The sequence below is a fragment of the Rhineura floridana genome, chromosome 4 (assembly GCF_030035675.1).
Source record: "Rhineura floridana isolate rRhiFlo1 chromosome 4, rRhiFlo1.hap2, whole genome shotgun sequence".
Lineage (NCBI taxonomy): Eukaryota > Metazoa > Chordata > Lepidosauria > Squamata > Rhineuridae > Rhineura > Rhineura floridana.
The window spans coordinates 104,527,927-104,672,105 of NC_084483.1; the positions used below are offsets into that span (position 1 = coordinate 104,527,927).

At 42.9% G+C, this 144,179-nt stretch overlaps 4 protein-coding genes and 1 long non-coding RNA gene across 9 annotated transcripts; 2 read left to right on the forward strand and 3 right to left on the reverse strand.

The window, feature by feature from the left end:
* The first annotated feature begins 23,041 nt into the window (after window positions 1-23,041).
* Window positions 23,042-29,741, forward strand: TCF21 (transcription factor 21). Its single transcript, XM_061623871.1, has 2 exons — window positions 23,042-24,062; window positions 27,088-29,741. The coding sequence occupies exons 1-2, from the start codon at window positions 23,562-23,564 to the stop codon at window positions 27,175-27,177; spliced, it is 591 nt and encodes a 196-aa protein (XP_061479855.1). The 5' UTR covers window positions 23,042-23,561; the 3' UTR covers window positions 27,178-29,741.
* Window positions 29,742-33,040: 3,299 nt separating this feature from the next.
* Window positions 33,041-37,932, reverse strand: LOC133383351 (uncharacterized). Of its 4 annotated transcripts, none has more exons than XR_009762266.1 (5): window positions 37,514-37,932; window positions 35,503-35,618; window positions 34,627-34,764; window positions 34,289-34,424; window positions 33,041-33,629 (listed from the first exon to the last, which is right to left on the reverse strand). It is a non-coding gene; the product is annotated as an uncharacterized LOC133383351 (long non-coding RNA). The 4 variants fall into 4 exon arrangements; XR_009762268.1 differs by having other exon boundaries at window positions 37,504-37,932; XR_009762267.1 differs by having other exon boundaries at window positions 37,700-37,931.
* TBPL1 (TATA-box binding protein like 1) lies at window positions 37,873-49,201 on the forward strand. The gene is made up of 7 exons (XM_061623873.1): window positions 37,873-38,191; window positions 43,328-43,519; window positions 44,594-44,676; window positions 44,796-44,859; window positions 47,629-47,732; window positions 47,813-47,907; window positions 48,666-49,201. Exons 2-7 carry the CDS (start codon window positions 43,385-43,387, stop codon window positions 48,743-48,745), a joined length of 561 nt encoding a protein of 186 aa, XP_061479857.1. The 5' UTR covers window positions 37,873-38,191; window positions 43,328-43,384; the 3' UTR covers window positions 48,746-49,201.
* Window positions 49,202-50,914: 1,713 nt separating this feature from the next.
* On the reverse strand, window positions 50,915-95,889 carry SLC2A12 (solute carrier family 2 member 12). Its single transcript, XM_061623872.1, has 6 exons — window positions 95,876-95,889; window positions 80,802-81,142; window positions 63,364-64,692; window positions 56,603-56,725; window positions 53,603-53,735; window positions 50,915-52,524 (listed from the first exon to the last, which is right to left on the reverse strand). Exons 2-6 carry the CDS (start codon window positions 80,905-80,907, stop codon window positions 52,425-52,427), a joined length of 1,791 nt encoding a protein of 596 aa, XP_061479856.1. The 5' UTR covers window positions 80,908-81,142; window positions 95,876-95,889; the 3' UTR covers window positions 50,915-52,424.
* Window positions 95,890-119,542: 23,653 nt separating this feature from the next.
* Window positions 119,543-132,406, reverse strand: SGK1 (serum/glucocorticoid regulated kinase 1). 2 transcript variants are annotated; one of them, XM_061623903.1, is made up of 12 exons: window positions 132,295-132,406; window positions 126,702-126,777; window positions 125,646-125,721; window positions 125,160-125,264; window positions 124,553-124,636; window positions 124,307-124,438; window positions 123,884-123,996; window positions 123,355-123,478; window positions 122,843-122,938; window positions 122,244-122,399; window positions 122,039-122,128; window positions 119,543-120,832 (listed from the first exon to the last, which is right to left on the reverse strand). In XM_061623903.1, exons 1-12 carry the CDS (start codon window positions 132,404-132,406, stop codon window positions 120,665-120,667), a joined length of 1,332 nt encoding a protein of 443 aa, XP_061479887.1. In that variant the 3' UTR covers window positions 119,543-120,664. The 2 variants fall into 2 exon arrangements, with proteins under 2 accessions (XP_061479887.1, XP_061479888.1); XM_061623904.1 differs by lacking the exon at window positions 132,295-132,406 and adding an exon at window positions 126,991-127,277.
* Between the last annotated feature and the right edge of the window lie 11,773 nt (window positions 132,407-144,179).

Consider the following 144,179-nt stretch of genomic DNA (forward strand, 5'->3'; position numbering starts at 1 on the left):
GAAGCACAGGAAATCTCCTCCTCCTTCCCAGCACCATCACTGCACCCCGTGTCTATTCACTGTACTGCTAAGATGCACAGAGAGCTATGTGCATGTAGCAGAGACAGAGTCATTTCCTTCATTGGGCTTCTTTCCAGCATTCACCTTCTATCAGCACCAAGGACAGCTCCTTGAAAGTTCAGACTAAAACCCGGAGCAGATTCCACTGCCTCACTGACGTGGAGCCACCAGCTGCCTCTACTTTCTATCCCCAACCACACTTTCACCCTTGACTTTGTCTCCTCTGCAGTGTGGCAGCGGGTGGGGGGGTGTCAGGGAGATGGAATCTGGATCATGCCCATTGCTGGTTTGTTTAAGTCTGAGAAGCCCTGGAGACAGCAGTAGCACCTCTGTGCTTGAGCAGAAGCTGGGGGGTTCCAACTGAAGCTGTTGACCATCCTGCCAGCAGCCTCTTCCTGCTTCCTTTTGTAGGCACTCTTGGGACGATGCAGTAAGAGAAATCAGGAAAGCTTGAGCAGTCTGGCCTCATGAATCCCAAAGCAGAGGTATTGACGACCAGGTCTGATTCCTGATACTCCCTACTCATACCATGCTCCCTACTCTGGTGGCATCAGAGCTGTGGATACAGGACTCCTAGGAGAAAAAAAGAAAAGAGAGTGAGAAAGGCAAGAAAAGGATTCTAGAGAGAAAAATTGATGGATGAACCTCAGTCTCCAGCATGAGTTTAAGCTCGTGAAACTACTCACAAAATGAGATAAAATAACTACAGCTCCAAACGTTTCCCCTAAGGAAGGAGAATCTTATGGGGAAGGGCTGTGGCTTAGTGGTAGAGCTTTTGCTTTTCCCACAGAAGGTCCCAGGTTCAATCCCTGGCATCTCCAGCTCGGGCTGGGAATGCCACCTGTCTGGGAATCCTGGAAAGCTACTGCAGTCAATGTAGACAATACTGAGCTGGATGGGCCAATGGTCTGACTCAGTATAAGGCAGCTTCCGATGGTCATGTATGTGGCTTTTTTTCCTGTTAGACCCATCATCTGCAAAGCCTTGTTTCAACTTTGGAAATAGCTAGCATTGACTTTTAAAGATCTTAAATGGCTTGGGCTCCAAATATAGTAGAGAAAATCCCCTCTCATACAAACCGGCTTTGCAGCCCCAAACCATCTGGAGAAACCACAAGATAGATACTGTTTACAGCACAAGCCTAGGCATGTCTGCTCAGAAGTGCATCCCGCTGAGTTCAATGAGGCTGACTCCTAGGTGAGTGGGTATAGGATTTTGGCCTCAATTGACTTCCACCTAGGAGCAGGGCCTTCCTATTGGTAGCACCTTTCCTTTAGCATCCTCTCTCCTAAGGGCAACCCACCAGAACAAAATATCTCCAAATATTTGCCAGCTTCCTAATATCTATATTCTAGAAGGCCTTTGTACGTGGAGACTGATTTTAATGTGTTGCTGTTTTAGTGTTTGAACTGTTTACATTATTTTAACTGGTTGGTATTGTAATCTCTCTGTCTCTCTGTGTGCATGTGTGTGTGTGTAATTTTATTGACCGTTTTACCAAATTTATTTATTTCAGCTATTTATATCCTGCCTTTCAAGATACAAGGCAGCTTGCAAGTAACATTAATGCACATTGAACACACACAAACACACACACACAGAAAGCAATATCAACATGTAGCGAGTCAAAAGGATCCTTTCCATAAGATAGTTGGTGATAGATGGTTCTGTTGGGGGAAGCAGTCTAGATGGAACAGGAACAAGCTCCTGATGTCTTCTTGGCCTGCCTCTGTTGCTTTCCAAGGGTCTTTCCCAGAGGGCACTTGGTAGTGGTTAGCCTGGGGTAGCGGGGAAGGCAGCAACTGGAGCAGGCTGTGGGGGCTTCTTCATCTCCCCTTCCCACTCTTCTTTGACAATGGTTGCACTTTTATGTCTCTGATTTGTATTCCCATTGGCAAGTCAAAATGAAATCCTAGAGTACCTGCAAGAAGGTAGAGCTGGCCATTGTACCCCATTTACTTGGCCCCATAGAACTAAACTGAGTCCCTGTTGAGAATATCATCCTTAAACCCACCCCTGTATTGCCCTGTCTTGGGTCTGTTTCTTAGCCATAGTAGAGGCTGCCTCCATACTGTTAGTATTCTGTGGGAAGGATTCAAAAGCGTATCAGGAAACGTAGAGTTGCGCAGTCAAAGTGGATTAAAGGACTCTGTCACCCTAGTGCAATACATCAACTTTTTCTTTTTACGATTTTTTGCGATTAGGAAAGTGATGGGGAAATGCATTGGAAAGTGTGGAATGAATGAATGATTAACGGGAAGACATATAACTATGCCACAAGCAAATCAGGATGAATGTGGGATGAATTCTTATTGCTGTACAGCTTCCCTGCAAATAAATCAGAATGAATAGACCAGATACAATCTAACTTCCATGTAAGCTTTGTGCAAGCAAATCAGGATGAATGCTCAACAAATAGGTCATCTGGAGGAGTCCACAATGTAACAGAATGTGGATGATATGATGATGACAATGTATTTTAGTCACCAAGGAAAGAGCTTTTTAAATTATTTTCCTAGGCTTTTAACCTCCTGGTGTGTTTTTTGTTCCTGCTATGATTGCTTCAGCACTGCCTTTTACTGTTCTGTTGTGTTTTATTGGTTATTGTAAACCACCCTGGAAACTTTGAACTGAAGGGAAACATAGAAATATTTTAAATAAAACCACAATAATTATAATTATTTGCTGCTGTTGTTATAATAGTGCTACTTATACACCACTATCAATGTACATGGTGCTTTAAATATTAAAAAATTATACTGAAACTCCTGAGGTTTTGGTGATTGAACAGATTAGAAATCCTAATAAATCAATAAAATAAGCAGCCAATTTAGGAAATAGCAATGGGTATGTATCCAAATAGCTGAAGTACTTTCTTCCTTATATTTGCCTTGTAAAGTCAATTTTGCTTGTATCAATTTCACTCTCACTTATATCCATGTAAGTGTCTATCTACTCAATTCCATTGTATCAGTTCAGCAACATTCATTAAATCTGCACAGCCAAAATAAGCATGTCCACATAATGGATTCCCAGACATTGCTGAATCTGGTTCAAAACCATTATATTAAATCTGACACCATTTGAATACCTATTTTGTTTTTTTATAGGCAAGGAGAAGACATTTCATGGTGGAGATGGAGGAATATGAGCAGTGATCATGAAACTGTTGTGAAATTAGATGTGTAAAACCTGAGACAGGTGACAAGGACAGATTTCATCGTTATGTGTGCTGACAGACATAAGTCTCAAATCATCATTTGTAAAGTAACACTTTGATCATTTTCTTGCACACACAGGCCATATGCTGTATGTCAGCTGTTCAATTGTTTGTAATGAGTGATTCTCCTTTGATATTGTGTACAAATGTGGCCTTGGGACCGCTCTTACCAATAGTTAACATATTCTGGAGGGTTTTATTTCTCTGTAAGAGACTGGGGATCCAAATCTTAGACTGTTGCATGCACCATAGTTCATTCCACTGATTACGCCCAAGCTTTTAAGGTTGCTGTTCTATTTGCTTTTGTAAACTGGGCTTTTAATGAACATTGTAAATGAATAGAGAGCAAAATTAGATTTAAGGAAGCCTTATGCGGAGGGAATAAAATTAATCTGTCTGGATCTAGCAGTGGGGATAATTATTCATGCAATAAAACAGGCTTCTGCATGCAAACCGCCAGAACCCTTTGCATGTGCGAGTGGCTGATGTAGACAGGAACCTTCACCCCCCTACATACAACCAGTATCCTGTGCAGGCGGTTACAGTCATGGAATTGAAAAGTGACCTCAAGGGTCATTAGCCTAACCCTCTGCCAATGCAAGAAATCTGTTGCAAAAGCATCCCTACTAGATGACCATCCAGCCTCTGCTTAAAATCCTAATGAAGGAGAGTCTACCACCTTGGTTCATAGAGGATAGGACTATCAATGGTTGTTGGGCAAGACAGTGAAATAGGACCTCTATCTACAGAGGCACTATGCCCCTGAATACCAGTTTTAGGTGATAGTAGGTTTCCACAAAATGCTTGTATGTAGAGGCATCTGCTTGGCCACTGGGAACAAGATGCTGATCCTTTGATCTGATCCATCAGGGTTCCTCTTATATCCCCCCTCTACTGTGGTCCAGAGTTTCATGACTGCAAGCTACAGTACTCCCCTGTTGGGAGGAGACTCTGTGCAGACACCCACTCTCTCCACTGGGAAAGATTCTTGAGTGCTATAGCCAGTGCCAGATCCAGGATTTGAGGGTGACCCTTAGGCAGGGCATCCTCAGGGACTTTTTTAACCTGTAAGAGGCTTATTATTTTGTTTTATGTACTAAACTTTTTAGATGCCCAATAGCTGTTACTTTCTGGGTATCCTACAAAGAAATAAGGGGGAGATAGATCTATTAAAACAATCTCAGCCATACACAAAACCCAACAAATATAAATGCATCATCTAAACAGTATAAAATGGAGCTAAACATTATAATAAGCAGCAAAACAACCTGAAGATACCAGGGAGTAAAAGCACATATACTGTAACAGTTTCAGGAACTGAGTATTCTAACAAGAAATAGAAAAACTGCAGATTTTTAAAAGTTGCATTCATTAGGAATTTATGCAGATGTGACAATCTGTGAGTAGAGGGTAGGATTGTGCCCACCAGCACCCCTATGTGCAGCTGATTCTACCAATGCCAGTTTACTGAAATGTGCATAGGAGGCGGGCATGGGGTACAGTCCCACTTATCCCTACTAAGTCTTTCCCCAAAATAATATCTAACATCATTCTATCATGTTCTGTAAAAGCACCAGGACAACTTAGAATGTTTCAGCCTCTGGATAAAAACCACCACTGATTTTTTAAAAAATGCTTAATTTTATAAAATGGGATGGGGAACACCAACATTATAAATGGGGTGTTGTCCAGGGTGTTTTGGGGTCTTAGACCCCTTACTTTTTTGGGAGCCAGGTCCCAGCAGGGTCACTATGTCTCCAGCATCCTATGAGCCAATCAGCATGAAAGTGTTAGCCACCGAAAAGAGTCTTAACTTGCTTCCTTGTTGTTTGCTGATTGGAGCCAATTAGAGTGAAAGGAGTCCCTGCTTCAAAAAGCCAAGCTGTGGAGAGTGAGAATTCTGGAATTGCAGAAAAGACAGTGAATTCTGATGACAGCATCCCACCTACATCATCATGTAGCAGCATGAGGCACATGTGTAGACATTGAATCCAGCAATTCAAGCAATATCTCTGACAGTAGGAAAGGACAATCAAATGGTGACAGTGATACAGAAGCAGAAAGCAACATTCAAGCTTGGCCAGATTATTCTATAATCATGGAAGGTTGTATAATCTTAGAAGAGGGCATAGCTGTAACTATTATGAACGGACACTGACTTCTGAATTTACCACTACACTGTAGGTTATAAAAGCTAACATTAAAAATCTTCCAAAGTACCTTTGATTTGTTTCTTTTAAGCACAAAGAGCTATGAAAAATTCCCAGGTCATGAAATAAAAATATCTTGCCCCAAGTGCCAATTCACTCCCTTTCTGAAATGTTTATTTGCAGAGAATTTGCAGCAAAAAATAAAGTTATAAAAACACGTATCAGATCCAAACTGTTGGAAGGTCTACCTGTGGCACTGAAAGAACCAGGCAGTCACCAAGTTCAAACTTTTTCTGCCTTCTCAGTAGTAACAACTACATGTTAGATTCCCCAAAGAAGTCATGTGATCCATCCAAACTGCCATGGATTACACAAAGCAGGAGTCAGTACACTGTGTCAAAGTGCATACAGACAGAGCATAATGTTCTAGAACTATTCAAGCGCATGCGTGCTTGCTTCGACACATACAAAAACCACTAATAAGTCACACATAGGGAAAAATTTCTTTCCTGACATTAAAAAATGATGTTCAGTTAGATCATGAACTTTAAGAGAAACATCAAGGAAAAGTAATGCATGTGTATGAATACATTTTTCTTTTTCTTTTCCTTCATGTGGTATTTTGTAGTGCCTCAGAGGAAGGGAGTAAAGTTGCCAAGATCTTAGGAAATAGGAGAAATCCCCTTCTAAATTCCATGCAACAGAATTCTAGGGTCGCTTTCAGACTGTCAGCATTTTGTGGGAGAGATTCAATCACATACCAGACATTTAGGTTTGCCCAGTTTACTTTTCAAAAAACTGACTTTTTGCAGTTAGGAAAGTGATGGAGAAATGTACAAAAAATGGGGGGGGGAATAAATGACTGATTAATGGGAAGACATATAACCACCACACAAGCAAATCAGGATGAATGCTCATTGCTATATAATTGCCTCAAAAACAAATGCTCAATAAAGACAAATAAAGACTAACCTCATGATCTAACCTCCTCACAAACTTTGTGCAAGCAAATTGGGCTCAATAAACAGGTCATCTGGAGGACTTTAATTTAGGTTGACCTACACAATAACCATCTGCAGAAATAACTAGCTCAAACCAGATTATGCTTAGCACTTGAAGGCACATGTGTAAATTGAGTATGATTAGAAGCTCCATCTGTGCAGGGTTCTCCCATGGTGAGGTGTTCTCTTAATACTTCCAGATTTGTTGTTGATCCTCTGCTTATAAAGTCAATTGACCACAAATAAATACAGAGCTCTGCAAACACACTTGTAATACTAGAACTTGGGGCCAAACAATGTTGGACAGACAAAAGGACAGTTCTTCACAAGGCACGTAATTAAACTAGGGAATTCACTCCCACAAGCTTTAGTGGTGGCCACCAATGAATGGCTTTTAAAGGGATTTAGACAAATTCATGGAGATAAGGCTATCAGAGGCTGATAGGCATGATGGCTATGTACTCTGGGGTCAGAAGTAATATGCCTCTCTGAATACCAGTCGCTGGGATTTACAAGTGGGGAAAGTGCTGTTATGCTCAGGTCCTGCTTCCAAGCTTCCCAGAGGTATCTGGTTAGCCCCTGTGAGAAGAGATAACTAGATAGGCCTTTGGTCTGATCCAACAGGGCCTCTCTTAGGTTCACTGAGACCACTGTGTGTATATTATAAATGCTAAATTGTGGCCATTATGGCTCGGTTGCATTCACCCAGGGGTAAATTAATTTTAGTATGGAGGTTTTACCAATGTGTTATGCAGGAGGTTGGCTTTATTATCCCTTGAAAAGTTCTCCTTTATCTTTTAAAGAATTATATTTAGCAGCCATTGTTAGAGTTGGCTTAAACATAAACATATAAGTTACCTCTAACTACAACAATGGTCGTGAGTAAATTTAATGTAAACACAAACTTGGATTGCCGTGTAGAACCACATGAGTTGTTAAGATATAAGAGAGAGTCCAAGAAGGAGTCATTTTGTAGGAGAGGTACAATTGTAGCAAAGGTGTAAGAAAACACTCTACAACAGATCTCCTCTGAGACTCCAGTGTCATCCACAAGGCTAAGGATTACAGGAAACTTTTAAATGGTGCTTTATTTTCCTTCCTGGGGAGCCAAGGGACTTCTGAGTCATTTAGGCTAAGGTCATTTGCTATTTGTGCTATAAGGTTACTATCCCTGACTTTCTTGCATCATCTCAGTAAAAGCCCATTTAGCTTAAATCCGTAGTATTCTAACTAACCTGAACAATGCTTCCCCTGCTCTTGCTGAGGATATTTATACTGCTCTGGGATTCTGAATGTTTGCCAAAGTGATGTTGGCTTGTGATCCAGACATGGAATGAACTATTTGCAAGTTTAGATAGCCTATGGACATCCACTTAGGGATGCTTCTGAAATTCTCTTGGTCCAGATTTTTACCTGGATTTTGGAGCTCCAAATTAACTTAAAGCCTTGCAACCATTCATTTGGGTAGAGTGATGTGCATGGGAGGCATCACAGTGGTGGATTCTGGCCCTGACTTGCTTGCATTCATTTGAATATCAGAAGTGATGTCTTTAAAGGTCTTCTGTCTTGTTTCCTAAGTAAGGCCAATACATTAGGAATCCTCCGTCTGACTTACATATCTGCATTTTGTGTAGAAATTCATTGTATCACACCTCTTTGTGTGCAGTGTATGAATCGATACAAAACTACAAAAAGGCTATACATGGTTTCTAAGTCATGATAGCTGTATTACCTCCACTATGTTTCAGAATACCAGTCACTGGGGATCATGAGTGGGAGAAAGCAAGTATGCTCCTATTGTGGGTGTCCCATCAGCATCTGGCTGGCCACTGTGAGAACATAACACTGGACTAGGTAGGCTGTGCTTATGTTCTAAATGCTTATATGACTGAGTGTATCATGATTCTGTTTGAATGGTATTTTCCCAAGGCACAGGAGCACATTCGTGTGCACATCAGTAAAAGCACTGCACAAAATCATTACTGATGAAATCATGCATACCATACCATTAAGATGGGTGGCTTTTTGCTGTATTTTATCAGTGCACATATGTATATTGGTTATATATTTGGGAGTGGGCGTGGGGATTGCAAATATGCCAAAGAAACTTAATGCTACAAGAAACCGCACATGCTCTAATTCCAGACTTAATTTGCCCAGTTAAACAAGAATTCCGAAGGAGTGGAACTCAAGGCAGGATACACCTACTGAACAATAATGGAATGAGGAAAATCCTCTCATCCCTGCATAGTACTATAAATCAGCAAGTTCACCCAGTGAGTTGATTCTTTCCACAAAACATACTTTCTGTATGAAATTCCTAGCCACAGGATGTGATGATGGCCACAGGCTTAGACAAATTCAGGGAGGACAGGTCTATCTATGACTATTAAGGATAGCTACATGGAACCTCCAGGTTATGTGTGCATGCATGTACTTTTAAACACCTACTGAAAACCTTTCTGCTCTTCCAGGTTCATGCAGGCAATTAAGATGCATTTTTACAACAGTTGACATTTGTTTTTACTGTACTTTTACTGGTTTTTACTGTATGGTTATTTATTTATTTATAAATATATTAGTATACTGCTCTTTCATTTTTTTAAAAAAACCAAAGCGATTTATAACAGGTAAAAAATCAAACAGAAAAAACATTGAAAACACAGTGAAAACAAAAGTCAACTATTGTAAAAAGACATCTTGATTGTCTGCATAAGCTGGTGGAACAGAAAGGTTTTCAGAAGCATTTAAAACAGAAGGTGCCTGCTGAATTTCTCTTGGCAGACTGCTTTGATGTGTGTGTTTTTTTAAAAAAATGAAATAGCAGTTTACAAATATTTAATAAATAAAATGTTTTTACTACATTTATATATCTTGCCGTTTTCCACATCATGGGATTCAACATTGCATCCATAGGGTTCCCAGACAGTTTCCCATCCAGATATTGACCAGACTCAGTTCTGCTTAGCTTCAGCAAGGTGGCTGCTTTATGAGTATCAGTTACTAGGGAACAACAGCTGGAAAGAGCTATTGTCTTCAAACCCTGCTTGTGAGTTTCCAAGAGGCATCTGGCTGGTCACTGTGGGAAACAGGATGCTGGACTTTAGGCCTTTGGTCTGATCCAGCAGGACTCACGTTCTTAGGTATCTCCCGTGAATGTGCTTAGTAGCAACCCAGCAATGCCCCAAGAATGAGCCCTTACTTAAGTTAAGGGATTTTGTCTTAGCTGATATGAGAACTGGGGTGGGAATTTGTAGCTCTATCTTTTTAAGATGCTGGAACCATCTTTCAGAACTATATCCAAGCCTAATTACTGGAAAGCAAATCCAATGAATTATTTCTTATCAACCAATTTCATCATGTTCTTAAACCACAAAAATGTAAAGGATTAGCCAACATAGAAACAGCATATAAAGAGAGATTCAGAATCAAAACACTTTAATCTTTTGGTTAAAAGTTGTTATGAAACCTTGGAGTTGTATCCCCCTCAAAAGCTCTTCTGAATATTTGGAAGAAAAAAATGCAACATTTTGTATGACATTTTATAAATTTGATGCATTTCATGTTACTTGGGCCAGTTTCAGCATTATGCTAAGTACACTGCAGAGAGAAAACTTGCAGCCTCTACTATTCCAATTACGTCACTGTGCCTTTGTGTGGAAACCATGTGAAACCTTTGATCTGTACTGGACATCTTTTAAGATTCCTTCAGCACGAGGCACAGAACAAATGGCCATGTTCCTAGTCATGGGGAAACTAAAGTACAGATAACTTGCCCAACTGTCAAACCAGGTTTATTATACTATATTTAATATTCAGAGATGGCCCTCCATGGAGCAGAGTGGTAAGCGGTGGTAACGCAGCCGAAGCTCTGCTCATGGCCAGAGTTCGATTCCAACGGAAGGAGGAAGTCGAATCTCCAGTAAAAGGGGTCGAGGTCCACTCAGCCTTCCATCCATCCGTGGTCGGTAAAATGAGTACCCGGCATATGCTGGGGGGTAAAGAAAGGCCGGGGACGGAACTGGCAATCCCACCCCATATATATGGTCTGCCTAGTAAATGTCGAAAGACGTCACCCTAAGAGTCAGAAACGACTCGCACTATAAGTGTGGGGACACCTTTACCTTTTAATATTCAGAGGTGGCTCTCCCATGTAGACAAAATAGGCAGCTGCCTAGGAGCATTGCTTGGAGGGGCCCCACACAGAGAAACAAGCACCCGTGGTCATGGTGGCTGCTGCACGCTGGCAAATGGGCAAGCAGGCAGGGCAAGGGAGGGAGGTTGGCTGGCTGGCTGGCTGGCTGGCTGGCCAGCAGGGAGGTAAGTGGGCAAGCAAGGAGTGAGGGAGGCCAGTGACCGGGCAGTGGAGGCCTGGGCAAGCTGTGGGGGAAGAGTCACAGCAGGCCAAGGTACTTCTTTGACAACCTGCCTGCTCTGCTGCCACCACTGCCACCCACCTCACCGACCAAGGATGCTGTTTCAGCAGAGGGCAAGCAGGAAGGAAGTAGCGGGAGAGCAAGGCGGTTGATGAGTAGCTGTCAAAGCCTCCCCTGTGGCTCACCTTCTGTCTTCCTTCTGGGAGAAGTTCTGAGGGGGAGGGGAGAGGAGGGTCAGCCGCAGGCAAGGAGGGGCAGGCCAGCAAGTGGATGAAGGAGGTTGGCTGGCAGGCAGGCAAGCAAGCAGGCAGGCAAGCAAGCAGGCAGGCAGCTGTGGGCACCGGGGGAGAGATGCTCTTGGGTAGAGAGAGAAAGGGCGAAAAATGGGGAATGCTGCTCTCAAGGAGAGAAAGAAAGAGAAGGATATGTGAGGAGGGAAGAGATCCTCTTGTCTTGGGTCAGAGAGAGAATCAGAGAAATCGTAGTATGTGGGGTGTGGGGGGAGAGATGCTCTTGGGTACAAAGCACATTGGGGATGCAAACGAGAAGTGGAAGGACAATCACAAAAAGTTGAAAGGATCTGCTCGGGGCGGGCTTTGCAAGTCTTCCCTGTGCTCCTTTCAACCTCAGATGTTGGGATTTTTGACAGATGGGTGGGAAGCTAGAATACCAAGAGGAGAAGGGACAGCGGTCTTCTGATGTTGCACAAAGCATGGGGAACCCATTCGCCTTTACTTCTGAAGTCAGTATGACATCAGATAGTCATCATGCCTCTCTGGGCACAGAAGGAGAGGTGGGGTTTATGCTCTCAGCAAAGAAAAAAAACTTCATTGCTAGCAAACTCATGAATACATTTGTGGACCTTTTTATTTCAGAACTATTCGTTTTTTCCATATGTATATTTTATCCATCAACTCATACTATAAACATGTGTTTAAGCAAATTACAGCTTTAGTAACAGTTAAAACTAATCTATAAATCCAATCTGGTAAGAGCATAAGGATAGGTTCTTATTTGTGCTTACTCAGGAGCAAGCCCCACTTTTTTAAAAAAAGGCTGCATTTCTGAGCAAACCTGTGTAGGGAAAATTATCCCCATATTGTATGGGAAATTGTCCTGTCTAGAGATTAGCAAATACAAATACAATAGCCATTGTTTATTTGAATGTGTTACTTTAAAACAGCAATCATGTGCCATACATTCTAAAAAGGACTTACTTTTGAAAGCAGTGGGACTTACTACTGAAAAATTGTACCTATACAGTCAATAAACCATTGTAATCCCACTATGATATTTTATTTCACTTGTAAAAATCTGTACTTTCCTCCTCGCACCAAGGGGTCCCATGTATGACTTTTGCCTAGGCCTCACTAACTCTAGAGCCGCCTGTGAAGGTGGTAGATTTCAGGTGTGAAATTAGCAAGATTGCTTGAATCTAAGGATGTAGGTATGATTATCAGTTTGTGTGTCTATGTGAGTGTGAAGGATAGGGCATGGAGTCACTAAAGGCAGTTCTCAACTAGACCTGCCAACTCATTTAATCTATTGCTGCTTGCAAACATGCATGAACACACTACATTCTAGTGCTGACAACATTTTGGCATTTTTATTGCAATTTGAATGTACATTTGTGGCTCTTTTGCCACCTTTGAATTCAAGTTGTATGTATATTAAACTGGACACTTCAGGACCTATGACTACTTGCATACCTTTTAAAAAACTATATATTGACAGTTAGTAATCATGGAGTAAAAACAAGCATGAATAATACTGGTCATTTCACATCACCTGCTCTTGCATCTTCAACCATACCCCACCTTCCATTAGAAAACTGAGAAAGATATATTAAATTTCACCTATAATGGAGACCAGAGAAGAGGATTGTATTGATATTATCCCTGCACTGTCTGCTAGGGTTCTGGTTAAGACACTTAGGTTTTGTGTCCTAGCATTTCAGCCACTCATGTTCAATGACATGAACATCTACCTGATATTTTAGTAATCCTCAAGCTGGGAGAGGATCCGTGTACAAGTTTCTGGTATCAATCACTTGGATCATAAATCTTTGCTGTGGAAAACGGCCATTTAGGGATACACCTGAACAAACAACAATTAGGCACATTAAATAAGAAAGACCATAAATCTCAGACCTAATGATTAGTAATTGCGGGGAGGGGACTGGTAGAAGGGATGGTCTAAAGTAACAATCCCTGATAATTAATTAGGCCTGAAATGCTGACAATCCATTTAGTTAATAGTACAGTAAAAACACAAACAGACCACAGTTAACATAACAAGGGGGTAACAGTGCAATCCTATACATGTCTGCTCAGAAGTAAGACCCATTAAGTTTAATGGGACTTACTAGCAGGTAGGTCTGCATAGGGTTGCAGTCTAGGGGAGAGAATTCCCAAAAGGAACCCAGAGGCTATTGATACACTGTTAATGTACTTATCCTATTGTGCATGAAGGGTGTTAGCTTGCACTGAAATGGCAAGTGGTTCAATTTCTTCTTTGCTCTTGTGGATTTTCTGTGACTGAATGAAGCACATGTAGATAAAGAGGTAAGATAGTTTTGTTACTTATTATTAAGAAGGAGGATCAATGTCATGCAATATCCTTTCTTCCAGTACAAGGGAGCTTTTAAATCATCCCATGCTGAGATCTACATGGAACCGCATCTTGTGAAGCATCCAAAGTATTGCAGGCTCTTCTGTCAGCATGCTTACCAAACCTCACAAACAAAATTGTACAACTGTGGGTTTTATATGCCAGGAGCAGGGTTTGTGCCATCATTTCACATCCAGACGACCAGCATGGATGGATGCAACCAGCAATTTTATCAATCAGCAAAAAAAAAAAATGCTAATGCCATAAGGAAATGTTATTGTTTTTAGAGTGCAATAAGATTTTTTGTGTTTGCTCAGTCACCCATGACTTCTTAGTTGCCACCAATAGCTAACAGTCCCCTCCCACTCCAGCCTTCAATGTGTTGGCCATCCTAACAAGATCTTAATTGGCTCATTTACTTTATAGAGAAAGCAGCAACACCCAAACTAAAGAGCCGACTCAACCTTTCTTTGAAATACTATCATCTGAATTGTCCCTACCACGGTCATAGGCAGCATGAAGGTGGGGCAGTGTGCTGCATTTGTATATTGCTAAGATACATCTGACCTGCCCACAGTTCATTAACAAATTATGAGCTACAATCTGCAAGACTGAATTATTGGAGATGCTCCACTTTTCTGCATTGCTTGTCCCAATTTTCTGGCTGCACTGCCATTGCCATGTCCTGGGATGCATGCACCTCCACCCCCGCTGGATTTTTGTAGAATGTTTTTATTCTTAATTATCTCATTTCATTTCGGCAGTGAAATGTGAGTGCACAAACACAAAGCAATTTTATTCCATGGTGGAGTTTGTTTTAAAGTGCAAGTATGTTAATAAAAAAAACAAAACGAAGGAGCAAATTACAGAACTCCTCAGATTTGCAAAAAGGAAACGAGTAATTTAAGGGCCAGGAGCTGGCAGGGAACAGGAATTAATTAAAAGACTAGTTTTAAACAGGAGAACTTGGCTGATTTAGAATCAAATGGGATTTACCTCTGAGTAAAGGTTTTGCCTATGATCTTACCAATGATGATGGATATTTTGGGATTCTTTATGAGCAATATAAAATTCCATTAAGTGTTTTCTGAAACCACAGTCTTAGTGCAGTTCAGCACTAAAGGGCCCTGGGAATGGCATTTCAGTCGCGTTGTGTCTCTGCACCACAGCAGGGCTTTCAGATTGTCCAGCATACAACTGACTGTATAAGGAGGCTTTCATCCCTTTCTTCTCCCTCCCTCCCTTTCTCTAGCATAGTGTCTCCCAAACATATGACAGCTGAGAGGCACCCTTTTTTCCCCAACTTACATTTTCACTCTTACTTTGAAAAGGTTTATTTTCAAAGTTCATAAGAGTACAAACTGCCTATTTCTGAGAAGCCCGTATTCTTGCATGATTTACTGCTTTGAATGGGCCTTTGGATTAGAAGAAGGCGAGTTCGGAACAGTGACTCATACAAAAACACAGGTGTGGGCAGGGGGATATTCCTGTGTGGGATGACATCGGTGCACCAAGACTGACTGACCGATCCAATCACACTCAATATGGAATGGAAGGATAGCTTTGCTAGATTGGAAAGGCCCATCTAACCCAGCAACTTGCTTCCTGCACTGTTTGGGAAGACCACAAAGAAGATACAACTGCAAAATCACTCTCCCGCTCATGTTCCCCAGCAACTGCCTCTGAAACTGGAGGTAATATATAGCTGTCATGATTAGTAGCCACAAATAGCCTCATCCTCCATGAATGTGTCTAATCCCCTTTTAAAGCCATCCAAGAGGAGGCAGAATTCCTCATCTCCTAGCAAGGTTGATTGGAAGGAGGCAAGGCCAAAGCAACTAAACGTCATGCAGAGAAATGGGGGAAGCCTCCTCTTTGGGGAGTGGGCACTTTAGGATTAAATCATGTACTAATGCATGTATTGGATTATTGTTCTGTCCTGACCACAAGTAGGAGCCCACAGGACACAGCAAACACCCTAAGGGTGGCTTAGTCAGTCAGGTAGCATCATGCTGGAGGTGCAAGACCTTGGACAGCTCCAAGTAGACAGCTTGCCCCAATAAAGCCTTGAGCTCAAATTAGGCCTTTAATCCCTCTTGGACCTGCCCAATCCCTCCCAGTCTCTGCCCCCTTCCTAAATGTTGGAGAACCTTAAAAGGATAGTCCTCTGCCCTGGAGCCAAACATCTTCTCATCTTGTACATTGCCTGCTCTAAGCCAGTAGGCACCATACAGGATGAGGCCTAGATGTCAATGGCATCGGCTTCTCAGGGGCATCTGGCTGAGGGATATGTTATTTCTGGGAGTTTCCAGTTTGAAGGTCTCTGGATAAAGGCGTGTCTGACTTATTTCAGACTTGGCAGCAGGACCTGGATTCAGCACGTCTGCAACTTGGACCACTGGTCATTCAGATCCAGCTGTTCCTCTTCCTTTGTCTCAGAGTCCTAGCTGCTGCTTAGCATCTGGGTCTTGACTGGCACACAGATCAGGAATTTTTGCTTTGATGGGATTTCTGCAAAGTAAAAGAGGCTTTTGCGAGCCAAGAAAAGCCTCATCTTTGGGATGAGGTGGGGGTAAAATCCACTTTCTTTCTTTCTTTCTTTCTTTCTTTCTTCTTTCAACAAATCCTTTGAAGCAGGGCTGGGGGACCTGTGGCCCTCCAGATGTTGATGGACTACAAATCTCAAAATTCCTGACCATTAGCCATGTTGGGGCTGATAGGAATTGGAGGCCCACAACTTCAGGAGGTTTACAGGTTCTCCGGAGACTGCAGCATTGTAAAAAAACCAAAACCAAAACAAGACAGTAATGTTACGATTGCCAGGCCAGAACCTGCAGACATAGGACATTGGTGGCCTGTAGCAGCTGGCAGGGCAGGGCAGCATTGCTGACCTGGCTTCCCAAAACCACACATGGCTGCCAGTTACCGAGCAGGAGAGGGAGAAGGCCAAGACAGTGGAGAGCTTGGTATGGTGGGAGTGCAGGGTTGGGCGCATCTTATTGACACTGCCACTGCACCCACACCACACTGAGCTCCCTACTGTCTTGCCCCTCTCCCTCTTATTCAGGAGCAGCAAGGAGCAGCATTGGGAAATCAGGTCAGCAGTGCAGCCCCTCCCGTGCCAAGCAGCTGGTCACTACAGGCAGTGGCTAAACTTTTTTGCCACGATCACCCTTGACCAACTCTCTGGGGGCCATACAACAGCAGTAGGTGTGGCCACCCCCCTCTCTCTCACAACCACACACAGACCCCCTGTCTTCAGTTGATTCATGCAGATCATCTGATGAGGCGGATTATCATCCCCTCCCAGATTATCTGTCTGATGACTGGGGAGGGGCTTGTTTGTATCCCCATCAGGGCACTGTGCTTGGCAGAGAGGTTTTAACCTCTTTGATTGCCCTGAAGTGTGTTTCTTTTCACTGCTGGAAAAAAAAAGAGTCTTGGAAGCAAAAAATGTGCTTGGGATATCCTGATCCAGCCCATGGGTCAGGGACTGGCAACCCTTGCTTTAGAAGATACAGTGCCTTGCAAAAATAATCAGACCCCTGACCAATGTTCTCATATTACTGAATTACAAATGGTACATTGTAATTTCATTCTGTATGATAGTTTATTTTGAAACACTGAAACTCAAAATCAGTTATGGTAAGGTGACATTGGTTTTATGTTGGGAAATGTTTGTAAGAAACATAAAGAACTGAAACTTGTTGCTTGCATAAGTATTCAACCCCTGTGCTGTGGAAGCTCCTAGTTTACACAGATGAAAGAAATTGCCCTATCGAGGACACAGTTACCTTACCATTGGCCTCCACCTGTGAACCATTAAAGTTGTTGTCACATTGTCAGGATAAAACCCCCACTGTCAAAGAATCATTGGTCAGGCTGTGGATCTGAAGGAAAATGAAGACCAAAAAGCATTCTACAGAAGTGTGGATTGTTGAAAGTGGGGCAAGAGCAACTCTTGTTTTGTTCTTTTGTTTGTGTTCCAGAAGGGAGATAGAGCTAGGGTCCTCCAGATGGATAGGCTTGTTTACCTTTACATGTGATGCTCTGACTGACTTCCTTCTGTCGCTAGACTGTGCTTCCCCTCCTCCTTCCGCCCTTTGCTCCTTCTTCTTTCTCGAGAGAGGAGACATCCTTTTGTCTCTGCTCTCTCTCCTAGCTATGGGGCTAACTCCTACACCTGGGTGTTACACCTCCAACTTAGTTAGAACTAGGTATGCCTTTCTATCTACTATGTATTTCTATAAATAAACTAGCTTTTCTTATTTTACTAAGTCTCAAGTCTCAGTGATGCTGACGCAGGGTAAAAGCCTGCTTTCTCAGGCAAACGCACGCACATGCTGGCACACTCGCATTTCAACATCTGTTGTTACTCTCTGCTTGTTGTTGTGCTGCTTTAAATGAAATTAAGCAAACAAATTACACACAGCAACATGGATATCCCAGTGAGCACAGATGGATCAATAATCAGGATGTGGAAGCTGCATCACACCACCCAGGCACTGCCAAGAAAAGGCCATCCCTCAAAACTCAGCACTTGAACAAAAAGGAGACTTATGAGAAAAGCCACAGAGAGTGAACAATCACTTTGAAGGAAGCTACAGAATTCAGTGGCTGGGAGTGGAGTAATGGTGCACCAGTCAACCATATCAAAGCTCTGAATAACACTGGCCTGTATGGGAGGGTGGCAAGAAAGAAGCCGTTACTCAAAAAGTACCATCTGAAAGGACGTCTGGAGTTTGCCAGAAAGCATAAGAGTGCTCCAGCTGCAATGTGGGAAAAGGTTTTGTGGTCAGATGAGACCAAGATAGAGCTTTCTGGCCAAAACTCAAAGCACTATGTGTCGCACAAACCTAACACTGCCCATGCTTCAAGACACACCATCCCTACAGTGAAGTATGGTGGTGGCAGCATCATGCTGTGGGGATGCTTCTCATCAGCAGGGACTGGGCATCTTGTTAAAACTGAAGAAGAATGGATGGAGCAAAATAGAGGGAAATACTGCAAGAAAACCTGATTCAGTCCTCTAAAAAAATGAAGCTTGGAAGGAAATTCACTTTTCAGCAGGACAATGATCCCAAGTACAAGGCCAAAGCAACATTGGAGTGGCTCAAGAACAAAAAGGTGAATGTCCTACAGTGACCCAGTCAAAGTCCTGATCTCAATCCCATTGAGAATCTTTGGAGCTCTTCAAAAATTGCGGTCCACTAGTGGTGTCCACTCAATCTGAACAACCTGGAGGGAATCTGCCAAGGAAAATGGGCCAAAATCCCTCCAACACTGTGTGCAGAGCTGGTACATACCTACCCCAAAAGACTTAAAGCTGTTATTGCAGCGAAAGGTGGCTCTACCAAATATTAATGTGTGGGGGTTGCAAGCAACATGTTTCAGTTTTTTGTTTTTCACAGACATTTCCCAACATAAAACCAATGTCACCTTATAATAATTGATTTTGAGTTTCAGTGTTTCAAAATAAAATATCATACAAAATGAAATCCCCATGCACCATTTGTAATTCAGTAATATGAGAGCATTGGTCAGGGGTCTGAGTACTTTTGCAAGATACTGTATACAGAACTGAGCATTTCACTGTATGGCATTTTCTGCTGCAGAGCTGCTGTATTGACAGGAAACTTCAGCTAATGGAATTTCTTCTTCTATTAAAGTCTTACAACCCACTAAGGTGGTAGGAATGAGACACCCTATTTCATGCATGAATTTTCATTAAAGCATTTTACAGTATTGGATTTGTTTATTTAAATGTTGTTTGTTTGTTTAAATACATGTTTTATCTATTTTAATAATAAATGCCTCCTTTTATTTAAAATGTATCCATTGGCTCAAATGAATTATTTTAATATATTGCAGTGAATGAAAGGTATTACACTGAACTTATTTAATGAATGACTTTAATTACTCATGTTTGACATTTTGCTGTTGTGCATCAACTTATTATTCACCCCCACCTATCCAAGCATGCTCTTCACCACAACATGTCCAGTTATAGGCCTGTTGCCAAGTGATGGAACCAAGCGAAATGTGATTATCATAGATGCACATTACATCCATCAATGTTTGGAAAAGGTGTATAAATCTAGTTGATGTGGAGGGCTGTGAAGTCCATCACCTGTTGGAGTCCTTGGACCACTCCCTTTTCACTTAATTATCACATCTTTCTCACACCCCCAGTGATGGGTAAAAATCAATGCTCACTGGGGGAATATTAATTCTCTGAATCCACATGGTCTACCTGGTGAGATTCAAGTGAAGCATGTGCTAAGGTTCAGTCCATGGATCCAATCTTGTGACCAGAACAGCATAATCTGAGGGCCAATTAACATTCAAGAACTTCAGCAATTGCAGATACAGGAAGGAGGGAAGGCCAGGGCAAAATGGAAAGGGGGATGTGGCTGGTGTGGCAGAATCAAAACCAGCCCAAACACATGGCTTCAAATTCTGTGTAATGGCCTACTGTTGTCTCTGCACTTGTGGAAAGAAACAGGACTATGAAGCTCTAAAGCTGAGTGGTGAACTTGCAGTCCTCCTGATATTTTTGGCCTCCAACTTCCATCATCCCCTATCATTAACCATGCTAACTGGGGCTGATGGGAGTTGGAATCCAACAACATCTGGAGGGCCAATGGTTTCCCAGCCCTGCTCTAAGGCAAGAGTGGCAAACCTATGGTCCTCCATCTCCTGTCAGCCCCAGCCAGGATGGCCAAAGGTTAAGGATGATGAGACATGTAGTCCAACAACATCTGGAAAGCCATAGTGTCCACACTCCTGGCCTATGGGGATCCCTTTGTGAGTGTGCATGCTGCACTCACAGTGGACTGGATTCAGTCCTATTTGTTTATTCAAATGCCATCCCCCAGGAATTGCATCTTGCACACATCTCTGTGGAAAACTGCATATCTTTCTAGACATGTAAAGGAGCCAGATAAATGTAACCATGATCTAAAATATAGATATTGGAAGAAGAAAGTTATTACTTAACATGCCATTTTGGTCTGAAGGCATCTTATTATGCAGTCTTTTTAAAGTGGGTAGCTATCTGGTTAGGGTTTTTTTAGAACAGAAGGGGGAAATTTGTTTTGTGTGTTTTTTTTTAAAAAAAGTATAATCAAAGAAGATATCTGAGAAACACTTTATACTCATTCATTCATTCATTGGCGATCACTCGTGGCCGAGTAAGATTGTCTTCCAAGATAAGGTCTTTAACAGTGGGTCTGTAAGTGACTGTGGAGACCAATTCTGGATCCACACAGCCTCCCACAGTGAGGACATACATTTCCAGATGGAAGATGGTCGCGATGAGGATTTGTTTGGCGTGCCTTCCGCTTGGCTCATTTGTCCTGTTCACCCTGTATTCGTGCTTCTTCGAAGTCCACAGCACCTTTGATAATAGCCGACCTCCATTTGGGATGTTCATGGGCCAAGGCTTCCCAGTTGCCAATGTTCATGTTACATTTTTTTAGATTCGCTGTAAGAACATCTTTAAACCTCTTTTGCTGTCCACCGATATTCCATTTTCCATCCTTAAGTTGGGACTAAAGTAGATGCTTTGGAAGACGGTGATCAGGCATTCGAACAACATGGCCGGTCCAGCGAAGTTGATGTTGAAGGATCATTGTTTCAGCACTGGTGGTCTTTGCTTCTTCCAAAAACCTAACATTAGTCTGTCTGTCTTCCCAAGTAATTTGCAGCATTTTCCAGAAGCAGCGTTGGTGGAATCTTTCAAGAAGTTGGGAGTGGCGTTTATAGATGGCCCATGTTTCACAGGCGTACAGTAAGATCGATAGTACAATGGCTTTGTAAATAAGCATTTTGGTCTCCCTGCGAATATCCCAATCCTCAAACACTCTACGCTTCATTGGGGAGAATGCGGCACTTGCAGAGCTCAGATGATGTTGAATTTCAGCATCGATGTCAGCTTTTACAGAGAGATGGCTGCCAAGATTGGGGAAGTGATCAACGTTCTCCAGCGTCACACCATTAAGCTGGATTGATGGTGCTAGAGAGGGACTAGTTCGCACCTGTTGATGAAGCACTTTGGGTTTTTTTAATATTAAGTGAGAGCCCAAGCCTTCTATATGCTTCTGCAAAGACATTCAGGACAGTTTGAAGATCTTTCTCTGAATGTGCAGACACTACATTATCATTGGCATATTGAAGCTCTATGACAGAGGTTGACATTACCTTATGTTTTGCTTTCAGCCTACTGAGATTAAAAAGCTTTCCATCAGTTGGATATATGATTTCCACACCAGTAGGAAGTTTCCCCTCAATAAGGTGTAGAATCATAGCAATGAAGATAGCAAATAAGGTAGGAGCAATGACTCATCCCTGTTTTGCGCCTGATCCGACTCTGAATACTACATTTACGTCAGCAGTACCCAGGGGAAGAGCGCTAGGTTTCACCAAACAATGGATGAATTACATCTCACACCACAGCTGTGAATAAGTGGAACTCTAATATCTATCATTCCCATTTCACAGATGGGGAAACTCAAGCCCTGAGAGGTTAAACTGACTTGCCAAAGGTCATGCAGGAAGTCCATAGCAGAACTGAACACTATCCAGATCCCTTGGCTCTAAACTGTAGGTCTTAATCACAATGCAAGCAAGCTTCTGTGTTTCAAACTTCCATTCCTTGGACATGTACTTGTAAACAAAACAACAGGCATCCTCCAATAATCAGACACCCAAGAGTGATCCTGTGCATGCTTACTTAATCCCCGGAATGGTGTCACAGATCCTTCATATAAATAAATATGATTTCCAACACACTTATTCAAGCAGTGCCCAGTAATGGCACTATTCTGAAGTAAATGGGTTGTACCCTTTTCTAGGGGCTGCTAACATGAGGACTGACCTCACAGACAGGTGAGAATGGGCAGGAACAGTCAGGTTTTTAAAAATCCCAGAAAAACACTGTAGAATAGCAACAGAACATTTAACCCACATTCATTACTGCAGGGATAGCCTATGTGGTGCCCTCCAGATGTTGCCGGACTATAGCTTCCATCATTCTTTTCCATTGGCTATGCTGGCTGGGGCTGACGAGCGTTGGAGTCCACAACATCTGCGGACCACTAGGTTGGTGAGGTGGTACCATGCGTGTGCACGCATGTACACCTGGGCTGTGCTGCAGCTCTCTTTGACCTAACAATCAGCCTTTCCCAACCTTTGGGTCCCCAGATGTTGTTGGACTACAACTCCCGTCAGCCCCAGCCAGCGTGGCCAATGGTTAGGGATGATGGGAATTGGAGTCCAGCAACATCTGGGGACCCAAAGGTTGGGAAAGGCTGAAAACTGCCAAGAAGAAGAAGAAGACACTAAAGCTTGTATAGTCAACAGCCTAGAGTATGTGCAAGATAGTCCAGGCAATCTCAGCTCCATCATGAACTCAGACAAGTTACCCTCTCTGTGACCCAGCCCTCATTGCTCAGCTGTTCTCCAGGGATTACATTTTTCTGGACTAGGTTACAGAGCTGTTGCAAGCGCTTATGGAGAAGTGCACGAAATGCTCAAAAGCAGAATGGTACTGCTTATTTGTACCAATCCGCTGGCAGAACGTACGAAGAAAGGAAGGTTGGCGTTTGAACCCCTCGTCCAACCTAAGTGGGGATATCTGAAACATGAGACGCGCGTTCTGTTCCGAAAGCGACCGCACAGGGACCTCATCTGGAAACGAGGCCCACCCCTCCAGACATCCTAGGAACCGGAGTGGGTCACACAGTAGCCAGGAGGAAGGAGAGGGAATAAAGTCAAGGGCAGGGGAGGAGGTGGCGGCGGTGCGAGGAGGTTGCCCTGCTCCAGCTCGACTCCACTTCGGGGGTCGCTCGGGTTCCCCTCCCCACCTCACCCCACCCCGACCCCGGTTCCTGGGCGAAGGCAGCGAACAGCCCGGAGCAAGGGCCAGCCTCCGGAAGGCCCCTCCCCTGGCCCGCCGCCGGCCCGCCTCTCCATCTCCCAGATAAATGACTCGAGTGTCCTCCTCATCCAACTCCTCTCCGCCTTCCCTCTCACCCTCCGAAGGCAGGCGAGGGCGGCAGGGCGAGGAGGGGAGCCGAGGCGCGGCGGGCGCACCCTCCCCATTCCCTTGCCCCCTCCTTCCCAGGGGTTGCCGGAGGCCAGCATGTCCACGGGCTCCCTGAGCGATTCGGAAGACCTGCCCGAGGTGGAGATGCTGGAATGCGACGAGGGCCTGACGATGGATGGCTCTTCCCGGCTCCGTCGGCCGCCGCCGCCACCCCCTCCTCCCCGGCGCGGCCCGTCCCACGAGGCGAGCCATGAAGAGGGCTCCGCCGGCGAGCTGGGCTCCCCTCCGCCGGGGAGAGGCGGCGCGCCCGCCGCGGGCAAGAGGAAGAAGGTTCCCGGCAAGAAGAGCCCGCTGAGCGGCCTGGGCCAAGAGGGCAAGCAGGTCCAGCGGCACGCGGCCAACGCCCGCGAGCGGGCTCGCATGCGGGTCCTGAGCAAAGCCTTCTCCCGCCTGAAGACCACCTTGCCCTGGGTGCCGCCGGACACCAAGCTCTCCAAGCTAGACACCCTCCGTCTGGCCTCCAGCTACATCGCCCACCTGCGGCAGATCCTGGCCAGCGACAAGTACGAGAACGGCTACATCCACCCCGTCAACCTGGTAAGTGGCCGAGCCGTCGGGGGCGGCAGGAGGAAGGAGGCACCCGACGGCGCGCTCGGGCTCAGCGCCGCGCCGCCTGCCCCCCCCCATCCCAAGGCAGGCAGGGCTCTGGCCGGCTCTGGCCTCCCCTTTCCCCCCAGCTCCGCAAGTCGGTTGCTTCGGGCTGACATGCACCGCCATCCCTGAAGCCGGTGGTGGGGCTGAGGTAGTTGCAGACGCGGAGCGGAATGGTCTGACGGGAGACACCCGCCTCCGCTCTTTTTGGTAGCAAATGTGCATTCGGGTCCTTACTTCAAAACGTGGTAAGCCAGCCCAGATGCGGGGGGGGGGACTCCTGCTCATTCTACCGAGTGGACGTCTTCTGGCCCAAAGTTTGCCCGCCCCGACGGCAGCCCTTTTGCACCAGACAGGCTCGCTTTTCTTTTTTACTTTTTCCTTTTTTTCTTTTGTAACCTAGGTATTTGGACTGTACCCGATCCCAAGGGAGGAACCGGGAGAGCCACCGCCGCTCTCACACAAGGGAGGGGGGGAGGCAGCAGGAGCTAGGCTATTTGTGCCCCAGAGATCCCTCGATGTCTTTGTTGGGAAATATGATTTCACCCGGAGGGGACCCTAATATGACGCACTGCGGAGCAAACATTGCTGGGTTGCACGCCGGCGTCTTTTCTTCGGGCGATGGATCGTTCATTCGCTTCTTGGTTCAGTTCTCTGCACTTCAGTTGTTGTTGTTGTTTAGAAAATAGTTCTCCTAAGCATGTTTTGAGAGGTTAGAAATGTCCTGTTTCCCCCCTCTTCCCCCCCCTTTTGACCCTTCTGCATTGGCTCATTTCGGGGTAACTAAAAGGGAGGTAAGGAGGACTACTTCGCATTAAGTCCTTTCCAGTCGCCTATGCCTTCGGAATTGGAGGTAGGGTCGCAGCTTGGTTAAAAATAAAGACGAGTCCAAAGATTTTCACCTTAGGCTGGCTCAGGCTTGGAATCTGGAACCTGGGTGTGCGCCACAGAACTATTTTAAGCGCTTTGGCCACCCACTTCGTATTAATCAAGGGGAGGGGGGGGAGAGAGAGATTTCTCTCGCCAAGCGTGCGAAATGATCTGCAAGAGACGGAGATGCCCGACTCATTAACTGACGGGCGTTAAACACCAGGATCTGACCTCGGTCCTACCATATGCTGTAGTTTTCATTGCTGGAAATTTCAGGTGTAGTTTAAGATTCAGCAACAAGCGGATTGGAAAGAACAGTAGCGCGGCCGCTCCGTTATTATTTGCACGTTCTGTCATCAGAATCCTTTCCACGTAAATCGTTCCTATACGGCAGTTGGGGACCAGGACGCACCTTCGTATTTTTCTGGCCACCTCTAATTTCTTCGGCGGGGTCAGCGCTACAATCCGGGGGGCGCCTTTAAATGCCTGTGAGCCCTCTCCACTCCCCCCCATTACTCAGCGCATAGGAGGAGATTCTAAATGGGGCAATATTAATAATAAGGCCAAAATAAAAAATTAAAATTAAAAACCGTTTCCCGTGTGCGCTATGCGTCCGGGAATGGAAATGCCCAGCATCTCTTACAGCGCAATCCTATACCTGCCTACTCAGAAGTAAGTCCCACCTAGTTTAATGAAGTTTTCTTCCAGGTAGGTGGGAATAGGATTGCAATCTCAGTAGCTGAAACGACGAAAATGGTTGATAGCTTAGAAGCCAAAACAAATCTATATAGTTCTGTGGAATAAGTTTCCTACTACAGGTTTAGAAGTTCAAGACCTTTTTATTTTAAGTGAATGAGTGCAGTGGAAAAATTACATTCCTTTCTCTATCTTCCATAAAATATTGTAGTTCTGGACAAATGAAAAGGACTCCTCAGTAGCCACCAAATGATCTGGATGGCACTCCTGGTTTGCTTTTATTATTGTCATATAAGTAAAAACGATTATTGCAACAGCAGCAGCAATTAATTATGTTAATAACAATAATGCTATTAATAATATTGGTTTGTGTTCATACTGATATTTTTATTTTTTTATTACTATTATTATTATTCACTTATGCCCAGTCACTAAAATTCTGTTCCAAAACATGTTCTGATTGATATAATTTTTGTGATATCATATGGCAAGGCTGTGTCAGTCTAGTCATTGCTATTGTATAATTATGAGTATTGTTTTTTATAATTAAGATATCATTCTAATCTATAAGACACTGATATATGAAGGCCAGATCACCTGGGCAGGTTTTTGATTATAAATATTTGTACCTTTAAAAAAAAAAATCAAGTAATTGCAACACTTTATGTCTGGAGAGAAATGCCGTGGAAATAATGGGATTTTATGGTTCTAAACTTATAAATTCAGTGTCTTCATCTGAAAGGTTTTTCACCTCAAAGGAACTTATTGGAAACCAAAAGCCAACTATATCACAGAAGAAAAACTAAATTGCCAATTCTGTAACCCTTTCAGAACCAGATCAGGCTGTTATCATTTTCAAAACAAAGCAAGAGCCGTGCCTTGACATTACCCAGCAGGGAATGGGCAGGGTGTTGTTGTTTTCTTATCTGTCTACCACAAAATGCCTTTGTGAGCTGTGCTAACTATATATGCTTTAGGAAAACATTATCATTTCCATCAAATGTGACACATTTTGTTATCTGGGTTAAATAAACCCATCATCCCCAGGACTGCAGAGAAGTATGATGAGAGGGAAAGAGCGTGCAGGAAGAGAGAAAAATGCCTTTGTGGACCAAGCATTTGTGACTGCGCTGTGATTCTGTGCAATACGGTGGAGCCATCTTAAAGACCTGGTTACACTCAGTAGCTGGGTCTGTCTAGTCTAACCACTTCTTCTTATTGTTTAAAAAGAACACCTGGGTAGTCTTTGAAATTCTGACAGTTGGTTTTGCTTTATCACAGTTCAAGTGCTACACCATTTCAAGCACACTGATCTTCTCTCTCTCTCTCTCTTACCCATCCTTCCCTTTCTCTCTTTCTCTATTCATTTTGGTTTTTATTTTTATTTTATTTTTTCTGGCTACAGACTTGGCCCTTTATGGTTGCTGGCAAACCAGAGAATGAGCTGAAAGAAACAGTGAACACAACTCGGTTGTGTGGTCCTACAGCATCCTGACCCAAGATTTTCAAGCACAGGGATACCAGCCTTCTGTGTGTATATGCAGGTGTTTCTGCCTGTGTGTGTGTACATGCATGCGTGTGCATACTTGTGTATGTGAATGGTGGTGGTGAATTAAGAAGGAGCCAACCACATTGCTTCCCCATGAAAAAACACTAAATCTGAAGAGGAGAGCAAATGCACCACGCCAAAGGCGGCGGGGGGGGGGGGGAAGGCTGGCATCCCAAAGAGCATATATTTAACTTTATTAACTTGTATATATTTGAATATCCTGCAACAACGCCTTGCTGGTTCAAGTGCTGTTCTCTGATCCCACCAGACTTTGCCACTGTCAGTTTTTGTGTGCCCTTCCTTGTGAAAGACGGCGATTCCTAGAATCAATTATTCTGATAGTCACATCTCTCTCAAAGAATTCACATTAAAGATATTCTATGGATATATTTTCTTCAGACAGATTTTGCTATATTTTGTGTGAATAAAAACCTGGTCCTTAAGAGGAAAAGAAACAAAAATAACACATATAGTAGTGTGGGTTTCTTTGAATTTGTTAAAAAATGTTTTTTGTTTTTGTTTTGTTGAACAGGACCATATTATTGGCTCACCTAGAAATCTTAAGACAGCACAATGCATCACAATGCAAAACTATTTGACCCTGGGTTATGAATTGTTTATTTTCTTAATTAAGAAGAGGTAGATTGTGTCCTTTGGGAGAAGGTGCGTTGTTTGGAGGACTAGAAAAACAGTGTGCCTTATTCGGAAGAAGGAAGGAAGGAAGAAAGAAACAAAGAAAGATTTTTTAAATCAAATATGTAATAAGAGAGCTTTAATTGGGAAGTGGGTACGTTATGACATCAGCGGTGGAATAGAATATTTTATGAAGTTAGCTCAATCCAGAAACTGATCAAGGCAGAGGAACTGGATTTTGAAACATTTTCACTACTAATACTTTTAACAGCAGAATCCTATGCATATTTACCAGGTAATTGCATATAGAATTATAGCCTAAGACTAGGATTTATCAGTTGTGAACATAGTTAATGTGAAATTGGATGTGGAAGACAGCCGGTTTTCAATTGCCTTACATTCCAGATATAATATAGGTGTATTTTTGCAAGAGATGAGAACTACGTCTTTTAGTATATGATGTGTCCTTCCTGAATGTTGCCAGTGCACGGCTGAAAGTGGAAGAGAACCACATGGAGGTAAGCACCATATCTTTCAGTGGCATTGCCTTGAAACGAAGTGTTTGTAGGATTAAACAATTTGATTCCTACATGGAAAAAAGCCTCGTGATTTCAGAAGAATGAACTGCCAAGTATGTCTCTAGAATTAGGTTGTCGGTGTCATTGATCGTAAACACCTTTATTTGAAAATAAGTTCCATTTTCATGCACATAAAGTATTTAGGACTGGGGTGAAACTTGGGGGGAAAGTGCTATCAAATTTACATTCCAACATCCTTGCTTAGCTGTGTTGTAGATCTCCCTTTATATAGTTGGGTTGCTTTTCATAAACCAGTAATGATAGAAGGTATCCAGTTACGCTGTCTGCATGCTGCCTGAAGGGATCTGTCAGCAGAATGAGGGAGGGAAGCAATTTTTAATAATTCTCCACCCCCCTGTAGCTCTCCATGTTCCCCTAAATCTTCTCGGAAGGGTCTCCAAACAATCCAGACCAATGGGTGGCAGTGAGACTTTGGAGGATGCAGTCATTAGTCATTTAAGGTCAATAAATGATTGATTGGAGAGAAATAATACATTATCCCAACATCCACTGAGGGCACCTTCTTAATGATGTTATCTGTGCATCTGGTTTATACAACAAGGCCAATGAAAATAGGTGGTTTTGGTGGCTAGTTTCCCCTTCCCCAAACCTTGACACATACACACCCAATCCAATTTCAAGCACCTTTAGGAAGTGTTGTAAGACCTACCTGGATGGGATAGCCTTTAAAACTCAGGAAAAGGACAGAATTTCAATAAATTTGATGAAAACTTACTCTGTTTTGCTGGGATGCATGCATTTGCTTACTCTGTTGTCAGCCTGGTGTGGATTAGGTTGAATGGGCCATACATCTGCCTAACGTTATAATTTATTTTTGGTAAGCATTGACACATTCCTGGTCAGCTGCTACTCCAAATTCTCTTCAGTCCGAGGATCACTGAAGTCTGTAAAGAGAGGGTCCCATACTCTTGCTTTCTATCAGAGATGTGCCTCATTTTGTTGTCTGCCAGAGTGATAACTAGAATGAAGGGGCAGATGTTGCATCACAGTTTTTTTTTGGGGGGGAAGAGGTGTCAGAATTTTCTAGAATCAGGGTCAATAACACATATGTGTATCAAATCTGTGGCTGTGAGCACATTAGTCACAGTAAAGCGTTTCCATTGGCCACACCTGGTGGGGCAACGAGTTGATCTGCTGATCAGTTGTGAAATCTGTTTGAAGGTGAATTTTTTAAAAAAACACTCAAGCTCAGGTTTTACAGTAAAAAGGGGCGGGGTTTGACTAGTGTAGTGTGCCCCCATTTTCAGAAGAGAGAGGTGGAGATGCACCAGAACCAGCCAAACAGTGAGTGTGTCTCTACCCTGCGTTTCTACTCATTATGGAAGATAATTGAACAAATGTTGATCAGTGCATGACTAAATTATGGAAGCCCTGTCTTTAGATATGACCCATGTGTAAATTGTATATATATCCAGTTATGATACACTGATCATCTCAATATGAAATACTGGCAATGCTTCATTCCTCACGAGATTTTGGGGGCTCAAATATCTCTGAATGAACATCATGTGATTTGGAATCCCTATCCCTAATCCTGGAAGAGTCAACGTAATTGTTCCCAAATGAACAGTTAACATTCTACAGTACATTCTCAGATGAATCCCCATCTTCACTGTACTTCGTAAGAGCCTCAGCTATGTAAACAAGATTGGGGCTAATCCGTTTGAGGTGTGGCTTGAATGAAATACTGGCCATTAGTGGCAAAAGGCTGATACAAAGATATCACTTGGCAGTCCCTTGTGAGGCATGATCCTATTGCATGGTGGTGGAGCCAGGGGCACTACCTAAGGAGAATTAAGGAATACTGATGAAGTGGAGTGATTTGCATGGGGGGGGGATACCTCTACATCGCCCAGCCTCATGGTGCCTTCTTGCGTCTTAATTTAAACAACTTTCTTTCTATTGAATTGAATTGAATTGATTTGTTACTCGGTGGGAGATTAAGCTGAGAGATAAACAGAAAGTGCTGGGCTCTTTCCCTTGAATCAGCTCAGTCCAGAGGCAGCTGATGCGCCAGATCCCAGAGAACTGTTTAATGTTTCAAGGTTATGACCGCACTGTTTACAAGATGTCTTCAGTTATTTATACTGTTTTTCCCAGCAGAGGGGCTTTAAATTTCCGCTTCACTTGCTCTTTCAATATATTTCTATATATTTCTGTTCAGTTCAGTTCGATAACCTGGGTATTTTATTGTAATTTTCCTGGGAGGGGGAGTACTACAATCACATCCCCATTGCAGGGGAGGGGGATCACTGCTAAAAGTAAAGGCTGATTTGCAAATGTGCAAACACCCAGTGAGAGGTATGCAACTAAGCAGAGGGAAATTTGTTAAAGGAACATGGTAGGGTGGAGAGAGGTGGTCAAGATCCGTAAATGTAGATCAGCCTTTGCCAACCTGGTGCCCACCAGAAGCTTTTGACTAAAATAACAGTCTTGCTTCCAAGCTGACACTATTTTCTAGATAGGATTCAATCACACACAAGCAAGTTAAAGAGGATTTGGTGCTCTTGTGCAACAAATCCACTTCCAAAAAAATCTGGAATTGTTGTGGGGAAAATAAATGAAGAAAATGCAATGGGAAATGTGGGACAATGATGACATTGGGGGCAGCAGTGCAAGTAGTGGGATGGTTGTGGAGCTTCTCTGCTAACACCAATGTTGCTACTGCTAACTTGGATGGGGCAGGAGCAGGGTGGGGGAAGGTCAGGGCCAAATGGTTGCATTGCTGGCACCACCACCAGCCAATTCAGAGTCCCATCAGTGCACAGCTCTGACCTTGACGTGCCCCATCCCCATCCAGGTAAGCAGTAGTCATGCCACAGTTGGGAGGGAGGCTCTGCCTCACCACATCCACTGCCTGGCGTCATAAAATCTCAGTGCAAACAAATCAGAATGAATGCTTAATCAGCAGTAACGTTATATAACATCTGTGCAAATTTCGTGCAAACAAATCAAGATGAATGCTCAATTAAATGGCTCATCTGGAAGAGCCTGAAGACGTTTAGTGGCAGAAGCTTTAGTGGGCCAGAGACCATTTTGTCAGAGTGCATGAAATGGTTGATATAAATATACTTGATTGCAGACAGAAGACATTTTTAGTTTTTACATGATAATGGCTGTTTTATTGTCGTGTTTCAATGTAGTCAAAGTGATGGAATGTTGAGAAGGCTGACATTTGGGGACTAGGAGCAAGGCCAGTCCAAGACATTTTGCTGCCTGAGGCTGAACAGCAAATAGCGCCTCCTACTGCAACCCTCCAAGTCAAAGTGCATTGCAACTGAGGCCAGCTGGAGATAAAACACCACAAGCATTGTATTTTTACTCCATTTTCCTTTTACTGGAGAAAAGGCTGCTAAAAGGCTAGAATGTTAGTGGTTAGAATTAATTGAAAATAAGTAATATTTACAATGGAGTCGCTGTTCCCCACACTGAGTGTATATGATTGCAGCCTCCATTAACTGGATGCGTACATGAAAGGGTACACTGACAATATATAAAGCAGAAACAGTTGACAATGTGAATGACATCAGTCTCCAACAGCAGTAGTGTAAATAACACAGAACTTCACTGGTGTGATGAAAGACCTAACGGCCAGCCATGGCTTGAAACTCAAATTCTTATCCTATATCAGGAGTAGGCAATGTGGTGCCCTCCAGGTCTTGTTGGACTACAACTATCGTCATTCCTGATGCTGGCTGGGACTGAGAGGAGTTGCAGTCCAATAACATCATGGAAGTACTACATTGGTTACCCCTACTTTAGATTATGGCACTTGTGGGGAAAGTTGACTGATCAAATATGTCACATATTTAAAACAGACAACTTGCAATCCACAAACAGGTTTCTGGAAGTTAATTTCATTAATGATCCAAAACTATACCGACTTCCTATAGTTAGTTTGGACCTATAAAGACAAATAATTCTTTTTTTATTTTGAGAAGTTTCACAGTATGTTCTACTCTGCCAATAAAGCATCATCAACTAGAATATGATGTGCATATGTGCTTGAATACATGGAGATACATTTCATTGGGTCAATGCTAATTTTAAATTTGACAATGCTAAAAATGTGGCATATCTGCTTTGGGTGTCAATGTAACATCAAAGCCCTGCCAGGATAACGTCATTGGGCACAATCCACTGGCAAGTTCTTTTGCACAGATCCCTCTAAAATGAGTGAGAGCTATACAGAAGCACTACTACACTCTTGCACAGCTCTTGCATTTACTTCAGTCTGTTCAGAAATGTGCTCCATTTGCTTGTTTCCATGTTTTGTGATTTGCATTGGTAATAGCCAATGAAGTTGAGCAGGGGCTCAGAAAATGGGCAATAGAATGGCATTTTGACATGCATTTCATGAATGGGAAGGACATACAGTGCCACTTGCTGTGGCAGTTACCCTTCAGCTGTGGCTTATAGTCATAACCATAGGCTCTGAGTGTAAACAGCGCACTAGAACAACGGTGATGGAAAGTATAAAAGTTGTAAATGTAAAGAATACCAGAACCCCTTCTGATTCTTTGACTGATCTCCTGAAAATCATTTAAACCGGACAGCTGAAGCAAGTAACCAGTATATCATCTTTTCCAGGATTTTTTTAATGATAGTTGAGTTTGCATGCGGAGTGCTCCTTTCTGATATGCAGATATTGTGGATGATTATGCTTCTTCTGGGTTTTCTTTTTTCCTCATCTCCACAAAGCCTTTTCCCTTTTGTGTCATGTCTTTTAGACTGTAAAGCCACATCCAAACCCTGGATGGGCAGCAGCAAGGTTTAACGAAGCAGCAGGGCCACTGCAACATATGCAGCCCATGCTGGCCAGAGCAAAGAGTGGTGGAGGCAAATTGCTGCACCTTATTGGGTCCGATGCTATCATGTGCCAGCGTCCGGGCCAGCCTGGAATCCAGCAAATCCTGGGCCAGTTCTGAGATTCCTGTTTCAGGTCTTTCTGTGAGCTGTAGCTGGCAGAATCCCACTGGTGGCACTTTAACCCACCCGCACATTTGGCGTGTGGAATTTGGACCTTCATGCTGGCAGACACCTCCGCCTATCCAACCCTCCACCCAATCTTTGTGCAAAGAGGGTTTGGATTGCAGTCGCCACCTCCGAGAGCAGGGGCTGCCTCATCCTTGACATTGGTAGGTCACTCTGGGCGCCGCTTTTTGGCTGTGGAGTGGGATAAAAATGCTTTAAATAAATAAATAGATTCAGAATCTACAAATGTACGTACACATTCAGGAGTCACAATATACTATGAAGAAGCACCGTTGAACAATACAAATTAAAACTTCATATCAAAAGATATAATCTCAGGTTACAAGCAAGTTCTTATCAGAGTGTGCACCAGAAGAAGTCAGGATATATTAACAGCCATTGTGGGTTTTTAAAAAGTTCCTTTAGAAAAATGCTGTATCAGATGGCTGGGGGGGAAATGTTGAAAAGAAAAATAATACAAAAGTGTACCAGACTTCTGGATGAATAATACAAAACTGTACCAGACTCCATATGCCCATATCTAACTACTGAAAATGTACAACTATTTCCTCAGTACTTAGCAGAGGTAAGTTGATTGTGTTATCACCAATTAGTATTGCAGTGAAGGATCTCTGTGCTTGTTTTCCAAATATTTAAGCTCTAACTGAATTGTCACAGACTATACTTTTTACATTTCATCGCCATTTAACTCCAACCTCTAAATTTCCCTTTACATTCATGTGCATGTATACTTGCCAACTAAGGATTACACTTCATACATTTGATGGAGTAGACAAGAAAGGTTATGCCATAATATATTAGTTTTTAAGTGCCACAAGATTCTTTATTACTTTTGCTGCAACAGACAGGAACATGGCAACCCCTCCGGAAATTAATTCCACCATTGTTTCTTCATGGATCAGCAACTTCACTTGCATGTAACTTAATATTCTACTTTTTTATACCACATGATGGCACTCATGGTACCTACAAAAATAAACAGAAAGTATAAGACAGACTCTATACAAAAAAATTGCTCTGTGGGGAAAAAGTCAAATTTTAAATATTATGTTGAGGTAACACAAAAGCAAAATAAAAACATGTACATATATTTGTTTATTTTGCATAATTTATTATGCTTGTGCTAGCCATGAGATGAAACAAGAAACTAAATGGAGCATCATCCCACCTCCTTGCTCAGCATGTGTTTGGATATCTCGGATTTCAGGAAGAAGAGCAAAATGTTTTCAAGCCGATTTCTGCAGTTGTAAAAGGAAGAAACATCTGTATGTGTTTTCTAAAGCTTTGGTTCTCAGGATGTTGTATTCTGTAGTTGCAAAATATACACACAGGCTAGTAAATACATCTGTATTCTGCAAGCACATTTCTGGCTAGAGTTAGAATCATAATCTGAGGCTGATTAAAGGGCATAAAGAGACAATTCACAGCCCATGTATTCTGTCCCATGTATGTGTTGTTATGTGTTGGACTGCTGGCTTCTATTATGGAGTAAACCTTATGCCTTTTGTTTTGACCATTAGGTGTAAATATTACAAACATGCCTTATAATCAGGAATTCTTAAAGTATCTAGTACATTCAAAACTGCCTTGTACCTAAAACAATAAAGAGCCTAGTGGTACCTTAAAGATTAACAAATTGATTATGGTGCATAAGCTTTCAAGGAATACAATCCACTTGATCAGATGCTCTTGTGGGTATATGCCATAATAAATTTCCAGAGGTTCCTTAGACCTAGTGTTACTCCATAAGTTCATTGACTACAGTGACTAAGAGTGGATCTCAAGCAAGAGTTGTTCCCACCTGGAAGTGCCAGGGGTTGAAGCTGGAATTTTTTGCATGTATTCTGCTCTTTGAGCCATAACCCTTTATCAAATTCTAGAGACGGTGTAAAAATCGCACTGAACTAGAATGATCTTGAATAAATATATATATCTCCATTCAGATCTGAAATATTATACTTTTATTAACTCATTCATAACTAGAACCCATCTGGAAAAAAACCGAATGGCTCAGAACAGCAGCTTCTGAGCTGGCCAAACTAACCAAATTCACAAGACATGTGACTAGATGGAACTGATGCAATAAACCAGGGGTTTGCAAACTGTGGTCTGTGGATCACCAATGGTCTGTGAGTTTCATTCAGGTGGTCCATAGCATGCCTGTAAAAATACAATTAAAAAATCATACAGCATCTAGCATAGCACATTACAATTGCTACAACAGGCAGAATTTAAGTGGTCCACCAAGTCCTTCAGCAATTTTCAAGTGGTCCATGGAGGAAAAGGTTTTGGATCCATTGCAGTAAGCCACAAAACTTCCACAGAAACCACATTCAGGCATCTGTTTCAGCCCATAAATCATGTTGTTGGAAAATAGCTCAGAATGGCAACTTCTGACCCAGTCAAATGAAACGTGTTCATATGTTATTTTGATAAGAATTGCAAATTAAGCAATAAACCTACATACAAAGAAAACTTACGATATCTGTTCTAGTCAATATTTCCAGAAAATTGCTAGGAATGGCAACTTTGTAACTTCCTACATAGATCCCATCTAGTACCATGTGACTGGCAAGTTTGGACAGCTGGGAAGTTCAGGACTGTTATGCCTTGTAGCACAATACAAGTCTACTCAGAAGTAGACACAAAAGTCAGTCTTATTCCCAGGTAAGTGTGTATTAGAGATGGGTGAGAAATTCTATTCAGTTTGCATTTCAAGCCGAATTTAGCAAATTTGCCCTTTCCAGAACAATGAGAACTGAAACAGCCACTCTTTGAAATTCGCACTTATTCACATTTTGCAATGCAGTTTGCAAGCCAATGTTTACAAAAATGCATGTGTTAGGGGAAAGTGTGCATAAAAATGAATATATGAATCAGGGCCGGCTCCAGGAATGCTGGGGCACTTGGGCATCAGCTTGCCCTGGCCACCGGCGTGTGTGTGTGTGCGTGCATGCACGCAGCCACCCCATCTGCTGTCTTTTACCATTGCCCTTAACAAAGATGGTGGCTGCGGTTTCCCTAAGGGGATGACGCCTCCGCTGCCATCTTTGTTGATGGCACGCGTGTGTGCTATGTGTGCGCAACTCTGCCATCAACTAAAATGGCGGCAGAGGCTTCAGTACCTTAGGGAAACCGCGGCCGCCATCTTCATTAAGGACAATGGTAAAAGACAGCAGACAGGTAGGTGGGGGCAGCGGATCGCGGAAGGGGAGCAGAGGGGTGGGTGAGGGGGGCCCTGTAGCTCCAGGGGCCACTGGGCCAGTGCCCCACCTGGCCACCCTTTAGAACCAGCCCTGATATGAATGAAAATAACATAAAATGCATTATATGATGAGAAATTGCTTGCAAAAATGTGTACAGCAATTAAAATTGCATACAAAATGTGTTTATTAGGTGAAATTTGCACTAAAATGCTGGAGAAATTTCATGAGGATTTTTTTTAAAAAATCAAACTGCTGCAGAAATTCAGAGAACTGAATTTAAGATTGGAAAAATGAGAAACTGAGTGAACTAAAATTGACAGATCTTTCCACCCCTACTATGTATAAGATTTAATCATGCCCAGAGGATATTCCTATTCCCCCCAATTTGAAGGAAAAAAAGGTAGAAATGTAGTTTTCAGAAAATTAACGGAACCAGGGGGTCTTGGAATACATGTGCACCAAATGTTATGTTTGTCCGTGGCGTGGAAGTCCTCTCCTAAGAATTTTAATGCTCCAAATTTGAAACCAGTCTATGCATTTTCTTTTTTATGTTTGTGCTAAGACCAAGAAAAATCAACTCATTTGAAATGTGGTGCTGGAGGAGAGCTTTGCGCATACCATGGACTGCGAAAAAGACAAATAATTGGGTGTTAGAACAAATTAAACCAGAACTGTCACTAGAAGCTAAAATGATGAAACTGAGGTTATCATACTTTGGACACATAATGAGAAAACATGATTCACTAGAAAAGACAATAATGCTGGGAAAAACAGCAGGGAGTAGAAAAAGAGGAAGGCCAAACAAGAGATGGATTGATTCCATAAAGGAAGCCACAGACCTGAACTTACAAGATCTGGACAGGGTGGTTCATGACAGATGCTCTTGGAGGTCGCTGACTCATAGGGTCGCCATAAGTCGTAATCGACTTGAAGGCACATAACAACAACAACAAGACCAAGAAGGCATCACTCCCTTTAGCCACTTTTGAAGGCACCAGACCCCTTAACTTATTATTAAGCTGGAGAACTGCGCACCGGGATAAAGATACCCCCCTCTCGCTTCGCTACACCCAAGGCGTGAGAAAGCGGATCGAAGGCCAACTTTTATGTTTCTCGGCCTCCCTGCTGGCCACGCCCCGTCTTCCTTTGCATCTCCGACTCTGAAGAAATCCCTCAGCTTCCCCCTCCGTGAAGGCCCGACAACCGTAACCGGAAGTACACTGGCTAGGGAGAACATCCGGCTGCCACTCTAGGCGATGGGGAAAAGGGGCGTTATCTATGGTGTTCGCGCGCTTTGTGATGTTTTATTGTGTCGCGGGGATTCGGTGGCCTCGAGACCCGGAACAGCTCTGTAGATAGAGGAGACGACGTAGAACGACGGCAGCAACCGGGTTGCGCGGGGGCGTGAGCCCATAGGATTCCGGTGAAGAGGAAGGAGGAGTGGAGAGGAAACACCGGCAAATCCAGCCGTTAGGTTGTGCGGCGATAACGGTCTTCGTGTCGCTATCCGTTCGTCGCCGAGCCGGGGTGAGGGATACGATGAAGGTGGGGGAGGGAAGGAGAAGAGAGGGGCCCGGGTGGGTTTTTCCTCCGTCTGCCTCATGTTCTCGGAAGGGAGCTAAACCCCGAAAGGAAGGAGGGATTTGTGCCTTTTAAAAAGCAAGCAAACCCTCACACTTGGATCTGTCAAAATCGCCCTGTTAATTTTACACTCTAAATTATTCTGGCTCGCTCCTTTCTCCACCCCTTTCGTCCGCTTTCCCCATCTTTTTCTTGCCTGCACACAATCGCTGAATGCAAAACACGATGCCCTCCTACTCCATGGGAAAGGGGGAAGAAGGGCAGGTAGCTAACTGAGTATCCCCCCTCCACAGACACTAGTTTGTTTCCTGGCAACCCTGATTGAGTCATATTAGCAAGGAGCCCTTAGGAACAAGGACCTGTTCTTACCACTGCCAACCGGTTTAAAAAGAGAATTGCCTTTTTAATGTGTTTCCCCCTGATTCTTCTACTAGCAAACTCCATGGTCCTGTGCCTTATAAGTAGTGCAGTGAAACTAGCCTATGTGCACAAAGAAAGTGGTTTCAGTTGTAGATGAGGTTGCACTCCAAGTAAAATGCTAGGCTAGCACTCTGGGGATGCTGATAGATCCAAGATTGTCACTGGAAAGGTCCAAATGGCACTGTGGTGTGCAGCACCCTTCGCACATTATGGTTAGTGCAACCCCTTCTGGATAAAGCTTGGCCATAGTTGCTATGCCCTGGTAACCTCTAGTCTGGATTAATTTGTTGTAGATAGGGCTGCCTTTGAAGAGTCTCAAAAACTTGAGTTAGTACAAAACACAGCTAATAGATTACTGATGGACTGGCTGCACAGACCCCATCCCACCAGTTTTGGGCACATTTCAGGGGCCTGGTTGTTATTTATAAAGTCCTAAATGGTTTGTGGCCTGGTTTTCTGAAGAACCTCCCCATAGCATCTGAACATCTGTCTAAACACTACAGTGTATATCAGAGGCTGGCATCTAAGGTTAGGTCACAAATGCCCAGAGGGAGGGCCTTTTCGGCCATGGAGCCTTACATGCCCTTCCTAAAGAAGCACTCCTCTAGGAATATATACAGTACCTCTGTGTTGAGGTATAGCACAAGACTGGGCATATCATATGATTCAGCTTTGCCTGCCCAGGTCTCAATGCAATACCAGCATAGGTTGGGGGGGAGGGTTGCAGTCATCCATAGAATTTCTATCTGTCTCATCAGGAAACCAATATGGCAGCTGGGTTGTGTACATGATGTTGGGCTGGAGAGACAGAACAGGTATCTCTGGTTTTCATGACAGAATGGATTGAGAACAAGGCAGTGGAAAGGGTGTGTGAGTGTCGCCCCACTGTCATAGATGGACAACTCCCTGGTGAGATTTGGTTTGATTGTGGCTGACTCCCCCTGCAGGGGTGGGGACCTGTTGGTTTCACACACCCCCCAAAAAAGACTTAGGGTATCTGAGGGATTCCTGAATGCTCTGGATTTTTCAACTCTTACTCTAGGGAATTTGTATTACTGGTGCTCCTGTCGAGGCCCTGATCTTGCTATGGGACAGTGAGATTAGCAGGGCTATTCAACACAATCATTCCAAAGTGCTCTCTGGCAATGGAGAGCTCCAAAGGCTCCTTGGTTTTCCAAGGACCTCCAGTCAATGAAGCAAGCCAGTAGATGGCTAGAGTGCAGGTAGTGCAAATCTTGCTACAAATACAACTACAAGGTAAAAGTGTGTACTTGTGCCTACATGCGGTGGTGGTGAAGATTCTCTGCCATCATTGTATCAATGAATCTCCCAGTAGAGTTGTTTTAACTGGTGAGCGGACTAGTTAATTCCAGTCTGGAAGTAGAAACTACTAACAGTAATGAAGCACTGAGGGCAAAGCCACTTGCATCCATTCCTAACTGGGCATCACAGTTGCTGCAATACCTGCAGAGGTCATTAAAGTGCTGTATGTTCAAAGTTTGTGGGGTCAGCTTCAGCTGTTGCAGCCTCAGGATGTGGTTAGGTCATTTGCAGGGGGTAAGCCAATGATGTTGTCTCTTGACCTGTGCCCACACTGGCTGGTAATAAGATTTACCAGGGAGGAACTCACTTAGAGGTTCTACTAAGGCCTTTTATGGAACAGAGTGGTGTCTGCTACGCTGAAAGAGGTGGTGGTGTGATAGCTCCCTAGGAAGACTCACCTTAACAGTTCGAGAACCTGCATACTAAAACAACCCTACAAATATTTGTTGGAACTAATGTCCATCTGTCGGAATGATGCAAAGTAGAAAGACAAGCAATTGGTCTTCCCATTTTAAATGAAATATACTGTGCTAACATTCGGTAACATAAATGGTCAAGAGAAACTGTTCTTTTGTCATGTGAGAAATACTGCTACCATTGGTTTTCATAAGTGATGAAGAATTTGCCTTTAGCTTTCCCATATACTCCTATTATCTTCTCCCACCAATGAAAGATTTGTGTAGAGAACTTTTCTCTCCAATCCCCTGCTGCCAGACTGGGTTTCATGCTAGGAACCGTGAGCTTGTTCTCTGGAACCTTGTAGAACAGAGGTGGCTATGTTTCTTCAGGCTGTGGGCCATGTTGACTCATGGCCATCCCTCTGGGAGCTGCATGTCAAAGTGGGTATACCCAAAATTAAATTCTTGGGTTTTTGAGTGAGTCACAAACCTTTGTGCATCAGAGAATCAAAACAGGGAATCTATGGGAGTACAGCCGCTGAAATTGATAGACTTGAGTAACCAAGTCCATCAGTTTCAATGGGTCACCTCTGAGTATGACTTAGTTGGATATCATCCTTAATTTTTTAAAAAAATCAATAGATCTTGGAGGGCAGCTATTGTTGGACACAAAAAGTTAAAAAACTTTTTTTTAAAAAAATTGGAAAATATTTGGCATCAAGCCACCAAAGTGGGGGACTGCAGGAGTGGTCAATTAAAAAAAACTTAATGACATATGGAGGATCTTTGGGTAAAAAAAAACTGTTTGGGGAAGGGGTCCTGGATACGTGCTATGGGTTAGAACAGGGGTTCCCAATCTGCTCTGCGAGCTTCATTCAGGTGGTCTACAGCATGTCTGTGAACACTTACAATTTATATTCTGTAGAACTATATGAAATTCAAATTGTAATACATTTAAATATATTAAAAATAAAAGCAGCCATAAAAAAATAAAATCACAGCACCTAGCACAGCACTTTACAATTGCAACAACAGGCAGAAAAAATCATTAAGTGGTCTGCCAAGACCCTTGGCAGCTTTCAGTTGGTCTTTGGGGGAGAAAGTTTGGGAACTAGAACCACTGGATTAGAAAATGCTGCATTTCTCATATGAAGTTCTGTGTTTTGAATCTTTATTAAAAACAGTGCTTATTTTCATCTTACTTTGTCATCTAGATTCAACAACTTAAAGATATTTCTTTCCATTTACAAATGTACTAGTTAGTGCTTAGGCAAGATGTTTATGGCTGAAGAACAGATGTTAGAAAGTGAACCAGAGATGGTTGGTAGGATGCCCTTCCTGATCTGCATTGTCTTTTAGGTTATTTGTACTTACAAGTAATTTAAGAGCTCATTGCTGGCTGTCATGAAACCCATAAGAATAAATATTTTTAGTAAAATCTGGTTGGCTAGTAGATTCTGTCCATTCCTAACTGAAGATATGCCATCCTAACTAATGTGCTTTTACTCCTCTCATCCATATTGCAGCTATGCAGTGTCCTATTTGCCAAGATCCTGTTTCCCAGATTTTTAATAATTTGTAAACAGTTTCTTATATCATGCTGAGAAACAATGGTTACGTAGTTTCTCTTTTAGGGGCTGTTCTGACTAGGAGCTGTAGAAGTTCATAAGAAAACAAAACCAGATTTAAGAGGCCTGGAGAAATGAAGTCAATGTGTTTTGGAGTGGAATAGAAACTGAAACAGCATTCCATTAGCCTTCTCATTGGCTAAAAAGTTGGGAGGATGTGTGAAAACATTGTATATAAGTTAAGGTGGAAAATGAGCCATAAGTTGGAGTTGAAAAATTGAAGAGAGAGAGAGAGCTGAAACAGTGTCAGAGAACTGAAGCATGAAGAAAGAAACTAGGAGAAGGGTGAAAACTGAACTGAGAGGTGCATATTGATAAGTACTGGCTTGATTAGAGAAACTGTCTTGTCTAGGTTTAGGTAGATGCATTTTCTTCTATTTATATTTGAGTTATGGACAATTGTTCAAATTCTGTTTTTTTTTTAAAGAAAAGACTATCTTTTCCAAACTTAACTTGTTACCCACAAAAACCATTAAGTGGAGACAGTTTGTTTGGTTTTAAACTTACCCTGCACCTAAGTGCCTTACCATTGTACCCAGTATAGAGAGTTGGATTAATTGGGTCAATTTGTTCCAGGAGTGTTAGGGCTTTTTAGTGGGGGGGGGGAGAGATCCATATGTTAGCAGTAGTGAAATTACGGAGGAGGGGCTTGTTTGCTTGCCTCCGTTCTCCCTCATGATGTAGGCTAAAACCAGCACCATCGTAACATATCTTATTCAAGAGTACAAAAGAAGCTTTAGTGCTAACGTGCAGAAAACAATTCTGCTGTATGCACTGTTTGGTCCCAAAAAAATGTAAAAAAGGAATGAAATGAGTTTTGCAGATGATGTCATTGTACAGCTGAAGCTTAGTCTCATTCGGCCACAGGGTCCCCACTGCAGGACTAAGCCTTGATGTGTTTGTTTTCTGCCAACAAACCACAATGGTTTGTTGACTTGTGAAGCTTGACTTGTTTTAACTGTGGTTTGGTGTTAGTCTGAGCATAACAGCCTTGCTTAACTATGGTTTGTTTGACCAAGCCACCTAAGATGCTTGCCAAACCATAGGGGTATGAGCAGTTGGAAAACAAAACAAACTTTGGAGAAAAATGCCATGGCTTGTTTGCTCATCTGTGAAATGACTTGCAGTTTGTTGAGAAAACTATGATTAAAACAAAACAAAAGGCATAGTTTTTTATGTGACTACCTCCACTGTATGTCTCTAGGAGACATGCTATGCTCTGGAAAGCATGTCTTTTAGGATATTGAGGCCTTAAGGACCTTTTCTAGATAACTGTTTGACCTGTATACCTTCTCTCCTCCACCCCAACAAAGGATGTGATCTTCATGGTGTCGTGTTGGAAATCTTGAGGTTTTATCTGAGTCACCCCAATGGATGCAGAGAGTGATGTTGCATTGGACATTTTAATCACAAATGTAGTCTGTGTCTTCCGAACAAGATGTCATTTAAACTTGCGAAAGATTGCATTAGAGGGAGCAAATGTAATATACAAGCGTGATGTTGGGGTAAGTGACTTAACATCTCAGTTTTGGTTAATTCACTACCTTCCACTGGTCATATTTTGTGTTGAGTTTCATTCTCTATGCAACAACATTTTTTGTATTTCAATGGTCTGAATTATAGATGCATTTTTTTCTTTAAAAGTTGCTGGGTATTATTATAGCCAATACCAAAATACTGAGGTTCAAGATCTCTGTTATGATGCCTTTCAGTAGGGAGATCTAAGAGGTTTTGTTGGTGTGTCTTGTGTTCATTTGTGCTTTTGTGTGAAGGTCATTTCAGTACTATAGATCAGCCTTTCCCAACCAGTGTGCCTCCAGATGTTGTTGGGCCACAACTCCCATCTTTCTTGACCATTGGCAATGCTGGCTGAGGCTGATGGGAGTTGTGGTCCAACAACATCTGGAGGGACACTGGTTGGGAAAGGCTGCTATAGATACAGCAGTTTTGAGGGAAGTATCATGTATTGACATACACAGCATATTGGACAGATCAGGGTGGGGGGAGGAGGATGAAAACCGATTTTGAAGAACTTTGAAGAAGACCTAAGGCTGCAATCCTATGCATGTCTCCTGAGAATAAAGTTGATTTAATTTAGTGGAATTTATTCCCAGGTAAATGTAATCTTGGTAAGTGTAGGATTGTAGCCTATGTACATGAAGTTTTTTCAGTGTGCTTTATATTAGCTTGGGAATTCAGTTATTAAAACATGGGAATAATTACATTAATAGGTTCTGGTCTGGGGAGTTAGGCAGCTACAGGCGGGCCCCGCTTATACAGCAGGTTCCATTCCGGACCACTGCTGTAAAGCGAAATCGCGGTAAAGCAGAACCCCATTGAGTATAATGGGGCGCATCGCGCAAAAATGCCACAAAATCGGCTTTGAAACGGGGAATGAAAGCCGCCGCATTAGCGGAACGCCGGGAAGCGGAGCACCAGGAAGCAGAGCCCTACTGTATTCCCATAGCTTTTACTTTGTTGACATTGATTACTTAAACAGTTATTCTGTATGCAAGCAAAACATGCATTACATTAGGAAATTTCTTGATTTAAAATGTTTTTTTCCTGACTGATTTCAGAAAGTATTAATGAAGCTTAGGAAACCCAGGATTACAGCAACAATTTGGTCCTCAGGAAAAGTAATTTGCACAGGAGCTACAAGGTATGTTTCATTTATTTCTTTTATATAAAATCTCTCTTTCACAGTCACTTGTGTGTTGTTGAATTTGAACCCTTACTTCCTTAACTTTTTAACCAGTAACTTATTTGTTTTCAACCTAGTGAAGAAGAAGCTAAATTTGGTGCCAGACGATTAGCCCGTAGTCTGCAGAAACTAGGTTTTCAGGTAATTCCTTCAATGATACCAATCTAGGGCTGGGTTCACTGGTAAATGGTGACATGTTTATGTCCTTAATTCAGAGAATGTCTGTTTAAACAGATCTGCTTCTAGAAAGCCAGCTGATTAGGCTTATTGCTGAGCAGATTTCCAACACTCTTCCCTTGTTTGTGGTGAGTGCCTGATTTAGCAAAAACCATGTTTGTGAGAGAGAAAACTCTCCTCCTTTCTACTTGTGAAAGAGGAAAGAGAAGTGGCTTCATTTCCTGCAAAAGCTCACCATGCTGCTGATGCCTTGTGTAAAACCCCCGTGTAAAGGGAAAAACAGGCCTTCTTTTTAAGGTGGCACTTTCTGAGAAAGTCCTGGTGGTTTCTCCTCCTTTATATCCTCCAATTTTTCTGTGGAATAAAGGAGGAGTTGTTTCCCATGAGCAGGGTTTTGCAGAAATGCCCAGAACCACTGCTGCAGAGAATGTGCAAAAAAGTTCTTTTTCATAGAAGGCAGAAGCAGCAACAAAAGCCTTGTCTCTTCTACAACAGTGATCTCCATATGCCACAGGACTTGGGAAAAGAAGAGGTTGGTGGTTACTATAGATGATGATGCATTAGTTTTAAAGATTGCTGTTCAGACAGTGTGCCTACAAAAGTGGCTTGCAACAATTTAAAATCATACCACAGAGTTAAAATCCATATCAGACAATCCACAGCATCTAGTGCTAGTAAAAATACAAAGTGCAGGTGGTGGTGGTGGGAATCCGCCAAAGACCTGGGCAACAATTAGTTTTTAACTGCTGGTGAAAACTCATAAGGGTGGCTACAGATCTTTGTGTGTATATGAGTGCGTGTGAGTGGGGTGGGGGAGAGTTTGACAGTTGGGTGGCTGCATACTGAATTCCAGGCAGATGCGGTACTGTCAAGACAGCATCTCCTCCAGTAAGCAAAGTCAAATTTTGTGGATCCCTGCTGACAGAGAAGCCATCCAGACAACCACGAAGCACAGAAAAGGTGAAAATTCATAGAGACATAGGATTCTGCCAGCATGCTAGTGCTACCCAGACTGCTTCAGAGTCAGAGACGCTTTTAGTGCTGTATGAAAATTCCATAACAGAGGCCCAGAGACCACTGGGAAGGTTTTCCCCATTGAATCTCTTCATTTGAATTGGCTTCACATAATTCATGCTATTTCCAATATTGCAGCAGATAACACTTTTTGAAATGCAATATGGGTGGTAACAATATAATAACGTGATTGACAAACATTTCTGCAAATAATGCTATTTAAAAGCTATGCTACTCTTGAGTTTGACAGTGGACATCGCTATATTTTCTTTTGGTCTAATTATCTTGTTGGTTAGCACAGCATATTGCTTCTTTGCCACCTCACAGTGTAGCATTAGCAGATGAATTTTCGTCTTCGAACTGAATTAAATGAGAAATTTAATTTCTCATTTAACTTCAACAGTAAAATTATTAATGGAGATCTATGCTATTTGAATATGAGATGAAAGTGATGGATTTGACATTCTTATATTGATCTAGTTTTGCAATAACATGAGGGGCATGTCTGCCTTGCATATAGAAATTAAGCAGAGTAGTCAAACTAATAAGAATACTTCCTGAAGGATATGTAGGGTTTTTAATAGGAAAAGGTATTCTTTTCCAAAGCCCTTTCTTCTGTACAAATTACATGGCTTGGCCTTAGTTCATGCACTGTCATTTTAGCTAATGAACATGGGGATAGGTGGCCTCATCTGTATGTTTTCAAATTCCGGAGAATGGAGAGGGTTTCTGACTAGCAATCTGGATACTTGATAGGTGTGGGCTTTGAGAACTGGCTTATTATCACTTCATTCTACATAGTTAGGAAAAAAAGAGTAAGGAGCCACTGCCACTGTTGCCCATTGCCAATCTGTCTTTTTTAAGAGCTACCTTTTTAAAAGCAGCAGTTCAGTTTTTCATTTGCTCTGGCAGCAGCCACATTTGCCTAGCTGAGCAAAGGAGAGATTGAACTGTTGTTTTAAAGAAATAGTTACAGTCCATCATCATTTTCTATAAAAAGATTTGTTTGAAACAAAGCAGCAGAGTAATTATAAGAATGATCATGATTACAACAATGACTTTAGAATATTTCCCAACGTTCAGTAGAACTGGTGATTCTTGACTGCCATTGCGGCAACTAGTATAAACAATGCAAAACCAACTAATTGAACTGATGTCAATAAATTTTAAGATAATTGGAAAATGACATCCTTTCTGAAAAGGTTCTTACAGTAATGGGCAAACTCCAGCCACAGTGAAGCACTTTTAGGTTTCATGTGCTTAATTCTCACTGCTGTTGAAACCAATTGGATTTAGGATGCTTAACTTTTGAATGATTGTGCCTAAAGCTTTAACCATCTAACCTATCATCATTGTATGCAATATTTCCCCTCCTTAAATTTTCAGGTAACTGAAAAGTATTAGTCTATTTTTGCAGAGCAAGGGGATTCACATATAAATACTGCTAGGCTGCAATCCCATACACATATACCTGGGAGTAAGTCCCATTGAACTCAGTGGAGTTTATTTCTGAGTAGACATGTATTGAATTGCAGCCTTAATTAGGGGTAATGGCACATGCAAAGAAATACCTTGTAGAACTGTCATAAAATTCTAGACATCTAGATTTTAGAAAGCCCTTATTTTGTTGTTTTTGTCCAAAGTTGTCTTACGCCGTGAACATTTTCTTTTCAAATTGGTGTCTAATATTTCCACTTATGTTCTTTTTCTTTCTAAAAGGTCATTTTTACAGATTTTAAAGTTGTCAATGTTTTAGCAGTATGCAACATGCCGTTTGAAATCAGATTGCCAGAATTCACAAAAAACAACAGACCCCATGCTAGGTATAGTAGATTTTGTATCTATTCTCTCTTTACCTTGCTTTCTTTCTTTGTAACTGAACTTTTGCTTTTCTGCTTCCTAGTTATGAACCGGAGCTTCATCCTGCGGTGTGCTACAGAATAAAATCTCTCAGAGCTACTTTACAGATTTTTTCAACAGGAAGTATCACAGTTACAGGTATTCACCTTTTTGTGAATCAGTAACTTTCTTTGTGTGGTTGCTCAGGTATATGTTTTTGTAGGAGATGAGGCCAGCATGGTGTATGGCTTCCTCCTAAAATGATACCTGTTTCGGTGTACCTGTACCATCTAACTTAGGTAATTACTATAGTAGATTAAAGTCTAGTAGATTCAACGAGAGTTGGATTCTGTTTTGCAGTTTCCAGTGTTTAGGATGAACTAACTCATTAGCAAATAGAATTACCATTCATTTAAACTGAGATTCTTGGATTTAAGCTGTGTCATCACAAAGCCAACAGGGCACTCAGAAACTTAACACCAAAAGTGTAACAAGTGGATCAAGGGTTGCACTGCTGCATCTGCGCTGTCCCAGGCAACTTATAATATAAAATGCAGAAAGCATTCTTTGGAAAATGAAAGTGTCTTTACTGGGTTTTGTGCTGCTGCCTCCTGTCTGGACTTCTGACCCCTCTATTCCCTGGTCTTCAATTTGAGAGGATTGGAGATCAGACCAGGATGGACATGGATGAGGTATGGCATGTACTGAATAAGTGTTTTCAGGTTAGTCTGAAGGTACTTGGTACTTCAATAGTATTAGTTAAGACTGCTACATTAAAATGGTGATTTTTAGAATATTGGTCCATTCAGGTTTAGTAAAAAAATTCAAAACACAATAACAATCAAGGAATTGGAGCCTTGGGGGTTGGGGTTTTGTGTGTGTGTGTATCCTTATGCTTTGTCTTGTCCTACCCTCAGGGCCAAATGTAAAGGCTGTCGCCACTGCAGTGGAACAAATCTATCCATTTGTGTTTGAAAGCAGGAAAGAAATGTTATAATTTGCCACTTCATGGTTAGGTGACCTAACCAAGCACCTTTTATAAGACTGCTGCAGATCGGACTAGAAGCAAAAAAGAAGGTTGGGGGGAAAAGGACAACTGGACCAACACAGCTGAGGAGGTGCAAACTCTTGGCCACAGTGATAAACTCCAGTCCCTTTTGGATATTACCCGGAACAGTGCTGTATTGTAAAAACAAACGTTTACAAGATAAGAAATTGCTGCTTTTTACAAGACATTCTATTTATTTCTGCAGTAATTTCTGTGTGTTCGTAAGCAGAATTGTCATGATATGCACTAACTTTGGAAACACTTCTTTAGGTTGAGCTTGTGTTTTTATTTGTGAATAGCCTTTACATTTTTGTATGCTGACTGTTGGGCACCAAAGAAGCTGTAGACGTTACCTTTTTCACCTGATAAATGTGCACAAATAAAAGTTTGCAAAACTTTTCTTCATACCTGTTCTGTTACATTCCTTCTCCCTTTTCTATTAACAACTGTATATAGGTAAATGACTACAGCAATGTTAGTGTAATTGTCTGCTCTTATTTTGTTCAAATTTTAGTGCGTGTGTAAAGTGATCAATAGCAGACTAGGCTGAAATGAATGAGAGATACATACGTGTTCCATGGGCAGAATTTGTTTTTTCTGCAATATATTTGTAACTAAATGCAGAATTTGGGGAATATTTTCCAGCCAGGATAAGCAAGAATGTACTCTGAATCAATAGTTTTTGGTTAAGAATGTGCTCAGTGAAGAGAGAAGCTTCTTTTCTAAAGTATTTAGCATTAGTCAAATCAGCTACCCTATATGCAGTTTAGTTGCAGGGTTGTTGTTTTTTTTAAACGACCTTGAACTACTGCTAGTGACTGATCTTAATTTTCAGAAGAAATTGTATTTTTTCATTGATGCAATCCTATGCTACTAAAGAACTGTCCACATATTTGCCAAATGTTGCTATAGTACTGTTAGGATTATTTTTTAAAAAAAATGCTAATCAAAGCATGAAAACTTGGCTTTGGCATGTAATCTTGGACTTGAAAAGCCCATATTAAATTTGAATATGGAGCAGATGAGTGGTATATCATAAGGCAAATGAAACTGCAACCCTTGCCATCTACAATAAATATTTAAAAATGTACCTGTTTCTCCCGTATCTAAGCCTTAAGAGGTAAACAATGTGGATATGAATACTACAGGTGCTGTGCATTCATCTCCCAGGTTTGCATTTCACACTGAAATAAACTCAGTGCAGTACTATAAATAAATCCTATTGAAAGCATGTCATTTTTTATTTTTGTGAAATGCTGCTAAATATAATGAGAATCTTCAAAGATGTGGGGAAAAGGATATAGAAAAATCAACTTGTTTGCAAGAGGGACAGAGGAAAAGATACTGGTAAAAAAGGGGGGAGACAATGCTAGCAAATCCTAAAAAGTTCTCTAAAAATGTGTTGCTGGAGGTAGGTGCACAATGTTTGCTCCAAGCAAACAACATGCACTCACGTGGGTAGCAACACATGAACCAGGCAATCATGGGTAAAGCTAGCAATAATTACAGTGGTGTTAGGTGGGAAAGGGCCACCATAATAAAAATGTCACTGACAATATATTTGGTTGCTAGTTTCATGTAGTATGTTACTCTTCATGAGTGTATGCCTGAGAACAGTTGGGATCATTTGCACTAAAAAAAAAAGTGAAGCAGGAGGTGGAGGTGGTGATGAGACAGTTTGGGAAGTCTAATAAGCGAAAATATGTGAATGATATATTTACGTGATGTGTGTTGACTGTCCTCAGAGCTGGATATGTTCTTTGCTAAACAGACTTCAAAACAAGTACCAAAAATTACTATTAAAAAAGTGTACCCGCCCATATATGTAATATCTGTCTGTCAGCAGTCTGCTTGGGAATTGAGTCACAGGAGCTGCAGAATAGGATGACTATCACCCTCTCACCTGCTCCAACACTGGGAGGAAGGCTGGGGATGCTTTGTCACTGTTGATAAGGAGTCGGAACACCCTTGGCAATACAGGCCAACCACATAAGCTTCTGCCACCCTTTTCAGCACAGAGCTGTTTAGAAAATAAAAGGTTGGGGAAACCAAGCTTTGTCATGAAAGGAGAAAGTCTGTCTTGTGTTTAAAAATAAATTTATTTTTTAAAGAACCCACATGTGGCAGATGAAAATATTTCTGGATCAAATCTATGTTTACAGATATTGACATCACTTTTACAGACTAGCAGATCAGTGGGGGGACAAGGATGGTGAGCAACAGCAGTCCATTATGGGCTGCTTCATGCATTATATGTTACTGAGCCATGCTGTGTATCTGCCAAACCGGTAGTGTTTCAGGCATGAATGTTTCAAGTACTCATCTGCTTTGTTTGCTTCCTATTTAAGGTAGAAGGGGATCAGATGTTTGGGGCTGCTATAGCCATAGGTTTTTAAAATTGGGGCTGCTATAGCCATACTGAAGTTTTAAAAATAGGAGTTGGAAAAAAACAGGTCAATGGTTGAAAAAGGCCATTTAAACACAGTAGTTAAGTCACTTTTAAAAAAAGTGAACTTGTCTTTACGCCTTTAATAGGAACATACTTTATTGTTCTTGGCGTTTTGCTAGAGAAGCTGTAGCCCAGGGGTGACTAATTTGTGGCCTTCCAGATGTTGGACTCCTATAAGCACTAGCCACCGTGGCCAACGGTCAGGGATATGTGAGTTGTTGGGCCACAGGTTAGCCACCTTAGTTAATGCCCAAGGTTTGCTAATGTTTCAAGTTTGCATTGTCCAAGTGTGGGGATCCTGGCCCTCCAGATGCTTGCTAGGGCTGATGGGTTGTAGTTCAGCAACATCTGAACGGCCAAAGTTTCTCCACCCCTGGTGCAGTCTTTCAAGACACAACAGAAAGGTTTGTTGAGGACTTCATAGTTTAGTGCCATGGGACTAAGCCTTGATGCACTTCCCCTCTTGTAGTGTGGTCACAAGGGAGGGATTGGCAGCATCTTCTTCCTCCTTTAAACTGATCAACTTACTGTTGCGACCCAAGAGGGCCAAACTGCTTAGTTTGTGGTTTATTTAAACTAGGAAGCAGATGCTTCCCATCTCCTCACTGCCATGCTGGAGGTGAGTGAGTGCTCAAGCAGGCTCATTCACATAGTCCTAAATCATGGTTTAGCTGCTGTCTGACCATACTGGATCTGGGCATCATAAGATGTGCTTTAGTTTGATCGTAATGCTAAACTTTTAGCATTACAAACTGATGCATAGTATTTTACTATTATTATTAGTGTTTCTTACCCACCCTTTACCAGAAGGTTTCAGGGTGGGTTACAGAATTTAAAAATAATTAAAAAACTACCCCACCTATAATCCAGACATGCCCAGATCCATTTTGGTCAGATCCATAAGCCCTAAACAACTGATGAAAGACACTTCTTTGGTTTATGGAGATACAATATGGAGGATATGCTTATATCCAGTTCCCCTGCCATAGGAAGATAATATTTGAGAGATTTGTGCTTTAGAGTGAATTTTTTTTATGGAGTCCATTGAATAAAAATACAGAAAACCTAAGTTAGAGCAAAAGACTAAACATGAGTGTCAGCATTCTTGAGTGTTTTACCATTTTGTCCTCTAAAAAAACAACAGCTGCTCTGGCATGGGGGTTGTGCACCTGGCTCTGTCTAGTAGAATTGTTCATGGACTTCTTTGGTAGGAAGTTCTATAGGCATCAATTGATCTTGCCACTGGCCTCTCCAACACAGAGTATTCGCTGCCTGTTTTCTGGAAGAAAAGAAGAAAAGGTGGTGTTTTTTAAAATTATTATTCTAAGCATTTCTAACCTTTATAGACAACGTTGACAGTTGTGAGTTTGGACTTAACTGGTTAGTAGTTGTTGGGATGGATGGATGTTCCTTGCTACACTAGGCCACTGGCTTGGAATTTTAAATGCATATATAAAGTTTAAATGGAATGATGACAGAAGATGTCATCAGATACAGTCTGACTACCATCACGTGACAGATAACTGCTTGTCAAAAGATTAAATGCAAAGTGTTCACTTAGGTACACTTCACAATATGTTTCACTAGGGTTTTAGAACAGAATTTGAAAAGCTTTGTTTTCATCTGTATAAGCAGAATAAGTTATACAAATTATTGTACAAATCTGTATTTCTTCATATATAATATCAATTTATATGCTTTGTTCTAAATTAGATTTTTAATTTGGAGTAATTTTAGTTTTAAAAAAAACTGACGAGAAAGATAGCATGTGTCAAAGGGGTTAAAATATTTATTTTTAAGGCCCCATAAAATTACTATGTGCATATTACCTGGTTGACCTTATGAGTGGTTAGGAGTAAGAAATAGCAGATATCAGTATCAATTGAAGTATGAATGCTGCTATTAAAACAATGCACTGATTCAAAAAGTCCTTCAAAAGCCTGTTTAAACAATATCTTCCCTGCTTTTTTTTTTTTAAGCTCACAGAATTTGGCTTAGGTGGGGGATTTCTTGATACTGAAGCCACAGTGTAGAAGGTTCGTCTCTGTTACTTGCACTTGTAATGGAGCACTTGCATAGAGATTGAGCACAGGCAGAAAATAAACAGCTAGGAATTGTATCAATGAACAATTGGTTCCCTTCAGTTGCTGCAAAGTGTTACACCATCTGCCCACTAGATGGCAGATTTTTTTTGCCTCTAAAGAGAATGGCCTCATGAAACAAAACTGACTAGCATTCAGATCTGCACTTACCCAGGTGTAGCCTCAAGAGATAGTCACAGGAGGAATGTACCATGCATTTTTTTCATATTTGAATACACTAGGATTATTTAAAAACAGTGTAGCTTATGTACTTACTGTTTTGCCAGTTTCATAGATATTTGCTCTAAGGAGCATCCTTTTGTCTCGGGTATAAAGGCAATGACAAACACTAATGATGCTAGGCTCATCAGTGCATAAATGAAACAGACCCATGGTAAGCCAATACGATCTAAGGAATCAAAAAAAATTGTCCAATATCTCACCGATGTTCTCAGGCCATTTTAGACAAGCAATCTGACATCATCACCCTTGCTATAGAGGTGGGGAGTCTGTGGCCCTCCAGATATTGCTGACCTACAAGCTCATATCAGCCCTAGCACATACAGCCATTAGTATGGGATGATGGGAACTGTAGTTCAGCAACATCTGGAGGGCCACAGGTTCCTCACCCTTGTATTATATATGTTGCTATTTCAATGAATTAAAGATGCATGAATGTAAGCACAACAAAACCATTCTTTAAACAGGTTTTGTTTTTAGTTGGCCCCCGTTGTGCACACACACACACATTCTCTTATACTAAGGCTGAGCAAAAATGACCTCTAAAAATTCTTTGTTATTTATGGGTGGCAAAATGGGGTGGGGGAGTTTGAAATTGCCCCACAGTTTTTCTCAGAAAACTGGCTGCTGAGAAATTGTGGCTCACTGAGCATTGAAACTGTATTGTTAGTTACAGCGGTAGCTGAAGGAACCAGGGGCTAAGAGCGGAGGACGGAAGAAGCCAAGTCTATTCCTTCTTTTAGTAATAAGAAAACAAGATCCACATTGGCACCCAGAATTCATGAATGGTGAAATTGAGGGTGCCATTTTTATCCAACAGTTCATGGGGGAAAAAAAATTCAAACCTTTTATCAGAAAATTCAGTTAGGATGCAATCCAATTAGTATTTGTGCTGGACTGGGGGGAGTAGGACGTGGAGTACTCACAGCTGAGCTGGCAGGGTTCAAGCGCCACCGGACTCCGCTAGCAGAAGCCCCTCATCCCTGCTCAGCTGTGGCAGCCCAGGACCCTGCCGGCTCAGCCAGGGGTCTGCCAGGGATGGCAAGCCCAGCGGACGGAGAACCAGCATAAGCTGGCAGAAGGCCCGAAAATGGGTTATTCTGGGGGCATGGTGGAGGAGGAGCAGAGGCAGGGGGACTTACACATCACCCTCTTGGTGTTCGGAGCACTCCCGTGGGTCCCGATCTTATTGGCCGGCGGAGTAAAATAATTTCCATGGTGGTCAATGGAGAGCTTACTCCCCGGTAGGGGTATTCGCAGGAGCTAGCTTTTGCTTTTCTGCCCACCCACCCCGCACATGGCTCCCAAATTAGCTGGCATTCAGCTGGCCTGGCGGTTCCTGAATGGACAGTGGATGCCTCAGAGCTTTCCACCGGCTCCTCCTCTGCCAACCCCCCTCCCATTGTCTGGATTGTTCTGTTAGTGTCCCAACTAGGGGTAGGGGAGAGGTTGGATTCAGTTTACATTAAAAGCGAATCTCCCTAATTCACACTTTCCAAAATGTGCAAACTGAAACACAGCTATCCTACAAAATTCACACATTTTGCGAATCAGTTCTCCAGCCAAGAAGTGTGCATAAAACGCACAGTGCATGCATAAAAATGGATATAAGTGAAAATAACATACAAAAATGCATTATGCTAAGCAAAATATGCTTTGCAAGAATGTGTATATTAGGCAAAATGGCATAATCCCTGGTTTTTGACACTTGAGAGAGAGATATTTTAAGACCCACCCTATTATAATTGTGGTTTGTTTTAAAATGTTTTTAATGTTGTACTTTAAATTGTTGTGACCCACCCTAGGACATTATGATGATGGAGAAATTTGCATTAAGATGCTGATAAATTTGCGTGACTTTTTTTTTGGAAAAAAAAATTACTAATTTGGAAATGTAGAGAACGGAACTTAAGATTGGAAAAATGAGAAAGTGGGAGAAACCAACATAGACCGATTTGCCCATCCCTAGCTCTGACACACACACACACACACACAGAGCACACACATACCAGGATTCTGAAGCCATTTTAAGCTCTTCCTCACAATACATTTTTTTTCTGTCAGGATCTCCCCCCCCCCCCCCCAGCAATTCCAGGGACAACATTCCTATAGAAAGATGTTGTAGTAGGCAGCAGTGCAGATGAGGGAAATATACTCTAGTATTTCCACTTTCTTGAAAATCAGATTCCTTGGCATGCACAAGGGCTCCAGCATGAAAGTAGCAGTGGCTCAACTGGGCTGGGACAAGGACTCTCTCTGGGAATTGCTTTCACATGTTACCTTTTCAGTAGGTATGCTTCACATGAAGCAGAAATATTAGTTTATTTTGCCACGTTTACTAGGCAAACACAACAAAAACAAAATCAGCCACATTTTGGCATGATTACAGTTTTAGCCAGTGATGACTGTGGGTCTGTCACGTGTTCACACTGAAGGTAAAACCATGGGGAAGTGGCCTTCAGTCTCTGAAGAGGTTGGTTTGAAAGTATAGCTGAAAGGGCTGTGGATTGGACAAATGAAACATTTGTCTGACAGAGTGGTGTTTAAGAGAGTCTAAGGTACGCTGCTCCTTAATGCTGAGCCGCTGCTACTTTCATGCTGCAGGAAGCTCATTGTGGTTGCTAGGGAATCTCTAAGTTACCTGTGAATAGCAGTGCCACCTGGTGAAGTAGTGAACTGCAGCAAGGAAGTATATGTGAATGTGTACCTGTGCCAGGCTACACAGCACATGGCCAAGGCAGACAGTGGCTTGATTCAGACTAAGTAGACTCTTCTTGTCCTGACAGCATGCTCCCACTAAATATATCTTGGGCACGGAAGGACAGTGAGGACTTTCCATTCTAGATGCTAGTTTCACCCTTATACTGACTGGTTCTGATGTTGCTGCAGCTAACAAGGGAATGAAATATTTGTATCCATCTGTCTACTTGACTACTGCCCAGATTCTTAAAATTCTTGCAATAACTGGTTTTATTTCTGCCTTTTGAGAGGATCATGATCCACAGGCCATTATACTCATCCATGCCTGCGCCTTACCTGTTACAGTCAAAAAGGTTGATGAGATTAGGAGATTAACACCCCAGTTCATGCTGGAGGTTAGAGCAATTGCTCTTCCTCTGATCCCGCCAGGAAATATTTCACTCAATACTAGCCAAGACACTGAAATTAAAAATAATAATAGTAAAAATATAAACTTAACAGTGCTCAGTGTTATTTAAAAAGTTGTCTACCTTCATAAAATTCTGTTCTGATCCTATGCACCCTTGTTCCACTAAATGGGGGGGGGAGGAGGGAGAGATTTCAGCATGGATGACAGACCCAGTGGGAGCTTGTGGTGGGCCTGAATAGGAGCTGCAAAGCCCATGATACAGAATCAGGCCTATGCTCCTGCCTGCCTCTCCGTAGCACATGAACTTGGATGCTAAAGTCAGCAGAAGAACACACTATTTACATTCATAGGGTCACAGGGCACTTCCAGGCTGCTGCTATTTTGTGGGTGGGATTAAAGCGGCAAGTTCAGGTTGCTCAATTAAAGTTTAAAAAACCTGCTTCCAAACTGGGCTTTTTGCAGTAAGAAAAGTGACAGGGAAATTGTCCTGGAAAGTGTGGGATAATAATTGCTTGGCCTGACGTCATATAGCCTCCTCACAAATAAATCAGAATGAGTGCTCAGTAAACAGCCAACGATGTATAACCTGCCCACAAACTTTGTACAAATAAATCGGAATAAATGCTCAATAAGCAAGTCATCTGGAAGTAACCATAGCTTCCATTCCTAGTATCTTCAGTTAAAAAGGACTTATGCACAGTGCCTCTGAGGCTGATCTTAAAATCCAGTCAGGCATGTATGAGTTCTGGCAGTCCTTCAGATAAGAACGTAAAAACCTAAGAAGAGCCTGCTAGATCAGGCCAAAAGACCCATCTAGTCCAGCATCCTGTTCTCACAGTAGCCATCCAGATGCCCATGGGAAGCACATAAGCAGGAGCACAACACAACAGCACTCTTCCCTCCTGCAGTTTCCAGGAACTGGCCTCTGACAACCTACTCTCAAAGTGGCAGATTCTTCTGTTTCAACATCATCTTGCATTGTTATAAAACTTTCTTCCTTCTGCCAAAAAGCAGCAAGAACCTAATACCAGTACCCAGATGCCAGCTTTGTATCCTGACAGCTGGAAATCTCAAGTCTGCAGCATTCTGCTCAACAAAATAATCTGAACCACTCTATTTGGCACAATAGTCAGCTTTCCACCTCCATTCAGTTAAGAAGCTACATTTCAGAATAAGCCTAACACCTGCCCACCTGCTGCTTTTTATGTATAATATTCCAGTATTTGATTAAGGTCCACTAATAATTATTGAGGACCTTGGGTTTAATAATTAAACTACACAGTTACTAGAAGACTCTCACTGTGACTGATAATATGAAAATAAAACAGCTTATAGTCTCTGGTCTGCTGAACAAAACTTGCTCTGTTACAGCTCTTATATAAACTCTCTGCTTTCTTCTTTCAAGCATCCAAGCTATATTTCCAAACAGAGTGTGCCTTCCTATGACCTTGCAGCACTGCCACTGAAACAGGCATTGAGCCAGAGTGAAAGCCTCTTGACCTACTGTCTCCATTAACTGAGTTATGTAGGTTTGCTGATAAGAGACAATGCATCTTGTTTTTTCCTGAACATATACCTGAGACATTCAATTAAAGAACTTTTCTCTTTGACCTTAACCCTTGCCACTGCAAGAGCTCTGCGGCTGCAATCTAAATAACGTAGTAAAGAATTAACTTGGTTTCCTGACTTTTCTTCCTCTCTGTCTAGCAGGTTTTTAAAAAGCAGAATTCAAAGTATTTGAAACAGGTTCTTTGGGTTACAGAGGTGCCCACTGTTGACAGAAAAGAAGATTAGACAAACTTACAATTTAGTAATGAATGACGCATGGGATATGAAAGCCTCTGAAAGAAATGAATTATTAAGAAGTGGTGCAAGTTGAGGGACGATAAAGAAAAGGGACTATCTCCTAAGCCATGGGGGCAGAATGTCTGGGGTGGGTGTGGGGGAGAGTCAAATACATGTTACACAGTTCCAAAGGCAAGAGCAACAGATGGACTAATGACTGGAAACAAGCCCTAAAAACTTGCCCCATAGGGAAGGGGTTCAGAAGATCCAACTGATGAGTAAATGGAGAAGGTATGGGAGCTGCCAAGATTACAGATCAACACAGCTTATGTCTATCCTGTGAAACTTAACTTTTATTTACACATGTATAGGATTGGGCTGTCAGAATGATTCCATGGGTTTTATCAGTGGAGATAGAAGCCCTAGAGAAATTTGATCCTTGTGAGAGTTGATCTTCACAGGGCCATATTTGCTTGGCTTACTCACCTGAAGCAACCACCCTAGGATGAAAAAGAAATATATGAACATTCAAGAAAAAAACAGCTTGTTCCTGCAAGGCTCTGATAAGTGAAACATGGAATAGGTGTCCTTTTAAATATATGTTTATTTCTTATGCTTCAGGTGTAATGCAGATGCTTGAGACAGCAAGCCAACAACCACCTCGCCTCACCCACTTGCTGGGAAGCTAGCGTAGCAGCTCCACCCCACCTGGTGAGCTGCTTCTGCCTATATATACTTACCAAGAAATGAGTTCCATTTAAATCAACAGAACTTATTTCTGAGTAGATACACATGGAATTGTGAAGCTTTTACGGTATAGTGGCAGCCTCACAAAAGTCCTAGCTGACCAAGGTATGTAACTGGCATGTTTTTCACCCTTCAAGGAATCTGTGTTTTCTCAAGGATGGAAACAGACCTGGGTTATGGTCAATTATTGTGTTTCCAGGGATGCAGACTCAACCATTGTTGTGTTTCTTGTTCCAGCAGGCCTTGGTGCAACCTGATACCTGCACTGCACCTAACGGCCTCATTTGAATATCTACTGCCTCTTCCCCCATTCCATCTTAAGACGATGGCCAGATAGTCATAGTCTAGGGCAGGGGTGGCCAAACCGCGGCTCGCGAGCCACATGCGGCTCTTTGACATATATGTGTGGCTCTCAACAAACTCTCAACTTGGCACTCCAGGGGAAGGATAAGATTGTTTCTGATCTTACTCAGACAATTTTCAGCTTTCAGAATAAAATAAGAGTTTTTCAAAGAGACATATTGTCAAGAAACTTCAGTTACTTTCCCAATCTCAAAAGGAGAGTAAATACATTCCCTGATATTGAAATAAAAGACCACAAACTGGAAGAATACAAATATAAATTAGCAGTAAATAGCCTGATAATTGCAGCAATGTCTGTTCGTGTCATAAAAATATTATAAGACTATAATTTTGTAAGGTGGTATCTGATTAAGATATCTCTAATTTTATTGGTTTACATATTTTCCTCCATGTTTTGACCAGATATTTACTAAGACATATCATTAAAATATGTTTTTACCCCTTTTATTTGCATATTTTTCTTAGATTCATTACTGTATTAAATATGCTCAATATAGTTAAAACAATAATCATTCAGGATTTTGAAAACATTTGCTATAGACATGTACTTTGTGATTACTGAAACTAATACAAATTAACAGTTTAAAAACTACATACACATGAATAAATATTATTACGTACATATATTTCTTAATATTTATATAAAATTTTTGTAACAAAATGTGCATGTAACAATAAACACGTGTGTAATATTTGTTCATGTCTTGCGGCTCTCAAACATCTGAAGTTTATCGTATGTGGCTCTTACGTTAAGCAAGTTTGGCCACCCCTGGTCTAGGGCTTTAACATCAGCCAAAAAAAATGGGGTTTTTTCCTGCTGTTCCTACCGCCGCAGACACAGTTCTGTTCACCATCTACCCTGATTACCCTTTTGAGGTTCGAGAGATCTCAAAATCTTGTGATCTTTTGGCTGGCCTAATAAAAGATATTGCCCTAATATGGACTTTGGAATCCATCAAGTGCCATTAGTAATGGAACAGATCACCATCTGAAGCCAGGGACAGCACAAAAGCACCTGCTGTTCTTATTGTTTATGTGCTCCTTGGGAAACAGCAGAAGTTAGAGAAGACATCAGTATCAGCTTCTAACCTATTTGGTAGCATATCCATGGCATTTAGATACTTAGGCTAGGCCAGTGTTCCCAGAGTCCAACCTGAAGACTCCACCTTTTAAGACCACTGGGGGCAATGTGTGCTGCAGGAGCTGCTCCTATTCCAACTACTCTAGTTATCCACAATTAAAGGCATGACTGGTGCATCAGGCAGGAGAGAAAGGAAGGCAAAGAGACCCCTGAAGCTTTGGCAGAAAGCACTCCTATGAACCTGCAATTGCCACCTTTCTCGTTGCCTTCAACCTCTCAAGAGACAAGTTACTATTTTCAAGCTGGCAACCCTAATCCAAGTTTCTAAGTGCCATTGGTAGCCTGCTCCCTAATGCAGAGCAGATTGGGAGTGCATTGGCCAGGATGCCTTGTGGCGTGCGTGGGGCCAGAGACATGGGATTGGATGGGGAAGACCTCTGAGCTGGGGCATGAAGCCAGTGTGATGCTGGTCAGACCAAATGCCCCCCTGGTTCTTCTCATAGTAGCCAATTGGCTGCCTCTGGAAGCCAGCCAGCAGGACCTGTGTGCAACTGTCCTCTCTCCACTTGTGACTCCCAGTGACTTACTTGGAGGCATATCGCCCTCTGGGGTGGAAGCGGAACATAGAGCAGTGTCCTTTAAACACTCAGAGAGCTGCTCTTGAATGCTGCCAGTGTAGCGCAGAGGGGCTGTTACACAGAATGGCACTTCCAGCAGCCTCTGTGCGGTGCTGTGACACTTGAAACCGGCCCTCTTTGAGCTGTGCAAAGCATCTTGAGCCTTGCGCTTTTGTAGTGGTAAAGTCGTGACCTACAGCTGTGGTGTCTGGACACGCAAGGTAAGTTATGCTAGCAGCAGCAACAGCATTTTCCTTCTCAAGGCCTTCTTTTTCAGAGGGGGGAATGAGTAGGGAGAAACACAGATAGATCTAGGAAAACATTGTACATTCTATCAATTATTTTCTAACATCCTCATTAAATTGGCATCTTCCACCCCCCAAGCCTGTCCTGTGTGTGAGGCTTGACTTTTTAGCTTTTTAGCATGTGTTTTATATTGTTTTAAATTTTTAAATTGTGTTTTAAATTGTTTTTTAAAAGATGTATTTTAAATTGTATTTGTTTTTAGTTACTGTAAACCGCCCAGAGCGCTTCAGCTATGGGGCGGTATACAAGTATAATAAATAAATAATAAATTGGGAAGTTACAAAGAGAGATGCCAGCTCTTCACTTGGATGCTCTGCCTGTACATTTAAATAGTGTACAGATCGTGAAGGACTATCAGCTAGGGCTGCTGCTCCACTACACCCTACATCCATCACAATCGCACCTGCTGTGGTGCAAAGCTAATGGTCTGCTTGGGCAGGCAGAGAGGGCCTGGTGGAAAAATGCCAGCCTTGTATACTGTCTCAGGGCATCATTCTTGGTTTCAGTGTGGCAATCTTATCTTCAAAAAGAAAGCTAAATTGAATCAAGTAGCTTGGTAATGAAAAAAATAGTGTGTGTGTGTTAATGATGAATCATACATCTCAGCATCTGAAACACGCAATGCTGCCAACATAATGCACATTTTAAAAAGAGACGTTTCCTGTGCTCTGGAAAACTCTGCCTACTGACATTAGGCAGCAGCCTTCTCTACACAGTTTTAGATGTCTGCTGAAAACTTCTCTGTTTCAGCAAGACCATACAGACCAGAAACATGATTTAGTTACATTTGTTTTCAAATGTTTTACTGATCTTATCTTTCTTTTAATTGTGGTTTTTATGCATATCTGTTTTTTATCGATTTGTATATTTCAGTCGTGTTTTATATGTAATTGGACTTGTACATCGCTTGGAGAATATTTTTGAGCAAGTTATGCATTTTCTAAATAAATAAATAGTTCCTTTTCACAAAGTAAAATTATCCAGAGTAAGGCAAGCCTCTTCTCCCAACTGCTTTGTTGTTAAGATTCAGACAGGTACTTGCAATGCCTTACATGCATTGTTCATTCTGAAAACAGAAACCCATTTTCCAAGCTGCAGGCATCAAATATGTGCTGCACCTTTTTCCCAGTAGCACTGATATAAATACAAGGGAATCTACTGACTTCATGCTACTGAACTACTATTTGACACATGATTTACTAAAGGCCCTGAGCCAAGAAACACTGGCAGTTCTCATGCAAGGACTGATACACAACTCTTGAAGCACTGCCAAGTATTTTGAGTTGCATCTGAGGATGGCACTTCACGTGGGTTTTTTGAGATGTAGGTTTTGGTCCACAAAAGCTGATGCCACAACAAATTTGTTAGTCCTGTACCATAGGACTTTCTGTAATTTCTTCAGCTACAGACTAACCCCACAGTTACCCCTCTGCATGTAGAAAAAGAATCATTTTCTCACTAAGTGTGGGTCCTCACCGGAACTTTCTTCCATTCTTGGTTCAATGCAATGCCAGACAGGTTGGAAGAAATGCAGGAAGAAAATGCACTTGTTTGTACAAGATCATACTTTGAACCCAGTATCTTGCTGATGGGCCTGCTGCCTATCAAAATGATCACACCACATTGCTAGGGACATGTTAACAAAGCATTTGGTTGCAAGGCTTTGACTCTGTAAATTGAGAACTTTGATGTTCATTTACATCCGTGAGAGCATCTTACACCAACATTTACTTAGCAGTCAAAATAACTTATAAGAAAAGAAATTAAAAATATTATTTGAAACACTTACTTGGTCCAAGTCCTATGGAGAAAGCAGCAACGTAAACTAGCAGGCCAGCCAAAGAAAGCCATTTCAGAGCTGATGGAACTTCCATAGCTCCTGTTGCCACCTGGGATTCTGCTTGGCTTGTGGCAGGGGCTCGCCCCCCTACCCAGGCTGTCCTGTTCTGCTCCTCCACATTAGCAATGTTAGCCTTCCATTGTGAATTTTTGCTAGATAAAGCCATGCTAACAAATTGCTCCTTAAGAGTTTCATTTGTGGAGGTCAGTTTTCCCACTCCATTGAAGGTGGTATCTTCCAAGGACTGGTTTCGACAGACAGTAGTAAAATTCACGTGTATATTAAGTATCACCAATCCCATGGTGAATAATGACACAGACATGAGGGATGAACCAATACAGAGAAATGTCTTGCTTCCTATTTGGTCCACAAAAAGGGTGGCTGGGATTGTACTGACCACTTTGACCACTCCAACACCGGTAGAGGCCAGACTAGCTGCCTCATTGCTCTGGAATCCAACTGATTTCAAAATGGTGGATGCATAATATAAGATGTTAGGTTGCCCTGTTGTTTGTACAAAAAACACTAAAATGAATCCTATCAGCATCCGAGCCCTCATGTTGTCTTTTGAACGGAACAGATCCAAGAAACAGTACCGGTGCTCATCTTTCAAGGACGATTTGATCATAGCGAGTTCTTCAGTAGTGTCTGAAGTTGTCCTGAGTTTTCCAAGTACTTTGCTAGCAGCTTCATCCAAGCCTTTCATAACCAGGAAACGAGGACTCGGCAGAAGGTAATACAAAGCAATGGCTTGTAAAATTCCCAATGGAACGATGAGGCCAAACATGTACTTCCACCCATGGGAAACACTGGCAAAGGCATAATTTGAAACATAGGCAAAAAGGATACCCATTACGATCATGAGTTCATTCAAAGACACAAGCAAGCCTCTTCTGTGCTGTGGGGCAATCTCTGCAATATACACGCATGTTGCAGTGGAAGAGAGTGAAATGGAAACCCCTATTGCAATCCGTCCTACTATAAGTAGTCCATATGAGGCAAACAGTATCAGCATCAGACTGCCCAGTACAAGTAAACAAGATGCTAACATAATGGTAACTCGCCTCCCATATTTGTCGATCAGAATCCCACCAGTTAATGAAGCCAGCAAGGCACCAATGAGAAGAGCACTTACAACTATTTCCTGTTGTCGGCATGAAAGCACTAGTATGCTGGTTAGCTGAAGAAGAGCTCCAGAGATAACTCCTAGTTCGTAACCCATCATAAGGCCACTGATAGCAGCAATGGCAGATGACAGAAGAGTAAGCTTTCCAAATCCTGGAATTAAAGGATGTGAAAATGATCAGTTTAGTATCTTCAGAAATTATTTATAGCCCAATGTTTGCCCAAGATATTCACACAGACCAAGAGGAAATTTCTATCAAAGATGACAAAAATCAGCCCTAGAATTATATCTATTTTACTAATAACTTCCTAAGCTTCATATTTTAAAAAAAGAGCTTATATCTGATTGTCCGTAAATACTTGCATGCTTGCATTTGTATTTTTTCCTCATGTCCTGAGTCCACCTTACCATTTAATCCTTGACTTGTTCAAACTTGTACTCATACTGTAGTTTTAATCCACTTGGCCAGCTCGTTTTTAAATTATTATTATTGCTTTTATGGCTTTATTGTTGTACTTTGTAGATATGTATTTTAATTTTTATTGCAAGCCAGCTTGAGACCAAATACAAGAAGGCAGGATATAACTGCTTAAATAATAAATTAAAAATTAAAACACCATGGTCTATTTTAGATTAACATTCAGTTTCCAAAAGTGGCTGGTCAGATGGCTCTGAAAGATCATGACCAAGAACTAATCATAATGGGCCCAGTTGTTTTTTCCAAAAATCTAGGTTTAGTTTAGCTATCATGATTAACAGTTGTTGATAGACAACCCTTCTAAAAAATTGCCTAATCCTTTTGGTTGCCATGGTCATTTCCTCTGTTTGCAGTGTTTAGGCTGTGACTGCCACAAAAGCACATACCACAAAAGAAGGTTAGTGGGAGACTTGGAGAAACCTGTTTACAAAAGTATAAAAAAAACTTTAGAAAAAAACCCTAAGGAGAGGGGAACAAAACATGCCCATGAGACCTGAGCATGCACTGATCATGGAATGCTGACCAACAACAAGTGGAGTGGGGGAAAGGAAAACAGTTGGAGAAGGAATGGAATGGAGTGCCTGGAATCTTGAACAGCAGCACTCCACACTGCAACATTTTGTTGCAGGTTCTATTTGTATATTTCCTGCTTGATTAAGGTTCATGTGTTGCTCGGACTCTGAACTTCTCCTCACCAGTAGCCTCTGGCTTCTTGACTATTAATTAGCTCAGATACCTAACAATATTTCTAATGGCTACAATATCAATGAAAGAAAATAAAAACCAGAGTGGTAAAAACTGGAGACAAAGAGAGCGCATATGCCATTTTATTTCCAGACGCCAAAGTAAACTTTGCCTTCTACAGCTGCATTGTTTATTATCCTAAGACCACTGTAACTATGCACATTCTGCTTCTAGCGCACCCTTTTCTAACCTAGCAACTTATAATTCTTATGTATGATTGTCCTCTCCTTTCATCACTCGAATCAGTTTCCCTGCATGACACTGACGATCCTACAACTGACAGCCAAATGAAGAACTGCATGATTTTTCCATGGTTGTAAAGAAAAAGGCCATGTTTCTGGAAGCTTGCTTTGACAATAAAATCCTGTTCATTCACACAAAAGAAAGAAAAGTTCTCAGTTTATGGTTGGAAAAAAAATCTTCCTATCCTAGTGTATATAAGCTAATTTTGCTATAGCAATAATTTCCTTTTATTAGAAAGGAAGATTTAACTGAGGTCAGATCAGAGCTTGGAAAAGTTAATTTTTTAAACTACAACTCCCATCAGCCCCAGCCAGCATAGCCACTGGAGTGGGCTGATGAGAGTTGTAGTCCAAAAAAGTAACTTTTCCAAGCTCTGGGTCAGATACACTATAATAAAATGGAGCATTTTGTTCTTTCCAAAGAAAGCTTACAAAGCCCCTTGTGCAGTGCTTCCCAAGTGCCTGACTTGGAAAGTGCTCCACAAGGGGCTTTGCAAGCCCTGTGATTCGTGCTTGAGAAGCAGCGCTTCGAAAGCATGACAATCAGCTGATTGTTGGGTCCCTGGGAAGCACTGCACAAGGGGCTGTGCACTGCACAATTGGGGCTTCCCAAAGGCAAAGCACCCTGGCAGAGCTTCCAAAGCACTGACAATCTGCTGATTGCCAGGTGCTTGGGAAGAGCTGCGCGAGAGACTTTGCAAGCACCACCGAGCCTGCAAAACCCCTCTTGTCCAAGCCTCATCTTTACCTGCCCCTCCTCTGACATCATATATGCCATCAGGTGTAGGGCAGGTGGGTCTGACTTGGCCGAAACAGTCTCGTGGGCCCAATGGGGAAGCCTGGTGAGCCCTCAAGCTGGAAGTCCCCCACCCCTGCAATGTAAGTTCACAAAGGACTCTTTTTTGCAAGTGCCTTGAATAAGATGAATCAAAAGTAGAAAAGGCGGACAGCTGGTTTCTACATTGACACTAAACCAACGTTAGCTAACAGTGGCACAAAACCAATGCAGAACAGCCCCAGAATCTAAATTTAAAAAGGAAAAGAAACAAAACTTGAAGATGAAATATGCAAACTAGGCCATGTCATCGGATATCCTACAAAAAAGCTTCTCAAATAGAAAGTACAACTGGACACAGGGGTGGGGAGGCAAACCATTTGATTGGCTAAAATTTAGAAAAAGGGTGGTTAACCTGTGGCCCTTCAGATGCTGTTGGCACCAACTCCCATCAATCCCAGCAAGCATGGCCAGTTGTCGGTGAGGATGGGATCTGTAGTCCAGCAACACATGGAAGGCTACATATTAGCCACTCCTGGATTAGAAGATGGTGGTGAGAAACTTTATGACGTCTAAGAACCCTGCTGTGCAAATAAGAAAATCGTAAACCTTTATCTGGTGAAATGCCATTTACTGTGTACATATCACCCCAGTGAAACCTATACTCTGAACAAAATCTGCCCCCTCCACACAACTTGGGACTTGAAGCTCTGAAGACATCATTTACTGCAATGATGCTAATAAGAATTAATATGGTGAGAAGGATATCAGTTAAAAAAAATTAGGATGCCATAAGGGTTTTGAAAGGGTTTTTTAAGAGGATTTTTAAAAAACATGTGACTGTTTCTGTTACAGGCCGAACAGTGAATTTTGTTTTCTTTAAAATAAATAAAAGTGAGGGGTTTTTTTAGTGTTTCAGGCTATCTCTGCAAAATCAAGTTAGCACTGATTCTGCAAATATATGAGCCAAAATATTCCCTCTCCGCTTGATTAGCAAAATGTGTACCTACCTACTGCTACTTTGATAACTTGTACCAGTATTTAAATCACTCCTCCCCCTTTCTAAGATAATGGGGCAGAGTGTGGGGTGGGAGAAGGAGTGCATTTCTAAGATAGAGAGATTAGAAACATTTTTCATTTATTGTTCTCTTTAAACAATATGGTTTGAATTCAGGCAGGGCAGCCCAGTGAACAAGCATGATAAATATTTGCTGGAATATAAGCTGACGAGATGAGATTGTTTATACATGGCTTCTGAAAAGTTAAAACCTGTGTAGTAACACTGTGGCAAACATTCAACTTCTGTAATGTGAAATGAGCAGACAAAGACATTGTAAAGGGTGTGCAATCCATCCAGAAAATGTATTGATTTAAACATTTATTGTCAAGATATTATCTTAAAAATGCCCCCTCTCAAGCTTCTCACTGTTGGTTGGTTATGTGAAGCACCACGATATGGCAAAAGAGATTTTCAGTTCCGAGGAAGCTACCTTAAAGCTCTGTATTCTATGGGCAGAATCCAGCCAAAGTTAAACACATTTAAATGTATATATTTCACAAACACAGAACAAAGAAAACAAAACCAGAGTATCCCATAAAGATCATGAGGACAAATAGGTTTATGTTAGATATAAGAATTGCCCAACCTTGGGGGGAAAGTCCGCAGTCAAGTCAGCGACATCATGGTACATCAGTCTAAAATTCCACTTTAAAGTCCTATTGATTTCAGTGAGGGACTTAGGAATTTCCTAAATGTAGAAATACTATTCTTAGCTCTAGTAGCCATTGATCAACCTACATTCTATAAATTTGTATAATCCTCTGAAAACTTTCTATACAACTTGCTATCACAGTAACCTGTGGCAATAAATTCCATAGGTTTTGTCACATGAAGAAATGCTTCTTTTTTGTTTGTTCACAAACTAATGCCCATGTTTGGCTCACCAGATGTGTCCTCTTTATGCAGTCATAGCTGGTTCCAAATTAAAGCAATGACAATCTTCACATGTAGAAGATCAACATAGAGACAGACATGGTATTCTGATTTGGAATATGGATTTTTGGAGATGGTGCAAACGTAGTAATGTTATGGGAATCTGGTCATATTGTGCCAAATGAGGAGAGGGCCATTTTGGTAGGATTTCATGTAGCTTAAAAATGCCTGCTAATTGGCACTGATGGTCAGTTAGTTTTCCCAGCACATGAAATGTAAGACACATCAATCTGCCAGTCTGTGGGTTAGAAAGAAAAGTTTTGCAGTTTGAATCTAGTAAGCATAGTAGAGAAAGACCAAGCTCTGCAGCAGGCTGGGCAACCAACCAGACTTAGAAAAGCTACACGGGAACAGTAATGCTTTTGGGGAACTAATGGGATTTTGTTTGGGTGCCTTCCAGCTATTTCTTGCTGCAGCCTGATGTATCTATCTAAAAAAACAGAAATTACCAAAAGGTCACAGGTCTTCACTGCTCCATTCCACAACTAACCCTATCTCAATAATACTGGTTTTCACCTATTTATGGGTTTCCAACAATAGGCTTTCCTTACACACCCCTGGAATAAAAACAGAGGACTAAACATGGTTATTAGGCAGACCCTTCTAATATCAGACTGAAAAAGTTTTCCCCATGCAAAAATTCTAACAACATGACACAAGTGGTATAGCAAGTTTGATAGGTTTTATTGGAACTTGTTGAGAGTAACTTCAGAGTCTATTCCTTAATATTCTACTACTATTCCTTAATATTCTACTATGTTGATTCTCCTCGATCTCTCAGCAGCTTTCGATACCATCGACCATGGTATCCTTCTGGGGAGACTGGCTGAGCTGGGAGTGGGATGGACTGCATGGCGGTGGTTCCGCTCCTACTTGGCAGGTCGCCTCCAGAAGGTGGTGCTTGGGGAACATTGCTCGGCACCCTGGACTCTCCAGTATGGGGTTCCGCAGGGGTCAGTTCTGTCCCCCATGCTGTTCAACATCTACATGAAACCGTTGGGTGCGGTCATCCGGAGCTTTGGAGTGCGTTGCCATCAGTATGCTGATGACACGCAGCTCTATTTCTCCTTTTCATCTTCTTCAGGTGAGGCTGTGAATGTGCTGAACCAGTGCCTGGCTGCGACAATGGACTGGATGAGGGCTAATAAACTGAGGCTCAATCCAGACAAGACTGAGATGCTGCTAGTGGGTGATTCTTCTGACCAGATGGTGGATGTCCAACCTGTTCTGGATGGGGTTGCACTCCCCCTGAAGGAGCAGATTCGTAGCTGGGGGTTCTCCTAGAACCATCTCTGTCACTGGAAGCTCAGGTAGCCTCAGTGGCACGGAGTGCCTTCTACCAACTTCGGTTGGTGGCCCAACTACGTCCCTATCTGGACAAGGATAACCTGGCTTCAGTTGTCCACGCTCTGGTAACCTCCAAATTAGATTACTGCAATGCACTCTACGTGGGGCTGCCTTTGAAGACAGTTCGGAAACTGCAGCTTGTGCAAAATGTAGCGGCCAGATTGGTAACAGGGACCAGACGGTCCGAACATATAAAACTGATTCTGGTCCGCTTGCATTGGCTGCCTGTTATGTTTCCGAGCTCAATTCAAGGTGCTGGTTTTGACCTATAAAGCCTTACACGGCTTGGGACCACAATACCTGATGGAACGCCTCTCCCAATACAAACCCACCCGTACACTACGTTCAAGATCAAAGGCCCTCCTCCGGGTGCCTACTCCAAGGGAAGCTCGGAGGGTGGCAACAAGGGAGAGGGCCTTCTCAGTGGTGGCCCCCAAATTATGGAATGATCTTTTTGACGAGGTGCACCTGGCGCCAACACTGTTATCTTTTCAGCGCCAGGTCAAGACTTCTCCCAGGTATTTTAGCATGTGTTTTAAATTGTTTTTATATTGTTTTAAATTTTAAAATTGTGTTTTAAATTGTTTTTAAAATATGTGTTTTAAATTGTATACTTGTTTTAATGTTTTTGATTGCTGTAAACCGCCCAGAGAGCTTCAGCTATGGGGCGGTATACAAGTGCAATAAACAAATAAATAAATAAATATGAGGAAAGATCATTTCAGTCTCAGCTTGTATGATACTTTATTTTCTCCCTCTCTCTGGTTTGGATTCCTAAATTTACTAGTGCCTAAGATTCTTGTTCCTAACAGGACTCATGTGACTGCACCATACATTAAATCAAGTTGCTAGCCTTAATGAGATTGCCTATATACACATATATTGTTCGATATCTTCCTATATAATACTTTCGTAAGCATCACACTACATGCTTTCGCACAGGCACAAACCTGTGTAGAAGTGTTCACACAAGGGGCAGCGGTAACAATGCCACTTGCTTGAGGCGCACAGTGCTGGCAATGGTGGGCGAGTTGCCCAGCAGTGGTTGGTGGCAGCACAAGGCGTCTAAGGCACCTGGCGCCTGTGTGCAAGGCATCCGGTGGCACCCGAAGCACCTGGGGGCCCATGGCAAACAGGTAAGGGAGCGAGTGGGACAGTGGCAGAGGTGACTGAGGTGCCCAGGGTTGGGCCTGGACCTTGGTTGGTCGGTCAGTCGGTCATGGGAGGGACCTGGGGAGGAGACCCACGGGGGGAGGGAGAAGGACCTGTGGGGGGAGGGAAGGAGGCCTGGCTGGTGACCCATGGGAGGGGAGAGAGGGGGAAGTGCTGATGATCCATGGGGGGGAGGGAGGCGGTGTGCTAATGACCTGCATGCACAGAGGGAGATGGGGGCGCTGGGGATCCATGGGAGGAGGGGGAGCACTGGCGACCCATGGGGAGAGAACCATGGTGACCCATGCGCAGGGGGAGGGAGGGGGAGCACTAGCGACCCATGGAAGGAAAGGAGAATGCTGGCTACCCATGGGGTGTGTGCTGGCAACAGTAGGCGGGGTTGGTGAGTGAAGCGAGCGGGGCGGAGCCCCTAATACACACACACACATTCTTTGTATCACACTTTTGGGTTTATCCACTTTTTATCAAAGAGGCATACTTAGGGTTTGCATCTCAAAGGGAGGGAGAAATGTTATGGATAGTTTTCATATCCCAGCTATTGTAACAGGCAACCGTTACACTGAGGTTTAAAAATATTTATTTCATAAATCTGCAGTGTTATTGGATATTGTGTGTTAGGACTGTATGCACAAAATATCCTTCTGGTTTGCCCATACCCAAACAATAAGATCACTTGTACAGAGCAATGCTATACACCAAATATTTAAGTGGAGGAAGGATGAAAATACCACTACTTCTATACCAGCAGAATAGCTATTATATCCTGTAAGACTCAGCCCAGGAGGAGAGATAATAATGCACACCAGAGAAAATACAAAACCAGTCCAGAAAACACCCTTAGAAACGTCACCAGCACCCACCAGTCAGATACTGTGCTGTCAGCAACAGCCACATGCTGTCCACACATGGGAGGGAATCAATGAATTCAGGTCGATGGGGACACAAGGCACACCCTTGCATCACCCCACAGCACATGCAGCAACACAAGAGGGCCTCCTCTGCCTTAAGTCCAAGTGGTACGGTCAGCAATGACCCCAATAATGCAAGTCCCCACCATCCCTTCAGACAGAGTTTGAATCCATTTATGCTCCTCATAAGCCACTCCTCATGATCACTGTTGTCCATGCACTTGTAACCTCCAGGCTGGATTACTGTAATGCACTCTATGTGGGGCTGCCCTTGAGGTTGGTCCAGAAGCTGCAGCTGGTGCAAAGTGCAACGGTGAGACTACTCACTGGGGCAGGGTATCGCCAACATGTCACACCGCTGCTGAAAGAATTGCACTGGCTGCCCATTTGCTACTGGGCCAAGTTCAAGGTTCTAGTTTTGGTGTACAAAGCCCTATACAGCTCGGGACCAGGATACCTGAAAGACCGTCTTATCCCTTATATACCCAGTTGATCACTGCGCTCTGCAGGTGAGGGCCTCCTGCAGATACCATCTTATCAGGAGGTCCGTTCTGCACAACACAGGAAATGGACCTTTAGTGTGGTGGCGCCTACCCCGTGGAACTCTCTACTCTTAAATACTAGACAGATGCCTGTTATCTTTTTGGCGCCTATTGAAGACCTTCCCCTTTCAACAAGCCTTTTAAGCTGAGACCTTATCCCAGTCTTTCTTTGTTGGAATTGCTTTTTAATATGCTTTTAAACCTTTTTATAATAACAATGTTTTGTACCCTTTTTAAAAAAAATGTCTTCAAAGCTTTTAAAAAAATGTTTTTAAAGTTGTTTTGTTTTAATGTATTTTAATGTCTGTTTTTATGATGTTTTAAAGTGTTTTTAGTGCTTTTGTTTGCCGCCCTGGGCTTCTGCTGGGAGGAAGGGCAGGATATAAATCAAATAAATAAATAATAAGCACTGTTTATACCAGGGGTGGGGAACCTCCAGTCTATAGGCCAAATCCAGTCTGCAAGGCAGTTTTCCCCAAACCACATCCACTTGCCCCTCACCTGACAATATACATGAAGTCAGGTGAGGGACAGGAAAAGACGCAGCTGGATCAGCAATTGTGCAACCAAGTTCTCTATGGGGAATTGCACAGCTGATCCCTGAAGAAAGCAGGCCTGAAGCAGCCAGTGTCTTCAAGCCTGCTGAACTGGCTGCATGACTGAGTTCCCCGCAGGGCACTTGAACATGCAGCCAATCCCTGCAGAAAGCAGGGTTGAAGTCACTGCCCATCAGCTTGATGGTTGATAACGTCAAGCCTGCTGGTCAGTGGCATTTCAAAGTACCATGCAGGGCTCTTTGCTATGAAATCCCATTGATATCACTCCAACCACTTGTCAAATTTGGCCTGCAAGGGGAAATGAAGATAAGGATCTGGCCCATTGGCCAGATCTGGCTCCCCACACCTGGTTTACACAACGGGGAAGCAGAAGAACACACACAACATGGCACCCACATAGCTCCCAGAGCAGGACAGAACTCCTCCTGGACAAGGGTTCAAGTCCCACCCCAGGAGGAAAAGGCTCTTTTGCTGGGCAGCAAAGGGGAAGGGTCAGGACATGTAACAATGGGACCCACGAACACACATTGACAGCAGTAGCCTTCAGTAGCTTACCACATAGAGCAGGGCTCTGGGAAGCAGGGAAGTTTAAGCCCCACAGGGAAGAATGGGGGCGGGGAGAGAAATGTCCTTACTCATCTTTTCCATGCTTGAAAAGCCCGTCACGTCAGGGGAGCTCTTAGGATTGGAACCCACACTACAACCTCCACAGAGCAATTCCCTATTCACTCAGTTACAGCAGCAGACAGGAAACAGGAACGCCATTTGTCTCTTGGCTGACCGCAGCCCCAAGAGCCAGTCATAGATGCCAAGAGGACAGGAGCTGTGGGAGGAGCTGCAGCAGTGTGGACCAGATCACATTTTACGTGCAGGGGGTCCAAGGTTCAAACCCAGAGTACAACCCTACACTGGGAAAGTTCCCTAATCATGTGCTGAGCCAGTCAGAAAAAATGCTACATGTACCAATAGTCTGGCTTCTGCATGGGCCAATCACCCCTTTTGGACCACCCCCTCTTCCTGTCTGTCGTGTACAAAGAGTGCAAGAGTCTGCTTGGAGCGAGTAAGTTGACAATCATATGAAAGAACAGTGCTTGTGTCTGGAGTCCCAAGGCCAATGTACCTGTTTGGGTTCTACGAAGAGAAGTGTTAGCAATGTGCTCAAGTTCTTAGCAGTGGTCTGCAGGCAGGCTGGTTTGTGCCACATGCTCCCTTTTTGTGCAAAGTACCCTTTCGCACTGTTTCCCATCACCAAAGTTCCTTCTTGTGAGCTTTAAGTGTGCACAACATGAGGCCAGAGAAATATAGTCCATGGCCATCCACCCTATCATCTGACTTATGGCTTCCCTGCGTAGGTTTACATACTAGGGGTAGCGTGCTGGGACTGGATATTGAGTTAAATTATATCCTGTTTCCTGTTATGGCAACATGGGCAGTCAGTCATTGACACAGGGGCAGCTATGTTATCCCCCTCCTATTGAAGTCAGAGAGGGAAATTCCTTGTGCCAGGTCTAGAGTTGGTATAAAGCTGGGTGGGGTGTGACCATGGTCTGGAGGAGCAAAGAATAAGACAAGCCTCCCCACCTCATACCGACCCCATCCCACTCACAACTCCATCCTGTTTTTGCTATTGTGCTATCAAATCTGAGATTTTCTGCTAGTGTATCTGTTATGGCAGCAGCAAATCTGGAGTTCTGCCAATGTAGCGGGGCTTCCATTAAATCCTATGGTTCCTCACCTGGCAGATCTTGGGAATGGGAATGCCTCTTGCTGCTATTAATACACATTGACAGTGATACCTACAAACATACTCCCTCCTTCCCAGAGACCCAAGAATAAATAGGTTATATTAAAATATACCTAGTGTACCTAGCCAATTGATGTCTACCTATCCATATGTAGTAGGTGCAGCAGAGGAAATAAAAAAGGGCTGAAGTGCAGCTTATACATTTACCAGATAAATACATTGTGGAACAGAAAGAACCTAGTCCAACTTACACATGTTCTGCCAGGTATGAGGCCATTTCCAAAGTTCCTAAGTAATGGCCAATTTATATTTTTAGGTTTATTGGGTAGCCCACACCATACAACAGAAAAATATGGTATCTGACTACCCTAATTATAATGTGCCACATAAGCAGGGATATTAAAAGATAACAAGAGTAGGTGTATCATCCAAGACATGAAGCACAGAGTTATTAAAAATGATTCACTACAGTCAGAAAGAGAAAATACTCAAAGGGCCATCTTCAAAAGGAAGGAATTGCAACTTATTTCTTGTTGTTGGCAATAAGGGCTAAACCAAAAAGGGGTGTGTATTTCATGAACAGTTTTTGGCTCCTGCAAGGAGACACATGCTGCCTCCATTTCTGTGATTTGCGGAAGCTGCAAAGAGGTGAAAATGTTCAAAATGTGACTCCTTCCCTCCTTTCAAATTCTAAATTTGGACAATACTTCTGGGCCTTATTTTCAGTTGTGATCATATCACATGGCCAATGTCACAAAGCCAAGTCAGAGTGAGGGCAAGGCTTCCTATCCTCACTCTGAATTGGTTCCGTTACGTTGTCACATAGCCATATTCAATTAGCTATGTGGCATCATGACATCAACAAATTTACAACATGATCCCTAACTGATCAGGGAGGGGAAATGGCAACAGAGGACAGCAACAAACAACAAAAAGGTACAGTTCTTTATGTGGCACAATGAATAAAGTGCCTGGAAGACAGGCCTGAACACACATGTAGCATGCTGGCCTCCTAGTAAAATTGCTTTATAATAGTATCCTTTTAGAAAATATCAGACTGCCATAGAGCATTAAACTGGGATCCATGTGCTCACCTTGCATCATCTTGTTGCTATTCCACCACATCAGAGCAAGATGCTCAAGGCCATCATGGCAGCTTATGTTGTACAGAAATTGTCCAGAACTTAGCCATCCTAAATTTTTCACCTGAGATTTTACCCAATTTAAGCCAGGCAGAGATGCATTCCCTCATTATTTCAGATACAGATAATATATGCTGGGTCCTCGAGTTCTCTTCTCATCCCAAATGGTATACAAAGGGCTTCCACAAGAAGAAAAGAGACTTATTAAAATCAAGTGCTGCCACCCCAAACACCAAGAGGTTTGTGTGGCTATTTCAAGGCCAGGCCTATACAACATGTGACCTATCAAGCTGAACACAGTCCATCAACAGCGTATTGTGGCCTTTCAGGTGCTTGACAACCCCCCATACCTTATTTTACAGAGTAATCCAAATAACAGGAAGATGGTGAAAGGGAGGCTGGAGGAGGAGGAGGTGGCAGAAAGCTCTGTGGGATCCTCCTCCCAATTGGGACCTGCCGGCCTGGCTGACGCTGGCTCCATTAGGAGCCACGCACACAAGCTAGCCAGGAAGCTCCAACAAACAGGTCTCCTGGGGAATAAGTGCTCCCTGTAAGCCATAATGGGAAATATCTTTTGGCCAGCAGAGTTTGCAGGGGGATCGGGACCCTGTGGAGGGCTCTGGATGTGAGGAGAATCTTGTGTAAGCCTCCCCCTGCAGCTCTTCCCCCATCACGACCCCAGAATGCCATATTTTCAGGGTTTCCGCCTGTTTCTGCCGACCCTCCATCAGCTGTGCTGACCATCCCTGGTGGACTCCCGGCGGTGCCAGCAGGCTCCTGGTGGCGGCACCACAGCTCAGCTTAAGCTCCACAGCATCCAACTCACCCCAGCTGGGCGGAAAGGTGAGTTGGATTGTGCACTTAGTCATCTCGGCCAGACAGCAAGAAGAGATTTATTGAATCTCTCTGGGGGGCTGTCCTTCATCGCAGGTAGGCTGCATAGTGTTTGGAGGGTAAGAAGTTGTGAAAGAAAAAAGGGGTGGGCAGCACTAAGTACAAGAAGGCAGAAAAGAGAAAAAGAGGCAAAGCCTCAAAGTGGGATTGAAAATGGGGGCAGGGGATGAGAGAAATTTAACACATGCCCAACATGTTTCGGTGAAGACCAGATTATATATTATATGCATAGTTATTAATTATATGTAATTAGCAACCCATTTTTAAAACAAATTTAAAAAACCAGATAATGTATGGAACATACCTTAATACAATAAACCCTAAACCTCTACTGATCGTAATATAAAACATCACATCTAATATACAAGTTGTTCACTGCAAAATTAAAACTCTCAAGAATTTCTCATGACAAAATTGCGATGTAACAATTAAAAATAACTTTCTGTGCACAAACTCTTACAAGAAATTATAATTGACAAGCAGGATCTGCAACAAAATGGGAGTGCTGCTGTTTCTTGTTCCAGTCATCCAGCCAGCCAGCATGCCTTCCTGCCAGCTACTCGATTCCATTTCCCCTCCCACTTATTTTTCTGTTTCCCCTCCAACAGTCAGCATTCCATGGCTGCTAAGCATGCACATTTGGGGAGAGGGGAATCTTCCCTTAGGGGCTTTTTCCTGAATAATTTTTGTACTTCTGGAAACCTTGGAGTTCTCCAAAGCCTGCTGATACCTGCCTCTTACTCATGGATGGTGTCATTTGGCTATCAAGCAATGGTACTCAAAACCTGAACACTGAAAATGATCATAATAAATATAAACTAATGAACATCTTGATATATAGAAAAAGGAATGAATGAAAAAGATAAGGGATTTATTATGTAATCCTATACATAACTACTCGGAAGTAAGCCCTACTGAGTTCAATGGGACTTTCTCCCAGATAAGAGACTATAGGATTGTTGCCTAAATACTGCAATGATTTCCAGAGGATTGGAAACTTAAAAACTAACAAATTTATTATGCTTTATTATAAGCTTTCATGGACTACAGCCCACTTTGTCAATCTGATGAAGCAGACTGTAGGTCACAATAGCTCATGCCATAATACATTTGTAAGTTTTCAAGGTACCATGTGACTTTGTCCTTTTTGCTTAAATATTGTGTAACTACAAACAGAATGCAACCCACTTTTTAATGCATATGAAATAACAACTCATCAGGACAGTATGCTCCTTGTACAGCAATTTATTTCGAGAATGACGGTTCTTATCCATGGTTTTGTACATAAAAACACTTCTTAGCAACAAACCTTAAAAACTCACTAAACAATAAAATCAAAACTTAAAACAAAAACAAAACTACCACATCAACCTTCAAAATGCTGAAATTAAACTGCAAATAGAAAAGTCTAAATGAGTAAGTAGAATTAACTTGTGAGAATATTTCATCCTTATGAGGGTTTAATGAGAGCAGAATAATCAATGTTTTTGTTCAAACCAACCATAGCAATACAATTTAACCTTCGTATCAATTCTGCTTCTTTCTGCAGCGATAAATAGTAATTGGGTGCACTGAGCCTTTCAACTGCCCAAAATGAAAAATCAGTTGATTTATGCTGCAAACCTGTGAAATGAGCCACAAGAGGTACACAAAGTATTAAGTGTACCCCTCTTAAGTTCTCCAATGCATTTTAGGGGTCTGTTTGTTTTACTGATATATAATTTGTTACATGGGCACCACATAATATAAACCATGTGGTAAAAAATTTAAATACATTTAGGGTGATCTCCAATGTATGAGTGGGTTTCCCCTTCCTCTCTTCCCCATTGCAACTCCCCCCATCTGCTCCTGAGGATCCTTCAACCCTCTGAAGCAATAGCTGAGAGAAGGAGAAAGGAAAATCCCACGGTGTACGCAAATACACACAACTGGATATCACACATAATGTTTGATCAAATGGATTTATTCAAAGTGACACATATCCCCCACAGGTCTCTGTTAGTAAAAAGGCTACAGCTCAGCAGGAGAGCGCATATTTTGCAAGCAACAGGTCCCAGATTTGATATCTTGCATTTCCAGGCCGTGCTGGGACAGACTCCTATCTGAAATCCTGAAGACACTGCCATTCAGTGTAGACAATACTGAGCTAGATGGACCAATTATCTGACCCAGTATAAGGCAGCGTCTCATATTCTTGAGAGAGCCTGTGTAGTGTAGTGGTTAAGGTATTGAACTACGACCTGGGAGACCAAGGTTCGAATCCCCACACAGCCAGGAAGCTGACTGGGTGACCTTGGGCCAGTCACTGCCTCTCAGCCTCAGAGGAAGGCAATGATAAACCCCCTCTGAATACCAATTACCATGAAAACTCTATTCATAGGGTCACCATAAGTCGGGATCAACTTAAAGGCAGGTCATTTTCACATTCTTAGTGCATGAAAAATTACAGGTTCTCTTCCGTCTGGCCATTACCCTTGTAGCAATTGTGTGTGCTGCAAGCTGACTTTTAAGAGGGTGCCTTTATAGATCCATGGGTAGAATGTGATTGTCTTACAAAGGTTGTCTTCTACTTTCTGTGTGTATTGGAAACATTAACACGGATATGACCACATGTAACAAATGTTTAACACTTTAATCTTTCAGTTGCCAAGTAAAAATGCCCCATATCTTTCCATATTCAGCATCAGCACATTCTGTGTGAATATATTACCCCATGTAGCTATTTTGCGTTACTTTTGGAACATAAGAGCTTTGAACTCACTCAGTGAAAGCTTGGAACTCAGTGAAAGACCAAGAGTGAACAACATATTGGATAAATAAGCCAGTGTGGTATAGTGATCAGAGTGCTGGACTAGGACCTGGTAGTCCAGGGTTCAAATCCCCACTCCACCATGAAGCTTGCTGGGTGACCTTGGGCCAGTCACAGCCTCTTAGCCTAACCTACCTGACAGGGTTGTTGTGAGGATAAAATGAAGAGGGAAGAGAACCATATACACTAGCTTGAGTTCCTTGGAGGAAAGATGGGATATAAATGTAATAAATAAATTAAATAATAAACAAAACTGAAGCAACAATGACACTGAGGTCTTGCTTTTTAAAAAAAAAAAAGAAAAAGAAAAATCTAGATATAGTTAAGCTGGTCTCAATGTGTTTAGAACCAAAGCTAAAATCACCACAAAAACACGGAAGGAAAGCATATTCTATGAGGTCTAGAGACTTGTTTTCACAGCATAGCACAAATAGCCAACAGCCATTCCAGACAACAGTGGATGCTGTGATATTTCATGTGGCTGGGCTGCAAAATTGGAAGGGTATACAAATTTCTAAATAAATAAAAAACAATAAGCTACACAATCAAAGCCATAAGCCAAAAGTGTTCTAAAGGCCATCATTCAAGTTGTGAGGTTGGTGTAGTAGGTAGAGACTTGGATCAGACTCACAATTAGCCACCATCTCTTAGTCCACCTCGGTGTTATTGGGAAATTAAAATGGGATAACCAGATTTCCCTGTGTTTGCCTCCCTTGAGAGAAAGCCAAGATATGTGATGAATATCTACATATTAAAACTGTTACTTCAAAAATTGAAATAAAGCTTATGTTTCTGGCTTCTTACAAAAATGTCCCTTTGGCTGTTATATTTACTGATGCTGGAACTTTAGTCACAAGTTAACTTTACCTATTATCCTGCAGGCTTAATTGCCGTTTGGACTACGTTGCTTTACCTGTTTGAGCAGGAAGCTTGTGCAGGTTGTTGCTGCATTGGTTCAACTCCTCTCCTATTTTCTGGCATTGCTGGTTGAGGTCCTCTGTGTTCTGCACAGGTATCATGGCTATGGAACAGCTCTCCAACTTTGCTTCTAGGTGCTGAAGGTCTCTACCGGGTGACAGTTTTACCCTTGCTGTCAAAGCTGGTGGTCCCTACTCTGCTCCTGATCATGGCAGCATGTCACAGAAGCTGATTAAAATCTGAAAGTAGCCAAGCAATCCGTGAGCAACTTTTTCTTTCTCTTCCAGCAGGCTTTGCCCTTTTCAGTGACACAGGCTGTTGCTATTCTGGGCGAGCCTATCACGAGCAAGAGGGAGGGCTTTCATTTAGAAGAATTGTTTTTGCAGTTGAACAAATAGCTGAAGACGTTAGAGGTTTATACAGAGAGCTCAACAGACATTCTAGAGCTTTTTGAGCTTAAAGCTTTCTGCCTCTCCAAGCTGTGTAACTCCCCCCCTTTCTCCTTTTTCCACTGTAAAAAGAAAAATAAAGAGTTGGAAATGACTGCTGCATCAGCATGAAATCGGGCACTGAACAAGCATACAACAGATGGTATTAATTCTGGTGCCATTATGAACAATTAAGAAATAAATTAGGAAAAATGCTCAGTTTCAGCATACAAAGTAGCTAGTGGCCTTTTTAAATAAATAATTAAATTAAAATCTGTGCCACGATAGAGAGAAAGCAGAACTCCCAACATCCGAGAGAGGCAAACAAGTATGCTTAGGCTAGAAACAGACAATGGTTGGTTTGAGAGAGGAGCACGCATTTCTTGTGCCCCATCACCACCTCTGTCCAAAAAAGATTTACTCGTTTCTTAAACTATACAAACTCCTGCAAATTATTGTTTCCAGATGTGAAAGTGGAATGAGTATACACACAACCACCAGTGATTCTACAGGTGCATAGATGGGCCTTTGACCTGACCTAGCGGGGCTCTTCTTAAGTTCCTTGATTGGGTCCCAATAAAAACAGTAGGATCAGCAATTAAAAGCAGCAGACTGAAACAATTAAAACCTCAGAGCCTAAAAGCTTAGAATAAAATACTTGCCTGCCACAAAAAAAAAAATGGCAAAACGGTTGTCAGGCAAGCCTTTCTGGGGAGGGAGATCCACATATGAAGTACCCTAACTTAAAAGGCCCTCTCTCCAGTTGCCCCTCACCTCACCACAGATAGTGGGAGCATGCAGAGAACAGCCTCACTTGCTGATTGCAGCACACAGGCAGGTGGATATTTAATTAATTATTGCTAATATCTATAGCTTACCCTTTCTCCATAAAGAGGCAGGATACAGAATATTAAGAGTGTGTGTGCATGCATGTGTGCCAGGGATGGGATCTGTTGGCCAGTTAAAAACATTCTGCCAGTCTGACAGACGGTACTGATTCGTGTTCACTTTGTCCACTATCCACTTCTTTTAACCAGCCAAGTTTTTTTCTCCAGTCCCCCAAATCGATATTAAGATTGATAAAGGACATCAATAAAAGGAAAAGAATGTGGCTTTCTCACCCCCATCCCGTACCTCTGCATCTTCCTCCACTGTGTCTGAGGCTGATCAGATGGCCTGTTTTCCTTTTGTAAAGGAAAGGAAGAAGTCCTCCCACCCTTAATGTCAGCAAGATTCTCCAGGAGCTTTCATTTAATGGGTTAACACCACAGAGATTAGAAGTCATGCCTAAAGAACCTTGCCCATGTTAAGGACTCCCTAGGCCAGCCTTTCCCAACTAGTGGGCCACTAGGTGTTGCTGGACCATGTTCCTGTATTAATGTATATATGGTAACTGCTGTTTGTATAGAAGATACATGGTAAGTGGAATGAAAGAGGAGGGGGGAGTAAATGAGCAGTAGAATGCTGGATGATTGGCTGAGTGTTTGGATGGCTGAGAGTATAAAAGGAAGGATGACAGTTGAATCTGGGTGGACATGAGTGGGTTGTTTTGGTGGAGTTTGGAGGTGGGTGTGAGTTGGTGTATGTCAGGAGAGTGTGGAGAAAGAGGGAGGTGGAGTTCGGATTAGTAATAAGTCAAATATCATAGTAACAGATGAAACCATAAGCTTGTAGATCATTATCAAAGTTATCTTGTTATTAATGTCATTTAATAAATACTATTTTGGTTTACCGAAGGCCTGATCCTTGGCTGGGGTTTCACAGACCAGAAGGGAGGGTAAGGTAATAACCAAGGCTGAAGGGAAACAGTAACAAATGGTGGCAGCGGTGAAGAGGAGAAGATAACATTATAAGTATCCAGACCAACCCCGAGTTATGAGTTATCTGCATTGATACAAGGGGGTTGGGAACAGCATAGGCACGCAGTCACGAATGTAACCGGATAGAGAGACTCAGGCAAGGTCTTTGGGAACACTGGTGGTAGAACGTGACTGGTGGTGCTGCCTAGCAGGGGGATCTATTGAGATCTGTGCTAGAGCGGAGAAACCATAAAAAAGGACAGTCCGGACTGGTGGAGTCCCTGGTGGTGCCTAGTGAAAGGCAGTAGCCACGAGCAGGTAGGAACCTGACAGGGAGAGCCAGGGAAGGGCGTCACAGGTGGTGGCTGTAGCGGTGGGATACAGACAAAAGAGAGTCCCTAACAGTGGTGTGGCAAACAGAAATAACAAATAAAGATTACTTGTGAGAGTGACTGGCAAAGAGTGTGTGGAAAAGAGTGAGTGAACTCCAACACCATGGCTGAATATATAAAAATGAAAAGAGAGGAGCTGGTGGAGAAGTGCATAACATTCAATTTACCTCACGAGGGTAAAGGGGTAGATGAATTGAGGGTAGCACTAATAGGATTTACAACTGTCCAGCAAAAACAACATGTCAGGGAAGAGACCCCAGAAGGGTATTCAAGCAATCCTGCTTATATAGAGTACTTGAGAGAGAAGTTAAGATGGGAACGTGAGTTGGAAACTGAGAGATTGAGGAGGGAGGCTGAGGAAAAAGACAAGCAGAGGGTCTTTGAAACGGAAGAGAAGGAAAAACAGCGGGAGTTGGAAACTGAGAGATTGAGGAGGGAGGCTGAGGAAAAAGACAAGCAGAGGGTCTTTGAAATGGAAGAGAAGGAAAAACAGCGGGAGTTGGAAATTGAGAGAATGAGAATGGGGTTTGAGGAGAGGGAGAAGCAACGAGAATTGGATGCTGAATTACAGGTGGAAAAGTTAAAGTTTGAAAGAGAGAAGTTTCATTCTGATGAAACAAGAAAGGACAGAAATGAAACGAAAATAAAGGTGACACTGAAAGATTTTGAAGTGTTTGAGCCTGGACAAGACCCACAAATTTACCTCAGCACTTTTGAAAAAGCGGCTCAAATGTGGGGGCTACCAGAGGATAAATATACGCAATATTTATCGAACTTGATCAAGGGGGAGTTGGCAGAGGTATACCAATATTTCCCCTCAGACAAGCCCGTCACATATGCCGAGTTTAAAGAGGCAGTATACAAAAGGTTCAGACTGGGACCTGACTATTTTAGAAAGTTATTCCGAAACTGTCAGATCCAAGCAGGGAGGTCTTTTGTTGAACTGGGAGCAAAGTTGATGGATATATTTGGAAAGTGGATGAGTAGTGCCAAAGCACAGTCAGTGGAAGAGGTGAAAAGCCTCATGATACTGGATTAATTATTCCATCAGTTACCACCAGAAATAAGGCTCCTTGTCAAAGACCGTTCCCCTACATCGGTGCAGGAGGCCGCAGAGATGGCGGATCACTTTGCCTCCAATAGAACTGGCTGGGTGGGGAAAACATCAAGAGAGTTTAAACCCAGACCATATAATGGCGGCAAAAAGGATGTGGTGCCACAGCGAGTGAGTCCTCCATTAAAATCTGAAGGGCACAGGACACCCCAGAGTGGATCTGTGTACCCTAAAATGGAGGAGAAATTATGCTATAAATGTGGCAGACCGGGACACCTACATTTTCAATGTGAGGTTGCCAACCCCATTAGTAATCCTGCTCAGGCAAGGGCAGTAAAAACAGAACCAAAAGATCTAACAACGAAAAAGGTTCAGTTCTGCCAGATAAACTGGACAGAAGTAAAAGACCTTGATTCAAGTCTGAGAGAGGAAGTGAGTGTACAAGGGGCAAATTATTGGGCATTGCTTGATACTGGTGCCGCTCAGACGTTACTGAGGCCAGATTTAATAAAATCTGAGGAAATATTACCTCAGGAAACGGTGACTATCCAAGGAGTGAGGGGTAAACCAGAAAGCTTACCCATGGCCCTAGTGAAAATGCAGTGGAGAGGCAGAGAGGGAAAATATAAAGTGGGTATTAATGCCCAACAACAAGAGCCAGTGATACTGGGAAGAGATGTAATGGGGGCACAAGGAAAAATATATGTGGTAACCAGACAACAACTTGGCAGAGAAACAGAAGCCATGTTAAAAGGGGCTGAAGGAAACAGGGTGGAACCTGTTTTCGAGCCTATGGTCACCATAACAACCCCTGGAAGGCCTGCTGAAAGAAACAACTGAAGAGGCAGAGCAGTTCAGGGAAGAACTGAATAGGGATACAAGTTTGAAGCAAATAAAGGAGCAATCCCTGACACAAAAGATTCCCTTACTGACAAGCTGAGGAATCAAATTGTGTGTGAGAATGGGATTTTATATAGACTGTGGATGCCTGCTGAAAGGATGAATGTGAACCAGTGAAGCAATTGATAGTACCTAGCAAAGACAGAACCAGATTGCTAGAGGTAGCCCACGATGTCCCATGTGCAGGACATCTGGGAATAAAAAAGACCAAGAGGAGATTGGCTGCACACTATTATTGGCCAAATATCTCCAAAGATGTAAAACAACATTGTCTATCTTGTGGTATATGCCAAAAGGTGGGGAAAAGTGGAATAAAGACTAAGGCACCCTTAAAGCCCCTTCCTATAATTGGACAACCCTTTTATAGAGTGGGAGTAGATTTGGTGGGCCCTTTTTCCAAACCCACAAGGCATGGCAAGAAATATCTAGTGGTGGTGGTGGATTTTGCCACCAGGTACCCAGACGCAGAAGCATTAAGATCCGTAGAAGCCCCTGTAGTGGCAGAGGCTTTGTTAAAAATCTTTATGAGGCTGGGTTTCCCCCATGAAGTGCTGATGGATCAAGGCAGTGTATTCATGGGAGAAGTAATGCAATGTATGTGGAAGTGTTGTGGTCTAAAACATCTAAAGACCACCACTTACCATCCAGCCACTAACGGATTGACTGAGAGATTTAATGGGGTTCTGAAGGGCATGATAAGAAGTTATGTTCAAGATCACCCACAAGACTGGGATGAACGTTTGGGGTGCTTCTTATTCGCGTACAGAGAAGTGCCTCAGGAGTCAACAGGCTTCTCACCCTTTGAACTGATGTTCACTAGAAAAGTGAGGGGACCTTTGGAACTGGTAAAAAATTCATGGGAAGGAACCCTGGGAGAGTACAAAACATCTGTAGTTGATTTTGTATTAGACTTCCGCAGCAAATTAACATCGATGATGGAAGCTGTACAAAAGAATTTGAGTCAAGCTCAGGAGAAGCAAAGTTACTGGTATGACAGAACAGCCAGGGAATGTGTGTATGATGTGGGAGATATGGTTATGGCATTCATACCCAGGAAACATGATAAATTACAGGCTAACTGGGAGGGACCATATACCATCAGAGAAAAGCTTGACACAGTGACGTATGTAATTACCACAGAACAATTAAACAAAAACAAAGTGGTTCATGTAAATATGTTGAAACCTTACCATACCAGGGATGCAAAGGTGTTGCAAGTTACCTTATTCCCTGAGGGAAGTGGGCCTGAACTTCCAGATTTGGTACAGGAAAGCAAAGACAAAGGAGGGGTAGATCAAGTGGAATGGTCGGAGGAGGTGAAAGAAGAAGTAAAGGAAGAGATTCTGAGAGTTTTGAAAAACTATGGAGATCTCTTTAGTAATAAACCTGGCCGAACCAGTATAGCCAGACATTCCATTGATACTGGAAATCATGCCCCAATCAGATCTGTTCCGTACCGTGTGAATGGGAAAGTTTTGAGTGAAATTAAAAAGGAGGTCGAAGATATGCTGGAACTAGGAGTGATCAGGGAATCCATAAGTCCCTGGGCCTCAAGTATTGTCCTGGTTCCGAAAAAAGATGGAACTACAAGATTTTGTATTGATTATCGGTTAATCAATAAAATTACGGTCCCAGATGCGTAACCTGTGCCTAGGGTGGACGCAATGTTAGAGTTATTGGGGGCAGCAACCATTATCTCTACGACAGACCTCTGTAAAGAATTTTGGCAGATGGAACTAGACGAACAATCCAGAGCCAAAACTGCCTTCAGTACACCAGATGGGTTATATGAGTTTGTGACTTTACCCATGGGACTAAGGAACTCACCAAGTTCGTTTCAGAGGCTAATTAATACTGTGTTGCGAGGCATGTCAGATTTTGCAGTGGCCTATATCGATGACGTGGCCATTTTTAGCAAGTCGGTGCCTGAGCATGTCCAACACCTGACAACAGTATTAGAGGCATTAAGAAAAGCAGGCCTCACAATAAAAGCTAAGAAATGCCAGTTTGAGCTGAAGGAAGTAATCTATTTAGGACATAAGGTGGGGAGTGGGAAAATCACCCCCTTATGGAGCAACGTGGAGGCAATACAATCGTGGCCTATCCCCTTAACTAAAAAACAAGTTAGGGCATTTCTAGGTGTGGCTGGTTTTTATAGAAAGTTTGTGAAAGATTTTGGGGAAATAGCAACCCCCTTGCATGAGTTGACAAAGAAAAAGTGTTCTGAGCATGTGGTATGGACGGATGAATGTCAGAAGGCTTTTGATCTGCTGAAGCAAGCCTTGTGCCAAGGACCTATATTAATAGCACCAGACTATGAGCAACCATTCATCGTGGCTACGGATGCGTCGGACCTCGCGCTGGGAGTCGTCTTGCTACAGGAGAGAGAAGGCACCAGACATCCAGTAGCATATCTGAGCCGCAAGCTGACGTCGAGGGAGAAAAACTATTCGTCAGTCCAAAAGGAGTGCCTAGCGGTCGTGTGGGGACTGAACAAGTTGCGCCCATACGTGTGGGGACGAAGATTTACGGTGACGACTGACCATCGGGCCTTGTTATGGTTACAGACTATGAAAAACCATAACACTATGCTGCAGAGGTGGTCCTGGGCCCTACAAGACTATCAAGTGGACTTCCAGTTCATAAAAGGCAAGGACAATGTATTGGCCAATGGACTGTCAAGGCAGGTGGCTGGGACTGCAGTGACGTGACGCAGACGTAGGAACAAAAAAGACATTTTCCCCATAAAGACTTGGTTTTATTGTTAACGCGGCGTATGAATCCTAGAGCAGGAATAATACTCTGCCGTTATTTTTAAGGGGGGGGGAATGTGATGTTCCTGTATTAATGTATATATGGTAAGTGCTGTTTGTATAGAAGATACATGGTAAGTGGAATGAAAGAGGAGGGGGGAGTAAATGAGCAGTAGAATGCTGGATGATTGGCTGAGTGTTTGGATGGCTGAGAGTATAAATGGAAGGATGACAGTTGAATCTGGGTGGACGTGAGTGGGTTGTTTTGGTGGAGTTTGGAGGTGGGTGTGAGTTGGTGTATGTCAGGAGAGTGTGGAGAAAGAGGGAGGTGGAGTTCGGATTAGTAATAAGTCAAATATCACAGTAACAGATGAAACCATAAGCTTGTAGATCATTATCAAAGTTATCTTGTTATTAATGTTATTTAATAAATACTATTTTGGTTTACCGAAGGCCTGATCCTTGGCTGGGGTTTCACAGACCAGAAGGGAGGGTAAGGTAATAACCAAGGCTGAAGGGAAACAGTAACAAATGGTGGCAGCGGTGAAGAGGAGAAGATAACATTATAAGTATCCAGAGCAACCCCGAGTTATGAGTTATCTGCATTGATACAAGGGGGTTGGGAACAGCATAGGCACGCAGTCACGTATGTAACCGGATAGAGAGACTCAGGCAAGGTCTCTGGGAACATTGGTGGTAGAACGTGACTGGTGGTGCTGCCTAGCAGGGGGATCTATTGAGATCTGTGCTAGAGCGGAGAGAGAAACCATAAAAAAGGACAGTCCGGACTGGTGGAGTCCCTGGTGGTGCCTAGTGAAAGGCAGTAGCCACGAGCAGGTAGGAACCTGACAGGGAGAGCCAGGGAAGGGCGTCACAGACCACAACTCCCATCAGCCACAGCCAGCATTGCCAATGGTCAGGAAAGATGGGAATTGCGGTCCAACAACATCATCTGGTGGCCCACTAGTTGGGAAAGGCTGCCCTAGTCTCTGTTAGTCTTGACTTGCTTCTTGCTTCTTCCCTGCTTGGAGCTCCTCTTTGGCAAGCACTAAAGAGATTAGAAGATAAGCCTAGACAGTCTCACCCATGTTTTAAGGACTCTCTAGACCCTGTTAGGTTTGGTTTGCTTCCCCCTTGCTTGGAGCGTTAGATTATCCGAGTGGAATAAGGGGTTACAGAGAAACAGAGAAACCTGTACTGCTGCTATGCTGACTGCGACTAAGATCAATATATTCAAAGGGAAAAAATCCATGTTGGGGGGAGACTGCTGAAGTTCAGAACAAACTGGATCAGTCCGCAGATTACGAATATGCAGACCACTGAAAAATTCAGTGCTAAATCAGAAATCGGCTGAATTCTTGCCCATTCCTTCTGTGTGCATGCCATTCCATTGTATTCTACCACAACAGTAATGCCTTTCACATGCAGTTGCAAACACATGGGAGCTGGTTTTCTATGATATTCTCCTACATGACTTTGGGCCTCATGTTAATGAGGCAACTGTGTGGGGAGGGCAGATGGCTTGGGCATTTCTTGCACAATCATCACAAGACCCATGCCATTTAATTGTAGATGAGGGTGCGGACCTGGCTTGTATCATCAGGACTTGGGTGGGGGAGACAGGTAGGTCAGATCTTACCCGGCTCTGCCACACTAGATACTTGGTGCAGCACCAGCCCAAGCTAGAGGGCTGGGGAGGTGGGATTGCCATGGTTTATCAGAGTTCATTCTCCATCACCAGGAAACCTATCTTTTTTGGAGCAGGACTTGGGGGCCTGCCTCTGACATAGGGCTTTAAAAACAGATTTGGAATGCTGTTGGTGAACCGCCCACCCAGCTGCTCAACAGCCTCCCTGACCAAGCTGGCCAAGGTAGTCTTGAGTGAGGTGTTGAAGGAATCCTAGACGATAATCCTGGGTGACTTCAACATTCATGCCAAGGTTGCTACTGGACTGGCTCAGGATTTCATGGCCTCCATGGAACTCTCAGGTTGTCATTGGCTCGATGGAAAGAGCAAGACATACTCTTGACTTGGTCTTTGCTCCAAGTGGGGAGATGGGTGGTCTGTAAATTGGGGGGAGGTCAAGGTCAGATCACTTCCTGGTGAAGTTTGGACTTATGGCAAATATTCTCCTCTGCAAGGGTGGGGGACCACTTAAAATGATCTGCTCCTCCCGAGACTTAAGAATCCTGGTGGATTCCTGAATGCTCAGGGAGAATTTCTGGTGGATAGAGCAAGTAATCATGTCGAAGCTCTCACCTCACTTTGGAATGGTGAGGTGTGGAGGGCTATCAACATGATCACTCCTGAGCACCCTCTCTGATGCTGTGGAGGCTAGAATGCCCACTGATACTCTAGGGAGTTGTGTGCAATGAAACAGGCTGGATGATGGCTAGACCACCGATGGCGTAGAACTCACTCTGAGGCTAACTGAACACTGATTAGAGAACATAATCGCACCTACTATGTGGCAATACAGGTAGCAAAGAAGGCTTACTTCATGGCCTCTATTGTGCCCTCAAGTAATCATCCAGCAGAGCTATTCTGGGTTGTCCAGGAATCTGGTCTCACCTGCTGGTGGAGATGGGCTTCTGGAGGCAATGGAACCTTGCTATGACCATTTGGCCCATCATTTTGAGGGTAAGAACATAAGAAGAGGAGCCTACTGGATCAGGCCAGTGGGTGGCCCATCTAGTCCAACATCTTGTTCTCACAGTGGTCAACCAGATGCCCATGAGAAGCCTGCAATCAGGACCTGAGCACAAGAGCACTCCCCCTGCCATGGTTTCTAGCAGCTGGTATTCAGAAGCATGCTGCCTCTGACTGCAGTGACAGAGCACAGCCCTCATGGATAGTAGCTTTTGATACCATTATCCTCCATGAATTTGTCTAATCCTCTTTTAAAGCTGTCCAACTTGGTGGCCAAGGATAAAGTCGCTCAATGCAGCAGTGATTTAGACGCTACTGTTTTGTTTACAGTTCCAACTGAGGTGTACAATGCTACATCGTCTCCAACTTTGTGGGATCAATTTCAGTTTATAAGGCTTGATGATGGACAGGGTGCTCACAGGGATGCATCCAACCACATCCTGACCGTCAAGGCTATTGATATCGAGCTGAGAAGGGCCAAGGGTGGGTCCAAGGATTGGTAAATGCCTCTTTGCATGAGGGGGTAGTGCCTGCCACCTTAAAAGAGGCAGTAGTGCAGCCATTACTGAAAATTACAGCCATGGACCCAATGGTCTGTAACAACTATCGCCAGGTTGCAAATACTCCCTTCCTGGGAAAGGTGATTGAGAGGGTTGTGGCAGAGGAGCTGCAGACATTCCTGGATGAGACTGATTATCTGGAACCATTCCAGTTTGGGGTCAGGCCTGGGTTTGGGACCTAATCAGCCTTGGTTGCCCTAATAGATGATATTTATAGAGAGAAGGACTGGGAAAGTACAACCCTGTTCCTTCTGCTCAAACTCTTAGACATTTTTGATACTACTGACCATGGTATCCTTCTGGATGGGCTCTGCGGGATGGGGTCTGGTGGCACTATGCTGCGGCAGCTCCATTCATACCTGAAGGGTCGTGTCCAGACAGTAATATTTGGAAAGTGCTTTTCTCCTTGTTCTTCCTTGTCCCTTTTCTCTCATGTGTCGTGCATCTGACATTGTTAGCCTAAGAGCAGTTATTTAACTTTTGTAAATTGTATTTTGTAAATTGTATTTTTTATTGATGTATTTTATATTGTATTTTTATATTTCTGTTTTTTGTAAGCCACCTTGAGGGCCTTTGGCCAAAAGGTGGGGTATAATAATAATAATAATAATAATAAATAAAATAAAAAGTGCTCCTTGGCCACTTGGTATTTATACTATGGAGTGCCACAGGGTACTATCTTGAACCTAGTACTATTGAGCATCTACATCAGTCGTTCCCAACCTGGGGGGTCAGGACCCCCAGGGGGATCGTGAAATCATTCTGGGGTGGCACAAAGAACCAAGAGAAGAATTATTTACAAATTAATTAATGGGTCATCTGTGCACCACCAACTTGCAAGCCTGCACTGCACGTGCACACAGCTACCTCTGCCTCCCCTTCCTTCCTTCCGGCTGGCACAGTCAGTTCCTGCCACACAGAGAGCTGAGCAGCACAGCACTCAAACAAGTGCATCAACAGAAGGGGCCAGCTAGTGGTCTAAGTGCCTCTCTCCACCCTCTTTTGTCAGCAGCAGTGAGGGAAGATAGATCAAGCTGGCTGGCTCTGGCTGTAGAAACAGAGGGACCTTGGGAGGAGGGTGCCTGCCAAAAAAGTAACAGGATGGAGTCCCAGAGCATCCCCCCACAAATACACACCTGGGCACTCATTAAAAATTCACTGTATAGTTAACTTATAATACAATGTATACATGTCTCTGTGAAGGGTCACCAGGGCTTGATGGTCCTAGGGTGGTGCCTGGCCCTTAAGTAGGCCACAATCCATGCCAGAAGGCAACACCCAGGCAGTAACTAGGTATTCCCTGACCATTTGTCTGTCAATCTCAAGCTCCAATCCTGCCCCTTCTACTTCATGTTTCCTGGGAGGGTCACAGATCCTTTTCTGGGAGAAGACTGAGGCAAAGTAGGAATTTAGGACTTCTGCCTTTTCTTTGTCATCTGTTATCATTTTGCCATCCTCATTGAGTAGCTGTGCCACCATTTCTTTTCTCTGTCTTTTACTATGGACATACTTGAAGCTTTTTTGTTGCTTTTAGCATCTCTCGCTAACCTCAGCTCATTCTCAGCTTTAGCCTTCCTGACACCATCCCTACAATTCCGTGATACCTGCCTGTACTTTTCCTTTGTGGCCTGGCCTTCTTTCCACTTCCTGTATGTGTCCTTTTTTGTTTTCAGGTCCTCTCTAAGCTTTTTGTGAAGCCACATTGGCTTCTTCTGCTGTTTTCCCCCTTTTTTCCTTGTTGGAATTGCTTGCCATTGTGCTTTTAGAATTTCGTTTTTTAGAAACTCCCACCCATCTTGGACTCCTTTGCTTGCCATGAAACCGTACTTACAATTGTTCTGAGTTTATTAAAATCAGCTTTCCTAAAGTCCAGGGTGCACGTATGGCTACTCTCAGCTTTTGCTTCTGTTAAAATCAAGAATTCAAGTATGATGTGATACCTTTCCCCCAGAGTTCCCGTAACTGCCACTTCATCCACCAAATCATCTCTATTGGTTAGAATCAAGTCCAGGATAGCTGATCCTCTGGTTGCTTCCTCCACTTTCTGTAGGAGTAAGTTATCTCCAACATAAGTCAGAAATTTGTTGGAGGGGCCGTGTTTGGCAGAATTTGTCTCCCAACAGATATCGGGATAATTGAAATCCCCCATTACTACTACATCATGCCTCCTCGAAACATTGGCAATTTGCTTTTCAAAAGTTACATTCTCGTCTTCTCCTTGATTGGGTGGTCAGTAATTGACTCCAAGCAGCACATTCCTTTTATTACTTGCCCCATTAATTTTAATCCAGAAACTCTCGGTGGAACTACCAAACTCATCTTCCTGTATTTCTGTGCAGGGATATATATTTTTAACATATAGCGCAACTCCACCTCCCTTTTTATCCCTTCTGTTCTTTTTGAACAAGTTATATCCTTCAATAGCTGTATTCTAGTCATGGGAGTCATCCCACCAAGTTTCAGTTATACCTATCAAGTCATAATTGCCCTCCTGTATTAAGAGTTCAAGTTCGTCCTGCATGTTTCCCATGCTCTGCACATTAGTATACAGACATCAAAGACCATGCGATTTATGGCTTGGCTTCCTTACTACATTTTTCTAAGGACTGTCACTGGTACCTATTACAGCTGATTTCTCTGTTCCCGTTACTGTGCACAAGCCTTCATCAGTCGTTATCACCAAGTTTACGTCTCCCTCCCCCTTAGGATTCAGTTTAAAACCCTCCTGATGAACTTCTCCATGCTGTGGCCAAACACATTCTTCCCAGTGCTTGTGAGATGCAACCCATCACTTGCCAGCAATCCATCTTCCAGGAAGCATAGCCCGTGGCCCCAGAATCCAAATCTCTCACGTCGGCACCACCTTCGTAGCCATTCATTCACATGGAGTATTTTTCTTTCCCTTTCTACTCCTAAATACTGGAAGGATGGATGAAAAAACTATCTGGGCCCCAAAGTCCTTGAGTTTCCTTCCCAGAGCTTCAAAGCCTGATGTGATTTCTTCATAGCTCCGTTTGGCAGTATCATTTGTTCCTAAATGGATGAGGAGAAAGGGATACCTGTTGGTGGGCTTGATGAGTGATGGCAACCCTTCCGTCACATCTCTAATCCGTCCTCCTGGTAGACAGAATACCTGGCGACTCCACGGATCTTCTCTGCATACTTGGGTTTTGATCCCACGCAGTAGGGAGTCTCCCACTACTAGTACTCTTCTCTTCTTGTTGTGGGGCGAGGTTTCACTGGCCCTGCTTGATTGAGCTTAATCATCATCATCATATTTGTTTTTATGATGAATAAAAAGTGACATTATAACGCTTCATTGTGTATTTTTTTTCAATTAACAGAGACTAAAATTACAACAATTAGCATGTGGGGTCGTGAAATTTTGTTGAAGTTATAAAGGGAAGCTGTACTCATAAAGGTTGGGTACCACTGATCTACATGAAGGTGCTGGGAGTGGTCATCAGGAGCTTTGGAGCAAGGTGCCATCAGAATGCTGATGATACCCAACTATATTTTGCCATTACATCTGAATTGGAAGAGGCTGTGCAAGCCCTGAACTGGTGCCTGGATGCAGTGGTGGCCTGAATGAGGGTCAATAAATTGAGCCTGAATCCTGGAATGACAGAGATATTGTGGGTGGGTAGTTCCCATATATGGGAGACAGGTCAATTGCCTGCCCTGGATGGAGTTGCACTCCCTCTGAAGGAGCAGGTATGCAGTTTGGGAGTACTCTTTGATCCATCTATGTCACTAGAAGCTCAAATGAGCTCTGTGGCCAAAAGAGTTTTCTGCCAGCTTCATCTGGTACACCAACTACAACCATTCCTGGACCGTGATGGCCTGACCACAGTGGTCCATGCATTGGTAACCTAAAGACTTGATTACTGTAACACACTTTATGTGGGGCTGACCTTGTATCTGCTTCAGAAGCTGCAACTAGTGCAGAATGCAGTGGCCAGACGGCTTACAGGAGCAGATTACTGGCAAAATCTTATCCCGCTGCTGAGAGAGTGCACTGGTTACCGATTTGCTACCAAGCCAGGTTCAAGGTACTGATGTTAATTCACAAAGCCCTAAACAACTTGGGTCCAAAGTACCTTAAGGGCTGCCTGACTCCCTATGTTCTGTCTCAACCACTGAGATCTTCTGATGGGGCACTTTTGCTGGTTCCCCATGCCCTGAGTTTTGATTGGCCCCCTCCAGGGACCGAGACTTTAGTGTGGCTGGCCCTGCCCTGTGGAACTCCCTATCAATAGAGATTCAGCAGGAAACATCCCTCCTTTCTTTCTGGCATCTCTTGAAAACCGAACTTTTGAGACAGGCCTTTTAACCTGATTTTTTTTCCAATTAATGCAGTATTTATTGATGCTTTTTGTTTGTAATGATGTTTTTATTGGTTTTTTAAATTTTATTGTGTTTGTATGTTGTAAGCTGCCTTAATGTACTTCTATGAAAAGAGTGGCTCCTGCTGGGAGAAAGGGTGGGATATAAATCAAATAATAAATAAATAAATAAACTTGCCATGCTTACTTGTTTATGTCAATCACATATGGACCCCAGGAGTGTGGAGCTGCTTCATGGAAAAGTGGTGTCCATGTGGCTGAAAGGCACCTAAGAAACAAACCATGACAGAGCTATGCAGATGACAAGGCAGTGCTATGCAGATTAATGCAGGCTTGGGCTGGAATCACTAGAGCAGGGGTGAGGAACTCTTCCCAGGGCAGGCATTCCTCCTCGGGCCACACCCCTCATTGGCTTTGCTCCACATTCCTTTAAGTGCTTTTGCCTGGAATGTGTTCTTCAACTGTGGTAATGCTTCTTGCTTGCCTGGATGGAGCCTTTTCATGCCTGGAATGCAGCCTTCTGCAAGAGTCGCATTTCTTGCTCCACCCACTTTTTGCTTCTAGCCCTGCCCACCACCGGCATATGGCCCTTGGAAGGTTTCCTGAGGCAATCACAGTGAAACCAAAATCTGCTCGCTGTCCCTTATGCTGAATGACCAAGCCCTCACTGAGAGGGATCTTGGTTTTTAATAAGTTAGGTATGTTTACATAATGCACGTATGCATGTTATTTCTATGTCAAGTAATGTAAGGTACTCCATGTTATGTTCTTGCTTTATAAGAGGTCTTTAATGCCTTCCATGAAGCTTCCAAACATAAACTCTTTATATTTTCTTTTAAAATGGTCTTTACATTTCTACAACACTGATTTCTGAGCATATTAGCCTTTAATGTCCTCAGTTGTCAATGGTGCGAGGAAGAAATGAATGTTTAGCTTTAGAAAAAGAACAATCTGCTATCAGGAAGGCGGCAGCAGGCAACATTAAGCTTCATTACAAAGCTTGGTATTTCAACACTGCATAACAAAACTGGCCAAAGATGCACACCGAAGCTTGAGAGGCCTCACCTTCTCGGAACAAAAAGGAACAGCACCCAGCCCATGAGTGCAATCTCAGTCTGGAAGAACAACCTGAGATCAGCACATATCTGATCACTGGTGGTATAGGACTAATGTATCTCTGGCCATGTTCTGATTGAGTGTAAAAGAAGAAGGCTGGAGCGACTGAACTCCAGATGGTGGGGAGGGGGGAAATATAAGAGCTGGGGCAGAAACAGCAAGGTGGGGGGGGGAAGAACTCTGCATCCAACAGGAGCATCATGAAGTACCTGATGCTACAGCCCTGCTCCTTCCTCCTCCTCTCTGAATGCCTAGACTGGCCATGTAGCAGTCAGAGCACTTATCCTGGTAGCTATACCCCTGCAGAGTGCAAGTTAATATATGTGTGTCTGTATGTATGCATGTGAGTGGAAGAGAGGGAGAGAGCTCTTTGATTTTCTGAATTGTATTTTTAAAAAATTGTTATCTCTCCCCATTAAAAAAGTCTCACTATTTTTCTTGAGGTTGGGCTTTATGCACAACAATCTGCAAAGTTACAGAACACACAGAAATGTATTCTGTCCCATGCAGGCATGTGGGCGGGGGGAGACAGCTTGCAATATATAGAGCCTCTCTCCATACTTATCTGCCCATCGTAATAAACATTTTGCTACCCAACATAAAGTATCACCACCTGTTTTGCATTGAAAGAAATGGGAGTATACTTTTGTACCAGCCTCATTGCAAATATGACAATGTGCATTAAGTCATACACACGTTAAATAACATCAGTGCGGTACTAGGTTTAGTCTCGCAACCATCCAAGGACATTTTGCCTGTGAGGAAAGTTGCCCAAGTCATGTGCATGTATGCCATCTGCTCTATATTGATTTTGGCATGCCACCGTAAATCTGAGTTAGTAATGTCCAAGCTCAGCACATGGCGCTGCATGTATACACTACCAGCTAGGAATAAGCTGAAGCAACTGGAAACAACAAGGGCTAGGCTTGTCCCACAGTTGTGCTCATGCACAAGAGATTCTGATCCCAGCAACTATCCAGCATCAGCTGCTGAACAGAATGTAGGATTTGACAGCAGCAATCTCCTAGTGAAATTAAGCAGTAGATGAGGGATGCAACATAATTTCCAGACAAGCAACTGGCACCAAAATAAGTCACAAGCAGCTGTTGGAGAACAATTTGATTCTGCCTTCTTTGTGGTCCCATCATTTCCTACAGCTCTTGAAAGCCCGAGTCAAAGGAATTTTCACAGCTACTAACATGTGTACTTTGTATAAATTGGAGACATTTGTGCATGTCAAAGTCACATTGAAGAGATTTTTTCCTACCATGCTACAACTGCTCATTTGTCTTAAAATCGATGAATTCGTGTACAGCAAAACAACGCAATTGTGATTGACTACCTTATTATTGCATTGCACAGAAAATCAGAGCCTATAATTCAGAGGGAAACTATTCATGTCACATTGCGTGAAAAGCTACAACATCAATATTATTCATGTGTAGTCGAAATCCTAGTGCAGGAAGGAACTGGAAAGCGCTCTGGCTGCAGTGAATGAATACAAACAAAGAGGAAGACAGGCAGGTCCACACTGTTCAGCAAAGAAATCCTTTGAGGAGAATATATCATAAACTCAGAATGCACACTGAGCATTTGCATTCAGCCAACAAAGAAAAGGCAGGTCAGTCTGTTTTGGCTTTTTTCTCCATGGAAGGGAATCGTAAGTGCAATTAGCTAAGTTCAGAATTAACCAAACAAATGATCTTATGAACAACACACTCCCTCCACTCAGCAAACGTTCTTGTTAACATTAGTGCCATCCAGTCTTCCAGAACTGATGTCTGTAGAGCAGTAGGCTACCTATGGCTACCTACAAGTTAGGATTACTGCAAAAAATATCACTGGTGTTATGCTGGTGCTTCCTACAGGAAACACACCAAGTGTAGAAGTCAGGGATGCATGGACATGTCTTTTAACACTGACACAAATGTTTACAAACCTTGGCCCAACTGGGATGTTTAAAGTAGTGTGTGCATACACGATGCATATATGGTCTGCACTTCAGGTTTAGCTGCAAGAAATTGCTGGTGCAAAACACTAGTGTCTCCACAATCAAAAGGGTGTAGCCTTTAGTAAAGAAGTTTACACTTTTGACACTTGGATTTAACACAACGGTGTAGTGAAAACAGCAAAGATACATGCAAATCCAACAGGTTGTGCTGATCAGCCCAAGCCTGCAAAGGGGATGTGTGCCTGAGACAATTTGTATGGGCTTACTGATGTCTAGTGATTGAGTTCCAATAGCTTCAGTTAAATTACTAATGTAAAGTATCTCTGCTTTCAGGATATTTCCTTCTTGTGCAGCAGGGGTCTCACTGCTTCCTCAAGTCCATGTGTTTTCTGTGTCTATTCTCTTGCTCATGATAGCTCATCCAAGAATACATTTATTAGTCTTTGAAGTGCCGCTGGGCTATTTGTTATTTTGCACATGCCTACTTAAGGCACTTATGAATATGTCCGATAAATCCCAAGGTTGTTGCAGCAATAAAACAGGTTTTGTAATGCAAATATCTTCTTTTGTTCATACCTATATATGGTATCAAACTGAAAAGCGTCTGACATCAACTGGCTCCTAAAGGCACCTACAAAGAGGAGACAGGGGCCTGTAGTTATGCTGCCTTTGAACCCCTTTGTTACAGCTTATGTCTGAAGTTGAAGTATGTAAAAATAAAAGAAAATAGCAACTTATGCATGCAATTTACTCCACAGGCTGCCCAACCCTATACTCCAACAGGATTATAATAGGCTCCAGGTGCTGGACGATTGGCTCAGATGGACTTCTACAGCATCTTCAACTGACCCTCTACTGGGCCTTCTGCTGAGCAGCAGTGTAAGACAGAGGGTGGATTGACTAGGGCCGGGGTCACCAAATTTTTTGTACCAGAGGAAACATTTCAAATTTTGAGAGAGTGCTGGGGACACCAGTCAGAAAATGGCTGCCATAGTGGCATGGTATAACACAATATGGCTACCATTCGACTACTCTGACAAATGACTACTCTGACAAATCAGAACTAGTCACAGTGAAGTTTTTTCTATAACTGTATTTCCATACCAGAAAAGTTGACCTGTTGAATTTCTGCCTACCATACAGCTGTTAAAAAGCACAAGAACCCTGTTTTTCTCCAGTCCCAACCATGAACTAGACTGCCATCCTTAACCCAGTTACCTGGAAGTAAGCTCCATTAAATACAAAGAATTACCACTGAGGAGACATGCATATCATTGTTCTGTAAATTAAATCTATAGTGAATTCTTAATGAGTCCCTAGGCTTTAGTGCCTGCAAAGCAGGAGGTATGTCTAAGCCTATTTGCAAAGTTTTCACATTTGCTTTTTGAAGGAAGAGGGATTCTTTAATATTCACCTGTACTTATCGTGTAACAGTATTTGCAGAAAATTACTTCTAGGCACTGCCTGATCTCAGGTGAACCCAGCACAGGAAAGATGCACCCTGACTGATAAGGGAAAAGGACAAACTCTGGAGATTCCAAGGACACACAAAAAAGAAAGCAAGACAGAAGCAGGAAAAGTTTAGCTCGTAGTTAAAGTCTTTCCTCATTAATCAACCTAGTTTGGCTTAGCATGTGTGAACCAGGCCTTTTCCTACATCGTAATAGTAGTCAGCACTTGCAGAAAGCAAGCCAAGAAACACAAGGGATAGAATGGATAGATGTCAGCACATTCCTGAGAAGGAGCTATTTGTAATGGCAGTCAAGAACATTTTTATGTTTACAGGATGCAAGCTGTATTTATTAGTGAATAAATATGCATCATCAAGTATAAGTTTGAAATGCAGACAAATAACCACTGAAGAATTGTGCAAAGGTGCTAGACTGCTATAGAAAACCAGGCTAAGCATCTTGCTTTGCCCCAAAGATCCTGTGTGAGCATAGACACATCTTTCAGCGTATATTCGTCTTAACTATAAACTGAAATAAAGACAAGAAGCTTTATTCAGTTGTGCATTACCTTAGTGGAAACCACAACCATTCATGCCAGTCAGAGCACCAGATTTTTTGCCAATCCCCTAATGCAGCCTTCCATATCATATCCCATTCTGTTCTGGAGGGTCCCACAACTCTCACGAGCAGCTTTACAGGGACATAATGGGTTGCAGAAAATGCAGTGCCTTGCCTTCCATGAGCTAAAAAGGTTTCCACTAAGACAGAGACGCCATTGGATGCAACCCAGTGGCTTCTCGTCTTGTGTTGGGATAGAACATATTCATGGATCACTACAGCAGGTTCCACAAGGAGAGAGCAAAAGAATTTGGGGGTGCCCATTTACTTGCTGTGAAAACATAATGGAAATCTATTAACTGTCCAGTTGAAACAAAATCATTTCACAAAAGGACATAAGAACAACAATCTGATTTTACTAGAACTGTTGTTGACAAACATTGTGAAGAAGAGAGAGCTTGCTTAATAATTATCCATACAAATAATAACAAACACGCTACCCCCAATGTTACTACTGCTATGAGGTACCTGTATATTTTCAGCCAAAGATAAAGTGTTTGCAGTCACATAATAGCATTTGCTTATCTGTTTGCATATTCGCCTGTCTATCCAGTCATGCACACATCTGTCATATTATTATGAGCCAATGGGTGCAATCGATCTTTAGCACAATAAATGCACCGCTATCACTTATTTGCTGGTGGAACTCAAACATTTCCCAGATAGGGACAACTTCTGTTGTGGAGATTTCATTTTGTTCATTTTGTTGACACTAGATGCCTTGTTTTTGTACCTGGGTAAACAGCTTTGCACAGACAACTATAGAACAAAAGAGAGAAGACTCAAATGTTCAATGAGATCAATATACTAAGGCCTAATGCATTTCTAGTCATAACTTCCAATTTACAGTTGCTCTAGGATAGGGCCTGGGAACCCTTTTTCAGCCAGAGGGCCACATTCCCTCATGAGCAACCTTCTGGGGAACACATGGGTAGGGCCAGAGGCAAAAAGTGGGTGGAGCAACAGGTGCTGACTTACATTTGTACAGTAGACTACATTCCAGACATGCAAAAGTCAAAGGTTTCTATACCACCAACCCCAGTCACATCTCTGCATCCTTCACCCATGCAAGCAAGAGGAGGCATGATCCTGGGCTCCTGCTGGGAGGAAGGGTGGGATATAAATCAAATAATAAATAAATAAAATTATAGTTCAAAGACATACTTCAGCCAGGCAAAAGCACTTAAGGATAGTGTGGAACAGGGCCTGTGAGGAGTATAGCCTGGGAAGAAGGCATGGCCTAGGAAGAGTTTCAAGGACCAAACAGAGAGGTCTAGAGTGCCATATTTGGCCCCCGGGCCTGAGATTTCCCACCTGCTACTCCAAGAGATAGGCATAGGTTGAGTCAGTTGGCCCTGAAGAACAGCCTTATGACTCAAAGCACACTGGGACTTGCTCTCAGTGCACTTTTGAGGTATCTTCCTTTCTTCATTTCTGTGCTGGTGCCTTTCCTTCCTTGGCACAACTGTGCTCATTCTCTTCCCGTTCCTTATTCTATTATACAAATGACATAGATCCAAGGTTTATGATTAATTACGGACAGCATTACAGAGACATCATGCCTCAAGTTTGCCCTGACCTATTAAATAACTAGTGCAAACAGGAAACAATGGATTCTTCAATACGTGGTAATAAAAGCAGTGCTTTTGGCCAGGTATGGAATGAATGATACAAAATGCTTTGTCCACTAGTTGTCACCAAAACTACATTTTTTTTCATAGTCCACTACACTTCAGTGATGTTTCAGGCAAATTGCTGTAATTTTATCATTAACATGGCACTTCAATGTGCAAAAACAGTTGGTATAGCACAGTGGGGAGGAGAACCTGGCTGGGGGTCCAGAGTCTGGGAGTTCAAATCCCCACTCATGTCTTCTGGGTGTAAAGGGCCAGTTAAAGATCACCCCCACAGTGAGTGGCTCAGGGGTTATGTGCCCTGCCACCTGTGCAGCCGTGGGCAAGCTGCATAATCCCAAGGAGCCCAGTTGCCCCCCCCCCAGCTGGCAGTTGCGGACAAGGAAGGGGCTGGCTTGTGCAGCTGTGGCAAGCTGAGCAGGCCCTAGCCAGCTGGGGAGGACTAGCCTCAGGGAGGCAATGGTAACCCCCCTCTGAATACCGCTTACCATGAAAATCCTATTCATAGGGTAGCCATAAGTCAGGATCGACTTGAAGGCAGTCCATTTCCATTTTCAATGTGCAAAATGTTTTACAATCTTAATCACATTAATATTTTTTTCCATATTACAAATTAAGAACTGAGGCTAGGATACTTTTCCGTAGCTACACAATGAGTCCATGGCCATGCTGAAGCTTAAACCCATGTCTAAAACGATCCAAATCTAAATCTTTGTGTACTATACTACAATTGTTTCATTGCAAGCTGCCATTTTAGGTTAGATGTATAGCTCATGCAGTCTTCCACGTTCAGGAAGAGTAAGTTTCCAGACATGAACCACTCCTTTATTCAAAAATTTTAAATGTAATTTTGCATTTACTACAATTTTTGCAAGAGGAAAACTGGTGACTTGCTTAATCCTATTCAGACATCAGGAATTCTGTTTGGATTCAATTACAGTTTATCAAACAGGTCCCAGTCAAGCAGTCTCTACTTTGGCTTAGATTGGCTTGAAGGACTAAACTGTAGATGGCATGAAGTTGGTTGGTTTGCTTAAGTCCAAGAAAAAGCAACTGAGTGGCTAGAATCTCAAGCAGAGGACTGGCAGGGAGAAGGGGCTGCTTAACTCTTTTCCCCATCTGCTGCATGTCTTCTCAAAATCATCCTCCAGCTGCTTTTCATCCCTGCAGATGGAGGGGGAGAGATTTTAAGGAAGCAAAACAACTGGCATGAAAAAGTATTGCCCAGACAACTACACTATCCCCTAGTTGGTCCTGCCGTCATGATTTCAGGCTCCAGTGGCTATTTTTCCTTGGGGAAGAAGTCACTCATCAGGGGGGGAAATCTTAGCACTACACATAATGTGTTTTGGCCTTTACGTAGTCATCAAAATAATTATGTTCTTCTCTGTGATAACATCAGTACACTTAGCCATTAAAATAACTGGCAAAATAAGACTGTTCCATGAATTGGAGGAAGTAGTGATTAGTCGTCGTAAACTGTTACATATTCCCTGTTGCTTCTTCTCAGGTGCACAGAGCCATAAAGAAAGTAGTAGTAGTTCGTTCTGCATGGGTCATTTTAATTTACCTTGGTGTTCCTCAAAGACACTTTTACTTTCTGCTTTATCCCTTTATCAGGGATGCCATCAGGCTATATCACAGTGAGATGGGACAGCAGGGCCTCTCCATTGGCTCAGCAGAGACCAGCAACATTTGACTTCTTGAATTCTTTCAATTCCAGCTAGTTATTACAAGAGCTCTAACTAAGAACTAGTACTGAGCTTGCTTTTTTTCTTCCTCTCTCCCACTCCCTTTTCCTTTTGTGTCATTTCTTTTAGATTGTAAGCCTAAGGCAGGAACTGTTAAGGTGTTGATATCTTGGAGCTGCTCTGGGAGCCTTGTTTTCAGGTGAAGAGATGGATAAAACAATTTACATAAATAAATGCATATTTTGGCAAAACTAGAGCCTCTGGGATACAAACTGACCTAGAAGCTGCACCATTCATTAGAAATTCTGCCTCATGTGAAGATTGGTTTTAGTCATGCAAAATAAATTACTCTGTGAAAACATGCTGAGTGCACATTTCCACCCAGCCTGATCTGGAAAAAACACAATATAGTTGTATAATATAGTTTCTAGTCTTGACAAAGGCTTCTAAAACAAATTTCCAATCTGAAATTAGAGAGCCACAGCAAAAATATTTTTTTTGGGGGGGGGGAGCAGTTGGTTGTGAAAGTGACTACCTCAGCACCAAGACTATCTGAAGTTTATGATATATTCACAAAATGCAGCCATAAGTGGTTGTAGATCCCCACAGAAAATAATACTGCAAGGATGGGGGTCCCATGGTCCTCCAGAGGTTGCTGGACTACAACTCCCTTCACCCTTGACCACTGGACATGCCTGGCTGGGGCTGATGGGAGTTGTAATCCAACTCCAGCATCATCTAGGGGCACAGGTTCACTATTTCTGTAGCATAGGTCACGTGTCCAAAGCACTTTGCACAGATAATCTCACTCATCCCATATAGCACCTCTGTGTTTTCTCCTGTGGGGCAAATGTTAGTTTCTGAGAACAAGTGACTGTCACTGAGAAACATTAAGGAGGTAACGGGTTAACCCTCCCCCTTATCCCAGCACTGCAGTCCTGATCAGATTCAAGGGGTGTGACTGCTAATAAACTTAACACACACACACACACACAAATGTAGGGCATACAGTCAAGGATTTTTTGGTGTTGCATCTAGCTTTAGCCCTCAACTGCTGTGTGAGAAAGGCTGGTATTATTACTCCCATATTGCCAGAGATAAGAATAGCCCTATTGGATCAAGCCAGTGGCCCATCTAGTCCAGCATCCTGTTCTCAAAGTGGCTAGCCAGGTGCCTATGGGAAGCCCACAAGCAGGATCTAACAGCAACTCTCTCCACTTGTGATTCCCAGCAATAGGCATTCAGAGGCATACTTCCACTACATGAAGTACTAGTTCCCCTCTATTAGGCACTGGTTAGGCTTCATCTTTGGTACTGCATCCAGTTCTGCACACCGCACTTTAAGAAGGATGCAGACAAACTGGAACAGGTTCAGAAAAGGGCAACGAGGATGCAGGCAACTGGAAACAAAGCCCTATGAGGAGAGACTGAAAGAACTGGGTATGTTTAGCCTGGAGAAGACTGAGGGGAGATATGACAGCAGCGTTCAAGTACTCGAAAGGTTGCCACACAGAGGAGGGCCAGGATCTCTTCTCAATCATCCCAGAGTACAAGACACAGAATAATGGGCTCAAGTACAGGACGCCAGATTTCGTCTGAACATCAGGAAAAACGTCCTCCATTAGAGCAGTACGACAATGGAACCAATTACCTAGGGAGTGGTGGACTCTCCAACACTGGAGGCATTCAAGAGGCAGCTGGACAGCCACCTGTCAGGTATGCTTTAACTTGGATCCCTGCATTGAGCAAGGGGTTGGACTCTATGGCCTTATAGGCCCCGCCCCTTCCAGCTCTACTGTTCTATGATACTATGATAGTGGAGGTAGAACCTAGCCATCACGGTCTAGTAGGATGAAGGAGTAGTTCACATAGGGCCATGCCTAAATGGAACTGCCTCTCTTGCACTCTTAGCCACTAAGCCACACTACCTTCTTAATGGTACACCAAGACTTGGAATTCAGGAAAGTGCAAAAGATACCACTGCATATGGTCTGCCAGGATTGAGCCCTGGCACTAAAAGCAGGCTCAGACTTGAAGTTGCCCTACTTTGCATAAAGCCCTGGTTTAAAATACTTTCTCATGTTAGGGCCCTGTATAGTTATGGGGGGGGGGTTAACAACAACCACAAGGGTTTGACAGCCCACATTTCATGACAAACTGTACCCATTTACCCGCATGCCCCAGCTGCACAAGGCCCTGCAGCCCAGGTTTTTTCCACCCCCACTACTATTCCACCGTTTTAATTACCTTACCCTTCGTTGCCATCTCTTCTCCAAGTTTCCCTCTTTAAACTAAGGTTGGGAGACGGAGGAGTGCAGAGTAGCAGAGACCAGTCCTCCTTCCTAGCTGCCTCTTTTCAGTTGCTAGAGTGGCCCCTGCTGATCAGGAGGAGAAACTGCAGAACTTCCTACTAAGGAAAACGAGGCTTCTGGGAGAAATGCCCAATAGGGGTTGTTCAGACAGTGAGAATGTTTGGCTTTCAGTAGAATGCATGGGAAAAAAGGTAATGTGAGAATGAGATAAACATGAGGTTGTATCAGGCAAGTAGGGAAAGACAGGACTGGCTGCGGCTCCCTTTAAGGCAGGAATGGGAAAGCTGTTGCCTTCCATATGTTGTTGGACGCCAGCTCCCATCAGCCACAGCCAGCATAGCTGGTAGTCGGAGTTGTGGTCCAACAACACCTAGAGGGCCAAAGCTCCCGATTTTAGTGTGCATTGACTGCAAATTCATTATTATTGTTGTTGTTATTATTACACCTTTCCTCCAATAAGCTCAAGGTGACATGCATGGTTCTCCCCTCTCCAATTTATCCTCACAATAACCCTGTGAAGTAGGTTAGGCTGAAAGTTGGTGACTAGCCTAAGGTTACCCAGTGAACTCCATGGCTTAGTGGGATACCAGCTCCAATTTGGTGAGCGGAGGATGGTGAGGTAAAGTGTGTTGCTCACCAACATCTGTTAATAATTTCTTCTAGCTTAATTTCTTCAGTACTCTAAATGTAAGAGACTTCTACAATAAACTGAATTAGACCTTTTTGGAGGGAGTAAAGTTTTCTGGAGATTATACATTGACTGACATTCAGAAGACGCTGAATGCCCGTTTTGTTATTATAACTCATCAATATTATGTCTGTTATACTGGCTGGTCAATTGACCGTAATCAATCTAATGAATGAATGTCTGTTATAACACATCTCACAAATAGTTTCATATATTATTTAGGGCCATTGAAAATGTGTCTGGATGTACTGAGAACATAAGAAGAGCAGTTAAACCCGCAAAGACAGGCATTCTATATTTAGGAAGGATAATAGAAAGCATTGTACTGAGAGGACGGAACAGACACAGATTAGTATATGGCTGTCTGCTTCTATTGCAGGCTGATAGCTGGTTACAAATGCAAAAGTTACATTTTAATCTCACATCCCAGTAGAAGGTTTAGGGCTCCATTCCTATGCACACTTCCTTGGAAGTAAGTTCCACTGAACCCAGTGGGGTTTCTGGGACATATACATTCATGTGATTGGGCTGCATATTAATTGTGATAAAGTTAATTTCTTTTCCACTATGTTTTCAACATTTTGAAGGGATTACTATCAATGTCATGTATTTTTAAATGGCCAAATAAGCCATCACAAGAAGATTCTGATATAATCTCATATCCTTTTGCCTTCTTAGAAGTGAAATAACACCTCAGTATTTTCCCCTTTAGGATGCACCCCTTAACATGGTGATGGGGGTTGAGTTGAAGAAGCTAAGAGCAATGCCGTCAGGAGTCTAGAGTAAGAGGCTAAACTCCTAGCAGGGGCACCCAAGGAGGAATGGTCAAAGTTGAGACACCAGACTAAGATGCATCCAAACTTTGAGGAACGCAATGGTAAACCACCTCTGAATACCTCTTACCACAAAAACCCTATGAACAGAGTATCCAAAATGCAACACAAGATAGTGCTGGAAGATGAGACCCCCAGGTCAGAAGGCAATCAATAAGCTACTGGGGAAGAACAAAGGACAAGTACGAGTAGCGCTGTGACTAATGACGCAGCTAGGTCAAAGCTGAAAGGAAGCCCAGAGGCTGATGCGCACAGATGAGAAAGGAGAGTCCGGAGTTGTATGATGCACACAATAGGAACATGGAATGTGAGAAGCATGAACCAGGGAAAGTTAGAAATTGTCAAGCAAGAAATGGAAAGTATCAACATTACAATACTTGGTGTGAATGAATTAAAATGGATGAGAATGGGACATTTTCAATCAGAAACTACAAAATATTTTATGCAGGAAATGAGAAATTAATAAGAAACGGGGTTGCTTTACTAGTGAGAAGTGATGTAGCAAAAGCAATTAGGAGCTACAACACAAGGTCTGAGTGAGTTATATCAATGAGATTAAACGGGAAACTTATTAACATAACCATCATCCAAGTCTATGCTCCAACTGCAAATGCAGAAGAAGAGGAATTGGAGAGATTTTATGCAGAAGTACAGGAGGAAATTGATCACACACCAAAACAAGATGTGCTGATAATCATGGGGGACTGGAATGCAAAAGTAGGGAACCGAGAAGAACTAGGAATTGTGGGGAAATGGGGCTTAGGAGACAGAAATGAAGCAAGAGAAAGACTTATTGAATTCTGTGAAGCCAATAATTTGTTTCTTGCAAACACATTTTTTGAACAACTGAAAAGAAGACTGTACACATGAACATCACCAAATGGTCAATATAGGAATCAAATTGATTATATAACTGGTAGCAGAAGATGGAGAGTTCCATACTTTCTGCTAAAACAAGACCAAGAGCAGACTGCAGTACAGATCATGAACTGGTCGTATTGAAAATGAAAGCTAAAGAAGAAGAACAAAGCAGTCATAATGCCAAAATACAATTTAAATAACATCCCAGAAGAATATAAAGATCAAATAAGGAACAGATTTGAGGCTTTAAACTTAGTTGAGAGAGAACCAGAAGAACTATGAAGTCAGAGACATTACCAGGGAAGAATTCAAAAAGACAATACCTCTTGTTAAAAAGAGAGAAAGACCTCAATGGATGACTGAAGAAATTCTTCAAATTGTTAAAGGGAGAAGGAAAGCAAAAGTAAAAAGAGATAGAAACACAGTCAGAACCCTAAATGCAACTATACAACGACTAGTATGTAGGGACAAAGAGAACTATTACAATAGTTATTGTATAGAAATAGAAGAGGACAACAAAAAGGGTAGAACAAGAGCCCTATTCCAAAAGATTAGAGAAATGAAAGGGAAATTTAATCCATGAGTAGGAACATTGAATAATTGACAGGGGAACACACTGACTGACCGAGATGAAACAAAAGGAAGATGGAAGCAATACACTGAAGAACTCGATAAAAGAGATGCCAGGATGACAGATTCATTCACAGAGGAACTGTATGATGAAGAACCAGAAATTTTAGAGTGTAAGGTGAAAGCTATTCTTAAAATACTTGGAAGAAACAAATCACCAGGAACAGATGGCATACCAATAGAGCTGCTACAAGCTACTGAGACTGAATCTGTCCAAATATTGATAAGAATTTGTCAAGAAATATGGAAAACTAAACAATGGCCCACAGACTGGAAGCTTTCAATATATATCCCAATTCCAAAGAAAGGGGATCCTAGGTAATACACTAATTATCAAACTATTGCCTTAATATCCCATGCAAGTAAAATAATGCTCAAGATTCTACAACAAAGGCTCTTACCATATATGGAGTGAGAAATGCCAGACGTCCAAGCTGGATTTAGAAAAGTAAGAGTACCAGAGATCATACTGCAAACATAAGTTGGATAATGGAACGGACCAAGGAATTTCAGAAGAAAATCACCCTGTGCTTTATAGATTACAGCAAAGCCTTTGACTGTGTAGATCATGAAAAACTATGGAATGCTTTAAAAGAAATGGGGGTACCACAGCATCTGATTATCCTGATGCGCAACCTATACTCTGCACAAGAGGCTACAGTAAGGACAGAATATGGAAAAACCGATTGGTTCCCAATCAGAAAGGGTGTGAGACAGGGGTATATTTTATCACCCTATTTGTTTAATGTATATGCAGAATATATCATAGGAAAAGCGGGATTGGACCAAGATAAAGGAAGTGTGAAAATTGGAGGGGAGAAATATCAATAATTTAAGATATGCAGACGATACCATACTATTAGCAGAAACCAGTAATGATTTGAAATGAATGCTGATGAAAGTTAAAGAGGAAAGCACAAAAGCAGGACTACAGCTCAACGTCAAAAAGACTAATGACAACAGAAGATTTATGTAACTTTAAAGTTGACGATGAGGACTTTGAACTTGTCAAGGATTATCAATACCTCGACACAGTCATTAACCAAAATGGAGACAATAGTCAAGAAATCAGAAGGAGGCTAGGACTGGGGAGGGCAGCTATGAGAGAACTAAAAAAAGTCCTCAAATGCAATGATGTATCACTGAACACTAAAGTCAGGATCATTCAGACCATGGTATTCCCGATCTCTATGTATGGATGTGAAAGCTGGACAGTGAAAAAAGTGGATAAGGGAAAAATCAACTCATTTGAAATGTGGTGTTGGAGGAGACCTTTGCGCATACCATGGACTGTGAAAAAGACAAATAACTGGGTGTTAGAACAAATTAAACCAGAACTGTCACTAGAAGCTAAAATGATGAAACTGAAGTTGTCATACTTTGGACACATAATGAGAAGCCATGATTCACTAGAAAAGACAATAATGCTGGGGAAAACAGAAGGGAGTAGAAAAAGAGGAAGGCCAAACAAGAGATGGATTGATTCCATAAAGGAAGCCACAGACCTGAACTTACAAGATCTGGGTGGTTCACAACAGATGCTCTTGGAGGTCGCTGATTCATAGGGTTGCCATAAGTCATAATTGACTTGAAAGCACATAACAACAACAATTGTACCTTTTCTGCACAGAATTTGTAATTTTGTACCTTCATGGATATATCCCAAAACTTTGTATTACCACTTCAGCTTTCATAATATATTCAGCCATTTGAATCACTGCTGCAATAAAAAGAACCAAAACTGATTTATTCTCTTATTGAGCAAGAAACTGAACTGCATGTCTTTACCAACCCACATGGTGTCACTATTTACCTACATTTCACTACAAAATAGTTCAGCAGAAAATTACAATCCTGGCCCAAAGTCTTCTGCAAAGACCCTAATATACCTCTGCAGGTGTTAATGGGGTATTGTGGGTCTTCTTTTGTGTCTTGGTGCTTATATTTAACAGATAACTTGTCCTGTTACTTGCTACTATTTTGGCATTGAGACCAAAAGAATAACCAGTGTCTTAGTGAACAATTTCCAGAGGGATAGCTGTGTTAGTCTGCTGCAGCAAAAACAGTCTTCTGACACCTGAAAACCCTAACAGATTTATAGAGGCATAAGCTTTTATGCATTAAGATCTACTTCATCAAATGCTTCAGGTGTAATATGCAGTTGGCAGGCATATATAAACACATGGGTTTAAAGGAAAAAATGTAAAAACTGGAGTTTAATGGGAAAAAATGCAAAATGTACAGTCTGATCATTTAACTTAGCTTAAATTATTATTATTATTATTATTAAATTTGTATCCCACCCTTCCTCCCAGCAGGAGCCCAGGGCGGCAAACAAAGCGCTAAAAACACTTTAAAACATCATAAAAACAGATCTTAAAATGAATTAAAACAAAACAGCGTTAAAAACATTTTTTAAAAAAAAACAACTTTAAAAAAGGGTTAAAAACATTATTTAAAACATATTAAGCAATTCTAACACAGACACAGACTGGGATAGGTCTCAACCTAAAAGGCTTGTTGAAAGAGGAAAGTCTTCAAAAGGCGCCAAAAAGATAGCAGAGATGGCGCCTGCCTGATATTCAAAGGGAGGGAATTCCACAGGGTAGGTGCTGCCACACTAAAGGTCCATTTCCTATATTGTGTAGAACGAACCTCCTGATAAGATGGTATCTGCAGGAGGCCCTCACCTGCAGAGCGCAGTGATCAACTGGGTATATAAGGGGTAAGGCGGTCTTTCAGGTATCCTGGTCCCGAGCTGTATAGGGCTTTGTACACCAAAACAAGAACCTTGAACTTGGCCCGGTAGCAAAAGGGCAGCCAGTGCACTTCTTTGAGCAGTGGGGTGACACGTTGGCGATACCCTGCCCCAGTGGGCAGTCGCGTCGCTGCATTTTGCACCAGCTGCAGCTTCTGGCAGCCCCACATAGAGCGCATTACAGTAATCCAGCCTGGAGGTTACCAGTGCATGGACAACAGTGGTCAGGCTATCCCGGTCCAGAAACGGCCGCAGCTTTCTCACCAGCCGAAGCTGGTAAAAGGCACTCCTAGCCACTGAGGTCACCTGGGCCTCTAGCGACAAAGATGGATCCAGGAGCATCCCCAGGCTACGGACCTGCTCTTTCAGAGGGAGAACGACCCCATCCAAAGCAGACAACTGACCAATTATCCGAACCACCAACCCACAGCGCCTCCATCTTGCTAGGATTGAGAGTCAGTTTATTGGCCCTCATCCAGACCACCACCGAGTCCAGGCAGCAGTCCAGGGCTTGCACGGCCTCTCCCGATTCAGCATACTGCTGACACCTCACCCCAAAGCTCCTGATGACTGCTCCCAAGGGCTTCATATAGATGTTAAACAGCATGGGGGACAAGATGGTACCCTGAGGCACCCCACAGCACAGCTGCCAGGGGGCTGAAAGACAGTCACCCAATGCTATTCTCTGAGAGCGACCCTGGAGATAGGATCGGAACCACTGTAAAACAGTGCCTCCAATACCCAGCTCACCAAGTCAGCCCAGAAGGATACCATGGTCAATGGTATCAAAAGCCACTGAGAGATAAAGTAAGAATAACAGAGTCGCACTCCCCCTGTTCTTCTCCCAATAAAGGTCATCCATCAGGGCGACCAAGGCCGATTCAGTCCCATAACCAGGCCTGAACCCAGACTGGAATGGGTCAAGATAATCTGTTTCATCCAAGAGTACTTGCAGTTGCTGCACCACAACCCTCTCAATCCCCTTCCCTAAGAAGTGGGTATTTGCAACAGGTCGGTAGTTGTCACAAACCAATGGGTCCAGGGTGGGCTTTTTCAGGAGTGGTCGGATCACCGCCTCTTTCAAGGCGGCTGGAACCACTGCCTTCTGCAACGATGTGTTGACCACACCCTGGATCCACTTGGTCAGACCCCCTCGGCAAACTTTAATAAGCCAAGAAGGGCAAGGGTCGAGAGGACACGTTGCTGACCGCATCATCGCAAATGAATGCAAAAGAAGCAGAGTGATCCTTTACAACAGCAGTAATTGTTGATAACACTTTGCATTGCAATTTCCAAACCATAAAAAACTATTAAGTGTGGTTTGTGGTTCCCAGAATATTTTACTTAGAAAGACAGGGGTTGCCAATGTGGTACCAGTGGGCACAATGGTACTCTTGAGACTTAACTCTGATGCCAACAAAGCCAATGAGCCTCCAATCCTATTCACTCCTCCTTGGTCATGGTGGTGATGGGGGAGTATGGTTACCTTTTTCTCCCTTGAAAAGCACATAAGAGTTGAAGGAGGAAGTTGGAAGGATTAAGCTCTTTCCCACTTCCTCTTTCACCTCTATGTGATTTTAAAAGCTCAGATTAATTCTGTTAGATCCAGCATTTACCCAGATCCTTTGGAAAAGTGAAGTATGTGTGCATGTGTGCTCTCTCATCCTGTTTCATGCGGGTTGGGGAGTTGTTCTGAGGAAAGGGGAAGAGAAGTGACCAGTGCTGTTTGTCAGGACTTCAAAGCACCACACACTGTGTGGGTGCACTCACATAGTTTAATTTCAAACCACATGGGCGAAAACCATTGTGATGCTAGAATTTTGGTTGGTGGGCAGCCCCACCCCTTTGTCAAACTCGGGAATGGGGGAGATAAGGATTCAGCCTACCAGTCAAATGCAGATCCCCACACCTGATCTACTAAGTAGGTCGCTGGGCAATAAGTAGATGGTAAAGGTTTCTGACTGTCCTGAACCATCATAGTTGATCCTGCCCCCTGAACCATTGTTTTGCGTCTGACTCCAGATGACGGATCACATGGTTCTAGTGAAAAATAAAGTAGATTAAAGCCTAAATTTGCCCACCCCTGGACTACACGACACTGTCATACAATCCACTGATCACCCTAGTGCAATATTTGGGAATTATTGCTGCAATTTTTGCTGCAATTACTGAATAGAATATAGAATACATATACTTGCTTTTCTGTGGGTCTCTTCACATAAGAATAGACTCCTTGAAATATTCTGTGTGCAGGCACAATACAGTTAAGAAGCTAAATGGCTTTCTTCATTATGCTCTGCCTTTTACAGAGGAAAGACTTTTCTAAACATTGAGATTCATCCCTTTTTCCTAATGAGAAATGAGCTATGGAGAAACCTTTCAGGAAAGGCTGTACAGTGTTATACAGCTTTGTTTTAAATGGCAGATTTCTGAAGAACATCTGGAATAGTCAACCCAATGCCAGGTATTCAAGGGGAGTGTATTGTTTGGATCATGCACAACACAGTCTGTGTTAATGCTCTTTCATATGTCATTTTGACAAACTGTATTTAATCACACAAAATGCCTAAGTTAAAAAAAATCAGCACGCTCCATGCTAAGTTAGACATTGTATTGCTACTTAGCATATATTTAACTTTCCCAGTGATATCAGTGGGACTTAAAAATGGGTGGGACTGCAATGTTATGCACACTTACCTGGGAGTAACCTCTGTTTGACTCAATTTACTTCTGAGCAGATATGCATAAGATTGTGCTGTAATTATGGTTGGATTATATTCTAACTGTTCTTATGGAACACTCTTTATATTTCCCGGATAAAAACATATTGTGTTCAGGAAGGGGGGGTTACTGTGCAGAAGGAACAAATACCTTGCATTTCTACATAATCCAGTTACATATTCCCTTAACCAAATATACCACAAGCATTTCCAGACATAATTTCTCTGTAGGCATAACTGCCAAGCAGCAAATATAACATTTATTGGGTCACATCTTCTTCAAATGTTAATTTTCTCAGTTTATTGGATCTGTAATAATTTACTACAGCAGGAAACAAAATATGAGCCTGTGGTTCTATTTAGAAATGTTTAATAGAGACATCCTTGGACTTTCTCAAAGTCATACATTACTGACAAAATTGCAGCCCTTTGCTTTCTGCATTAAACCCTTCTTTCCTGTAAAATAGATCAGTTTCCACTCCAGCTTCCCAACTCCTCTTATACTCTTAGCAGGGAAGAGCTAGAAATTATCTAGTAAACTGTGTAAACAAAGTAAACAGAGAGATATTCACTAGTATTGCCACCCTGGGCTCCTACTGGGAGGAAGGGTGGGAGATAGATAGATAGATAGATAGATAGATAGATAGATAGATAGATAGATAGATAGATAGATAGATAGATAGATAGTAGTTTTGAGAGATTTTCTTATGCATTTTAAAAGAATCTGCCATTTCCATCCTTCTTTCCATATTTAGCTGACAGTATACAACCCCAAAAAATGTGTGCCTGGTCTGTCTGTTATCCTGGAGTTAACTGTGGACAACAGACAGACCTGGCACACAAGTCACCTGGTCACCTATATTTACTGTAGTGAGGAAGTTGAATGGCAACTTCAAGTGCCCTGCTCTCCTTTCCTATGGTTCTTTTCCTTTAAATCAGATTTGGACCAGACAGCATTATAAATAGAGGATGTTTTCAGATAGATGACTGTCCTCTGAGAGCTCTTCAAGTAGAGGACTATGCTCTGCAAAGTAGGCCCCTACTTACAGGCCATATCCTTTTGTTCTCATTTTCTCTGTCTCTGCTCTTGCAATTTAGCAAATCCCCTTGGAAGGCCAACCCAAGGGGATTTGGGAACTATATTTACAGCAAGCAGATATGTGTTGTTCCAGTAAACAAGACAGAGCCTTGATGGATTATCCATCCATGCTGACGATCAGCACAGCCCCATTGTGCATGCACTTTTCAACCTATTGGAAACCTTTATTGCACCTATACAGTAATAAAACAAAGCCTTTATTGCAAACTATATCAACGGAATGATTGCATATAATAAATACATTACATTCCTCTTATCAGGCATGCAGGTGCAAAGCAAGGCCATTTTGCTGCTATGGAAATAAATTGGCTTCAAGGCAAGAACTCTATTTGGCTATCAGCCATGCCTCACAGCTGACTTAACTCAGCTGTGGGAATTGGCCGATAGCTGCGCTGGTCCTCCCTCTGTGGCAAATGGATTTTATTTCATATAAGCATCTGCCAGTCACAAATAAATACAAGATAAACAGAGCTGTGTGTATTTCTGAACATCTGCATTTGCACCCCACACAACTGCAGTATGTGGTCTCAGGTGGACAATCTGGTGTCCTGAGAATCTGTTTTCTAGATCTTTTTCTAGTTAATCTAGATCTTACAGCTGCCAAATGAGCTCAAAAATGTGCTCAGTGAAATCTCACAAGATGAGGGGTGGCGATCAGAGTGAAAGTGAGATACAGGAGGAAATGGTCCTAAATGTGCCTGTTGGTCCAACTAACCCCATGTTGTCTACAGTGAGTGGCAGCATCTTTCTTACCCCATCTTTTTAACTGAAGATGTCGAGAACTGAACCTGGGACCTTTTGCATGCAAAGTATATCCTCTGCCACAGAGCCATAGCTCGACTGGAACTTCCAAACTCCTGCATGCCAACCCCATGCCTCATGAGGTGAGACACTGAAGCCTCCCAATAGCCAGAGACAGGGCTTGAATATTCTACACAACTCTCGGTTTTTCCCATAGCAAGTGAAAGCAGAATACATTATACACACAAGAGATGAGCATTTGTTCATTCCAATGATGTATTACAAAACTCAGGGTGGTTCATGACAGATGCTGTTGGGAGGTCGCTGATTCATAGGATCGCCATAAGTCATAGTCGACTTGAAGGCACATAACAACAACAAAATTACAAAACTGGATGTCTCGATCGTCCCAGAGTGCAGGGGGCTCAAGTTGCAGGAAGCCAGATTTCGACTGGACATCAGGAAAAACTTCTTGTTAGAGCCATACGACAATGGAACCAATTACCTAGAGAGATAGTGGGCTCTCTGACACTGGAGGCATTCAAGGGGCAGCTGGACAGCCATCTGTTGGGAATGCTTTGGTTTGGATTCCTGCATTGAGCAGGGGATTGGACTCGATGGCCTTGTAGACCCCTTCCAACTCTACTATTCTATGATTCTATGAATAGCAGAATTTTGCTTTCCTTAACACTGGAATTATTTTAAATGTATAGTATACACACAAGTACACACCATGTTTTCATTATAGGAATACAGTGGCCTGATTTGCAATTTATCTCACGGCTAAATAACAGAGGAAGTACATCCTACCCCCAGCATTGCATTGGCATAAATATGCCTTTATCTAGTTTGTTTGCATTTGATTGATTTGATTTTTATCCCACACCTTCTGCCAAAGGAGCCCAGGGAGAGAACAATGGGAAAGGAAATAAAAGATCTGGCATCTTCTTCTCAGATCTGCTCCTGACCTCAGGCAAATCATCGCTGGCTCTCCTGCCTCTTTAGGCAATTTTGTTTTTACAGTGCAGAGGTTGCCTCTAGGTATGAAATGCATTGACATATGCATTCAAAATGAGGCTCATTGCTGTATCTGTGCCTGAATATGCATTTTCCCCTTTTATCAGATTGGCTAAAATACTGGTGGTGGTAGAGAAGAAAGGTACTTCTGCACACCTTCCCCTCTAGTGTGTGGGGTGACTCGCTTGAATAATTGGGTGCCTTTTGCTAATCTAAAACCATGATGCAACTACTCTCTGCTTCTAACAAGCGTTTACCATGATGTGAAGAGTGGTATGTCAAGAGCAAACAACTTTGGACCCATTTGGCCCTGTGCTTTGTGATTTTGGAGCCTCATCCAGCTTCAGCTTCCACATATTTGTGCTCATTGTAATGACAATAAATAATATATATATACTATAGTACTAACATAAACAAGTGGGTCCACTTACTAAGGAACTTACTAATAGTTTATCTTTGCACAGCAAGTATCCAGGTTTCCAGATAGTTCTCTTGAAATCAAATTCCTTTAGTCTATTGTTCCCAGCATGCACTACTGGCAACCAGATTACCCAATCCATAAAGCCTTTCTGGTCCCACAATAGGTCTGATTTGGCATTTGGCAATCAGCAACATAAAATACCAGTCCGAAGGTTGAGTAGTGTCAAACTCTGTTCAAAGCATGTTTCCATGCCAACAATTTTCACTACCGTTACCAAAATGTAGTTGGGCGGTTAGCAGCAGACTCCTTGTGGACTTCCCATAGGCATCTGGATGGCCACTGAGAACAGGATTCTGGACAAGATAGGGCTTTGGCCTGATCCAGCAGCACTCTTCTTAAGTCAGTAGTGCAAACAATGGATTTTCTCCTTGGCAAGCATTTTATCAACTAGCTTAAACCTCCTTCTATATCTGAACTTCACTCTACAGTATTGAAAGAATGCTCTCAGCTGCTATAGTAGTCTTCAACCCTAAATGATTAGATGCATACGCACTTCCCGTGTAATGAAAGAAAATGGTATGACCGCATTTGGAATACTGTGTACAGTTCTGGTCACCTCATCTCAAAAAGGATATTATAGAGTTGGAAAAGGTTCAGAAGAGGGCAACCAGAATGATCAAGGGGATGGAGCGACTCCCTTACGAGGAAAGGTTGCAGCATTTGGGGCTTTTTAGTTTAGAGAAAAGGCGGGTCAGAGGAGACATGATTGAAGTGTATAAAATTATGCATGGCATTGGGAAAGTGGACAGAGAAAAGTTTTTCTCCCTCTGATAATACTAGAACTCGTGGACATTCAAAGAAGCTGAATGTTGGAAGATTCAGGACAGACAAAAGGAAGTACTTCTTTACTCAGCGCATAGTTAAACTATGGAATTTGCTCCCACAAGACGCAGTAATGGCCACCAGCTTGGATGGCTTTAAAAGAAGACTAGACAAATTCATGGAGGACAGGGCTATCAATGGCTACTAGCCATGATGGCTGTGCTCTGCCACCCTAGTCAGAGGCAGCATGCTTCTGAAAACCAGTTGCCGGAAGCCTCAGGAGGGGAGAGTGTTCTTGCACTCGGGTCCTGCTTGCGGGCTTCCCCCAGGCACCTGGCCGGCCACTGTGAGAACAGGATGCTGGACTAGATGGGCCACTGGCCTGATCGAGCAGGCTCTTCTTATCTTCTTAATGCTAAAAAATTGGTGATTCAGAGGAAGGAATCATACCTTGATTTTATAAAAGGAAAAAATGACAGCATTTATAGAAATATTGTCCAAGATTTTACTGCAAACCAATGCATTTGGTCACAAAAATTATACATATCGTATAATAACCATGTTCAGTACATTACAATAGGGATATACATTATAGGCTTTCAATTTTTTTTCTTTTTAAATATACATCTAGCATTGCAACCAACTGTACAGGTCTTTTTACAAATACATACAACCAGGAATGCAAAAAACAAACCATAAATAATGCCCAATTTTACAGATGAAAAAGATAATGAAATAAACCAACAGCTTTGACAGGTCGCAGCTGGGGCATTTTGGTCCCTAGAAACCCTCTCTAAAAATAGAAATATTTATACATATATATATATATTTCCATAGCAGCAATGCTTTCTTCAAGCATTTGGGTACTAGTCATTGAAGCCCATCATTAACTGTACAATTTTTACATATTTTTCTTTTAAAAAATCATTTATCTACATTTATTAATTTGTCTTCCAAATATGGAAGGAACAATGCCCCCCACTGTAGTGTGCTTTGTGTCACACTGATGCTTTCAAACAAAATCCATCTGCAAAATGTGCATACCACACTCATACCATTGTCCACATGGCAAACTCTCACACACACGTGAATCCAGAAACACTCCGACAGGAAAAAGCTTTGGAGCTCACAAGACCTTTTCAGGAAAAAAGGCACATTTTCATAAAATCCTCATTACATCCAGAAAGATCTTCAAGCTAGGCTTTTCAGAACAAACTCTCGATACATAACACACAGGATGTTCTTAAGCTTACAATCTATGGCAGCAGTAGCTTTTTTTTTTCCCCCTTCTCTTTTCCTTCTTCTTTCCTTTCTTAACTTCCAAAAGGAGATAGCACCACTTTGGTGAGAGGGAAGAACTGGAAGTGAAATGTTTGTGAGTTCATTTAAAAGGAGTTAAAGTGTGCTCTTCCAAACGGAACAGAAACAAGCAGAATGCTTCCAGCAAACATAGTTGAAATTAAGGCTGCAAAGCTGCCACACAGTGGGAAGATGTGCAAATTTTTCTTTTTTTCCAAGATGACCGGACAACTGGCAGCTTAAGCAGAAGGCCAACATAAGGGTCATTATTAAACGAAGAAGAAGAAAGAACAAACAAATCACTAAATAAAAATTCACAAGAAAGAATCCATGGGAGGAGCATAGGAGAAGCCCAGAAAAGCTTCAGCGGCCTCTTTGACACTAGCAGTGATGAGGATGCTGTCTGAAGACTGGCCAATGGAGTTTGGGACAGGCTCCTCTGTAAACTCGGGGTCAAAGTGTCGCAGATCACTGGGGCCGCTCTGTGAGAAAAGAACGATAGGATCTGTTAATGCTGGACTGGGAAGAGTGTTCAAATCTGTTCTTAACAGGAAAGTGGGTGTGGAGTAGGCCTCACTGTGCTGCCCTCATAAGCCGCCTCCTTTTAAAAGAAATCTGGTAACTTCATGCCAAGATAAAAACAAAACACTTTCCACTGTTACCACCCCTGTACAGGTTTCAAAGGCTCCAGTCACTCTGCACAGCAGTTATTCACCAGTGGCAACATTTTTCACATTTGCATATAATCACCTTGTTGTCCGTGTAATAATAAAGACATTTAATGATGTTCGTGTGTATATATACGTTAGACTTGAGGCTGATGTGATGGGTCAATCTTAGACATGTGACCCAAGTCCCACTATATTCACTGGAGCTTAACTCCCTGGTAGCAGTGGCAGGCTGTGTGTGGGAAGGTGGGTGGGTGCACTGCAAGTAACAGGGCTGCCTGTGTTTGCTAGCAGTGGGATAGGGTAAGGCAAGGCAGCAGCAGGTTTGGGAAACTGAGTTAGTGGTGGCCCGAAGGTGCATGTGCACCTATGGGGCCATCACAGCCAACCCAGAGATTGCTGACACCTTGCACCACCCCAGCCCACCAAATGGCAGTGCCACTGCTCCACCTCCCTTCATACACAGCTATTGCTCCCTAGTAAACGTATCTAGGATTGCAGCTTGAGGTAGTATTGGATTCAATGGGGCAGGGGCAGACAATGTGTTGCCCTCCAGAACTTGTTGAACTCTAATCAGCCCCAGTCAGCATAGCCAATGGCCAAAGACAATGGGAGTTGTAACCCAACATCTGGAGGGCACCATGTTGGCTGCCCCTGCAACACAGTGCTGTGGTCAGCTTGATCTCAGCTTTAGACTGCAAAACTTTGCTACTCAAGCAAGTCCAGTTGAACTCCATAGATTTCCAAGCAAATAAGTGTTTGTGATCAGGGTGTTTTCCCCCCAGCTGGGAGCAATGATGACCCAACGCAAAAGACTGGGAGGCGATGATGTTCCCTGAGCTGCATGGGGCAAGCAAGGCCTCCTCTCAAGTATAAACCGAAGGACACCTGTTTAATGGCTCCTTCAGGGTCACATTCATAATACACTGAAACATTGAAAACTAGGCTGTCATTTTTATCTTCAACCCCTGAATAGAAAAAGCCCTCCTTGCCCATCCTATAATTAGAAGGGATACTTACCACATTTGGGTTAAAAGGGGGTGTAATCTTCTTATTAATAAGATCATCCCAGTTAATTGGGGAGAAGAAGATGTGATTCTTAATTTCCATCTGTTGAGGAAACGGAAATCAAATCAGTTGAGACAAGAGTAATTGAAAAAGACTGGTGTCCTCTGGCCAACTTCCTAAATGCCTCCCCTCTCAGAACTCCCACGGTTATACTTACAAAGTCTTCCTTTGCACCCAGCCTCTTGGTTCTGTCCTTCTGCAAAAGACCTTCCAAAAGGTGTCTAGCGGAGTTGGTAATATTTGGCTTCAGCTGCAGAGGTTTGTTCAAGATGTTGTCATACATTTCTGCTGTGTTTCTGCTATAAAAGGGGGGCTAGAGAGAAAAAAAGCGCAGAGATATTTAGTACAAGGGCCAGATTTACCATACTGCCTCTGCCATAATATACTAAGTTAACACCCTTCTTGAGACACACATACATAGATGTTCAGGAAACTTCTACTGAATTGACCCCTGGTCCATCCAACTCACTACTGTCATGACTCCCCAGGGCTTCAGGCAGGGGCATTCCCAGCCCTACCTAGAAACGCTGGGGATTGAACCTGAGACCTTGTGCATGCAAAGCAGATGTCGTGCCATTGAACTGTGGCCACAAAGACTTGCACTACGACAACTGGATGAAAGACATATTGGAACCACTAAAGCCAACAATTAAAAAAAAACTTCAGTGGAGCCAAGATTCATCTCTGATAATGATTACAGAGGGGAATGCTACTGGTATGCATATGTAATCAGGCAGTCACTCTATTCTCACTTACCAGTCCATAAAGCATCTCGTACAAAACCGCTCCAAGGCACCACCAGTCAACCGTCCGGTCATAGGGTTGCTTGTGGAGGACTTCAGGGGCAAGGTACTATTAAGTTCAGAAAGAAGTATGGAAACATTAGGTTAAAACAGCCAGCCTGCATTCTTTAAATACTCCACTTAAAAAGAACCTCAGTGACCAGAATGAATGGGACCTGCACATGTGGACTGAGGACCACACCAATAACTCTTTAGGATCGATGGAACTTACTTCTGTAGGAGTTCCCATAGTACAGGTGTCTTTCCCTCCCTCTTTTTGCTCTTAAAGGCTAGCATTTGTGGGATCGTGCATTTCTTCCCACCTCCCAGCTTGTCAGCAGGGCTCATCAATCAATGACTGTCTGACTGCTTTACCTAACCAGCACAAAATGTCCTTTTGTCCCATCTGGGAAATTCCTGTCCCTGTCACGCACTTTGGGCACATACATCATTGCCACGTGGGTAAAAAGCAGAATTCAAACCTACCTCGGGAGTGCCGCAAAATGTGGAAGTTGTGCCATTGTGTTCTATGTTCTCTTTGCAGAGTCCAAAGTCAGTCAAGACAATGTGCCCTTGAGAATCCAGCAAAATGTTCTCTGGCTTCAAGTCCCTGTGGCAAAAAGAAGGAAAACACAAATGTCAGCCAACTGGTCTCAGTTCTTACTATTTTTATTGTAAGTAACAGGCTTTTATCAGGGTTTTTTGGAGGGAAGAAGAGAGTTCCTTTGGTAAGACTGGTTTGTGGATAGTCCCCAAACACTTTTTAAAGGCCATCATCCAACAGAATTCAGCCTACATACAACAGTGTGATCCATTTACTGATTCTAATCCCTAACCTGGACATCAATCCTTAGAATTGTGTGCTGCAATGATCCCAGTACCTACTGCTAGCATCTTGGAAGCCCATTGCACAAGGTTCTTGGCCTCCTGTTTGTCAAGTTTTGTTACGTATTGGAGCCTACTTGCCAGTTTTCACAAAAAACATGAATGTGCATAGATCAGGCATCCTGCTTACCGATAAACTATATTCAACGAATGCAGGTAACCCAGTGCACTGGCTATTTCAGCAGCGTAAAAACGAGCCCTTGGTTCCAGGAAGCAACGTTCCCTCTGGAGATGGTAGAACAACTGCAACAGACATCAGGGGAAGAGGGAAATATGTTACCTTTTAACAATGCATTTAATTAATCTCAATATATATAGCTAGAGAGAACAATTGTAGGAAATGGCCTAGTAATCCACTGACTATTTCCTGCTATTAGCGGTTGGCAGGCAGGAGACACTGAATCTAATAACTCCTCCCTAGACCTCCCTTTCGTACTGAACAGGAAAAAAACCCCACAATTTTGTACATATGGCAGGACTTTCAGCAAGGGAGAGTTTGAGCTGAATTGGCTTTGGATCATGCCCTACATATTCTATGCACTCTTCTGCTTACCTCTCCACCATTGATGTAGTCTAGGACAAAATATAGTTTGTCTGCCGTCTGGAAAGAAAAGTGGAGTCCCACCAGGAAAGGGTGCTTCACATTCTTCAGTAGGACATTGCGCTCTGACATGATGTGCTTCTCCTAAGAGGAAAGGGGATGGAAAATTATTAATAATGAGAAGAATAACAGTAGGACTATAATAATTATATTCCTGATGGACATTTCTTATGAAATGGGGAAAATCGTGTCATTTACCTCCTTCTTTTTCAGTATTGCTTTCTTCTGGAGGACTTTCACAGCATAGAATTGCTCTTCTGCCTTATGCCTTGCAAGAAGAACCTGAAAAAAAATCAAAATACCCTTTGCTTAGGCATGATCATGATGCGAGGGAAGTAAGTCACAATGGCGAGCAACTATGCCCTTTCTGCTAACATGGGGCCCAACCTCACAGCAACCTTGCACAACTGGATAGGCTGGCAATATCAGAGCATGTATTAGAACAGCACTGCCCTAAAGCAGGGAATTGGACAGTATGGCCTTCAAATCCCTTTGTGCCCTGTGATCCAAGCAAATTCTCTTATGTACTCTTTTTTAACAAGATGATGACTTTCAGGAACACCCAGCCACATAGCTTCATACAGCCATCTAGCTGCTTCTTTACTCTTTCACTTTTTCCTTCCTTCCTAAATCTTCCGTTACTCCAAGTAGTTTGATGCTAAACTGCGAGTTTCCCAACATCATGAAATAACATTAAAAGGATCTTCCTTCAGAATCCACTCCATTATCAAACACACTGAATGCTCATCCCTAAATATTACACACAATAATAAGGCAAACTAGGCCAATGAAGATGTAAGCTTACCTTTCCAAAACTGCCTTTTCCAATAACCTTCAGGAAATGGAAATCTGATGGTTTAGCATGTGGATTAGATGAAGGGCCAAGATTGATTTGTTGAGATGGGCTGGGCTGCAATGAACAAAAATGAAGAAAACCATTACCATTTGTACTGAAATACTTGGCCTTCAAGCAACACAGTAGATTGTGCTTAATAATTGTATGAAATTATGTTTTGGGGCAAAGAGCAGTACTCTTTAAAGAATTCATATAAAGATTAGGCCACATGTCATTTTTAAATGAAACTGAAAAGAAACAATTAAAAAAAGGTTTTCTTTCTTTTAGACAGAAATGGTGGCCTTTATTCTAAAACGCTTCTTTCCAAGCTACATCGCTATAGTGAGTCCTGATTGCCAGGCTGCTAACAGACAGAAAGGCTATTTTTAAAAGCTGTTTCTAAGTGACACATTAATTTCTTCTTAAGAAAAGCTGTCCATAATAGATGCTACTTACTGGAGGAGAAGGATTGGCATTCATAAGTTCAGGCTCTTGAGGTTGGGAGATCTTCAAAATAGATTGAACTTCAGGGCTACAGGAGATTAGACACAATTAGTACAGTTGCACAAGGTACGGAACATTAAAATATATTACCACCAGGGGGCATACTAATATTCTATTTAGAAAGTTTCAGACTGGCAAGCTACTACTAAAAGCAAACAGCTTACTCAGGTGAAACAGAAGACAGGAATAAACCTTTCTGAGCTACAAGTTTCCTCTGTAATGAGATGTTAGGCTAGAGGAGGGGCTGAGGGATCAGGAAATCTAGACTAAGTGCCATTCTCCAGTTTATTGTTCAGCCAAACAGTGAAACTTAGCTCTATACACTTATTTCAAGACTTGAGAATGTTGAACTCTAGAATACTCTATTTTGTGTCCAGTTTAAAAAAAAACACAAAAAAACCCTATTTATAGCACAGTCCAGTGTGGCAATGTGGTTAGAGTGTTGGACCTGGGAGACCAGGGTTCAAATCCCCATTAGGCCATGTAGCTCACTGGGTGACCTTGGACCAGTTACTGCCTCTCAGCCTAACCTACCTCACATGGTTGTTGTGAGGATAAAATAAAGAGGGAGGAGAACTGTGTATGCCACCTTGAGCTCCTTGGAGGAATAATAAATAAATGCAATAATAAATAAAAATAAGTCCTGTCTCTATTCAAGAGTGAATTCAAGGACACCTACTCCCAACAGCATATAGAATTGCAGTCTTAATGACACATGCTTCTATCGAAAGTCTCAGAAATTCACCTAGACATAATTTTAACAAAACTAAATTTAACACTCCTAAGAATGCTTACTAGGGAGTAAGTCTCATTGAACTCAATGAAGCTTGCTTCTGGTTAAGCATGCATAGGATAATACTGTAAACTCTTAAAAAAAGAAGACAAATATTAAAATTCAGCTGTCTCTCTCTATAATTTCTCATTCCATCTTTTTAAAAAGTTTCAAAAATAAGTTACATGCATTTATTTCCAAGATTATTTCTGCAAACCAAAACGGAGACCACTTACTGTTTGCAGGCGTAAGAGTTCGTAGCTATTTTTTGAATGAAGTCATTGAGCCCCATTCGTCTCTGTTTCATGAAAGCTGCAAATAATAACAAAAAAGGGGATTGCTACATATCAATCCCCGACTATCCTTCTGTATTTAACGTATCCCCCCCCCGCCGCCCACTTGAATCAAACAAATCACTCCACACACAAATATCCTCCCGCTCAGTTCTCAAATACTGTACAGGAGGCGCACGCCACTAGCTCTTTCTTGCCCGGCTTTTTTCCCCTTCTTGTCGTTCCTACTCACCAATCAGTATCGCCACCATCCCTCTCATCTTGGAATAGGTTAACGTCGATCCCGACGCTTCAGTTTTGACCGTCATTGTGGACTTGACCAAGGGAGACAGCGGGCAGAAATATTAATCCAAGCCGAGGAAAGAGGGATGGCGTCGATCCAGGCACACTGGCTTGCTAATGAAATTAGTTAACCCCGAGAAGAGACCGTAGTGCAGCGTGCGCAAGCAAGCAAGCAAGCAAACAAACAAGCAGCCACCACCCTCTTGAGTCAGCTCGATTTCTGCAGCTCCGCCGCTCGCCGGAGGGGTTTATATAGGCGAGGCCTCGGCGACGAAAGGAGCGATTGGGGGGCGAGAGGAAGAAGGGGAGGAGCCAAAGGCGAACAATGAGGAAGAGTCTCGCTCGCCACTTCAGGCGCCCAGAACCGAGTTGAGAAGTACGGCTCTGGCGCCTGGCCCTTGGCAGCGCGCGAGCCGCCCTTCCCCGTGCCGTGACGTTAGAAACGAGTCTCGCAAGCCGGGTTAGCGGAAGGAGGACGCTTGGTCTCCCTCCCCATTTTTTTTCTGTTGTCCTTCTTGGCAGCAGTTTTAGAAGAAGGAAAAAGGACCATCCAAGCCTTCCTGCCTTGGTCCCTCCGGAGGGAAGCGGTGTTAAGAATTTAATTTTTTGCTTCCACGCTTCCAAGCCACGTTCTCAGCCGGAATAGGGCGCAACTTGCCTTGCCAAGGCGCTCAGTCAGGATACTCGCTTGCTTTCTCCGTCCCCCAGCGCATGTAACCCTTGTGGGTTGCCGGTCATAAATTACGTAAGGCCGAGGAGCTGGTTGTGGCCTTTGCTGCCTCTCGAACTCCAGGGGCTAACCTGCGTGACTGTACCGCTGTATGATTCCAGCGCCTCGGTTGCTTCCTGCCCCGACGTTAGGCTTGCCAGAGATCTTTCGCTATTTATATATGGCGTCGCCTTCTATGTTGTTCCTCAAGGCGACAATCCCATGGAAAGGACACTGCCCGCTCTTAACGCTTACATAGAGATCCATCATGGGATATCCCTCATACAGGCAACCACAGGTCCTTATTCAGGGATCAGTTTGTGCCAAAGATGGGGGGGGATTTTCCTTTGCAACATCTAGGACTCTCAAGAGGCCCCCGGGGGAGCTGTGATAGCCATCTCTTGATGTTTGCCCCACACACATACACCGCATCTTATAATTTGAGGTACACAGCCTCTGAACACGAACACGAACATTTCTACTACGGCTACTCCACATTGATATCGATATCCTTCGTGAATTGGTCGGCCATTAGCCCCCAGAAACTGACTTTTTCCCCTTTCAAGTACCAGTGCAGTTGACTATATGAAGCAGTAACCAAAAAAAAGTGTCCTTGAACGTATTTAGTGTTTTACGAGTCAATGGACACAACCACAACTCATCTACGCAAACACTGGAGATTAGGGCTAAGAGTTTCCCAGGAGATGTGAATCCCAAACCAGCCGAGGCACCCTTTCATTTAGACATTAAACCCCACCCTCCTTTTTAAAAGTAATCTGGCGGCATTCCCTCCAAGATTAGTTACTAAAGCAGCAATCCTTACGTACACCTACATTGGAAGACATCTGATTAAACTAAGGAACGGAGCGAACCAAGCATCGAATTGGTCTGAAAGTCCTGTGCCTATAGAGTCCCACGTAAACACATCACAGGCACAAGCACTTCCAAGACGTCAAACGGGAGTGCTCAGAACCGACTTCAGTGTCACTAGTCTGGACAAAACGGCTTGGGAATCTCAGTCGCAGACATGAGTGCTTTAGGAGTCTGAACTTCCTCCCACCCCTCCCTTCCCCTTTTTTTCTTTACTTTTTAAAACCTCAAAGCAAATGTCATTGAGACAGTGAAACAGAAACCGCTGGAGTCAAAGCGGTTCCCTCTTATCAGATGGCATTTATTAATTACAAAAGAGCGTCGCAGCAGGACAGGGTTGTTCATTGGTTGCGTTTGCTGGCACCACCTCAAGGCTCCAAACAAACATCTTCAAAGGAATCCTTGGCTAAATGGAGGCGTCCGGGGGCGGATTAAGCCGTTGTCAGTCAAGTTTTAACTCATTAGAACCTGATAATGGGGAGGAGAACCTTCTTTCCCTTGCAGCTGCTGCAGGCCATCAAATAGCCCATGGACAAGAAAGAGGGAAGCATATCTTGAAAAGTTCCCTTTAGTGTACACTATTTAGTTCTTACCCCAATCCCAGCCAGAAGCAACGGCCCTTTCCGTTCCGTGCAGCCCCGTATGTGAAGCCAGGGGCAGCTGAGAGAGCGCAGCCCAGCGAGGAGGATCGCGCTGCTTGATCTTTGGTTCGGCGGCAAAAGGAAGCCGCTGTTGTCTGCGGCGAAGGTTAAGAAGAAATGGCCTTTCCGCAGGGAGTGACTCAAGGGGACTAGATTTCCTCCCTCGGTTTTCTCAGTTCAGCAAACAAGCGCCCCTTCTAGGCGACCGGCCGGGCCTAGGTATTGACTGGCCGGGGTGTTACCGAAATCGCCTTAAAACATTGGGCCAGAAGAGGCAATATTATATATTAGTAGCAGTGATAATCATTTTTTTAAAAAATGCACTCCTTCTGATGAAAAGAGGAGGTGGTGATGGAAATCTTCCATGTTTGTAAAAGCAATGGGGAGAGGAAAGCTGACTCAGTCTGCAATTTTTTTACAGTCCTTTGAGAACATTATGTGCCCGAATGGTGCCTTTATTTATTTATTTCTCGGCGGCAGTGTTGTGGAACACGTGAGATTTGTTTATGAATGGAGTTGGCCGGGACGCCTCCCACTGGTGACCTGAAGCACTAGTGGCACGCAAGGAATGGCACATTCACAGTATACCTGGGGAGGTTTGTTGGGGCTGAGGCGACATTCCGCGTTGTGGTGAGGCGAGCTGAGCGTTGGGGGGGGGGCGGAGAGGCTGCCTTCGGGCCCGCTTGTTAGTGGCTGGCCACATTCTACCTTCCTGAAAAGTGCAACACACGTTGATGCAAAAGCCCCAGCCCTTCAGTAAAAAGCATTCTTCACCTTGGGGACCGGGGGGGGGGGGAGAGCAAGCTTCTGCTCATCAGTTCGCCTGCTTATTAATTTAGCTCAAAAGCCACTTTGAAGGTAAAGTAGCACGCCTCGTCGTGGACCCAATACGTTAAAGTCACCACCACCGTCTTATTTCTCCTTTCCTATTTCTTAAATTCAAGTGTCGGGGTACGGGACAGGCCTGCAAGCGCAATCCTAATCGGTTTACTCGGGAGGAAGCCCTACTGAGTCCAATGGGACTTGTGCAGCCTGGACCCGCACGGGTCCCCGGAATCCATTCCGGGCTGTTCTGTTTGGGTCCCAATGACTCAACGCTCGTCAAAAGGAGCTTCCAGAGTATTTGCTGATTATTGGACTTTATACGTAAAACTCAGCAGCAGCCCCGTCTCTTCTCCTCTCGATCTTCGCGTCCCCCCGTCCGCCCCTCCCGGCAGAAGCTCTCCGCCCCTCTGTTATTCCAGCCCCCCGCCAACTAACTTTGCTGATTCAAGATTGCAGAGGTTGCATTTGGGCTAATCCAGTCTTTTAACTGCCTAACCGAATACTTCAGGAAGTCGGGGCTGCTGCAGAAAAGGAAAAAAAATCAGTTCCACTCTCTCCTCAATGAAAACACCGCAGCTTCCATAATAAATATTATTTAAAAAAAAAATCATCCCCCGGAGAAATCAATCCCGAAATAACTAAGTTTCCAGATTTCCGAATCGCTTTGCTCCTCCGTTCCTTTCCATGACACATCGCTTCCCCTCCTCAGAGCTTTCTCCCTCGGAAAGAAACGGCCGGCAGCTCCCTGGAGCCCCCGGCAACTCAGCCTTGTAAACCTTATAAGCGGCAGCACATTGCTGGCAGCGTGAGAGGGCGACGGCACTGGAGTCCCCGCAACGCGCATGCTCAGTTACAGCTCCTCCCCGGCTAACCGTAAGCAATTTGAACGCGACGAAACTGCTGCTCTGGAGCCCCTGACAGGCTGTGTCCTAAACCTTCATTCATTCATGGTTTCATTCATTCATGTAAGCCATTGGTAATGTCGCTCTATTGATCAGTAATACATCATTGGTGAACGTCTCCCAAGTTTGTGGATATACATTTCAGGGATCCCCACTTGCATCGTGCGTGACCACAGGAAACTGCTTTTTATCAAATGGTCTGTTTAGTCCAGTGCTGTCTGGGCCCGCAGCACCTGTCCAGAATCTCACCTTGGGAATCGTTGTCCCCCACCCCGCATCAGGGGCCACCTAATCTATTAAACTGAAAATGCCTACCAGCTAGGATGGCTTTAAAAGATTAGACAAAACCGTGGAGGATAAGCCTATTGATAGCCACTACTAGCCACAAAGGCTGTGTTCTACCTCCACTACTGGAGACAGTATAACTCTAAATATCAGCTTCTGGGAATCACAAGTGGGGAGAGTCCTGGTTAAGGGCTTCCCATAAGCGTCCAGTTGCCCACTTGCTGTCAGTCAGTGTGTGTAGATAACACTGAGCTCAGATGGATCAATGCTTTCATATAAGGCATTACATATAAGGCATTCATATAAGGGGGAAACCTTTGGCCTGCCAGATGTTGCTAAAGTACAACTCCCATCAGCCCCAGCAAGCATGGACAATGGACTGGGATGAGGGGAGTTGCCATTCAGCAATATCTGGAGGGCCAAAGGTTCTCCACACATGATAGAAGGCATCCTATGCTCCTTAAAAGTGGCATTCATTACATTCTGAGAGATCAGGCAGGAAGAAGCCCTTTCGTGATACTGAGTTTTGAACTGAACTGGGCCATCCAAACCATTGCCTCTCTCCCTCTTTTTCGTCCCTTTTGACAAGCCACCTACACTTAAAAGCTTTAAGAGAAGCCTACATAACCAATGACGTTCAAGGCAACATGCCTATAGATTTGCCAAGGGATGACAGTTTCCAGTAGGACTTAGGCTCCTAGCTTACATAATAATGCATCTCAGACAGCTGTGCCCATCCACTTCGCCACCTCTTCGTTTTCTTTCAGAGGTGATTGCCTCTGAACTACTCTTATCAGTGGGCCAAAAAACTATTGCGCCTTCAGTCCTTGTCTTGCAGCTCTGGACAGAACTATTTTTGAAAAGAGAGATAACTTAATTGTGTCCATCTCATTTCCAGAGATTCAAGCTCTCTCTTCCTTTCCTAGGTCAGGAGCTGCAAGTTGTTGCAAAACATTTCTATATTCCCCACTGACCTTCAGTCACAACCCTACCATGAAAAAAAAGAGTTTCATTCGACCAACCTTTCAGCGACGACTTTTCTTCTTTTCCTCTCATGGTCGTTCTCTCCCTCTCTTCCTTCTCCTTTGATACCACTACAAGAGCCAGGAGCCGTTTCTTCCCCTCTGTTCTCATAAATCCTTTGCACTGTTGTAATTCCCAACAAAACGTCTCCTTCTTTGGGCCGCCCGGCTCCCAGTCAGCTGGCAGGGAGGCGTGCGATGAAATAAAGAAACTAGCTGATCTGGCTGCCCAGTTTATGAACCTCGTATTAAAGGTGATTTACATACCAGAGAACTAAAGTTCAACATGAGCCACGTTGTTGCAACATAACCCTGAAATTTACTGAAATCAACACTTGCTTATTATACACACACATACACACAACATCCCCCACACCACGCCCAGTGCGGCAACTAGAAATGCAGGTCTCTTTTAACTGATGCATCAACAACAGGATCTTAGGGAGACTTGAATCAAAACACAATGTTGGAGGGAGGGAGGAGCGAGAGCAGGGAAGGAAATGCAAAGGGGTGGAGAGAATGAAGGAGCTTGCCCATCCTTCAGTGCCTGTGTGGCTTCTTTAAAGTCCATCATTCAACTACTCTCGAGTAGGGATGAGGAACCTAAGTGCCCTGCAGGTATTGTTGCACTCCAACGGGTGCTGGCTGGGGGAGCCAGCACAGCCAAAGGTCATAAGATGATGGGAAATTTATTATTATTATTATTATTATTATTATTATTATTTAGATCTCTTACTAGCCCTTCACCGTGAGGTCCCAACAATTTTAAAATACGATATTAGAAACAGCGTGGTAGCCCAACAGCATCCGGAGCGGGTCGCGGGTTCCCCTACCCCGATGGGGTCTGTAAATTGGAGCCCCCAGGAAAGAGTTTGGGGTGGTCGTGGGGTTAATTCAGTTTGGTTTTTAACCATAGCGGCTCACTGTGGGATCAAGCAGACCATCTCTCTCTCCCCTCCCCCCAAACGTAATCCTCCGGCTTCGTACATGGGGGGGGGGAATAGGCGTAGTTTGACTTGAATTCTTAGGGCTGCCCGCGGCTGAGCACATGCGGGATCGCAGGCCTGGTGTGTGTGTGTGCTTTTCCCACGTCAGACCTACACGATTAGACAACAGTCGCGGGCCGCGTCAGGCAGAGTCCCTCTCCGCCACTCCCCCACCCGCCCGTCCGCTCCACTTCCCCCTTTCTCTTTTTAGCAGCGGAGGGAGACAGCTGGGCTCCTGAACACATGTCATTTTCAGAGGAAGGAGGCCAGTTCTTGAGACCGCCTTTTCCTCCCAGCCCGACCGGCGAAGGGGTGGGGAGGCTGGAGCAGGCGCCCCTCTTCCCCAGTCCTGGCACCTAAGCGTTTCCGAAAAGGAAAGCGAGAGATATACAAAGAGGGCTTTCCTGCCTCCGCCGTTCTGTGCCTTTGCATCCGACTGACGTCTCTTTTCCACCCGATGCTGCTGCTAGCCCTCTCGGTACACACTCACACAAGGGAGCCAGCGGCATATGGCGGACAGACAAGGAGGGCTTCCCTAAGCTTCGGCTCCTCTAGTTACCCTGGAATTGGCGCCCAGGGGGCGCTCGCGTTCACTGCCTTTCCTGGAGGAGGAAGGGAGCCTGCCACCGCATAGTGTCCCCATTTGGATGGGACGCTCCTCATTTTAAAGCGTCCCCCCCTGTTATTCCAGAACGCCTCAGTCCTGCTGAATCTAAATGGATATCCGTTTTGGAAGCCTGCAGTTGCAGGCCAAAGGACGCTCTTTGAAACTTCGGTGTGTGTTCTCGGAAGCAACTGGCAGACTGGCTCCCTGAAATGAGGGCTGTTATGTCTTCATTTTGTACAGTTTGTACGGTAATGTGAAGCACAATTAGGACAAGTTTGCAAGGAAGCTTTCGAGGCTGCTGCTGATACCAAACTAACCCAGAAACATAGGAATCCCCTCCCCCCAATAAAGGCATAAAGGAGGCGTGTTCTCGCAGGTTCCCTTGAATTTGCCACGGAGATCAGCATAGCAATTACAACATTAGCTGTGTGCCTTGGTGAAATCACATGAACCTGCTTCACACTGATTCACACCATCACTGGCTCCTCTGGACCAGCCATGGGCCAGCATGGACCTTAAGACACGGACAGGGTCTCTCCGAACCCCTATCATCTATCAGCAGAAATGTCAGGGGCTGAAGCCTGTGATAACTGCCTAAAATGGTGGTGTACTGAACCTCTGTGCTGATCACTGCTAGGTCAAATAAGCCAGCAGAATCAGTGTAGGCAGTATAGTTATTGGGGTGTATGTACTAGGCAGTGATAGTAGCTGCCCTCTCTGTAGTGTTAATTGTTACCATAGAGATAAGGAAGTATAAGAGCATAACAGCTCTTTCCTATGCAAGACCACATTTCCAGGTTATTTTTGAAGCCTTGGTTAGTTCTAAGGTTGCAACCCTAAACCCTCTTACTGGGGAATAAGCTCTGTTAAACACATTGAGACCGACTCCTGAGTAAAAATGCATAGGACTGAATGATACATCAGTGGTAACCATGACAGGTGCTCATAGGAGGCAATGTAGTAATCAAAGTGTTGGTTGTTATGTGCCTTCAAGTGAATTACGACTTATGGTGACCCTATGAATCAGCGACCTCCAGTAGCATCTATTATAAACCATCCAGATCTTGTAAGTTCAGATCTATGGCTTTCTTTATGGAATCAATCCATCTCTTGTTTGGTCTTCCTCTTTTTCTACACCCTTCTGTTTTTCCCAGCATTATTGTCTTTTCAAGTGAATAGTAATCAAAGACGTCACTATTAACAGTGATTTGCCAAGATTGTGGTTTATTTCCCTATCCCCCCATCCCCCAAAGTGGAAGCAAAAAAATGCTCTTACAGATTCTTTTAAATTTCAGAGAGACTGCAATTTCCATAGTCTTTCACAACGATCTGGCTGCTCAACCAAGCAACCGTATTTTCTAACTGGGAAACACTTTTTGGGAATCATTTAATTATAATGAGTAAAAAGAATCAAGGTAAGAACGAACAGAGTAATTGGAATAAGGTTTACAGAAGAGGATAACTCCTATTACACATTTAACCTGCCAAGGTTACGATGCTGCTTCTTCCAGTTTTTAATGCGGAGAGTGGGAAATCCTTTTGCACCCAGAGGTCTGCATTCCCTTCTGGGCAACCTACTGAGGGCTACATGCTAGTGGAGGGCAGGACCAGAGGCAAAGGTGAGTGGAGCAACAAATGCAAATTTGACCTTTCTACAGTAGGCTACTTTGTTCACACACTCACAACCCCCTCTCTATCCTCCATCGAGACAAGCAAGAGGCATTATCAGAGTACAGGGACACGTTCCAGCCAGGGAAAAACACTCAGGGTGCAAAGCATGGCAGGGAGGGGTGTGGGAGAAGGGTGTGTAGCCTGGGGAGAGTTCTGAGGGCCATATAGATCAACCAGGCTGCATTTGGCTTCTGGCGTTTGGTTCTTCACCCTGGCCTAAAATTACCTCAGTGCTGTGCACCACTGGCAGAAGTGCAATCTCTCGCTGGCCTCCATTAGAAATGAGTTCACTTTGAGGGGTTTTACCAAGCCTGCAGAACAGATTGATCTACTCATTGTTTCACAGGACTGTGTCATGCCCAGAGCTTGGAGGTAATTCGTTACTTTTTTGAGGAACGAGTGGGTTATTCCTTTACATTTTGATTATAATAGGAGTAATTGTATTACTTTTGTGGAGTAATTGTAATGTTTCCAGCATTACTTTTGGGCATTACTTGGGGGGGGAAGCAGGGGAAGTCATCTGCTCCTCTGATTTGTAGATGAAAATCATGTGCCTCAAACTGGGCTTCTGTGCAGTGTCACTCTTCCCTCCTTCTCTGTGGGTGGGTAGGAGGCGACAAGGGAGGAGGTGGAGAGTGAGACGGGGTGGAGTGGAGAAAACAATTGTTTTAAAAAATGGATGGTGGTGGTGAAAAATGGAGTGGAGGGCAAAAGGAGCCGGAGGGCAAGAACATGGATAAATGAGGAGAAGGAGGCAGCAGCAGAATGGAGATAAAGAACTGTGGAGGTGAAAGATGACTCTGTGTGTGTGTGTGTGTGTGTGTGTGTGTGTGCGTGTGTGTGCGTGTGTATATGTGTGTGTGTGTGTGTGTGAGAGAGAGAGAGAGAGAGAGAGAGAAAGAGAGAGAGAGAGTACTGTGTTTGGACTTGGCACACAAAGTGGCCTCCACCACACTCTCTGGCAACTGTGCTGCATTTGTAGTATTTTAACTTTTTTGCATCTCAGGGGAAAATGTTTGCTTGGGTGAGTGTCCCTTAGCTGGTGACAGAGCAGGGTACGGGAGGTGGTTAAGTGAGAGAGATTATGCTTGCTGGCTGAGTGGGGTGGGTGGGTTGCACTTCATTTTACATGCAAAGATCTGAGTAGTAGCCCTCTCCACCTCATTTACCAGCGGAGACACCACCATTGCTATCTTATGGATAAAAACAATTATTCTACTACCTCTCTATGTGTGTGTTTACTTTAAATGTTGTTTTAGGCTACTTAGATGTGCAGCAGCCAAGGCTAGCACCTTGTAGCTGTTTTTTTAAAAAAAGTAACTGAAATGTTATTGTAGTGATTACTTCTGAGAAAAAGTAAAGTAATCAGTTACTTTCAGATCAATTGTAATTGTAATGGTAATTATTATTTTTAGGCCATGTAATTGTAACTGTAATGTATTACTTTTTAACAGTAATCTTCCAAGCTCTGGTCATGCCACCAATTTAACTTCACATGCAGCAGCTCTTTTCTTTCAGTCTAGCTCTCAAGGGCTTGAGGACTGAACCCCTGCAAGTGATAGGTCCATTTCAAAAGTACTGTGTTTAAACCAGTATAGGCCCAGTCTTAAAATGTCACCTGGAAATAAGTCCCATTAATTCCAGAAGAATGTATGCTTCCAAATAAGTATCCCAGGTCCAATCCTAAACACACTGGACCCAATCCAGCAGTTTGGAATGTAAAATAATCATGACTAATGTCTCATACATTTGCTTTCAATGGAACAATATGATTTTGTACCTATGGGTCAGTGGGTTTAAGTACATGTAGCAGTGTATAGAATTGTGGCCATTACAGATTGTATGCAAAATAAGTTAGGTGCACTGTGGTACCATTGAAATCAATGTGAAAAATGAGTCACAACTAAGTGAAGTCCCACTGATTTCAATTGGAATTTAGCTAAACATATTCTGGGTACAGCCCTACATGTTTAGGATGGTTTGTGGTTGCTAGTCCCATTAAGTATACTGGGACTGTTGGCTGAGTTTCAATTGCTTTGCCTTAACTGGGTAATAGATCATGCTGTGTATGTGTGAGCTGTGGACAATAAATGGGGGACATTTATAGATTTAATAATAATAGATTTAATCATCCCAATAGCAGGAGATTTAAGAAGACAGCTGGACACTTTTCTGATAAGAAGGTCAATACTGGCTGAAAAAGCTCCTATGGATCTGATCTGAGTGCCACATTCCGCCAAACATAAATTCACTACCTATTTTATTTCAGTTTGCTTCTAGCCATATAGTGGGTTTATGGCACTGTCAATCAGCAGCTTTAATGGTAGGGGATTAGAAGTGCAGGACTATAAAATGATGAGCAGTTGAACTAGGAGAAAGTAATTCCCCAGCATGGAAAATTACAGCATTTCTTAGCTGGTTTGACCTGTAGTTAAAATGTATAAGACAAACAATGTTTATTTGTTACATACTATTTTGCTTCAATATTCTGTTAATGTTGCTGCAGTTACTTAGATAAAGGTTTTTTAAAGGAAACCTCCGATAAATGATCAGAAGTCTCTGAGATAGCAACATATTATTCAGATTATTCCTTTATATATTTCTGTGCAGTCTAGTGCAGCACGAAAGGCTGAACAAGGAGACATTTAAAACAAAAACATACAAAAGAAAATTGATTAAAATTACATTTATTTGCAAGAAAAAGGTTTCAGTGGAACTTATTTTGTGATGTGTTAGGAGTGGGGTATGAAACCATTTTTAAAAGACACATATCACTAATCCATTATCCATTATCCACTTAGCACTAGATACTAAAATCTGTCCTCAGATTGGTGTCACTGATTCTAAGGGTGCATGGCCATTTTTGTAATATATTCAGTGGATTTCTACAGATACCACCTGACAAGAGAGCAATATTTAATAATTATATCAAAACAGCAGTTATGTTTGTAGCAGCCAAAAAAAATTATTGCAATACGCCAAGAGACTATAACTGGTTTGTTTCACAGGCAACATATTACTATGTCAGATGCATGCATGAATGATCACACACTGTAAACAAATCATAAATCTGGTGATGTTTATCATCCTTATGAATGTGTATTTAGTTTAACACCAATGCTGTTACAAAGAAAATGAGAAACATATACATTGTATTGTATTGAAAACATCTTAACATTTATTACTGTGGCAAGAAATATCATTCTTACTGAGTCTTTTACAATCCAAAATCTGAGCATCTCATATGTACTTGCTTTAACCAAGCAAAAGTTACCATTGCATAGAAACAGGCAGATCATCCTCCTGATGTAGCCTTCCTACATTAAGACCCTGCTTCAGTTTAGCACTCTGGGGACCTTCCAGAGTAATCCAGTTGCATACATGTGGAGCATCCAGAAAGAACATTTCTCAGTATTCTCATGACCCACACATTTGAAGTTTGTGCACAGATTGTATTGATCACAGGCTATTTAAGAGCCTTTTCATGTGGCTGGTGCCTTTCATATAATCACTCCTGGACCTGGCCGAAATCACATGGAAGCAGCCATTGTATGAACTGATGTCTCCACATGTGGGCTGCACACACCAATGCCATCATTTGCACCATTACAGAGGACACTTTTCAAACTGCTTTGCTTACACAAATTGTGGTGGCCCCATAGAGACCTTGTATGCCAATCAATACACTGGTGTCTCTTCACACAACCCTGGCTAGATTGTGATCCTGGTGGTGGTGGCCTGCCACACTCCCAGAGGTTATTGTGTCTCTTTGTGTTCACAGCCTGCATGACCCAGCCCTTTGGGAGCTTCCAGAGGGAGTTTTTATGAATGGTATACTTATAAGGGGACAGGAGATCAATGTCAATCTAAACTGGAGCAGCAGCCAAACTCCCACACTTACAAGCACCTCTTCATGTTAAAAGCGATTTATGGACACTAGAAAACAATGGTCTGGAAATGCCCTTGTGGTTTGCAATTGGATTTAAAAAAGAAGTGTTGTCTTTGGTACACTGAACTTTTTGAATCATTGCTGATTAGGGATTTATAGCTCATGATATTGGTAACTGTCTCATGAAGGATATAAAAAAAGCTTCTATAGACTCTGAAACATGCAATACTTGTCACTGAGGACAGAGCATAATATATGGTAATATATGGCTGAGAATAAAGGAAAACCTTGCTGATTGTGGACCTGTTCTTTCTATCTTGATAATTAAGCCTAGAAATGGGAACCCCCGTCTTTCTTGCTGTTGACTAGAGCAAGGGAGAAGGTGTTCCCATTTTTAGGCTTTATTGGGCTAGCATGGAGAAGGAATGTTGCCCCTACCTTAATTTGCTGTGTACAGGAAACTCCACATTCAAACCCCAAGGTAGCCCTTATGTCATACCTAGTGCAACAACCCTGGTGAGTGGTAGCACTGTGTTGCACTGTGGTTTTAACACTTTCTAAATTCTAGTTTAAACTCTCTTCTATTGCGGTTAGTTGTTTTGTGGCTCTGTGGATCAAAATATGAGATATGATTATTTTAAAACATAAAATAAATACATTACTCATATTAGCATACTTTAGAACATTCAACCTATTCTGTTACTCAAGCAACACATGATAATGTGCAGTTGAGAGCTAATCTCATCTATCTTTTTCTTTGAGAGTTTTTCCATTACCCTCTCTCTCTCTCTCCCTCTGAGCCTTTTATATGGAATCCAAAGCCCAGTCAAAATAAAGGACTGGCAACTGTGCAGGTGCACTTGCCCTCATGTTGCTAGTGAACAACAACATGCCATCCCAGAATCAGCAGGGTCTTGCAGTTAGCCGGAACAGAAGCAAGTGGTTTGTTCTTCTACGCAAGCTGGGACCCAAAGAGATAAACAGACAACAGAAGACATATGCCCTTAGGTACATGTCCCCTGAGCCAATGTCCAGCCTTCAACAGGATTCATTAAGCCAGAGGTGGGGAACCTGTGACACTCCACATGCAGTTGGACTCCAGCATGGCCAATGCTCAGGGATGATGGGAGTGGTAGGGTCATAGGTTCCCCACCCCCAGTATGCTCCAACATTGCAATTTAAAGGATTGGAGGGCCAGAATTGTGATTAGCTATTGTGTCCTCTTGCTCATTGGCTTGATGGAACTACAGGTAAGAGGAGTCTCTACTAGCCAGCAGCTGTGTCCCAAGCTCCCAAGGCAGAGCCTGTCTGGGATTCCTCTGGCCTCTTGGCTCGACAGAGCTGGGCAACAGGAGGCATTGCTAGGTGGCAGCCAATCCTTTAAATTGTGAGTGAGGCTGCCCCCTTACAGCTTATGGACTAGGGGGAGGAGAGGGGGTGGTAATTAGCCTTGGAGAATTCAGACCCTTAGGCACATATTCTCCAAGCACCCTACTGTAACAAACGAACCATCAGCAATTGGATACACATCCCATTAAAACACTGCATTACTTTAAGTGGAATGTGCATTTGGATGTGCATCTATGTGCACAATGACTTGAAAGCAATGCACTTCGGACAGCTCACTTGCACCTGGATGAGCGCTGGGATACATAGCCCTATGGAAAATGTTACATGGGTCTATGCACTAATATATCTTGCTTTTAAAGAGTAACCCGCCCCTGAATGTACATATATACCAATACTAGGCTAAGAGTGTCTCCCTTTTGTGGGTCCATTTTTTTGAATGTGAAAGTGGAGAGGGGGAGGTTGGGTCCTTGTGTGTGTGAGTGTGTGTGTGTGAGAGAGAGAGAGAGAGAGAGAGAGAACTATAAATTGTGGAGATGGGGGCCGTTTTGATAGGAGGGGACAGTTGGAACAGCCACCTTTTCCCTCAAGAATGCCACTGGAAATGATATTATGTCATAATGTTGCATTGTTTCCATTGGGTCATTTTAGGGATGAAATGCAGATGGGCTGCTACTTGCAGCTCCAATACCCTTGAAAGTGGCAGCAATGCTTTCTGTTGTTGGTTTATTTAAAAGTGGTGAAAACCATCTGCTGCCTCCTATCACAGTGGTAAACTTCCTGCCCCCCCAATATATAGAATTTGCCAACTGAAATAGAGCCATTATTCAGGTATTATTTAACTCTTTCACCCCAAAAGGTCAGAAAAGTATAGGCTTGTGCTAATATCACTCATACACACACACGCATGTATATCTGGTTATAGTCATCCCTGAAAGTTGTTGTTACCGAACTAAGTTACCGTGAAAAGTTGATCACTGTTTCTAAGATATGGATAGGTTTAAAATGTAAGAAATACGTCATAGCTTCAAAGGAGCTAATTTGTTTATGTAGCCAGACTTGAAACCATGCTTCATCTGTTTGAAAGTGGGTTGTAAAGAAAACATAGAGAAATGTGCTAAGCCTTATCTGAAACCAGACTGCCTAAATCCCTTTCTAAATTACACAGATCCCATTTGTAAGTATATCAGTAAGCATTCGTATAAGCCTTTGTAACTACTGTGGTGATCCCCACTTTGTTGTTAACAGACGCTTATTGGGAATATATACGTCAAACCATGCTCTCATTTGAAAAGTATACGTAGGGCTACTGTGCTTCAGCCCATCTGAGGTCATACTGACGAAGGATCTGCAGTCATGCAATACCTAAAGTGTTAACCCAGCTATGTGAGGAATGTTTGCCTTTGGATGTTGCAACTGATGGTCGCAGTTCCCTGGGCCAATTACCTTGGCTGTACCTGGAGCAATTTTTCTCCTCAAATGCTTCTATTCACACCTTAGTTATTGTTTATTAAAAAGGATTGTCACATATGCATAATAGTTTTGCACACATCAGTTAGCACAGATCTGTTAAAGACAAGCTGACTTGAAAAAATATGTGACCACAGCAGTATTGTAGCCATATGACAAGGATAGGATAAGACAAGTGGCTTTATTAAATAATTGATAATGTTATCATTATGTGTCTTTTATTCTTATAAGAAGTGTAGCCAGGATACTGCAAGTGCTACTACAACAGTGCTGCCTGCATTGAAGTGCAAGAAGCACCATTAAAAACAGAGATAACCAAGTTCCATTAGTACAGGGGTGGGGAACCTGTGGCCCTCCGGATGTTGCTGGACTACAACTCTCATCATTTCTGACTATTGGCCATGCTGGCAGGGGCTGAAGGGAGGGGGTCAGATTAATGATTTCTTCTGCTATTGAAGGGTCATTCCAGAGTATGTGATCACAGTGTTAGATTATTCTCATGGAAATATGTAACTGATATATTAAGGATGCAAACACACTTAGGAATAAGAGCCAAATGGTTGTGATGGGGCAGTCATCCTTGTTTACTCAGATAAGTGAGTGGGAAGGTCTGGCTTCTATTTATTAATTATTATTTATTTATTATCTTTATTAGATACTTTTCGCATGGAAGTGACCCAAAGTGACTTACATTAAAAACCAGATAAAACACAATCAATCCTTACAAAGAATCTAAGATAAAACAAGCTCAAGATCCCCCAGCTAGCCTCCCCATGCTCCAAAACCCTAGAATTTCCCCCTAGCCTAACTCACAACTCATATTTGAGTCAAGAAAATAGAAAAGTATCTGGATCAACATGACTTATTTTTATTTATTTATTGGATTTATATCCCACCCTTCCTCCCAAAGCTTGGTGATTAAGGGGACAGAGGATTCAGCTCATCTATGTTCATTGATGGATGTGCCACAATTCCAGTTGTACACACCCTGCAACATGAGGTGTACTAGAACAATGATAAAACACTTGTGTGAAAATCAAGAGCCCCCCCCCTGCCCTGGCTGTTCAAATCTCAGAATATATTGTGCTAGGTTTGGTAAACTCTGGCAAAATCAGTAAAGACAATCCTCCTTTCCTCTTATTATTATGTCCCAGGCAGAGAAATTGAGGACAGAGCTCATAAAAATAGTTTTTTCTAGCATTTGTGCCAGGTCCTAGAAATCTAGAGCACTAATATCAGCTGAAACCTTTTTAGGAAAGCCATCAGTGCCCTTTTCTCAAAGTGGGGATCCATGCCCTCCCTATGAATCAGGGTGCAACTCACTGGCAGAGCATTTGGCTGCACATCAAGCAGCCCCAATCCAAATCTCCCTTTGTAGGAAACATCTGTCCATTAACCATTAATGACACAACTCTTTTTTTCTTGTTAATATATCCCAGGCCGAAAAATGGAAATGTAGCTTAAAGTAGTGTTTTTCATGAGTACTTCAAGTCCTTTTGGATCAAAAGCCTTTTTGGGAGTTGGGGCCTGTCACATCTATTATTTGTAAGGCACCACATAGCAGATGGAGATAAACAAGGAAGCAAGTAAAATCCTAGGAGTAGCAGCTGAGGCCTCTTTGGGAAAGGCAGAAGCTTCCTTCTGTATGAGATTGTAGCACAGCCATAGAGCATTTGTCTACAGTCCAAGTGGCCCCTAAGAATTCACATTTTTAATGAACTTCCATCAAATCAGTAGACAACCATCCTTTTCCCCATATCCTAAGTAGATAATGTTTTTGTTTGCCGTTGAAGACTAGTGTATAGACTGCTCAACGCTACACCCACAGTGAAAATTATTTACAACCTTGTAACTAAATTTGCATGTTGCACTTGTACATTGTTGATAAAATGTGCATTCCCCCCCCCCCTTAGTC

Bases quoted from the DNA above. Each gene is read 5' to 3' on its own strand.
- TCF21 (XM_061623871.1), top strand. From the start codon at position 23,562: ATGTCCACGGGCTCCCTGAGCGATTCGGAAGACCTGCCCGAGGTGGAG. The intron at 24,063-27,087 runs GTAAGTGGCCGA...TTCTGGCTACAG, and splicing joins ACATCCACCCCGTCAACCTG to ACTTGGCCCTTTATGGTTGC.
- TBPL1 (XM_061623873.1), top strand. From the start codon at position 43,385: ATGGATGCAGAGAGTGATGTTGCATTGGACATTTTAATCACAAATGTA. The intron at 44,677-44,795 runs GTATGTTTCATT...TTTTCAACCTAG, and splicing joins ATTTGCACAGGAGCTACAAG to TGAAGAAGAAGCTAAATTTG. The intron at 47,908-48,665 runs GTATTCACCTTT...TCCTACCCTCAG, and splicing joins AGGAAGTATCACAGTTACAG to GGCCAAATGTAAAGGCTGTC.
- SLC2A12 (XM_061623872.1), bottom strand. From the start codon at position 80,907: ATGATACCTGTGCAGAACACAGAGGACCTCAACCAGCAATGCCAGAAA. The intron at 64,693-80,801 runs GTAAAGCAACGT...CTTTAATTCCAG, and splicing joins CAAGCTTCCTGCTCAAACAG to GATTTGGAAAGCTTACTCTT. The intron at 53,736-56,602 runs GTAAGGCGCAGG...TTGATTCCTTAG, and splicing joins AACCTTTTTGACTGTAACAG to ATCGTATTGGCTTACCATGG.
- SGK1 (XM_061623903.1), bottom strand. From the start codon at position 132,406: ATGAGAACAGAGGGGAAGAAACGGCTCCTGGCTCTTGTAGTGGTATCA. The intron at 126,778-132,294 runs GTTGGTCGAATG...TATTATTTGCAG, and splicing joins AGAAAAGTCGTCGCTGAAAG to CTTTCATGAAACAGAGACGA. The intron at 123,479-123,883 runs GTAAGCAGGATG...TTTTTGCCACAG, and splicing joins TCGTTGAATATAGTTTATCG to GGACTTGAAGCCAGAGAACA.